The 133,770-nt window shown below is 61.1% G+C and overlaps 4 protein-coding genes across 6 annotated transcripts; all 4 read left to right on the top strand.

Moving 5' to 3' along the window:
• Window positions 1-12,278: 12,278 nt before the first annotated feature.
• Window positions 12,279-18,285, top strand: LOC140690647 (uncharacterized). Of its 2 annotated transcripts, XM_072952532.1 has the most exons (3): window positions 12,279-12,429; window positions 12,646-12,838; window positions 17,645-18,285. In XM_072952532.1, exons 2-3 carry the CDS (start codon window positions 12,769-12,771, stop codon window positions 18,283-18,285), a joined length of 711 nt encoding a protein of 236 aa, XP_072808633.1. In that variant the 5' UTR covers window positions 12,279-12,429; window positions 12,646-12,768. The 2 variants fall into 2 exon arrangements, with proteins under 2 accessions (XP_072808633.1, XP_072808634.1); XM_072952533.1 differs by lacking the exon at window positions 12,279-12,429 and having other exon boundaries at window positions 12,541-12,838.
• A 6,932-nt stretch (window positions 18,286-25,217) lies between these two features.
• On the top strand, window positions 25,218-57,351 carry LOC140690634 (uncharacterized). Its single transcript, XM_072952518.1, has 8 exons — window positions 25,218-25,441; window positions 32,746-32,872; window positions 40,927-41,053; window positions 43,370-43,562; window positions 48,684-48,810; window positions 51,664-51,790; window positions 55,798-56,744; window positions 56,961-57,351. The coding sequence occupies exons 6-8, from the start codon at window positions 51,721-51,723 to the stop codon at window positions 57,078-57,080; spliced, it is 1,137 nt and encodes a 378-aa protein (XP_072808619.1). The 5' UTR covers window positions 25,218-25,441; window positions 32,746-32,872; window positions 40,927-41,053; window positions 43,370-43,562; window positions 48,684-48,810; window positions 51,664-51,720; the 3' UTR covers window positions 57,081-57,351.
• A 7,286-nt stretch (window positions 57,352-64,637) lies between these two features.
• On the top strand, window positions 64,638-91,428 carry LOC140690635 (uncharacterized). Its single transcript, XM_072952520.1, has 5 exons — window positions 64,638-64,801; window positions 77,534-77,660; window positions 83,390-83,582; window positions 89,875-90,821; window positions 91,038-91,428. Exons 3-5 carry the CDS (start codon window positions 83,513-83,515, stop codon window positions 91,155-91,157), a joined length of 1,137 nt encoding a protein of 378 aa, XP_072808621.1. The 5' UTR covers window positions 64,638-64,801; window positions 77,534-77,660; window positions 83,390-83,512; the 3' UTR covers window positions 91,158-91,428.
• Window positions 91,038-106,228, top strand: LOC140690627 (uncharacterized). 2 transcript variants are annotated; one of them, XM_072952507.1, is made up of 5 exons: window positions 91,038-91,230; window positions 97,539-98,485; window positions 98,702-98,894; window positions 104,049-104,175; window positions 106,008-106,228. In XM_072952507.1, exons 1-3 carry the CDS (start codon window positions 91,161-91,163, stop codon window positions 98,819-98,821), a joined length of 1,137 nt encoding a protein of 378 aa, XP_072808608.1. In that variant the 5' UTR covers window positions 91,038-91,160; the 3' UTR covers window positions 98,822-98,894; window positions 104,049-104,175; window positions 106,008-106,228. The 2 variants fall into 2 exon arrangements, with proteins under 2 accessions (XP_072808608.1, XP_072808606.1); XM_072952505.1 differs by lacking the exons at window positions 104,049-104,175; window positions 106,008-106,228 and having other exon boundaries at window positions 97,539-99,097.
• Window positions 106,229-133,770: the final 27,542 nt, after the last annotated feature.

The raw sequence follows: 133,770 nt of genomic DNA, 5'->3' as shown, positions 1-133,770 counted from the left end.
ATAGGTCCTTGAGCTTCCGCGAGAAAAGTGGCTCTCAGTCCAGGTCAGCTGCGGGCGCCTCTGGGGTTGTCACACCTGAGGGGCCCTCTGTGGACGGGTCCTGTGTTCTTGGCACTGACGTGGATTTTCCTCCTCCTCTTCCCCAAGGGGCGGTAGAGGCTCGGGGGGCAGCTTCCAGCCGATCACGGCCATCCTGCTGCCCTCATGCACGCTGGCCCTGCACGCCCGGCAGCTGGACGTCAGGCTGCAGCTGGACTACGTCTCCGCCTCGCAGGTAAGAGGAGCCCCGCTGCTTCCCTGGGGGCCGGCAAGGGGGTCCCTCGGGAGGGGTTTCGGTTGGGGGCTCCTGGCTAGACGCCGCAGCCGTGTGAGTGGCACCGTTGGGGTGAAGGAGGCTGGTGCCAGGGACAGGGCAGGCCCAGGAGTGTGCAGGCCCAGGAGTGTGCATGCCCAGGAGTGTGCAGGCATAGGAGGGAGCAGGCCCAGTAGTGTGCAGGCCAAGTAGAGTGCAGGCCCTGAAGTTTGCAGGCCCAGCTGTGTGCAGACAGAGGAGTGTGCAGGCCAAGGAGGGTGCAGGCCCAGGGGTGTACAGGCCCAGGAGTGTGCAGGCCCAGGCGTGTGCAGACTCCGGAGTGTGCAGAGACAGGAGTGTTCAGGCCCAGAATTGTACAGGCCTAGGGCTGTGCAGGCCCAGCAGTGTTCAGGCCCAGGAGTGTGCAAAATCAGGAGTACACAGGCCCAGGTGTGTTCAGGCTCAAGATTGTGCATGTCCTGGAGTGTGCAGGCCCATGAGTGTGCAATCCAGGAGTGTGCAGGCCCAGTAGTGTGCAAGCCAGGGCCAGAGAAGGCCCATGCCAGGGAAGGCCCAGGAGTGTACAGATCCAGGATTGTGTAGGCCCAGGAGTGTGCATGCCCAGGAGTGTCCAGATGAGGGGTTTGAGACCGTGGTGGGATGTACTTCACGGGCATAAATAGCGTAAAAAGCATAAAACTACATGGTAGTGATGGTCGGACAGCATGGGAATGCACTTAATGTTCCTGAAATGCACAATTTAAAAGGGAAAAAAATCTGTATTTTATTAAAGGAAGTGGAAAATGGAAAAATACAGGATGCCATAAATGATGTAAAACAAATAAGCTAAACTAAAGAAAAACAAAACAAAAGCAAATTCAGGGGTAGGGAAGTCAACTTCGGGTAGGGGAGGGGATTTATGGTGGGATTTTGGAGAAGGTGTAGGAGGGTGCAGAGGGGGCAGAGCCCTAGGGGGTGATGATGCCTGAAATGGTTCTCCACTGCCCAGCGGCCCAGGTGCAGGTGCAGGAACTGCAGGCTTCTCAGGAGCAGCAAGATCAGCAGGAGCGGCAGGCTCTTCAGGAGTGGCAAGATCAGCAGGAGCGGCAGGCTCTTCAGGAGCGGCGGGCTCTTCAGGAATGGCAGGCTCTTCAGGAGCTGCAGGCTCTTCAGGAGCGGCTAGATGAGCAGGAATGGCAGGCTCTTCAGGAGCTGCAGGCTCTTCAGGAATGGCAGGCTCTTCAGGAGCTGCAGGCTCCTCAGGAGCGGCTAGATCAGCAGGAATGGCGGGCTCTTCAGGAGCAGCTAGATCAGCAGGAGCGTCAGGCTCTTCAGGATCGGTGGGCTCTTCAGGAGCGGCAGGCTCTTCAGGAGTGGCAAGATCAGCAGGAGCGGCAGGCTCTTCCGGAGCTGCAGGCTCTTCAGGAGCGGCTAGATCAGCAGGAACAGCAGGTTCTTCAGGAGTGGCTAGATCAGCAGGAATGGCGGGCTCTTCAGGAGCGGCTAGATCAGCAGGAACGGCAGGCGCTTCAGGAGCGGCGGGCTCTTCAGGAGTGGCGGGCTCTTCAGGAATGGCAGGCTCTTCAGGAGCTGCAGGCTCCTCAGGAGCGGCTAGATCAGCAGGAATGGCGGGCTCTTCAGGAGCAGCTAGATCAGCAGGAGCGTCAGGCTCTTCAGGATCGGTGGGCTCTTCAGGAGCGGCAGGCTCTTCAGGAGCCGTGGGCTCTTCAGGAGCGGCGGGCTCTTCAGGAGCGGCTAGATCAGGAGGAGAGGCAGGCTCTTCAGGAGCTGCAGGTTGTTCAAGAGCGGCAAGATCAGCAGGAGCGGCAGGCTCTTCAGGAGCGGCTAGATGAGCAGGAGCAGCAGGCTCTTCAGGAGCTGCAGGCAAGATCCTGGGGAGAGACCTGGGCGATGTCTGGGCAGGAGGCTGTGGTGGTGGGGAGCCCTTCATACCCAGACTCTTCCGGAGCCTGTGCTGGCCTTCCACAGTGTGGCACACCAGCCCCTCACTTGGGGAGCTGGCATGAGTGTCCTGGTTCCCCGGATCCTGCGGTGTCTGGCTCTGCAATGACAGTGACCGGCAGCCGGCCCGGCCCGCAGGTCTCAGAGCCCTGCCTGGCCAGGACCACTCCTGCTTCTGCCCCACTCGACCGTCTGCTGCCTGATCAGACTGGGACCTTGGTCATCTCAGTCACCCGGGAGGCAAGAGACACACCCTAGGGCATGGGCGCCACCTCGGGCAGCAGGGCCCTGCCCCGGTTCTCCACATCCCAGCCAGCCCGCTTGGACCCAGGTTGGTGACGTGATCGGCCCCCCAGGCCTCTGACCCTTCCTCAGCCTGCTCTTGCTTGAGGCAGGACCCCCCCAACATGACTGCCCCACCGCCACCAGTCAGGAAGGGGCTGTGGGGCCACCCGGGTGGGGTCTGAGTGGTGGCCCGGCCTGGGCGGGCCTGCCCTGGGCCTCCCTGTGTTACCTTTCGGTCCCTCTGGCCAAAAGGCCAGAGGCGCCTGGGGTGAGACCCGACCCACTGTCGGCACTGTTGGCAAAGGCCGTTGCTGCGGGCTTTCCGGGGGCCGCGACCTCGGGATCTTGGGATGCAACAAAACATGTCTGAGCTGAGCTGAGTTCACCAGCCAAGTCAGTTGAGAAGTGTCCTTCTCTACACAGCGGGTGCCTGGTGACCTGGGTCCCAAGTTCTGTTGGGCTCTGTTGCCAGGGAAGTGAGGTCACTTCCTGGGGTCCCCTTCCCCAAGCTTCCTCCTTACACAAAGCTCCCCAAGGGCCTTTTTGGGCTGTTGATGGCTCACTTCCCACCCCATGCCATGTCCACCCAGTGACACCAACTCGGCCCCTCCTATAGCCCTGGGGAGGCCTGGATGCAGCCAGGGTCACAGCTCTGATGACACAGCTGGCTTCAGACCCGGCTCCCCCGCCAGCAGTGCTGTCACCCTGGACAAGCCACCTGCTTCTCAGGGTCTCCCCAATCCCCCATCGGCGCAGTGGGGATCATCTGGACCCGGCTTCCTAGGAGAGCCATCATGTCTCTAGAACCACAAACACCTACTGCACCTGTCACCTCTGTGGGCTGGCATCACAGGGAGCTCATGCACAGACTCAGCAAAGGAAGGGCCCCACAGAGGGCTGGTGTGCAGGCCCAGGTGTGTGCAGGCACACGTAGGAGCAGGCCCAGTAGTGTGTAGGCCCAAGAGTGTGCAGGGGTAGGAGTGTGCAGACAGAGGAGTGCGCAGGACAAGGAGGGTGCAGGCCCAGGAGTGTGCAGGCTCTGGAGAGGACAATCCCTGGAACGTGCAGGCCCAGGACTGTGCAGACCAAGCAGTGTGCACCCCCAGGAGTGTGCAGGGCCAGGAGTGTGCAGGCACATGTGGGAGCAGCCCCAGTAGTGTGCAGACCCAGGAGTGTGCAGGCCGTGGAGTGTGCAGGCAAAGGAGGGTGCAGGCCCAGTCCAGGGCAGGTCCAGGAGTGTTCAGGCCCAGGAGTGTGCAGACACCGGAGTGTGCAGAGACAGGAGTGTGCAGGCCCAGGGCTGTGCAGACCCAGCAGTGTGCAGGCCCAGGAGTGTGCAGTCCCTGTACTGTGCAGAACCAGGGGACGTCAGGCCCCAGAGTGTGCAGGCCCAAGAAAGGGCAGGTCCAAGGGTGTTCAGGCGCAGGAATGGGGAGTCCCAGGACCGTGCCCACCAAGCAGAGGGCAGGCCCAGGCGTGTGCATGCCCAGGAGTGTGCAGGCACAGGAGGCAGCAGACCGAGGAGTGTGCAGACCCAGGTGTGTGCAGGCACAAGTGGGAGCAGTCCCAGTAGTGTGCAGGCCCAGAGTGTGCAGGTGCAGGATAGGGCCGGCCGAATTGGGGGCAGGCCCAGGAATTGGAAGGCGCAGGAGTGTGCAGGGCCAGAAGTGTGCTGTCCCAAGAGTGTGCAGTGCCAATAGTGTTCAGGCCCAGGAGTGTTCAGGACCAGGAGTTTGTAGGCCGAGGAGTATGTAGTCACAGGAGGGAGCAGGTACAGGAGTGTGGAAGCCCAGGAGTGTACAGGCCAATGTTCGTGCAGGCCCAGGTGTGCACAGGTCCAGGAGAGTGCATGCCCTGGTGTGTGCAGTCCCAGGAGTCTGCAGGCCCTGGGTTGTGCAGGCCCAGGAGTGTGTAGGTACAGGAGGGAGGAGGCCCAGGAGTTTGCAGGCAAGGAGTGTGTAAGGATAGATGCGTACAGGCCCTGGAGTGTGCAGGCCCTTGAGTGTGCACACGAGGGATTGTGCGAGCCCAGGAGAGGGCAGGCCCAGCAGTGTGCAGGCCCAGGAGTGTGCAGACACAGGAGGGATCAGTCACAGGAGTGTGCAGGTCCAGGAGTGTACAGGCCCAGGTGTGTTTAGGCCCAACATTGTGCAGGTCCAGGAGTGTGCAGGCCCAGGAGTGTGCAGACAGAGGAGTGTGCAGGCCAAGGAGGGTGCAGGCCCAGGCCAGGGAAGGCCCAGGAGTGTACAGGTCCAGGAGTGTGCAGGAGCAGGAGTGTGCAGACACTGGAGTGTGCAGAGACAGGAGTGTGCAGGCCCAGGAGTGTGCCGGCACAGGTGGGAACAGGGCTAGGAGTGTGCAGGCATAGATGGGAGCAGGCCCAGGAGTGTACAAGCCCAGGTTTATGCAGGTCCAAGTGTGCGCAGGTCCAGGAGTGTGAAGGCCCAGGTGTCTGCTGTCCCAGGAGTGTGCAGGTCCTGAAGTTTGCAGGCCCAGGAGTGTACAAGCCCAGGTTCATGCAGGCCCGAGTGTTCGCAGGTCCAGGAGTATGAAGGCCCAGGTGTCTGCTGTCCCAGGAGTGTGCAGGTCCTGAAGATTGCAGGCCCAGGAGTGTGCAGACAAAGGTGTGTGCAGGCCAAGGAGGGTGTAGGTCCTGGAGTGTACAGGCCCAGGAGTGTGCAGGCCAAGGCGTGTGCAGACTCCGCAGTGTGCAGAGACAGGATTGTGCAGGCCCAAGATTGTACAGGCCTTGGGCTGTGCAGCCCAGCAGTGTTCAGGCCCAGGAGTGTGCAAAATCAGGATTATACAGGCCCAGGTGTGTTCAGGCTAAACATTGTGCATGTCTTGGAGTGTGCAGGCCTATGAGTGTGCAATCCAGGTGTGTGCAGGCCCAACAGTGTGCAAGCCTAGGCCAGAGAAGGCCCATGCAGGGAAGGCCCAGGAGTGTACAGATCCAGGAGTGTGCAGGCCCAGGAGTGTGCATGCCCAGGAGTGTGCAGGCACAGGAGGGAGCAGGCCGAGGAGTGTGCAGTGCCAGGTGTGTGCAGGCACAAGTGGGAGCAGGCCCAGTAGTGTGAAGGCCCAAGAATGTGCAGGTCCTGGAGAGGGCCGGCCGAATAGGGGGCAGGCCCAGGAGAGGGAAGGCCCAGGAGTTTGCAGGCTCTGGAATGTGCACACGAGGATTTGTGCGGACCCAGGAGAGGGCAGGCCCAGGAGTGAGCAGACAGAGGAGTGTACAGGCCCAGGAGTGTGCAGGACCAGGAGTGTGCAGACACTGGAGTGTGCAGAGACAGGAGTGTGCAGTCCTAGGATTGTGACGGCACAGGAGGGACAGGCGAAGAAGTGTGTCGGCATAGGTGGGAGCAGGCCCAGTAGTGTGCAGGCACAGGTGGTAGTAGGCTAATGAGTGTGAAAGCCAAGGAGTGTGCAGACACCGGAGTGTGCAGAGACAGGGGAGTTCATATCCTGGAGTCTACAGGCCGAGGAGTGTGCAGGCCCAGGTGTGTGCAGGCACAAGTGGGAGCAGGCCCAGTAGTGTGAAGGCCCAAGGATGTACAGGTCCAGGAGAGGGCCGGCCGAATTTGGGGCAGGCCCAGGAGAGGGAAGTCCCAGGAGTGTGCAGGACCTGGAGTGTGCAGACACAGGAGGGATCAGTCACAGGTGTGTGCAGGTCCAGGGGTATACAGGCCCAGGTGTGTGCAGGCCCAACATTTTGTAGGTCCAGGAGAGGGCAGGCCCAGGAGTGTGCAGACAGTGGAGTGTGCAGGAAAAGGAATACGCAGGCCCAGGCCAGGGCAGGCCCAGGAGTGTACAGGCCCATGTGTGTGCAGGCCCTGGAGTTTGCAGGCCAAGGAGTGTGCAGGCCCAGGAGTGTGCAGACAGAGGAGTGCACAGGACAAGGAAGGTGCAGGCCAAGGAATGTGCAGACCCTGGAGAGGACAATCCCTGGAATGTGCAGGCCCAGGAGTGTGCAGACCAAGCAGTGTGCACCCCCAGGAGTGTGCAGGGCAAGGAGTGTGCAGGCCCAGGAGTGTGCAGGCACAAGTGGGAGCAGCCCCAGTAGTGTGCAGACCCAGGAGTGTGCAGGCCTTGGAGTGTGCAGGCCCAGGAGGGTGCAAGCCCAGTCCAGGGCAGGTCCAGGAGTGTACAGGCCCAGGAGTGTGCAGACACGGGAGTGTGCAGAGACAGGAGTGTGCGGCCCACGGCTGTGCATACCCAGCCGTGTGCAGGCCCAGGAGTGTTCAGTCCCTGTAGTGTCTGGAACCAGGGGACGTCAGGCCCCAGAGTGTGCAGGCCCAAGAAAGGGCAGGCCCAAGGGTGTTCAGGCGCAGGAATGGGGAGTCCCATGACCATACCCACCAAGCAGAGGGCAGGCCCAGGCGTGTACATGCCTAGGAGTGTGCCGGCACAGGAGGGAGTACGCTCAGGAGTGTGCAGGCCAAGGAGTGTGCAGACCGGAGTGTGCAGAGACAGGAGAGTGCAGGCCCAGTATTGTACAGGCCTAGGGCTGTGTATTTCAATCCGTGTGTAGCCCCAGGAGTGTGCCGGCACAGATGGGAACAAGCCTAGCTGTGCACAGGCATAAGTGGTAACAGGCCCAGGAGTGTACAAGCCCAGGTTCATGCAGGCCGAGGTGTGCGCAGGTCCAGGAGTGTGTAGGCCCAGGTGTGTGCTGTCCCAGGAGTGTGCGGGCCTAGGAGAACACAGGCTCTGGAGTGTGCAGGCCCAGGAGTGTGGAGGTCCATGAGAGGGCCGGGCGAATTGGAGGCAGGCCCAGGAGAGGGAAGGCCCATGAGTGTGCAGGCCCTGAGTGTGCACTCGAGGGATTGTGCGGGCCCAGGAGAGGGCAGGCCCTGGGTGGTGCAGGCCCAGGAGTGTGTAGGTACAGGAGGGAGGAGGCCCAGGAGTTTGCAGGCAAGGAGTGTGTAAGGATAGATGCGTACAGGCCCTGGAGTGTGCAGGTAAACTAGACATGGCTGATACATGGACAGTGAGTGCAAAGTTAGAAAGCCTCTGGGTTTTCCCTCTTTAGGGAGGGAGAGGGAGGCTCAGCATAGGTCCTTGAGCTTCCGCGAGAAAAGTGGCTCTCAGCCCAGGTCGGCTGCGGGCGCCTCTGGGGTTGTCACACCTGAGGGGCCCTCTGTGGACGGGTCCTGTGTTCTTGGCACTGACGTGGATTTTCCTCCTCCTCTTCCCCAAGGGGCGGTAGAGGCTCGGGGGGCAGCTTCCAGCCGATCACGGCCATCCTGCTGCCCTCATGCACGCTGGCCCTGCACGCCCGGCAGCTGGACGTCAGGCTGCAGCTGGACTACGTCTCCGCCTCGCAGGTAAGAGGAGCCCCGCTGCTTCCCTGGGGGCCGGCAAGGGGGTCCCTCGGGAGGGGTTTCGGTTGGGGGCTCCTGGCTAGACGCCGCAGCCGTGTGAGTGGCACCGTTGGGGTGAAGGAGGCTGGTGCCAGGGACAGGGCAGGCCCAGGAGTGTGCATGCCCAGGAGTGTGCAGGCATAGGAGGGAGCAGGCCCAGTAGTGTGCAGGCCAAGTAGAGTGCAGGCCCTGAAGTTTGCAGGCCCAGCTGTGTGCAGACAGAGGAGTGTGCAGGCCAAGGAGGGTGCAGGCCCAGGGGTGTACAGGCCCAGGAGTGTGCAGGCCCAGGCGTGTGCAGACTCCGGAGTGTGCAGAGACAGGAGTGTGCAGGCCCAGGATTGTACAGGCCTAGGGCTGTGCAGGCCCAGCAGTGTTCAGGCCCAGGAGTGTGCAAAATCAGGAGTATACAGGCCCAGGTGTGTTCAGGCTCAAGATTGTGCAAGTCCTGGAGTGTGCAGGCCCATGAGTGTGCAATCCAGGAGTGTGCGGGCCCAGTAGTGTGCAAGCCAGGACCAGAGAAGGCCCATTTCAGGGAAGGCCCAGGAGTGTACATATCCAGGGGTGTGCAGGACCAGGAGTGTGCAGACACTGGAGTGTGCAGAGACAGGAGTGTGCAGTCCCAGGATTGTGACGGCACAGGAGGGACAGGCGAAGAAGTGTGTCGGCATAGGTGGGAGCAGGCCCAGTAGTGTGCAGGCACAGGTGGTAGTAGGCTAATGAGTGTGAAAGCCAAGGAGTGTGCAGACACCGTAGTGTGCAGAGACAGGGGAGTGCATATCCTGGAGTCTACAGGCCGAGGAGTGTGCAGGCCCAGGTGTGTGCAGGCACAAGTGGGAGCAGGCCCAGTAGTGTGAAGGCCCAAGGATGTACAGGTCCAGGAGAGGGCCGGCCGAATTTGGGGCAGGCCCAGGAGAGGGAAGTCCCAGGAGTGTGCAGGACCTGGAGTGTGCAGACACAGGAGGGATCAGTCACAGGTGTGTGCAGGTCCAGGGGTATACAGGCCCAGGTGTGTGCAGGCCCAACATTTTGTAGGTCCAGGAGAGGGCAGGCCCAGGAGTGTGCAGACAGTGGAGTGTGCAGGAAAAGGAATACGCAGGCCCAGGCCAGGGCAGGCCCAGGAGTGTACAGGCCCATGTGTGTGCAGGCCCTGGAGTTTGCAGGCCAAGGAGTGTGCAGGCCCAGGAGTGTGCAGACAGAGGAGTGCACAGGACAAGGAAGGTGCAGGCCAAGGAATGTGCAGACCCTGGAGAGGACAATCCCTGGAATGTGCAGGCCCAGGAGTGTGCAGACCAAGCAGTGTGCACCCCCAGGAGTGTGCAGGGCAAGGAGTGTGCAGGCCCAGGAGTGTGCAGGCACAAGTGGGAGCAGCCCCAGTAGTGTGCAGACCCAGGAGTGTGCAGGCCTTGGAGTGTGCAGGCCCAGGAGGGTGCAAGCCCAGTCCAGGGCAGGTCCAGGAGTGTACAGGCCCAGGAGTGTGCAGACACGGGAGTGTGCAGAGACAGGAGTGTGCGGCCCACGGCTGTGCATACCCAGCCGTGTGCAGGCCCAGGAGTGTTCAGTCCCTGTAGTGTCTGGAACCAGGGGACGTCAGGCCCCAGAGTGTGCAGGCCCAAGAAAGGGCAGGCCCAAGGGTGTTCAGGCGCAGGAATGGGGAGTCCCATGACCATACCCACCAAGCAGAGGGCAGGCCCAGGCGTGTACATGCCTAGGAGTGTGCCGGCACAGGAGGGAGTACGCTCAGGAGTGTGCAGGCCAAGGAGTGTGCAGACCGGAGTGTGCAGAGACAGGAGAGTGCAGGCCCAGTATTGTACAGGCCTAGGGCTGTGTATTTCAATCCGTGTGTAGCCCCAGGAGTGTGCCGGCACAGATGGGAACAAGCCTAGCTGTGCACAGGCATAAGTGGTAACAGGCCCAGGAGTGTACAAGCCCAGGTTCATGCAGGCCGAGGTGTGCGCAGGTCCAGGAGTGTGTAGGCCCAGGTGTGTGCTGTCCCAGGAGTGTGCGGGCCTAGGAGAACACAGGCTCTGGAGTGTGCAGGCCCAGGAGTGTGGAGGTCCATGAGAGGGCCGGGCGAATTGGAGGCAGGCCCAGGAGAGGGAAGGCCCATGAGTGTGCAGGCCCTGAGTGTGCACTCGAGGGATTGTGCGGGCCCAGGAGAGGGCAGGCCCTGGGTGGTGCAGGCCCAGGAGTGTGTAGGTACAGGAGGGAGGAGGCCCAGGAGTTTGCAGGCAAGGAGTGTGTAAGGATAGATGCGTACAGGCCCTGGAGTGTGCAGGTAAACTAGACATGGCTGATACATGGACAGTGAGTGCAAAGTTAGAAAGCCTCTGGGTTTTCCCTCTTTAGGGAGGGAGAGGGAGGCTCAGCATAGGTCCTTGAGCTTCCGCGAGAAAAGTGGCTCTCAGCCCAGGTCGGCTGCGGGCGCCTCTGGGGTTGTCACACCTGAGGGGCCCTCTGTGGACGGGTCCTGTGTTCTTGGCACTGACGTGGATTTTCCTCCTCCTCTTCCCCAAGGGGCGGTAGAGGCTCCGGGGGCAGCTTCCAGCCGATCACGGCCATCCTGCTGCCCTCATGCACGCTGGCCCTGCACGCCCGGCAGCTGGACGTCAGGCTGCAGCTGGACTACGTCTCCGCCTCGCAGGTAAGAGGAGCCCCGCTGCTTCCCTGGGGGCCGGCAAGGGGGTCCCTCGGGAGGGGTTTCGGTTGGGGGCTCCTGGCTAGACGCCGCAGCCGTGTGAGTGGCACCGTTGGGGTGAAGGAGGCTGGTGCCAGGGACAGGGCAGGCCCAGGAGTGTGCAGGCCCAGGAGTGTGCAGGCATAGGAGGGAGCAGGCCCAGTAGTGTGCAGGCCAAGTAGAGTGCAGGCCCTGAAGTTTGCAGGCCCAGCTGTGTGCAGACAGAGGAGTGTGCAGGCCAAGGAGGGTGCAGGCCCAGGGGTGTACAGGCCCAGGAGTGTGCAGGCCCAGGCGTGTGCAGACTCCGGAGTGTGCAGAGACAGGAGTGTGCAGGCCCAGAATTGTACAGGCCTAGGGCTGTGCAGGCCCAGCAGTGTTCAGGCCCAGGAGTGTGCAAAATCAGGAGTACACAGGCCCAGGTGTGTTCAGGCTCAAGATTGTGCATGTCCTGGAGTGTGCAGGCCCATGAGTGTGCAATCCAGGAGTGTGCAGGCCCAGTAGTGTGCAAGCCAGGGCCAGAGAAGGCCCATGCCAGGGAAGGCCCAGGAGTGTACAGATCCAGGATTGTGTAGGCCCAGGAGTGTGCATGCCCAGGAGTGTCCAGATGAGGGGTTTGAGACCGTGGTGGGATGTACTTCACGGGCATAAATAGCGTAAAAAGCATAAAACTACATGGTAGTGATGGTCGGACAGCATGGGAATGCACTTAATGTTCCTGAAATGCACAATTTAAAAGGGAAAAAAATCTGTATTTTATTAAAGGAAGTGGAAAATGGAAAAATACAGGATGCCATAAATGATGTAAAACAAATAAGCTAAACTAAAGAAAAACAAAACAAAAGCAAATTCAGGGGTAGGGAAGTCAACTTCGGGTAGGGGAGGGGATTTATGGTGGGATTTTGGAGAAGGTGTAGGAGGGTGCAGAGGGGGCAGAGCCCTAGGGGGTGGTGATGCCTGAAATGGTTCTCCACTGCCCAGCGGCCCAGGTGCAGGTGCAGGAACTGCAGGCTTCTCAGGAGCAGCAAGATCAGCAGGAGCGGCAGGCTCTTCAGGAGTGGCAAGATCAGCAGGAGCGGCAGGCTCTTCAGGAGCGGCGGGCTCTTCAGGAATGGCAGGCTCTTCAGGAGCTGCAGGCTCTTCAGGAGCGGCTAGATGAGCAGGAATGGCAGGCTCTTCAGGAGCTGCAGGCTCTTCAGGAATGGCAGGCTCTTCAGGAGCTGCAGGCTCCTCAGGAGCGGCTAGATCAGCAGGAATGGCGGGCTCTTCAGGAGCAGCTAGATCAGCAGGAGCGTCAGGCTCTTCAGGATCGGTGGGCTCTTCAGGAGCGGCAGGCTCTTCAGGAGTGGCAAGATCAGCAGGAGCGGCAGGCTCTTCCGGAGCTGCAGGCTCTTCAGGAGCGGCTAGATCAGCAGGAACAGCAGGTTCTTCAGGAGTGGCTAGATCAGCAGGAATGGCGGGCTCTTCAGGAGCGGCTAGATCAGCAGGAACGGCAGGCGCTTCAGGAGCGGCGGGCTCTTCAGGAGTGGCGGGCTCTTCAGGAATGGCAGGCTCTTCAGGAGCTGCAGGCTCCTCAGGAGCGGCTAGATCAGCAGGAATGGCGGGCTCTTCAGGAGCAGCTAGATCAGCAGGAGCGTCAGGCTCTTCAGGATCGGTGGGCTCTTCAGGAGCGGCAGGCTCTTCAGGAGCCGTGGGCTCTTCAGGAGCGGCGGGCTCTTCAGGAGCGGCTAGATCAGGAGGAGAGGCAGGCTCTTCAGGAGCTGCAGGTTGTTCAAGAGCGGCAAGATCAGCAGGAGCGGCAGGCTCTTCAGGAGCGGCTAGATGAGCAGGAGCAGCAGGCTCTTCAGGAGCTGCAGGCAAGATCCTGGGGAGAGACCTGGGCGATGTCTGGGCAGGAGGCTGTGGTGGTGGGGAGCCCTTCATACCCAGACTCTTCCGGAGCCTGTGCTGGCCTTCCACAGTGTGGCACACCAGCCCCTCACTTGGGGAGCTGGCATGAGTGTCCTGGTTCCCCGGATCCTGCGGTGTCTGGCTCTGCAATGACAGTGACCGGCAGCCGGCCCGGCCCGCAGGTCTCAGAGCCCTGCCTGGCCAGGACCACTCCTGCTTCTGCCCCACTCGACCGTCTGCTGCCTGATCAGACTGGGACCTTGGTCATCTCAGTCACCCGGGAGGCAAGAGACACACCCTAGGGCATGGGCGCCACCTCGGGCAGCAGGGCCCTGCCCCGGTTCTCCACATCCCAGCCAGCCCGCTTGGACCCAGGTTGGTGACGTGATCGGCCCCCCAGGCCTCTGACCCTTCCTCAGCCTGCTCTTGCTTGAGGCAGGACCCCCCCAACATGACTGCCCCACCGCCACCAGTCAGGAAGGGGCTGTGGGGCCACCCGGGTGGGGTCTGAGTGGTGGCCCGGCCTGGGCGGGCCTGCCCTGGGCCTCCCTGTGTTACCTTTCGGTCCCTCTGGCCAAAAGGCCAGAGGCGCCTGGGGTGAGACCCGACCCACTGTCGGCACTGTTGGCAAAGGCCGTTGCTGCGGGCTTTCCGGGGGCCGCGACCTCGGGATCTTGGGATGCAACAAAACATGTCTGAGCTGAGCTGAGTTCACCAGCCAAGTAGGTTGAGAAGTGTCCTTCTCTACACAGCGGGTGCCTGGTGACCTGGGTCCCAAGTTCTGTTGGGCTCTGTTGCCAGGGAAGTGAGGTCACTTCCTGGGGTCCCCTTCCCCAAGCTTCCTCCTTACACAAAGCTCCCCAAGGGCCTTTTTGGGCTGTTGATGGCTCACTTCCCACCCCATGCCATGTCCACCCAGTGACACCAACTCGGCCCCTCCTATAGCCCTGGGGAGGCCTGGATGCAGCCAGGGTCACAGCTCTGATGACACAGCTGGCTTCAGACCCAGCTCCCCCGCCAGCAGTGCTGTCACCCTGGACAAGCCACCTGCTTCTCAGGGTCTCCCCAATCCCCCATCGGCGCAGTGGGGATCATCTGGACCCGGCTTCCTAGGAGAGCCATCATGTCTCTAGAACCACAAACACCTACTGCACCTGTCACCTCTGTGGGCTGGCATCACAGGGAGCTCATGCACAGACTCAGCAAAGGAAGGGCCCCACAGAGGGCTGGTGTGCAGGCCAAGGAGTGTGCAGGCCCAGGACTGTGCAGACGAGGCATTGTGTGGGCCCAGGAGAGGGCAGGCCTAGGAGTGTGCAGGGACAGAAGTGTGCAGGCCCAGGAGTGTGCAGGGCCAGTAGTGTTCAGGCCCCGGAGAGTGCAGGAAAGGTGAGGGCCATCACAGGAGAGGGCAGGGCCAAATGGGGCAGGCCAAGGAGTGTGCAGGACAAGGAGTTTGTAGGCCGAGGAGTATGCGGTCACAGGAGTGAGCAGGCCCAGGTGTGTGCAGTCCTTGGAGTGTGCAGGCCCAGGAGAGGGCATGCCCTGGAATGTGCAGGCCCAGGAGTGTGTAGGTACAGGAGGGAGCAGGCCCAGGAGTTTGCAGACGAAGGAGTGTGTAGGGACAGATGCGAGCAGGCCCTGGAGTGTGCAGCGCCAGGAGTGTGCTGGTCCATGAGAGGGTCGGCCGAAGTGGGGGCTGGCCCGGGATAGGGCATGGCCAGGGGTGTGTAGGTCAAGACTGTGCTTGCCCAGGATTATACAGTCCCAGGAGTGAGCATGTACAGGAGTGTGCAGGCCCAGGAGTGTAGAAGCCCAGGTTTGTGCAGGCCCAGGTGTGCGCAGGTCCAGGAGCATGCAGGCCCAGGTGTGTGCAGTCCCAGGAGAGTGCAGGCCCTGGAGAGGACAGGCCCTCGAATGTGCAGGCCCAGGAGTGTGCAGGCCAAGCAGTGAGCACCCCCAGGAGTGTGTAGGCCCAGGAGTGTACAGGCCCAGGAGTGTGCAGCCCCAGGCGTGTGCAGACTCCGGAGTGTGCAGACACAGGGGTGTGCAGGCCCAGGACTGTACAGGTTAGGGCTGTGCAGGCCTAGCAGTGTCCAGGCCCAGGAGTGTGCAAAATCAGGAGTATACAGGCCCAGGTGTGTTCAGGCTCAAGATTGTGCATGTCCTGGAGTGTGCAGGCCCATGAGTGTGCAATCCAGGAGTGTGCGGGCCCAGTAGTGTGCAAGCCAGGGCCAGAGAAGGCCCATACCAGGGAAGGCCCAGGAGTGTACATATCCAGGGGTGTGCAGGCCCATGAGTGTGCAGGCCCAGAGTGTGCACTCGAGGGATTGTGCGGGCCCAGGAGAGGGCAGGCCCAGCAGTGTGCAGGCCCAGGAGTGTGCAGACACAGGAGGGATCAGTCACAGGAGTGTGCAGATCCAGGAGTATACAGGCCCAGGTGTGTGCAGGCCCAACCTTGTGCAGGCCCAGGAATGTGCAGACAGAGGAGTGTGCAGGCCAAGGAGGGTGCAGGCCCAGGCCAGGGCAGGCCTAAGAGGGTACAGACCCTGGAGTGTGCAGGCCCAGGAGTATGCATGCCCAGGGCTGTGAGTCCCAGCAGTGTTCAGGCCCAGGAGTGTGCAGAATCAGGAGTATACAGGCCCAGGTGTGTTCAGGCTCAAGATTGTGCCTGTCCTGGAGTGTGCAGGCCCATGAGTGTGCAATCAAGGAGTGTGCGGGTCCAGTAGTGTGCAAGCCCAGGCCAGAGAAGGCCCATGCCAGGGAAGGCCCAGGAGTGTACAGATCCAGGATTGTGCTGGCCCAGGAGTGTGCATGCGCAGGACTGTGCACGCACAAGAGGGAGCAGGCCGAGGAGGGTGCAGTCCCAGGTGTGTGCAGGCACAAGTGGGAGCAGGCCCAGTAGTGTGAAGGCCCAAGAATGTGCAGGTCCTGGAGAGGGCCGGCCGAATAGGGGGCAGGCCCAGGAGAGGGAAGGCCCAGGAGTTTGCAGGCTCTGGAATGTGCACACGAGGATTTGTGCGGACCCAGGAGAGGGCAGGCCCAGGAGTGAGCAGACAGAGGAGTGTACAGGCCCAGGAGTGTGCCGGCACAGGTGGGAACAGGGCTAGGAGTGTGCAGGCATAGATGGGAGCAGGCCCAGGAGTGTACAAGCCCAGGTTTATGCAGGTCCAAGTGTGCGCAGGTCCAGGAGTATGAAGGCCCAGGTGTCTGCTGTCCCAGGAGTGTGCAGGTCCTGAAGTTTGCAGGCCCAGGAGTGTACAAGCCCAGGTTCACGCAGGCCCGAGTGTTCGCAGGTCCAGGAGTATGAAGGCCCAGGTGTCTGCTGTCCCAGGAGTGTGCAGGTCCTGAAGATTGCAGGCCCAGGAGTGTGCAGACAAAGGTGTGTGCAGGCCAAGGAGGGTGTAGGTCCTGGAGTGTACAGGCCCAGGAGTGTGCAGGCCAAGGTGTGTGCAGACTCCGCAGTGTGCAGAGACAGGATTGTGCAGGCCCAAGATTGTACAGGCCTTGGGCTGTGCAGCCCAGCAGTGTTCAGGCCCAGGAGTGTGCAAAATCAGGATTATACAGGCCCAGGTGTGTTCAGGCTAAACATTGTGCATGTCTTGGAGTGTGCAGGCCTATGAGTGTGCAATCCAGGTGTGTGCGGGCCCAACAGTGTGCAAGCCTAGGCCAGAGAAGGCCCATGCACGGAAGGCCCAGGAGTGTACAGATCCAGGAGTGTGCAGGCCCAGGAGTGTGCATGCCCAGGAGTGTGCAGGCACAGGAGGGAGCAGGCCGAGGAGTGTGCAGTGCCAGGTGTGTGCAGGCACAAGTGGGAGCAGGCCCAGTAGTGTGAAGGCCCAAGAATGTGCAGGTCCTGGAGAGGGCCGGCCGAATAGGGGGCAGGCCCAGGAGAGGGAAGGCCCAGGAGTTTGCAGGCTCTGGAATGTGCACACGAGGATTTGTGCGGACCCAGGAGAGGGCAGGCCCAGGAGTGAGCAGACAGAGGAGTGTACAGGCCCAGGAGTGTGCAGGACCAGGAGTGTGCAGACACTGGAGTGTGCAGAGACAGGAGTGTGCAGGCCCAGGAGTGTGCCGGCACAGGTGGGAACAGGGCTAGGAGTGTGCAGGCATAGATGGGAGCAGGCCCAGGAGTGTACAAGCCCAGGTTTATGCAGGTCCAAGTGTGCGCACGTCCAGGAGTATGAAGGCCCAGGTGTCTGCTGTCCCAGGAGTGTGCAGGTCCTGAAGTTTGCAGGCCCAGGAGTGTGCTGACACAGTAGGGATCAGTCACAGGAGTGTGCAGGTCCAGGAGTGTGCCGGCCCAGGTGTGTGCAGGCCCAACATTGTGCAGTCCCAGGAGTGTGCAGGCCCAGGTATGTGCAGGCCCAGGCCATGGCAGGCCCAGGAGGGTACAGACCCTGGAGTGTGCAGACCCAGGAGTATGCATGCCCAGGGCTGTGAGGCCCAGCATTTTTCAGGCCCTGGAGTGTACAGAATCAGGTGTATACAGGCCAAGGTGTGTTAATGCCCAAGATTGTGCAGGTCCTGTTGTGTGCAGACCCATGAGTGTGCAGTTCGAGCAGTGTGCAGGCCCAGTAGTGTTCAGGCCCAGGAGTGTGCAAAATCAGGAGTATACAGGTCCAGGTGTGTTCAGGCTCAAGATTGTGCATGTCCTGGAGTGTGCAGGCCCATGAGTGTGCAATCCAGGAGTGTGCAGGCCCAGTAGTGTGCAAGCCAGGGCCAGAGAAGGCCCATGCCAGGGAAGGCCCAGGAGTGTACAGATCCAGGAGTGTGCAGGCCCAGGAGTGTGCATGCCCAGGAGTGTCCAGAGGAGGGGTTTGAGGCCGTGGTGGGATGTACTTCACAGGCATAAATAGCGTAAAGAGCATAAAACTACATGATAGTGATGGTCGGACAGCATGGGAATGCACTTAATGTTCCTGAAATGCACAATTTAAAAGGGAAAAAAATCTGTATTTTATTAAAGGAGGTGGAAAATTGAAAAATATAGGATGCCATAAATGATGTAAAACAAATAACCTAAACTAAAGAAAAACAAAACAAAAGCAAATTCAGGGGTAGGGAAGTCAACTTCGGGTAGGGGAGGGGATTTATGGTGGGATTTTGGAGAAGGTGTAGGAGGGTGCAGAGGGGCACAGCCCTAGTGGGTGATGATGCCTAAAATGGTTCTCCACTGCCCAGCGGCCCAGGTGCAGGTGCAGGAACTGCAGGCTTCTCAGGAGCAGCAAGATCAGCAGGAGCAGCAGGCTCTTCAGGAGTGGCAAGATCAGCAGGAGCTGCAGGCTCTTCAGGAGTGGCAAGATCAGCAGGAGCTGCAGGCTCTTCAGGAGTGGCAAGATCAGCAGGAGCGGCAGGCTCTTCAGGAGCTGCAGGCTCTTCAGGATCGGCTAGATCAGCAGGAACGGCAGGTTCTTCAGGAGCGGCTAGATCAGCAGGAATGGCGGGCTCTTCAGGAGTGTCTAGATCAGCAGGAACGGCAGGCGCTTCAGGAGCGGCGGGCTCTTCAGGAATGGCAGGCTCTTCAGGAGCCGTGGGCTCTTCAGGAGCGGCTAGATCAGCAGGAGAGGCAGGCTCTTCAGGAGAGGCAGGCTCTTCAGGAGCGGCTAGATCAGCAGGAGCGGCAGGCTCTTCAGGAGCAGCGGGCTCTTCAGGAGCGGCTAGATCAGCAGGAACGGCGGGCTCTTCATATGCAGTTGGAGCAGCAGGATCTTCATGTTCAGCAGGAGCAGCTGGAGGGAGTTCGCGTTCTCCTGCTGGACCCTGGTGGTCCTGTTTTTGTTCTCTGGCGTCTTCCCCTGCCCCTGCCTGCTCTGGACCTGTAACTGTTGGACGTGGAGAGAGCTTTAAGTCTAGTGGTTGTGCTCAGGCACAACCTGGAAAAAGGTACCCACATGGCTCCCTTTCCACGTGCCTTTTCAAGGACAGAAATCTTCCCAGAGCTTTGCAGACAGCTCCCACCGAGCAAGTGCCCACAGGCACTTGTTCTGTGACTGAATTCTTCCAGACAGGTGGTCTGAGGCCCGTCTTTGTTCTGGTCCCAACAGCAGACTTTGGGAATGCCTCCCTGTGTGGCCCAGCCCTCCGCCCTCCCTCACCTACACACCCGCACCGGCCCTGCCCTTCTCACCTTTGGGCTGTGCTTCGGGGGGCTCCTGGCCCTCTACCTGAATCCCCGGGTGGTGGGCCCGGTGCTCCAGGTCAGAGCCGGGGGTGCTGAGCTGCCCCTCAGCCCTGGGCAAGATCCTGGGGAGAGACCTGGGCGACGTCTGGGCAGGAGGCCGTGGTGGTGGGGAGCCCTTCATACCCAGACTCTTCCGGAGCCTGTGCTGGCCTTCCACAGTGTGGCACACCAGCCCCTCACTTGGGGAGCTGGCATGAGTGTCCTGGTTCCCCGGATCCTGCGGTGTCTGGCTCTGCAATGACAGTGACCGGCAGCCGGCCCGGCCCGGAGGTCTCAGAGCCCTGCCTGGCCAGGACCACTCCTGCTTCTGCCCCACTCGACCGTCTGCTGCCTGATCAGACTGGGACCTTGGTCATCTCAGTCACCCGGGAGGCAAGAGACACACCCTAGGGCATGGGCGCCACCTCGGGCAGCAGGGCCCTGCCCCGGTTCTCCACATCCCAGCCAGCCCGCTTGGACCCAGGTTGGTGACGTGATCGGCCCCCCAGGCCTCTGACCCTTCCTCAGCCTGCTCTTGCTTGAGGCAGGACCCCCCCAACATGACTGCCCCACCGCCACCAGTCAGGAAGGGGCTGTGGGGCCACCCGGGTGGGGTCTGAGTGGTGGCCTGGCCTGGGCGGGCCTGCCCTGGGCCTCCCTGTGTTACCTTTCGGTCCCTCTGGCCAAAAGGCCAGAGGCGCCTGGGGTGAGACCCGACCCACTGTCGGCACTGTTGGCAAAGGCCGTTGCTGCGGGCTTTCCGGGGGCCGCGACCTCGGGATCTTGGGATGCAACAAAACATGTCTGAGCTGAGCTGAGTTCACCAGCCAAGTAGGTTGAGAAGTGTCCTTCTCTACACAGCGGGTGCCTGGTGACCTGGGTCCCAAGTTCTGTTGGGCTCTGTTGCCAGGGAAGTGAGGTCACTTCCTGGGGTCCCCTTCCCCAAGCTTCCTCCTTACACAAAGCTCCCCAAGGGCCTCTCTGGGCTGCTGATGGCTCACTTCCCACCCCATGCCATGTCCACCCAGTGACACCAACACGGCCCCTCCTATAGCCCTGGGGAGGCCTGGATGCAGCCAGGGTCACAGCTCTGATGACACAGCTGGCTTCAGACCCAGCTCCCCCGCCAGCAGTGCTGTCACCCTGGACAAGCCACCTGCTTCTCAGGGTCTCCCCAATCCCCCATCGGCGCAGTGGGGATCATTCTGGACCCGGCTTCCTAGGAAAGCCATCATGTCTCTAGAACCACAAACACCTACTGCACCTGTCACCTCTGCGGGCTGGCATCACAGGGAGCTCATGCACAGACTCAGCAAAGGAAGGGCCCCACAGAGGGCTGGTGTGCAGGCCAAGGAGTGTGCAGGCCCAGGACTGTGCAGATGAGGCATTGTGTGGGCCCAGGAGAGGGCAGGCCTAGGAGTGTGCAGGGACAGAAGTGTGCAGGCCCAGGAGTGTGCAGGGCCAGTAGTGTTCAGGCCCCGGAGAGTGCAGGAAAGGTGAGGGCCATCACAGGAGAGGGCAGGGCCAAATGGGGCAGGCCAAGGAGTGTGCAGGACAAGGAGTTTGTAGGCCGAGGAGTATGCGGTCACAGGAGTGAGCAGGCCCAGGTGTGTGCAGTCCTTGGAGTGTGCAGGCCCAGGAGAGGGCATGCCCTGGAATGTGCAGGCCCAGGAGTGTGTAGGTACAGGAGGGAGCAGGCCCAGGAGTTTGCAGACGAAGGAGTGTGTAGGGACAGATGCGAGCAGGCCCTGGAGTGTGCAGCGCCAGGAGTGTGCTGGTCCATGAGAGGGTCGGCCGAAGTGGGGGCTGGCCCGGGATAGGGCATGGCCAGGGGTGTGTAGGTCAAGACTGTGCTTGCCCAGGATTATACAGTCCCAGGAGTGAGCATGTACAGGAGTGTGCAGGCCCAGGAGTGTAGAAGCCCAGGTTTGTGCAGGCCCAGGTGTGCGCAGGTCCAGGAGCATGCAGGCCCAGGTGTGTGCAGTCCCAGGAGAGTGCAGGCCCTGGAGAGGACAGGCCCTCGAATGTGCAGGCCCAGGAGTGTGCAGGCCAAGCAGTGAGCACCCCCAGGAGTGTGTAGGCCCAGGAGTGTACAGGCCCAGGAGTGTGCAGCCCCAGGCGTGTGCAGACTCCGGAGTGTGCAGACACAGGGGTGTGCAGGCCCAGGACTGTACAGGTTAGGGCTGTGCAGGCCTAGCAGTGTCCAGGCCCAGGAGTGTGCAAAATCAGGAGTATACAGGCCCAGGTGTGTTCAGGCTCAAGATTGTGCATGTCCTGGAGTGTGCAGGCCCATGAGTGTGCAATCCAGGAGTGTGCGGGCCCAGTAGTGTGCAAGCCAGGGCCAGAGAAGGCCCATACCAGGGAAGGCCCAGGAGTGTACATATCCAGGGGTGTGCAGGCCCATGAGTGTGCAGGCCCAGAGTGTGCACTCGAGGGATTGTGCGGGCCCAGGAGAGGGCAGGCCCAGCAGTGTGCAGGCCCAGGAGTGTGCAGACACAGGAGGGATCAGTCACAGGAGTGTGCAGATCCAGGAGTATACAGGCCCAGGTGTGTGCAGGCCCAACCTTGTGCAGGCCCAGGAATGTGCAGACAGAGGAGTGTGCAGGCCAAGGAGGGTGCAGGCCCAGGCCAGGGCAGGCCTAAGAGGGTACAGACCCTGGAGTGTGCAGGCCCAGGAGTATGCATGCCCAGGGCTGTGAGTCCCAGCAGTGTTCAGGCCCAGGAGTGTGCAGAATCAGCAGTATACAGGCCCAGGTGTGTTCAGGCTCAAGATTGTGCCTGTCCTGGAGTGTGCAGGCCCATGAGTGTGCAATCAAGGAGTGTGCGGGTCCAGTAGTGTGCAAGCCCAGGCCAGAGAAGGCCCATGCCAGGGAAGGCCCAGGAGTGTACAGATCCAGGATTGTGCTGGCCCAGGAGTGTGCATGCGCAGGACTGTGCACGCACAAGAGGGAGCAGGCCGAGGAGGGTGCAGTCCCAGGTGTGTGCAGGCACAAGTGGGAGCAGGCCCAGTAGTGTGAAGGCCCAAGAATGTGCAGGTCCTGGAGAGGGCCGGCCGAATAGGGGGCAGGCCCAGGAGAGGGAAGGCCCAGGAGTTTGCAGGCTCTGGAATGTGCACACGAGGATTTGTGCGGACCCAGGAGAGGGCAGGCCCAGGAGTGAGCAGACAGAGGAGTGTACAGGCCCAGGAGTGTGCAGGACCAGGAGTGTGCAGACACTGGAGTGTGCAGAGACAGGAGTGTGCAGGCCCAGGAGTGTGCCGGCACAGGTGGGAACAGGGCTAGGAGTGTGCAGGCATAGATGGGAGCAGGCCCAGGAGTGTACAAGCCCAGGTTTATGCAGGTCCAAGTGTGCGCAGGTCCAGGAGTGTGAAGGCCCAGGTGTCTGCTGTCCCAGGAGTGTGCAGGTCCTGAAGTTTGCAGGCCCAGGAGTGTACAAGCCCAGGTTCACGCAGGCCCGAGTGTTCGCAGGTCCAGGAGTATGAAGGCCCAGGTGTCTGCTGTCCCAGGAGTGTGCAGGTCCTGAAGATTGCAGGCCCAGGAGTGTGCAGACAAAGGTGTGTGCAGGCCAAGGAGGGTGTAGGTCCTGGAGTGTACAGGCCCAGGAGTGTGCAGGCCAAGGCGTGTGCAGACTCCGCAGTGTGCAGAGACAGGATTGTGCAGGCCCAAGATTGTACAGGCCTTGGGCTGTGCAGCCCAGCAGTGTTCAGGCCCAGGAGTGTGCAAAATCAGGATTATACAGGCCCAGGTGTGTTCAGGCTAAACATTGTGCATGTCTTGGAGTGTGCAGGCCTATGAGTGTGCAATCCAGGTGTGTGCGGGCCCAACAGTGTGCAAGCCTAGGCCAGAGAAGGCCCATGCAGGGAAGGCCCAGGAGTGTACAGATCCAGGAGTGTGCAGGCCCAGGAGTGTGCATGCCCAGGAGTGTGCAGGCACAGGAGGGAGCAGGCCGAGGAGTGTGCAGTGCCAGGTGTGTGCAGGCACAAGTGGGAGCAGGCCCAGTAGTGTGAAGGCCCAAGAATGTGCAGGTCCTGGAGAGGGCCGGCCGAATAGGGGGCAGGCCCAGGAGAGGGAAGGCCCAGGAGTTTGCAGGCTCTGGAATGTGCACACGAGGATTTGTGCGGACCCAGGAGAGGGCAGGCCCAGGAGTGAGCAGACAGAGGAGTGTACAGGCCCAGGAGTGTGCAGGACCAGGAGTGTGCAGACACTGGAGTGTGCAGAGACAGGAGTGTGCAGGCCCAGGAGTGTGCCGGCACAGGTGGGAACAGGGCTAGGAGTGTGCAGGCATAGATGGGAGCAGGCCCAGGAGTGTACAAGCCCAGGTTTATGCAGGTCCAAGTGTGCGCACGTCCAGGAGTATGAAGGCCCAGGTGTCTGCTGTCCCAGGAGTGTGCAGGTCCTGAAGTTTGCAGGCCCAGGAGTGTGCTGACACAGTAGGGATCAGTCACAGGAGTGTGCAGGTCCAGGAGTGTGCCGGCCCAGGTGTGTGCAGGCCCAACATTGTGCAGTCCCAGGAGTGTGCAGGCCCAGGTATGTGCAGGCCCAGGCCATGGCAGGCCCAGGAGGGTACAGACCCTGGAGTGTGCAGACCCAGGAGTATGCATGCCCAGGGCTGTGAGGCCCAGCATTTTTCAGGCCCTGGAGTGTACAGAATCAGGTGTATACAGGCCAAGGTGTGTTAATGCCCAAGATTGTGCAGGTCCTGTTGTGTGCAGACCCATGAGTGTGCAGTTCGAGCAGTGTGCAGGCCCAGTAGTGTTCAGGCCCAGGAGTGTGCAAAATCAGGAGTATACAGGTCCAGGTGTGTTCAGGCTCAAGATTGTGCATGTCCTGGAGTGTGCAGGCCCATGAGTGTGCAATCCAGGAGTGTGCAGGCCCAGTAGTGTGCAAGCCAGGGCCAGAGAAGGCCCATGCCAGGGAAGGCCCAGGAGTGTACAGATCCAGGAGTGTGCAGGCCCAGGAGTGTGCATGCCCAGGAGTGTCCAGAGGAGGGGTTTGAGGCCGTGGTGGGATGTACTTCACAGGCATAAATAGCGTAAAGAGCATAAAACTACATGATAGTGATGGTCGGACAGCATGGGAATGCACTTAATGTTCCTGAAATGCACAATTTAAAAGGGAAAAAAATCTGTATTTTATTAAAGGAGGTGGAAAATTGAAAAATATAGGATGCCATAAATGATGTAAAACAAATAACCTAAACTAAAGAAAAACAAAACAAAAGCAAATTCAGGGGTAGGGAAGTCAACTTCGGGTAGGGGAGGGGATTTATGGTGGGATTTTGGAGAAGGTGTAGGAGGGTGCAGAGGGGCACAGCCCTAGTGGGTGATGATGCCTAAAATGGTTCTCCACTGCCCAGCGGCCCAGGTGCAGGTGCAGGAACTGCAGGCTTCTCAGGAGCAGCAAGATCAGCAGGAGCAGCAGGCTCTTCAGGAGTGGCAAGATCAGCAGGAGCTGCAGGCTCTTCAGGAGTGGCAAGATCAGCAGGAGCTGCAGGCTCTTCAGGAGTGGCAAGATCAGCAGGAGCGGCAGGCTCTTCAGGAGCTGCAGGCTCTTCAGGATCGGCTAGATCAGCAGGAACGGCAGGTTCTTCAGGAGCGGCTAGATCAGCAGGAATGGCGGGCTCTTCAGGAGTGTCTAGATCAGCAGGAACGGCAGGCGCTTCAGGAACGGCGGGCTCTTCAGGAATGGCAGGCTCTTCAGGAGCCGTGGGCTCTTCAGGAGCGGCTAGATCAGCAGGAGAGGCAGGCTCTTCAGGAGAGGCAGGCTCTTCAGGAGCGGCTAGATCAGCAGGAGCGGCAGGCTCTTCAGGAGCAGCGGGCTCTTCAGGAGCGGCTAGATCAGCAGGAACGGCGGGCTCTTCATATGCAGTTGGAGCAGCAGGATCTTCATGTTCAGCAGGAGCAGCTGGAGGGAGTTCGCGTTCTCCTGCTGGACCCTGGTGGTCCTGTTTTTGTTCTCTGGCGTCTTCCCCTGCCCCTGCCTGCTCTGGACCTGTAACTGTTGGACGTGGAGAGAGCTTTAAGTCTAGTGGTTGTGCTCAGGCACAACCTGGAAAAAGGTACCCACATGGCTCCCTTTCCACGTGCCTTTTCAAGGACAGAAATCTTCCCAGAGCTTTGCAGACAGCTCCCACCGAGCAAGTGCCCACAGGCACTTGTTCTGTGACTGAATTCTTCCAGACAGGTGGTCTGAGGCCCGTCTTTGTTCTGGTCCCAACAGCAGACTTTGGGAATGCCTCCCTGTGTGGCCCAGCCCTCCGCCCTCCCTCACCTACACACCCGCACCGGCCCTGCCCTTCTCACCTTTGGGCTGTGCTTCGGGGGGCTCCTGGCCCTCTACCTGAATCCCCGGGTGGTGGGCCCGGTGCTCCAGGTCAGAGCCGGGGGTGCTGAGCTGCCCCTCAGCCCTGGGCAAGATCCTGGGGAGAGACCTGGGCGACGTCTGGGCAGGAGGCCGTGGTGGTGGGGAGCCCTTCATACCCAGACTCTTCCGGAGCCTGTGCTGGCCTTCCACAGTGTGGCACACCAGCCCCTCACTTGGGGAGCTGGCATGAGTGTCCTGGTTCCCCGGATCCTGCGGTGTCTGGCTCTGCAATGACAGTGACCGGCAGCCGGCCCGGCCCGGAGGTCTCAGAGCCCTGCCTGGCCAGGACCACTCCTGCTTCTGCCCCACTCGACCGTCTGCTGCCTGATCAGACTGGGACCTTGGTCATCTCAGTCACCCGGGAGGCAAGAGACACACCCTAGGGCATGGGCGCCACCTCGGGCAGCAGGGCCCTGCCCCGGTTCTCCACATCCCAGCCAGCCCGCTTGGACCCAGGTTGGTGACGTGATCGGCCCCCCAGGCCTCTGACCCTTCCTCAGCCTGCTCTTGCTTGAGGCAGGACCCCCCCAACATGACTGCCCCACCGCCACCAGTCAGGAAGGGGCTGTGGGGCCACCCGGGTGGGGTCTGAGTGGTGGCCTGGCCTGGGCGGGCCTGCCCTGGGCCTCCCTGTGTTACCTTTCGGTCCCTCTGGCCAAAAGGCCAGAGGCGCCTGGGGTGAGACCCGACCCACTGTCGGCACTGTTGGCAAAGGCCGTTGCTGCGGGCTTTCCGGGGGCCGCGACCTCGGGATCTTGGGATGCAACAAAACATGTCTGAGCTGAGCTGAGTTCACCAGCCAAGTAGGTTGAGAAGTGTCCTTCTCTACACAGCGGGTGCCTGGTGACCTGGGTCCCAAGTTCTGTTGGGCTCTGTTGCCAGGGAAGTGAGGTCACTTCCTGGGGTCCCCTTCCCCAAGCTTCCTCCTTACACAAAGCTCCCCAAGGGCCTCTCTGGGCTGCTGATGGCTCACTTCCCACCCCATGCCATGTCCACCCAGTGACACCAACACGGCCCCTCCTATAGCCCTGGGGAGGCCTGGATGCAGCCAGGGTCACAGCTCTGATGACACAGCTGGCTTCAGACCCAGCTCCCCCGCCAGCAGTGCTGTCACCCTGGACAAGCCACCTGCTTCTCAGGGTCTCCCCAATCCCCCATCGGCGCAGTGGGGATCATTCTGGACCCGGCTTCCTAGGAAAGCCATCATGTCTCTAGAACCACAAACACCTACTGCACCTGTCACCTCTGCGGGCTGGCATCACAGGGAGCTCATGCACAGACTCAGCAAAGGAAGGGCCCCACAGAGGGCTGGTGTGCAGGCCAAGGAGTGTGCAGGCCCAGGACTGTGCAGATGAGGCATTGTGTGGGCCCAGGAGAGGGCAGGCCTAGGAGTGTGCAGGGACAGAAGTGTGCAGGCCCAGGAGTGTGCAGGGCCAGTAGTGTTCAGGCCCCGGAGAGTGCAGGAAAGGTGAGGGCCATCACAGGAGAGGGCAGGGCCAAATGGGGCAGGCCAAGGAGTGTGCAGGACAAGGAGTTTGTAGGCCGAGGAGTATGCGGTCACAGGAGTGAGCAGGCCCAGGTGTGTGCAGTCCTTGGAGTGTGCAGGCCCAGGAGAGGGCATGCCCTGGAATGTGCAGGCCCAGGAGTGTGTAGGTACAGGAGGGAGCAGGCCCAGGAGTTTGCAGACGAAGGAGTGTGTAGGGACAGATGCGAGCAGGCCCTGGAGTGTGCAGCGCCAGGAGTGTGCTGGTCCATGAGAGGGTCGGCCGAAGTGGGGGCTGGCCCGGGATAGGGCATGGCCAGGGGTGTGTAGGTCAAGACTGTGCTTGCCCAGGATTATACAGTCCCAGGAGTGAGCATGTACAGGAGTGTGCAGGCCCAGGAGTGTAGAAGCCCAGGTTTGTGCAGGCCCAGGTGTGCGCAGGTCCAGGAGCATGCAGGCCCAGGTGTGTGCAGTCCCAGGAGAGTGCAGGCCCTGGAGAGGACAGGCCCTCGAATGTGCAGGCCCAGGAGTGTGCAGGCCAAGCAGTGAGCACCCCCAGGAGTGTGTAGGCCCAGGAGTGTACAGGCCCAGGAGTGTGCAGCCCCAGGCGTGTGCAGACTCCGGAGTGTGCAGACACAGGGGTGTGCAGGCCCAGGACTGTACAGGTTAGGGCTGTGCAGGCCTAGCAGTGTCCAGGCCCAGGAGTGTGCAAAATCAGGAGTATACAGGCCCAGGTGTGTTCAGGCTCAAGATTGTGCATGTCCTGGAGTGTGCAGGCCCATGAGTGTGCAATCCAGGAGTGTGCGGGCCCAGTAGTGTGCAAGCCAGGGCCAGAGAAGGCCCATACCAGGGAAGGCCCAGGAGTGTACATATCCAGGGGTGTGCAGGCCCATGAGTGTGCAGGCCCAGAGTGTGCACTCGAGGGATTGTGCGGGCCCAGGAGAGGGCAGGCCCAGCAGTGTGCAGGCCCAGGAGTGTGCAGACACAGGAGGGATCAGTCACAGGAGTGTGCAGATCCAGGAGTATACAGGCCCAGGTGTGTGCAGGCCCAACCTTGTGCAGGCCCAGGAATGTGCAGACAGAGGAGTGTGCAGGCCAAGGAGGGTGCAGGCCCAGGCCAGGGCAGGCCTAAGAGGGTACAGACCCTGGAGTGTGGAGGCCCAGGAGTATGCATGCCCAGGGCTGTGAGTCCCAGCAGTGTTCAGGCCCAGGAGTGTGCAGAATCAGCAGTATACAGGCCCAGGTGTGTTCAGGCTCAAGATTGTGCCTGTCCTGGAGTGTGCAGGCCCATGAGTGTGCAATCAAGGAGTGTGCGGGTCCAGTAGTGTGCAAGCCCAGGCCAGAGAAGGCCCATGCCAGGGAAGGCCCAGGAGTGTACAGATCCAGGATTGTGCTGGCCCAGGAGTGTGCATGCGCAGGACTGTGCACGCACAAGAGGGAGCAGGCCGAGGAGGGTGCAGTCCCAGGTGTGTGCAGGCACAAGTGGGAGCAGGCCCAGTAGTGTGAAGGCCCAAGAATGTGCAGGTCCTGGAGAGGGCCGGCCGAATAGGGGGCAGGCCCAGGAGAGGGAAGGCCCAGGAGTTTGCAGGCTCTGGAATGTGCACACGAGGATTTGTGCGGACCCAGGAGAGGGCAGGCCCAGGAGTGAGCAGACAGAGGAGTGTACAGGCCCAGGAGTGTGCAGGACCAGGAGTGTGCAGACACTGGAGTGTGCAGAGACAGGAGTGTGCAGGCCCAGGAGTGTGCCGGCACAGGTGGGAACAGGGCTAGGAGTGTGCAGGCATAGATGGGAGCAGGCCCAGGAGTGTACAAGCCCAGGTTTATGCAGGTCCAAGTGTGCGCAGGTCCAGGAGTGTGAAGGCCCAGGTGTCTGCTGTCCCAGGAGTGTGCAGGTCCTGAAGTTTGCAGGCCCAGGAGTGTACAAGCCCAGGTTCACGCAGGCCCGAGTGTTCGCAGGTCCAGGAGTATGAAGGCCCAGGTGTCTGCTGTCCCAGGAGTGTGCAGGTCCTGAAGATTGCAGGCCCAGGAGTGTGCAGACAAAGGTGTGTGCAGGCCAAGGAGGGTGTAGGTCCTGGAGTGTACAGGCCCAGGAGTGTGCAGGCCAAGGCGTGTGCAGACTCCGCAGTGTGCAGAGACAGGATTGTGCAGGCCCAAGATTGTACAGGTCTTGGGCTGTGCAGCCCAGCAGTGTTCAGGCCCAGGAGTGTGCAAAATCAGGATTATACAGGCCCAGGTGTGTTCAGGCTAAACATTGTGCATGTCTTGGAGTGTGCAGGCCTATGAGTGTGCAATCCAGGTGTGTGCGGGCCCAACAGTGTGCAAGCCTAGGCCAGAGAAGGCCCATGCAGGGAAGGCCCAGGAGTGTACAGATCCAGGAGTGTGCAGGCCCAGGAGTGTGCATGCCCAGGAGTGTGCAGGCACAGGAGGGAGCAGGCCGAGGAGTGTGCAGTGCCAGGTGTGTGCAGGCACAAGTGGGAGCAGGCCCAGTAGTGTGAAGGCCCAAGAATGTGCAGGTCCTGGAGAGGGCCGGCCGAATAGGGGGCAGGCCCAGGAGAGGGAAGGCCCAGGAGTTTGCAGGCTCTGGAATGTGCACACGAGGATTTGTGCGGACCCAGGAGAGGGCAGGCCCAGGAGTGGGCAGACAGAGGAGTGTACAGGCCCAGGAGTGTTCAGGCACAGGAGTGTGCAGACACTGGAGTGTGCAGAGACAGGAGTGTGCAGGCCCAGGAGTGTGCCGGCACAGGTGGGAACAGGGCTAGGATTGTGCAGGCATAGATGGGAGCAGGCCCAGGAGTGTACAAGCCCAGGTTTATGCAGGACCAAGTGTGCGCAGGTCCAGGAGTGTGAAGGCCCAGGTGTCTGCTGTCCCAGGAGTGTGCAGGTCCTTAAGTTTGCAGGCCCAGGAGTGTACAAGCCCAGGTTTATGCAGGCCCGAGTGTTCGCAGGTCCAGGAGTATGAAGGCCCAGGTGTCTGCTGTCCCAGGAGTGTGCAGGTCCTGAAGATTGCAGGCCCAGGAGTGTGCAGACAAAGGTGTGTGCAGGCCAAGGAGGGTGTAGGTCCTGGAGTGTGCAGGCCAAGGCGTGTGCAGACTCCGCAGTGTGCAGAGACAGGATTGTGCAGGCCCAAGATTGTACAGGCCTTGGGCTGTGCAGCCCAGCAGTGTTCAGGCCCAGGAGTGTGCAAAATCAGGATTATACAGGCCCAGGTGTGTTCAGGCTAAACATTGTGCATGTCTTGGAGTGTGCAGGCCTATGAGTGTGCAATCCAGGTGTGTGCGGGCCCAACAGTGTGCAAGCCTAGGCCAGAGAAGGCCCATGCAGGGAAGGCCCAGGAGTGTACAGATCCAGGAGTGTGCAGGCCCAGGAGTGTGCATGCCCAGGAGTGTGCAGGCACAGGAGGGAGCAGGCCGAGGAGTGTGCAGTGCCAGGTGTGTGCAGGCACAAGTGGGAGCAGGCCCAGTAGTGTGAAGGCCCAAGAATGTGCAGGTCCTGGAGAGGGCCGGCCGAATAGGTGGCAGGCCCAGGAGAGGGAAGGCCCAGGAGTTTGCAGGCTCTGGAATGTGCACACGAGGATTTGTGCGGACCCAGGAGAGGGCAGGCCCAGGAGTGAGCAGACAGAGGAGTGTACAGGCCCAGGAGTGTGCAGACACTGGAGTGTGCAGAGACAGGAGTGTGCAGGCCCAGGAGTGTGCCGGCACAGGTGGGAACAGGGCTAGGAGTGTGCAGGCATAGATGGGAGCAGGCCCAGGAGTGTACAAGCCCAGGTTTATGCAGGTCCAAGTGTGCGCAGGTCCAGGAGTGTGAAGGCCCAGGTGTCTGCTGTCCCAGGAGTGTGCAGGTCCTGAAGTTTGCAGGCCCAGGAGTGTACAAGCCCAGGTTCATGCAGGCCCGAGTGTTCTCAGGTCCAGGAGTATGAAGGCCCAGGTGTCTGCTGTCCCAGGAGTGTGCAGGTCCTGAAGATTGCAGGCCCAGGAGTGTGCAGACAAAGGTGTGTGCAGGCCAAGGAGGGTGTAGGTCCTGGAGTGTACAGGCCCAGGAGTGTGCAGGCCAAGGCTTGTGCAGACTCCGCAGTGTGCAGAGACAGGATTGTGCAGGCCCAAGATTGTACAGGCCTTGGGCTGTGCAGCCCAGCAGTGTTCAGGCCCAGGAGTGTGCAAAATCAGGAGTACACAGGCCCAGGTGTGTTCAGGCTCAAGATTGTGCAAGTCCTGGAGTGTGCAGGCCCATGAGTGTGCAATCCAGGAGTGTGCGGACCCAGTAGTGTGCAAGCCAGGACCAGAGAAGGCCCATTTCAGGGAAGGCCCAGGAGTGTACATATCCAGGGGTGTGCAGGACCAGGAGTGTGCAGACACTGGAGTGTGCAGAGACAGGAGTGTGCAGTCCCAGGATTGTGACGGCACAGGAGGGACAGGCGAAGAAGTGTGTCGGCATAGGTGGGAGCAGGCCCAGTAGTGTGCAGGCACAGGTGGTAGTAGGCTAATGAGTGTGAAAGCCAAGGAGTGTGCAGACACCGTAGTGTGCAGAGACAGGGGAGTGCATATCCTGGAGTCTACAGGCCGAGGAGTGTGCAGGCCCAGGTGTGTGCAGGCACAAGTGGGAGCAGGCCCAGTAGTGTGAAGGCCCAAGGATGTACAGGTCCAGGAGAGGGCCGGCCGAATTTGGGGCAGGCCCAGGAGAGGGAAGTCCCAGGAGTGTGCAGGACCTGGAGTGTGCAGACACAGGAGGGATCAGTCACAGGTGTGTGCAGGTCCAGGGGTATATAGGCCCAGGTGTGTGCAGGCCCAACATTTTGTAGGTCCAGGAGAGGGCAGGCCCAGGAGTGTGCAGACAGTGGAGTGTGCAGGAAAAGGAATACGCAGGCCCAGGCCAGGGCAGGCCCAGGAGTGTACAGGCCCATGTGTGTGCAGGCCCTGGAGTTTGCAGGCCAAGGAGTGTGCAGGCCCAGGAGTGTGCAGACAGAGGAGTGCACAGGACAAGGAAGGTGCAGGCCAAGGAATGTGCAGACCCTGGAGAGGACAATCCCTGGAATGTGCAGGCCCAGGAGTGTGCAGACCAAGCAGTGTGCACCCCCAGGAGTGTGCAGGGCAAGGAGTGTGCAGGCCCAGGAGTGTGCAGGCACAAGTGGGAGCAGCCCCAGTAGTGTGCAGACCCAGGAGTGTGCAGGCCTTGGAGTGTGCAGGCCCAGGAGGGTGCAAGCCCAGTCCAGGGCAGGTCCAGGAGTGTACAGGCCCAGGAGTGTGCAGACACCGGAGTGTGCAGAGACAGGAGTGTGCGGCCCACGGCTGTGCATACCCAGCAGTGTGCAGGCCCAGGAGTGTTCAGTCCCTGTAGTGTCTGGAACCAGGGGACGTCAGGCCCCAGAGTGTGCAGGCCCAAGAAAGGGCAGGCCCAAGGGTGTTCAGGCGCAGGAATGGGGAGTCCCATGACCATACCCACCAAGCAGAGGGCAGGCCCAGGCGTGTACATGCCTAGGAGTGTGCCGGCACAGGAGGGAGTACGCTCAGGAGTGTGCAGGCCAAGGAGTGTGCAGACCGGAGTGTTCAGAGACAGGAGAGTGCAGGCCCAGTATTGTACAGGCCTAGGGCTGTGTATTTCAATCCGTGTGTAGCCCCAGGAGTGTGCCGGCACAGATGGGAACAAGCCTAGCTGTGCACAGGCATAAGTGGTAACAGGCCCAGGAGTGTACAAGCCCAGGTTCATGCAGGCCGAGGTGTGCGCAGGTCCAGGAGTGTGTAGGCCCAGGTGTGTGCTGTCCCAGGAGTGTGCGGGCCTAGGAGAACACAGGCTCTGGAGTGTGCAGGCCCAGGAGTGTGGAGGTCCATGAGAGGGCCGGGCGAATTGGAGGCAGGCCCAGGAGAGGGAAGGCCCATGAGTGTGCAGGCCCTGAGTGTGCACTCGAGGGATTGTGCGGGCCCAGGAGAGGGCAGGCCCTGGGTGGTGCAGGCCCAGGAGTGTGTAGGTACAGGAGGGAGGAGGCCCAGGAGTTTGCAGGCAAGGAGTGTGTAAGGATAGATGCGTACAGGCCCTGGAGTGTGCAGGTAAACTAGACATGGCTGATACATGGACAGTGAGTGCAAAGTTAGAAAGCCTCTGGGTTTTCCCTCTTTAGGGAGGGAGAGGGAGGCTCAGCATAGGTCCTTGAGCTTCCGCGAGAAAAGTGGCTCTCAGTCCAGGTCGGCTGCGGGCGCCTCTGGGGTTGTCACACCTGAGGGGCCCTCTGTGGACGGGTCCTGTGTTCTTGGCACTGACGTGGATTTTCCTCCTCCTCTTCCCCAAGGGGCGGTAGAGGCTCGGGGGGCAGCTTCCAGCCGATCACGGCCATCCTGCTGCCCTCATGCACGCTGGCCCTGCACGCCCGGCAGCTGGACGTCAGGCTGCAGCTGGACTACGTCTCCGCCTCGCAGGTAAGAGGAGCCCCGCTGCTTCCCTGGGGGCCGGCAAGGGGGTCCCTCGGGAGGGGTTTCGGTTGGGGGCTCCTGGCTAGACGCCGCAGCCGTGTGAGTGGCACCGTTGGGGTGAAGGAGGCTGGTGCCAGGGACAGGGCAGGCCCAGGAGTGTGCAGGCCCAGGAGTGTGCATGCCCAGGAGTGTGCAGGCATAGGAGGGAGCAGGCCCAGTAGTGTGCAGGCCAAGTAGAGTGCAGGCCCTGAAGTTTGCAGGCCCAGCTGTGTGCAGACAGAGGAGTGTGCAGGCCAAGGAGGGTGCAGGCCCAGGGGTGTACAGGCCCAGGAGTGTGCAGGCCCAGGCGTGTGCAGACTCCGGAGTGTGCAGAGACAGGAGTGTTCAGGCCCAGAATTGTACAGGCCTAGGGCTGTGCAGGCCCAGCAGTGTTCAGGCCCAGGAGTGTGCAAAATCAGGAGTACACAGGCCCAGGTGTGTTCAGGCTCAAGATTGTGCATGTCCTGGAGTGTGCAGGCCCATGAGTGTGCAATCCAGGAGTGTGCAGGCCCAGTAGTGTGCAAGCCAGGGCCAGAGAAGGCCCATGCCAGGGAAGGCCCAGGAGTGTACAGATCCAGGATTGTGTAGGCCAAGGAGTGTGCATGCCCAGGAGTGCCCAGATGAGGGGTTTGAGGCCGTGGTGGGATGTACTTCACGGGCATAAATAGCATAAAGAGCATAAAACTACATGGTAGTGATGGTCGGACAGCATGGGAATGCACTTAATGTTCCTGAAATGCACAATTTAAAAGGGAAAAAAATCTGTATTTTATTAAAGGAAGTGGAAAATGGAAAAATACAGGATGCCATAAATGATGTAAAACAAATTAACTAAACTAAAGAAAAACAAAACAAAAGCAAATTCAGGGGTAGGGAAGTCAACTTCGGGTAGGGGAGGGGATTTATGGTGGGATTTTGGAGAAGGTGTAGGAGGGTGCAGAGGGGGCAGAGCCCTAGGGGGTGATGATGCCTGAAATGGTTCTCCACTGCCCAGCGGCCCAGGTGCAGGTGCAGGAACTGCAGGCTTCTCAGGAGCAGCAAGATCAGCAGGAGCGGCAGGCTCTTCAGGAGTGGCAAGATCAGCAGGAGCGGCAGGCTCTTCAGGAGCGGCGGGCTCTTCAGGAATGGCAGGCTCTTCAGGAGCTGCAGGCTCTTCAGGAGCGGCTAGATGAGCAGGAATGGCAGGCTCTTCAGGAGCTGCAGGCTCTTCAGGAATGGCAGGCTCTTCAGGAGCTGCAGGCTCCTCAGGAGCGGCTAGATCAGCAGGAATGGCGGGCTCTTCAGGAGCGGCTAGATCAGCAGGAATGGCGGGCTCTTCAGGAGCAGCTAGATCAGCAGGAATGGCGGGCTCTTCAGGAGCAGCTAGATCAGCAGGAGCGTCAGGCTCTTCAGGAGCTGCAGGCTCTTCAGGAGCGGCTAGATCAGCAGGAACAGCAGGTTCTTCAGGAGTGGCTAGATCAGCAGGAATGGCGGGCTCTTCAGGAGTGGCTAGATCAGCAGGAACGGCAGGCGTTTCAGGAGCGGCGGGCTCTTCAGGAGCGGCGGGCTCTTCAGGAATGGCAGGCTCTTCAGGAGCTGCAGGCTCCTCAGGAGCGGCTAGATCAGCAGGAATGGCGGGCTCTTCAGGAGCAGCTAGATCAGCAGGAGCGTCAGGCTCTTCAGGATCGGTGGGCTCTTCAGGAGCGGCAGGCTCTTAAGGAGCCGTGGGCTCTTCAGGAGCGGCGGGCTCTTCAGGAGCGGCTAGATCAGGAGGAGAGGCAGGCTCTTCAGGAGCTGCAGGTTGTTCAAGAGCGGCAAGATCAGCAGGAGCGGCAGGCTCTTCAGGAGCGGCTAGATGAGCAGGAGCAGCAGGCTCTTCAGGAGCTGCAGGCAAGATCCTGGGGAGAGACCTGGGCGATGTCTGGGCAGGAGGCTGTGGTGGTGGGGAGCCCTTCATACCCAGACTCTTCCGGAGCCTGTGCTGGCCTTCCACAGTGTGGCACACCAGCCCCTCACTTGGGGAGCTGGCATGAGTGTCCTGGTTCCCCGGATCCTGCGGTGTCTGGCTCTGCAATGACAGTGACCGGCAGCCGGCCCGGCCCGCAGGTCTCAGAGCCCTGCCTGGCCAGGACCACTCCTGCTTCTGCCCCACTCGACCGTCTGCTGCCTGATCAGACTGGGACCTTGGTCATCTCAGTCACCCGGGAGGCAAGAGACACACCCTAGGGCATGGGCGCCACCTCGGGCAGCAGGGCCCTGCCCCGGTTCTCCACATCCCAGCCAGCCCGCTTGGACCCAGGTTGGTGACGTGATCGGCCCCCCAGGCCTCTGACCCTTCCTCAGCCTGCTCTTGCTTGAGGCAGGACCCCCCCAACATGACTGCCCCACCGCCACCAGTCAGGAAGGGGCTGTGGGGCCACCCGGGTGGGGTCTGAGTGGTGGCCCGGCCTGGGCGGGCCTGCCCTGGGCCTCCCTGTGTTACCTTTCGGTCCCTCTGGCCAAAAGGCCAGAGGCGCCTGGGGTGAGACCCGACCCACTGTCGGCACTGTTGGCAAAGGCCGTTGCTGCGGGCTTTCCGCGGGCCGCGACCTCGGGATCTTGGGATGCAACAAAACATGTCTGAGCTGAGCTGAGTTCACCAGCCAAGTCAGTTGAGAAGTGTCCTTCTCTACACAGCGGGTGCCTGGTGACCTGGGTCCCAAGTTCTGTTGGGCTCTGTTGCCAGGGAAGTGAGGTCACTTCCTGGGGTCCCCTTCCCCAAGCTTCCTCCTTACACAAAGCTCCCCAAGGGCCTTTTTGGGCTGTTGATGGCTCACTTCCCACCCCATGCCATGTCCACCCAGTGACACCAACTCGGCCCCTCCTATAGCCCTGGGGAGGCCTGGATGCAGCCAGGGTCACAGCTCTGATGACACAGCTGGCTTCAGACCCGGCTCCCCCGCCAGCAGTGCTGTCACCCTGGACAAGCCACCTGCTTCTCAGGGTCTCCCCAATCCCCCATCGGCGCAGTGGGGATCATCTGGACCCGGCTTCCTAGGAGAGCCATCATGTCTCTAGAACCACAAACACCTACTGCACCTGTCACCTCTGTGGGCTGGCATCACAGGGAGCTCATGCACAGACTCAGCAAAGGAAGGGCCCCACAGAGGGCTGGTGTGCAGGCCCAGGTGTGTGCAGGCACACGTAGGAGCAGGCCCAGTAGTGTGCAGGCCCAAGAGTGTGCAGGGGTAGGAGTGTGCAGACAGAGGAGTGCGCAGGACAAGGAGGGTGCAGGCCCAGGAGTGTGCAGGCCCTGGAGAGGACAATCCCTGGAACGTGCAGGCCCAGGACTGTGCAGACCAAGCAGTGTGCACCCCCAGGAGTGTGCAGGGCCAGGAGTGTGCAGGCACATGTGGGAGCAGCCCCAGTAGTGTGCAGACCCAGGAGTGTGCAGGCCGTGGAGTGTGCAGGCAAAGGAGGGTGCAGGCCCAGTCCAGGGCAGGTCCAGGAGTGTTCAGGCCCAGGAGTGTGCAGACACCGGAGTGTGCAGAGACAGGAGTGTGCAGGCCCAGGGCTGTGCAGACCCAGCAGTGTGCAGGCCCAGGAGTGTGCAGCCCCTGTACTGTGCAGAACCAGGGGACGTCAGGCCCCAGAGTGTGCAGGCCCAAGAAAGGGCAGGTCCAAGGGTGTTCAGGCGCAGGAATGGGGAGTCCCAGGACCGTGCCCACCAAGCAGAGGGCAGGCCCAGGCGTGTGCATGCCCAGGAGTGTGCAGGCACAGGAGGCAGCAGACCGAGGAGTGTGCAGACCCAGGTGTGTGCAGGCACAAGTGGGAGCAGTCCCAGTAGTGTGCAGGCCCAGAGTGTGCAGGTGCAGGATAGGGCCGGCCGAATTGGGGGCAGGCCCAGGAATTGGAAGGCGCAGGAGTGTGCAGGGCCAGAAGTGTGCTGTCCCAAGAGTGTGCAGTGCCAATAGTGTTCAGGCCCAGGAGTGTTCAGGACCAGGAGTTTGTAGGCCGAGGAGTATGTAGTCACAGGAGGGAGCAGGTACAGGAGTGTGGAAGCCCAGGAGTGTACAGGCCAATGTTCGTGCAGGCCCAGGTGTGCACAGGTCCAGGAGAGTGCATGCCCTGGTGTGTGCAGTCCCAGGAGTCTGCAGGCCCTGGGTTGTGCAGGCCCAGGAGTGTGTAGGTACAGGAGGGAGGAGGCCCAGGAGTTTGCAGGCAAGGAGTGTGTAAGGATAGATGCGTACAGGCCCTGGAGTGTGCAGGCCCTTGAGTGTGCACACGAGGGATTGTGCGAGCCCAGGAGAGGGCAGGCCCAGCAGTGTGCAGGCCCAGGAGTGTGCAGACACAGGAGGGATCAGTCACAGGAGTGTGCAGGTCCAGGAGTGTACAGGCCCAGGTGTGTTTAGGCCCAACATTGTGCAGGTCCAGGAGTGTGCAGGCCCAGGAGTGTGCAGACAGAGGAGTGTGCAGGCCAAGGAGGGTGCAGGCCCAGGCCAGGGAAGGCCCAGGAGTGTACAGGTCCAGGAGTGTGCAGGAGCAGGAGTGTGCAGACACTGGAGTGTGCAGAGACAGGAGTGTGCAGGCCCAGGAGTGTGCCGGCACAGGTGGGAACAGGGCTAGGAGTGTGCAGGCATAGATGGGAGCAGGCCCAGGAGTGTACAAGCCCAGGTTTATGCAGGTCCAAGTGTGCGCAGGTCCAGGAGTGTGAAGGCCCAGGTGTCTGCTGTCCCAGGAGTGTGCAGGTCCTGAAGTTTGCAGGCCCAGGAGTGTACAAGCCCAGGTTCATGCAGGCCCGAGTGTTCGCAGGTCCAGGAGTATGAAGGCCCAGGTGTCTGCTGTCCCAGGAGTGTGCAGGTCCTGAAGATTGCAGGTCCAGGAGTGTACAGACAAAGGTGTGTACAGGCCAAGGAGGGTGTAGGTCCTGCATTGTGCAGGCCAAGGCGTGTGCAGACTCCGCAGTGTGCAGAGACAGGATTGTGCAGGCCCAAGATTGTACAGGCCTTGGGCTGTGCAGCCCAGCAGTGTTCAGGCCCAGGAGTGTGCAAAATCAGGATTATACAGGCCCAGGTGTGTTCAGGCTAAACATTGTGCATGTCTTGGAGTGTGCAGGCCTATGAGTGTGCAATCCAGGTGTGTGCGGGCCCAACAGTGTGCAAGCCTAGGCCAGAGAAGGCCCATGCAGGGAAGGCCCAGGAGTGTACAGATCCAGGAGTGTGCAGGCCCAGGAGTGTGCATGCCCAGGAGTGTGCAGGCACAGGAGGGAGCAGGCCGAGGAGTGTGCAGTGCCAGGTGTGTGCAGGCACAAGTGGGAGCAGGCCTAGTAGTGTGAAGGCCCAAGAATGTGCAGGTCCTGGAGAGGGCCGGCCGAATAGGTGGCAGGCCCAGGAGAGGGAAGGCCCAGGAGTTTGCAGGCTCTGGAATGTGCACACGAGGATTTGTGCGGACCCAGGAGAGGGCAGGCCCAGGAGTGAGCAGACAGAGGAGTGTACAGGCCCAGGAGTGTGCAGACACTGGAGTGTGCAGAGACAGGAGTGTGCAGGCCCAGGAGTGTGCCGGCCCAGGTGGGAACAGGGCTAGGAGTGTGCAGGCATAGATGGGAGCAGGCCCAGGAGTGTACAAGCCCAGGTTTAGGCAGGTCCAAGTGTGCGCAGGTCCAGGAGTGTGAAGGCCCAGGTGTCTGCTGTCCCAGGAGTGTGCAGGTCCTGAAGATTGCAGGCCCAGGAGTGTGCAGACAAAGGTGTGTGCAGGCCGAGGAGGGTGTAGGTCCTGGAGTGTACAGGCCCAGGAGTGTGCAGGCCAAGGCGTGTGCAGACTCCGTAGTGTGCAGAGACAGGATTGTGCAGGCCCAAGATTGTACAGGCCTTGGGCTGTGCAGCCCAGCAGTGTTAAGGCCCAGGAGTGTGCAAAATCAGGATTATACAGGCCCAGGTGTGTTCAGGCTAAACATTGTGCATGTCTTGGAGTGTGCAGGCCTATGAGTGTGCAATCCAGGTGTGTGCGGGCCCAACAGTGTGCAAGCCTAGGCCAGAGAAGGCCCATGCAGGGAAGGCCCAGGAGTGTACAGATCCAGGAGTGTGCAGGCCCAGGAGTGTGCAGGACCAGGAGTGTGCAGGACCAGGAGTGTGCAGACACTGGAGTGTGCAGAGACAGGAGTGTGCAGTCCCAGGATTGTGACGGCACAGGAGGGACAGGCGAAGAAGTGTGTCGGCATAGGTTGGGGCAGGCCCAGTAGTGTGCAGGCACAGGTGGTAGTAGGCTAATGAGTGTGAAAGCCAAGGAGTGTGCAGACACCGGAGTGTGCAGAGACAGGGGAGTTCATATCCTGGAGTCTACAGGCCGAGGAGTGTGCAGGCCCAGGTGTGTGCATGCACAAGTGGGAGCAGGCCCAGTAGTGTGAAGGCCCAAGGATGTACAGGTCCAGGAGAGGGCCGGCCGAATTTGGGGCAGGCCCAGGAGAGGGAAGTCCCAGGAGTGTGCAGGACCTGGAGTGTGCAGACACATGAGGGATCAGTCACAGTTGTGTGCAGGTCCAGGGGTATACAGGCCCAGGTGTGTGCAGGCCCAACATTTTGTAGGTCCAGGAGAGGGCAGGCCCAGGAGTGTGCAGACAGTGGAGTGTGCAGGAAAAGGAATACGCAGGCCCAGGCCAGGGCAGGCCCAGGAGTGTACAGGCCCATGTGTGTGCAGGCCCTGGAGTTTGCAGGCCAAGGAGTGTGCAGGCCCAGGAGTGTGCAGACAGAGGAGTGCACAGGACAAGGAAGGTGCAGGCCAAGGAATGTGCAGACCCTGGAGAGGACAATCCCTGGAATGTGCAGGCCCAGGAGTGTGCAGACCAAGCAGTGTGCACCCCCAGGAGTGTGCAGGGCAAGGAGTGTGCAGGCCCAGGAGTGTGCAGGCACAAGTGGGAGCAGCCCCAGTAGTGTGCAGACCCAGGAGTGTGCAGGCCTTGGAGTGTGCAGGCCCAGGAGGGTGCAAGCCCAGTCCAGGGCAGGTCCAGGAGTGTACAGGCCCAGGAGTGTGCAGACACCGGAGTGTGCAGAGACAGGAGTGTGCGGCCCACGGCTGTGCATACCCAGCAGTGTGCAGGCCCAGGAGTGTTCAGTCCCTGTAGTGTCTGGAACCAGGGGACGTCAGGCCCCAGAGTGTGCAGGCCCAAGAAAGGGCAGGCCCAAGGGTGTTCAGGCGCAGGAATGGGGAGTCCCATGACCATACCCACCAAGCAGAGGGCAGGCCCAGGCGTGTACATGCCTAGGAGTGTGCCGGCACAGGAGGGAGTACGCTCAGGAGTGTGCAGGCCAAGGAGTGTGCAGACCGGAGTGTGCAGAGACAGGAGAGTGCAGGCCCAGTATTGTACAGGCCTAGGGCTGTGTATTTCAATCCGTGTGTAGCCCCAGGAGTGTGCCGGCACAGATGGGAACAAGCCTAGCTGTGCACAGGCATAAGTGGTAACAGGCCCAGGAGTGTACAAGCCCAGGTTCATGCAGGCCGAGGTGTGCGCAGGTCCAGGAGTGTGTAGGCCCAGGTGTGTGCTGTCCCAGGAGTGTGCGGGCCTAGGAGAACACAGGCTCTGGAGTGTGCAGGCCCAGGAGTGTGGAGGTCCATGAGAGGGCCGGGCGAATTGGAGGCAGGCCCAGGAGAGGGAAGGCCCATGAGTGTGCAGGCCCTGAGTGTGCACTCGAGGGATTGTGCGGGCCCAGGAGAGGGCAGGCCCTGGGTGGTGCAGGCCCAGGAGTGTGTAGGTACAGGAGGGAGGAGGCCCAGGAGTTTGCAGGCAAGGAGTGTGTAAGGATAGATGCGTACAGGCCCTGGAGTGTGCAGGTAAACTAGACATGGCTGATACATGGACAGTGAGTGCAAAGTTAGAAAGCCTCTGGGTTTTCCCTCTTTAGGGAGGGAGAGGGAGGCTCAGCATAGGTCCTTGAGCTTCCGCGAGAAAAGTGGCTCTCAGCCCAGGTCGGCTGCGGGCGCCTCTGGGGTTGTCACACCTGAGGGGCCCTCTGTGGACGGGTCCTGTGTTCTTGGCACTGACGTGGATTTTCCTCCTCCTCTTCCCCAAGGGGCGGTAGAGGCTCGGGGGGCAGCTTCCAGCCGATCACGGCCATCCTGCTGCCCTCATGCACGCTGGCCCTGCACGCCCGGCAGCTGGACGTCAGGCTGCAGCTGGACTACGTCTCCGCCTCGCAGGTAAGAGGAGCCCCGCTGCTTCCCTGGGGGCCGGCAAGGGGGTCCCTCGGGAGGGGTTTCGGTTGGGGGCTCCTGGCTAGACGCCGCAGCCGTGTGAGTGGCACCGTTGGGGTGAAGGAGGCTGGTGCCAGGGACAGGGCAGGCCCAGGAGTGTGCAGGCCCAGGAGTGTGCATGCCCAGGAGTGTGCAGGCATAGGAGGGAGCAGGCCCAGTAGTGTGCAGGCCAAGTAGAGTGCAGGCCCTGAAGTTTGCAGGCCCAGCTGTGTGCAGACAGAGGAGTGTGCAGGCCAAGGAGGGTGCAGGCCCAGGGGTGTACAGGCCCAGGAGTGTGCAGGCCCAGGCGTGTGCAGACTCCGGAGTGTGCAGAGACAGGAGTGTGCAGGCCCAGAATTGTACAGGCCTAGGGCTGTGCAGGCCCAGCAGTGTTCAGGCCCAGGAGTGTGCAAAATCAGGAGTACACAGGCCCAGGTGTGTTCAGGCTCAAGATTGTGCATGTCCTGGAGTGTGCAGGCCCATGAGTGTGCAATCCAGGAGTGTGCAGGCCCAGTAGTGTGCAAGCCAGGGCCAGAGAAGGCCCATGCCAGGGAAGGCCCAGGAGTGTACAGATCCAGGATTGTGTAGGCCCAGGAGTGTGCATGCCCAGGAGTGTCCAGATGAGGGGTTTGAGGCCGTGGTGGGATGTACTTCACGGGCATAAATAGCGTAAAGAGCATAAAACTACATGGTAGTGATGGTCGGACAGCATGGGAATGCACTTAATGTTCCTGAAATGCACAATTTAAAAGGGAAAAAAATCTGTATTTTATTAAAGGAAGTGGAAAATGGAAAAATACAGGATGCCATAAATGATGTAAAACAAATAAACTAAACTAAAGAAAAACAAAACAAAAGCAAATTCAGGGGTAGGGAAGTCAACTTCGGGTAGGGGAGGGGATTTATGGTGGGATTTTGGAGAAGGTGTAGGAGGGTGCAGAGGGGGCAGAGCCCTAGGGGGTGATGATGCCTGAAATGGTTCTCCACTGCCCAGCGGCCCAGGTGCAGGTGCAGGAACTGCAGGCTTCTCAGGAGCAGCAAGATCAGCAGGAGCGGCAGGCTCTTCAGGAGTGGCAAGATCAGCAGGAGCGGCAGGCTCTTCAGGAGCGGCGGGCTCTTCAGGAATGGCAGGCTCTTCAGGAGCTACAGGCTCTTCAGGAGCGGCTAGATGAGCAGGAATGGCAGGCTCTTCAGGAGCTGCAGGCTCTTCAGGAATGGCAGGCTCTTCAGGAGCTGCAGGCTCCTCAGGAGCGGCTAGATCAGCAGGAATGGCGGGCTCTTCAGGAGCGGCTAGATCAGCAGGAATGGCGGGCTCTTCAGGAGCAGCTAGATCAGCAGGAATGGCGGGCTCTTCAGGAGCAGCTAGATCAGCAGGAGCGTCAGGCTCTTCAGGATCGGTGGGCTCTTCAGGAGCGGCAGGCTCTTCAGGAGTGGCAAGATCAGCAGGAGCGGCAGGCTCTTCAGGAGCGGCTAGATTAGCAGGAACAGCAGGTTCTTCAGGAGTGGCTAGATCAGCAGGAATGGCGGGCTCTTCAGGAGCGGCTAGATCAGCAGGAACGGCAGGCGTTTCAGGAGCGGCGGGCTCTTCAGGAGCGGCGGGCTCTTCAGGAATGGCAGGCTCTTCAGGAGCTGCAGGCTCCTCAGGAGCGGCTAGATCAGCAGGAATGGCGGGCTCTTCAGGAGCGGCTAGATCAGCAGGAACGGCAGGCGCTTCAGGAGCGGCGGGCTCTTCAGGAGCGGCGGGCTCTTCAGGAATGGCAGGCTCTTCAGGAGCTGCAGGCTCCTCAGGAGCGGCTAGATCAGCAGGAATGGCGGGCTCTTCAGGAGCAGCTAGATCAGCAGGAGCGTCAGGCTCTTCAGGATCGGTGGGCTCTTCAGGAGCGGCAGGCTCTTCAGGAGCCGTGGGCTCTTCAGGAGCGGCGGGCTCTTCAGGAGCGGCTAGATCAGGAGGAGAGGCAGGCTCTTCAGGAGCTGCAGGTTGTTCAAGAGCGGCAAGATCAGCAGGAGCGGCAGGCTCTTCAGGAGCGGCTAGATGAGCAGGAGCAGCAGGCTCTTCAGGAGCTGCAGGCAAGATCCTGGGGAGAGACCTGGGCGATGTCTGGGCAGGAGGCTGTGGTGGTGGGGAGCCCTTCATACCCAGACTCTTCCGGAGCCTGTGCTGGCCTTCCACAGTGTGGCACACCAGCCCCTCACTTGGGGAGCTGGCATGAGTGTGCTGGTTCCCCGGATCCTGCGGTGTCTGGCTCTGCAATGACAGTGACCGGCAGCCGGCCCGGCCCGCAGGTCTCAGAGCCCTGCCTGGCCAGGACCACTCCTGCTTCTGCCCCACTCGACCGTCTGCTGCCTGATCAGACTGGGACCTTGGTCATCTCAGTCACCCGGGAGGCAAGAGACACACCCTAGGGCATGGGCGCCACCTCGGGCAGCAGGGCCCTGCCCCGGTTCTCCACATCCCAGCCAGCCCGCTTGGACCCAGGTTGGTGACGTGATCGGCCCCCCAGGCCTCTGACCCTTCCTCAGCCTGCTCTTGCTTGAGGCAGGACCCCCCCAATATGACTGCCTCACCGCCACCAGTCAGGAAGGGGCTGTGGGGCCACCCGGGTGGGGTCTGAGTGGTGGCCCGGCCTGGGCGGGCCTGCCCTGGGCCTCCCTGTGTTACCTTTCGGTCCCTCTGGCCAAAGGCCAGAGGCGCCTGGGGTGAGACCCGACCCACTGTCGGCACTGTTGGCAAAGGCCGTTGCTGCGGGCTTTCCGCGGGCCGCGACCTCGGGATCTTGGGATGCAACAAAACATGTCTGAGCTGAGCTGAGTTCACCAGCCAAGTCAGTTGAGAAGTGTCCTTCTCTACACAGCGGGTACCTGGTGACCTGGGTCCCAAGTTCTGTTGGGCTCTGTTGCCAGGGAAGTGAGGTCACTTCCTGGGGTCCCCTTCCCCAAGCTTCCTCCTTACACAAAGCTCCCCAAGGGCCTTTTTGGGCTGTTGATGGCTCACTTCCCACCCCATGCCATGTCCACCCAGTGACACCAACTCGGCCCCTCCTATAGCCCTGGGGAGGCCTGGATGCAGCCAGGGTCACAGCTCTGATGACACAGCTGGCTTCAGACCCGGCTCCCCCGCCAGCAGTGCTGTCACCCTGGACAAGCCACCTGCTTCTCAGGGTCTCCCCAATCCCCCATCGGCGCAGTGGGGATCATCTGGACCCGGCTTCCTAGGAGAGCCATCATGTCTCTAGAACCACAAACACCTACTGCACCTGTCACCTCTGTGGGCTGGCATCACAGGGAGCTCATGCACAGACTCAGCAAAGGAAGGGCCCCACAGAGGGCTGGTGTGCAGGCCCAGGTGTGTGCAGGCACACGTAGGAGCAGGCCCAGTAGTGTGCAGGCCCAAGAGTGTGCAGGGGTAGGAGTGTGCAGACAGAGGAGTGCGCAGGACAAGGAGGGTGCAGGCCCAGGAGTGTGCAGGCCCTGGAGAGGACAATCCCTGGAACGTGCAGGCCCAGGACTGTGCAGACCAAGCAGTGTGCACCCCCAGGAATGTGCAGGGCCAGGAGTGTGCAGGCACATGTGGGAGCATCCGCAGGAGTGTGCAGGCCGTGGAGTGTGCAGGCAAAGGAGGGTGCAGGCCCAGTCCAGGGCAGGTCCAGGAGTGTTCAGGCCCAGGAGTGTGCAGACACCGGAGTGTGCAGAGACAGGAGTGTGCAGGCCCAGGGCTGTGCAGACCCAGCAGTGTGCAGGCCCAGGAGTGTGCAGTCCCTGTACTGTGCAGAACCAGGGGACGTCAGGCCCCAGAGTGTGCAGGCCCAAGAAAGGGCAGGTCCAAGGGTGTTCAGGCGCAGGAATGGGGAGTCCCAGGACCGTGCCCACCAAGCAGAGGGCAGGCCCAGGCGTGTGCATGCCCAGGAGTGTGCAGGCACAGGAGGCAGCAGACCGAGGAGTGTGCAGACCCAGGTGTGTGCAGGCACAAGTGGGAGCAGTCCCAGTAGTGTGCAGGCCCAGAGTGTGCAGGTGCAGGATAGGGCCGGCCGAATTGGGGGCAGGCCCAGGAATTGGAAGGCGCAGGAGTGTGCAGGGCCAGAAGTGTGCTGTCCCAAGAGTGTGCAGTGCCAATAGTGTTCAGGCCCAGGAGTGTTCAGGACCAGGAGTTTGTAGGCCGAGGAGTATGTAGTCACAGGAGGGAGCAGGTACAGGAGTGTGGAAGCCCAGGAGTGTACAGGCCAATGTTCGTGCAGGCCCAGGTGTGCACAGGTCCAGGAGAGTGCATGCCCTGGTGTGTGCAGTCCCAGGAGTCTGCAGGCCCTGGGTTGTGCAGGCCCAGGAGTGTGTAGGTACAGGAGGGAGGAGGCCCAGGAGTTTGCAGGCAAGGAGTGTGTAAGGATAGATGCGTACAGGCCCTGGAGTGTGCAGGCCCTTGAGTGTGCACACGAGGGATTGTGCGAGCCCAGGAGAGGGCAGGCCCAGCAGTGTGCAGGCCCAGGAGTGTGCAGACACAGGAGGGATCAGTCACAGGAGTGTGCAGGTCCAGGAGTGTACAGGCCCAGGTGTGTTTAGGCCCAACATTGTGCAGGTCCAGGAGTGTGCAGGCCCAGGAGTGTGCAGACAGAGGAGTGTGCAGGCCAAGGAGGGTGCAGGCCCAGGCCAGGGAAGGCCCAGGAGTGTGCAGGAGCAGGAGTGTGCAGACACTGGAGTGTGCAGAGACAGGAGTGTGCAGGCCCAGGAGTGTGCCGGCACAGGTGGGAACAGGGCTAGGAGTGTGCAGGCATAGATGGGAGCAGGCCCAGGAGTGTACAAGCCCAGGTTTATGCAGGTCCAAGTGTGCGCAGGTCCAGGAGTGTGAAGGCCCAGGTGTCTGCTGTCCCAGGAGTGTGCAGGTCCTGAAGTTTGCAGGCCCAGGAGTGTACAAGCCCAGGTTCATGCAGGCCCGAGTGTTCGCAAGTCCAGGAGTATGAAGGCCCAGGTGTCTGCTGTCCCAGGAGTGTGCAGGTCCTGAAGATTGCAGGCCCAGGAGTGTGCAGACAAAGGTGTGTGCAGGCCAAGGAGGGTGTAGGTCCTGGAGTGTACAGGCCCAGGAGTGTGCAGGCCAAGGCGTGTGCAGACTCCGCAGTGTGCAGAGACAGGATTGTGCAGGCCCAAGATTGTACAGGCCTTGGGCTGTGCAGCCCAGCAGTGTTCAGGCCCAGGAGTGTGCAAAATCAGGATTATACAGGCCCAGGTGTGTTCAGGCTAAACATTGTGCATGTCTTGGAGTGTGCAGGCCTATGAGTGTGCAATCCAGGTGTGTGCGGGCCCAACAGTGTGCAAGCCTAGGCCAGAGAAGGCCCATGCAGGGAAGGCCCAGGAGTGTACAGATCCAGGAGTGTGCAGGCCCAGGAGTGTGCATGCCCAGGAGTGTGCAGGCACAGGAGGGAGCAGGCCGAGGAGTGTGCAGTGCCAGGTGTGTGCAGGCACAAGTGGGAGCAGGCCCAGTAGTGTGAAGGCCCAAGAATGTGCAGGTCCTGGAGAGGGCCGGCCGAATAGGGGGCAGGCCCAGGAGAGGGAAGGCCCAGGAGTTTGCAGGCTCTGGAATGTGCACACGAGGATTTGTGCGGACCCAGGAGAGGGCAGGCCCAGGAGTGAGCAGACAGAGGAGTGTACAGGCCCAGGAGTGTGCAGGACCAGGAGTGTGCAGACACTGGAGTGTGCAGAGACAGGAGTGTGCAGTCCTAGGATTGTGACGGCACAGGAGGGACAGGCGAAGAAGTGTGTCGGCATAGGTGGGAGCAGGCCCAGTAGTGTGCAGGCACAGGTGGTAGTAGGCTAATGAGTGTGAAAGCCAAGGAGTGTGCAGACACCGGAGTGTGCAGAGACAGGGGAGTTCATATCCTGGAGTCTACAGGCCGAGGAGTGTGCAGGCCCAGGTGTGTGCAGGCACAAGTGGGAGCAGGCCCAGTAGTGTGAAGGCCCAAGGATGTACAGGTCCAGAAGAGGGCCGGCCGAATTTGGGGCAGGCCCAGGAGAGGGAAGTCCCAGGAGTGTGCAGGACCTGGAGTGTGCAGACACAGGAGGGATCAGTCACAGGTGTGTGCAGGTCCAGGGGTATACAGGCCCAGGTGTGTGCAGGCCCAACATTTTGTAGGTCCAGGAGAGGGCAGGCCCAGGAGTGTGCAGACAGTGGAGTGTGCAGGAAAAGGAATACGCAGGCCCAGGCCAGGGCAGGCCCAGGAGTGTACAGGCCCATGTGTGTGCAGGCCCTGGAGTTTGCAGGCCAAGGAGTGTGCAGGCCCAGGAGTGTGCAGACAGAGGAGTGCACAGGACAAGGAAGGTGCAGGCCAAGGAATGTGCAGACCCTGGAGAGGACAATCCCTGGAATGTGCAGGCCCAGGAGTGTGCAGACCAAGCAGTGTGCACCCCCAGGAGTGTGCAGGGCAAGGAGTGTGCAGGCCCAGGAGTGTGCAGGCACAAGTGGGAGCAGCCCCAGTAGTGTGCAGACCCAGGAGTGTGCAGGCCTTGGAGTGTGCAGGCCCAGGAGGGTGCAAGCCCAGTCCAGGGCAGGTCCAGGAGTGTACAGGCCCAGGAGTGTGCAGACACCGGAGTGTGCAGAGACAGGAGTGTGCGGCCCACGGCTGTGCATACCCAGCAGTGTGCAGGCCCAGGAGTGTTCAGTCCCTGTAGTGTCTGGAACCAGGGGACGTCAGGCCCCAGAGTGTGCAGGCCCAAGAAAGGGCAGGCCCAAGGGTGTTCAGGCGCAGGAATGGGGAGTCCCATGACCATACCCACCAAGCAGAGGGCAGGCCCAGGCGTGTACATGCCTAGGAGTGTGCCGGCACAGGAGGGAGTACGCTCAGGAGTGTGCAGGCCAAGGAGTGTGCAGACCGGAGTGTGCAGAGACAGGAGAGTGCAGGCCCAGTATTGTACAGGCCTAGGGCTGTGTATTTCAATCCGTGTGTAGCCCCAGGAGTGTGCCGGCACAGATGGGAACAAGCCTAGCTGTGCACAGGCATAAGTGGTAACAGGCCCAGGAGTGTACAAGCCCAGGTTCATGCAGGCCGAGGTGTGCGCAGGTCCAGGAGTGTGTAGGCCCAGGTGTGTGCTGTCCCAGGAGTGTGCGGGCCTAGGAGAACACAGGCTCTGGAGTGTGCAGGCCCAGGAGTGTGGAGGTCCATGAGAGGGCCGGGCGAATTGGAGGCAGGCCCAGGAGAGGGAAGGCCCATGAGTGTGCAGGCCCTGAGTGTGCACTCGAGGGATTGTGCGGGCCCAGGAGAGGGCAGGCCCTGGGTGGTGCAGGCCCAGGAGTGTGTAGGTACAGGAGGGAGGAGGCCCAGGAGTTTGCAGGCAAGGAGTGTGTAAGGATAGATGCGTACAGGCCCTGGAGTGTGCAGGTAAACTAGACATGGCTGATACATGGACAGTGAGTGCAAAGTTAGAAAGCCTCTGGGTTTTCCCTCTTTAGGGAGGGAGAGGGAGGCTCAGCATAGGTCCTTGAGCTTCCGCGAGAAAAGTGGCTCTCAGCCCAGGTCGGCTGCGGGCGCCTCTGGGGTTGTCACACCTGAGGGGCCCTCTGTGGACGGGTCCTGTGTTCTTGGCACTGACGTGGATTTTCCTCCTCCTCTTCCCCAAGGGGCGGTAGAGGCTCCGGGGGCAGCTTCCAGCCGATCACGGCCATCCTGCTGCCCTCATGCACGCTGGCCCTGCACGCCCGGCAGCTGGACGTCAGGCTGCAGCTGGACTACGTCTCCGCCTCGCAGGTAAGAGGAGCCCCGCTGCTTCCCTGGGGGCCGGCAAGGGGGTCCCTCGGGAGGGGTTTCGGTTGGGGGCTCCTGGCTAGACGCCGCAGCCGTGTGAGTGGCACCGTTGGGGTGAAGGAGGCTGGTGCCAGGGACAGGGCAGGCCCAGGAGTGTGCAGGCCCAGGAGTGTGCATGCCCAGGAGTGTGCAGGCATAGGAGGGAGCAGGCCCAGTAGTGTGCAGGCCAAGTAGAGTGCAGGCCCTGAAGTTTGCAGGCCCAGCTGTGTGCAGACAGAGGAGTGTGCAGGCCAAGGAGGGTGCAGGCCCAGGGGTGTACAGGCCCAGGAGTGTGCAGGCCCAGGCGTGTGCAGACTCCGGAGTGTGCAGAGACAGGAGTGTGCAGGCCCAGGATTGTACAGGCCTAGGGCTGTGCAGGCCCAGCAGTGTTCAGGCCCAGGAGTGTGCAAAATCAGGAGTATACAGGCCCAGGTGTGTTCAGGCTCAAGATTGTGCAAGTCCTGGAGTGTGCAGGCCCATGAGTGTGCAATCCAGGTGTGTGCGGGCCCAACAGTGTGCAAGCCTAGGCCAGAGAAGGCCCATGCAGGGAAGGCCCAGGAGTGTACAGATCCAGGAGTGTGCAGGCCCAGGAGTGTGCATGCCCAGGAGTGTGCAGGCACAGGAGGGAGCAGGCCGAGGAGTGTGCAGTGCCAGGTGTGTGCAGGCACAAGTGGGAGCAGGCCCAGTAGTGTGAAGGCCCAAGAATGTGCAGGTCCTGGAGAGGGCCGGCCGAATAGGGGGCAGGCCCAGGAGAGGGAAGGCCCAGGAGTTTGCAGGCTCTGGAATGTGCACACGAGGATTTGTGCGGACCCAGGAGAGGGCAGGCCCAGGAGTGAGCAGACAGAGGAGTGTACAGGCCCAGGAGTGTGCAGGACCAGGAGTGTGCAGACACTGGAGTGTGCAGAGACAGGAGTGTGCAGTCCTAGGATTGTGACGGCACAGGAGGGACAGGCGAAGAAGTGTGTCGGCATAGGTGGGAGCAGGCCCAGTAGTGTGCAGGCACAGGTGGTAGTAGGCTAATGAGTGTGAAAGCCAAGGAGTGTGCAGACACCGTAGTGTGCAGAGACAGGGGAGTGCATATCCTGGAGTCTACAGGCCGAGGAGTGTGCAGGCCCAGGTGTGTGCAGGCACAAGTGGGAGCAGGCCCAGTAGTGTGAAGGCCCAAGGATGTACAGGTCCAGGAGAGGGCCGGCCGAATTTGGGGCAGGCCCAGGAGAGGAAAGTCCCAGGAGTGTGCAGGACCTGGAGTGTGCAGACACAGGAGGGATCAGTCACAGGTGTGTGCAGGTCCAGGGGTATACAGGCCCAGGTGTGTGCAGGCCCAACATTTTGTAGGTCCAGGAGAGGGCAGGCCCAGGAGTGTGCAGACAGTGGAGTGTGCAGGAAAAGGAATACGCAGGCCCAGGCCAGGGCAGGCCCAGGAGTGTACAGGCCCATGTGTGTGCAGGCCCTGGAGTTTGCAGGCCAAGGAGTGTGCAGGCCCAGGAGTGTGCAGACAGAGGAGTGCACAGGACAAGGAAGGTGCAGGCCAAGGAATGTGCAGACCCTGGAGAGGACAATCCCTGGAATGTGCAGGCCCAGGAGTGTGCAGACCAAGCAGTGTGCACCCCCAGGAGTGTGCAGGGCAAGGAGTGTGCAGGCCCAGGAGTGTGCAGGCACAAGTGGGAGCAGCCCCAGTAGTGTGCAGACCCAGGAGTGTGCAGGCCTTGGAGTGTGCAGGCCCAGGAGGGTGCAAGCCCAGTCCAGGGCAGGTCCAGGAGTGTACAGGCCCAGGAGTGTGCAGACACCGGAGTGTGCAGAGACAGGAGTGTGCGGCCCACGGCTGTGCATACCCAGCAGTGTGCAGGCCCAGGAGTGTTCAGTCCCTGTAGTGTCTGGAACCAGGGGACGTCAGGCCCCAGAGTGTGCAGGCCCAAGAAAGGGCAGGCCCAAGGGTGTTCAGGCGCAGGAATGGGGAGTCCCATGACCATACCCACCAAGCAGAGGGCAGGCCCAGGCGTGTACATGCCTAGGAGTGTGCCGGCACAGGAGGGAGTACGCTCAGGAGTGTGCAGGCCAAGGAGTGTGCAGACCGGAGTGTGCAGAGACAGGAGAGTGCAGGCCCAGTATTGTACAGGCCTAGGGCTGTGTATTTCAATCCGTGTGTAGCCCCAGGAGTGTGCCGGCACAGATGGGAACAAGCCTAGCTGTGCACAGGCATAAGTGGTAACAGGCCCAGGAGTGTACAAGCCCAGGTTCATGCAGGCCGAGGTGTGCGCAGGTCCAGGAGTGTGTAGGCCCAGGTGTGTGCTGTCCCAGGAGTGTGCGGGCCTAGGAGAACACAGGCTCTGGAGTGTGCAGGCCCAGGAGTGTGGAGGTCCATGAGAGGGCCGGGCGAATTGGAGGCAGGCCCAGGAGAGGGAAGGCCCATGAGTGTGCAGGCCCTGAGTGTGCACTCGAGGGATTGTGCGGGCCCAGGAGAGGGCAGGCCCTGGGTGGTGCAGGCCCAGGAGTGTGTAGGTACAGGAGGGAGGAGGCCCAGGAGTTTGCAGGCAAGGAGTGTGTAAGGATAGATGCGTACAGGCCCTGGAGTGTGCAGGTAAACTAGACATGGCTGATACATGGACAGTGAGTGCAAAGTTAGAAAGCCTCTGGGTTTTCCCTCTTTAGGGAGGGAGAGGGAGGCTCAGCATAGGTCCTTGAGCTTCCGCGAGAAAAGTGGCTCTCAGCCCAGGTCGGCTGCGGGCGCCTCTGGGGTTGTCACACCTGAGGGGCCCTCTGTGGACGGGTCCTGTGTTCTTGGCACTGACGTGGATTTTCCTCCTCCTCTTCCCCAAGGGGCGGTAGAGGCTCCGGGGGCAGCTTCCAGCCGATCACGGCCATCCTGCTGCCCTCATGCACGCTGGCCCTGCACGCCCGGCAGCTGGACGTCAGGCTGCAGCTGGACTACGTCTCCGCCTCGCAGGTAAGAGGAGCCCCGCTGCTTCCCTGGGGGCCGGCAAGGGGGTCCCTCGGGAGGGGTTTCGGTTGGGGGCTCCTGGCTAGACGCCGCAGCCGTGTGAGTGGCACCGTTGGGGTGAAGGAGGCTGGTGCCAGGGACAGGGCAGGCCCAGGAGTGTGCAGGCCCAGGAGTGTGCATGCCCAGGAGTGTGCAGGCATAGGAGGGAGCAGGCCCAGTAGTGTGCAGGCCAAGTAGAGTGCAGGCCCTGAAGTTTGCAGGCCCAGCTGTGTGCAGACAGAGGAGTGTGCAGGCCAAGGAGGGTGCAGGCCCAGGGGTGTACAGGCCCAGGAGTGTGCAGGCCCAGGCGTGTGCAGACTCCGGAGTGTGCAGAGACAGGAGTGTGCAGGCCCAGGATTGTACAGGCCTAGGGCTGTGCAGGCCCAGCAGTGTTCAGGCCCAGGAGTGTGCAAAATCAGGAGTATACAGGCCCAGGTGTGTTCAGGCTCAAGATTGTGCAAGTCCTGGAGTGTGCAGGCCCATGAGTGTGCAATCCAGGTGTGTGCGGGCCCAACAGTGTGCAAGCCTAGGCCAGAGAAGGCCCATGCAGGGAAGGCCCAGGAGTGTACAGATCCAGGAGTGTGCAGGCCCAGGAGTGTGCATGCCCAGGAGTGTGCAGGCACAGGAGGGAGCAGGCCGAGGAGTGTGCAGTGCCAGGTGTGTGCAGGCACAAGTGGGAGCAGGCCCAGTAGTGTGAAGGCCCAAGAATGTGCAGGTCCTGGAGAGGGCCGGCCGAATAGGGGGCAGGCCCAGGAGAGGGAAGGCCCAGGAGTTTGCAGGCTCTGGAATGTGCACACGAGGATTTGTGCGGACCCAGGAGAGGGCAGGCCCAGGAGTGAGCAGACAGAGGAGTGTACAGGCCCAGGAGTGTGCAGGACCAGGAGTGTGCAGACACTGGAGTGTGCAGAGACAGGAGTGTGCAGTCCTAGGATTGTGACGGCACAGGAGGGACAGGCGAAGAAGTGTGTCGGCATAGGTGGGAGCAGGCCCAGTAGTGTGCAGGCACAGGTGGTAGTAGGCTAATGAGTGTGAAAGCCAAGGAGTGTGCAGACACCGTAGTGTGCAGAGACAGGGGAGTGCATATCCTGGAGTCTACAGGCCGAGGAGTGTGCAGGCCCAGGTGTGTGCAGGCACAAGTGGGAGCAGGCCCAGTAGTGTGAAGGCCCAAGGATGTACAGGTCCAGGAGAGGGCCGGCCGAATTTGGGGCAGGCCCAGGAGAGGAAAGTCCCAGGAGTGTGCAGGACCTGGAGTGTGCAGACACAGGAGGGATCAGTCACAGGTGTGTGCAGGTCCAGGGGTATACAGGCCCAGGTGTGTGCAGGCCCAACATTTTGTAGGTCCAGGAGAGGGCAGGCCCAGGAGTGTGCAGACAGTGGAGTGTGCAGGAAAAGGAATACGCAGGCCCAGGCCAGGGCAGGCCCAGGAGTGTACAGGCCCATGTGTGTGCAGGCCCTGGAGTTTGCAGGCCAAGGAGTGTGCAGGCCCAGGAGTGTGCAGACAGAGGAGTGCACAGGACAAGGAAGGTGCAGGCCAAGGAATGTGCAGACCCTGGAGAGGACAATCCCTGGAATGTGCAGGCCCAGGAGTGTGCAGACCAAGCAGTGTGCACCCCCAGGAGTGTGCAGGGCAAGGAGTGTGCAGGCCCAGGAGTGTGCAGGCACAAGTGGGAGCAGCCCCAGTAGTGTGCAGACCCAGGAGTGTGCAGGCCTTGGAGTGTGCAGGCCCAGGAGGGTGCAAGCCCAGTCCAGGGCAGGTCCAGGAGTGTACAGGCCCAGGAGTGTGCAGACACCGGAGTGTGCAGAGACAGGAGTGTGCGGCCCACGGCTGTGCATACCCAGCAGTGTGCAGGCCCAGGAGTGTTCAGTCCCTGTAGTGTCTGGAACCAGGGGACGTCAGGCCCCAGAGTGTGCAGGCCCAAGAAAGGGCAGGCCCAAGGGTGTTCAGGCGCAGGAATGGGGAGTCCCATGACCATACCCACCAAGCAGAGGGCAGGCCCAGGCGTGTACATGCCTAGGAGTGTGCCGGCACAGGAGGGAGTACGCTCAGGAGTGTGCAGGCCAAGGAGTGTGCAGACCGGAGTGTGCAGAGACAGGAGAGTGCAGGCCCAGTATTGTACAGGCCTAGGGCTGTGTATTTCAATCCGTGTGTAGCCCCAGGAGTGTGCCGGCACAGATGGGAACAAGCCTAGCTGTGCACAGGCATAAGTGGTAACAGGCCCAGGAGTGTACAAGCCCAGGTTCATGCAGGCCGAGGTGTGCGCAGGTCCAGGAGTGTGTAGGCCCAGGTGTGTGCTGTCCCAGGAGTGTGCGGGCCTAGGAGAACACAGGCTCTGGAGTGTGCAGGCCCAGGAGTGTGGAGGTCCATGAGAGGGCCGGGCGAATTGGAGGCAGGCCCAGGAGAGGGAAGGCCCATGAGTGTGCAGGCCCTGAGTGTGCACTCGAGGGATTGTGCGGGCCCAGGAGAGGGCAGGCCCTGGGTGGTGCAGGCCCAGGAGTGTGTAGGTACAGGAGGGAGGAGGCCCAGGAGTTTGCAGGCAAGGAGTGTGTAAGGATAGATGCGTACAGGCCCTGGAGTGTGCAGGTAAACTAGACATGGCTGATACATGGACAGTGAGTGCAAAGTTAGAAAGCCTCTGGGTTTTCCCTCTTTAGGGAGGGAGAGGGAGGCTCAGCATAGGTCCTTGAGCTTCCGCGAGAAAAGTGGCTCTCAGCCCAGGTCGGCTGCGGGCGCCTCTGGGGTTGTCACACCTGAGGGGCCCTCTGTGGACGGGTCCTGTGTTCTTGGCACTGACGTGGATTTTCCTCCTCCTCTTCCCCAAGGGGCGGTAGAGGCTCGGGGGGCAGCTTCCAGCCGATCACGGCCATCCTGCTGCCCTCATGCACGCTGGCCCTGCACGCCCGGCAGCTGGACGTCAGGCTGCAGCTGGACTACGTCTCCGCCTCGCAGGTAAGAGGAGCCCCGCTGCTTCCCTGGGGGCCGGCAAGGGGGTCCCTCGGGAGGGGTTTCGGTTGGGGGCTCCTGGCTAGACGCCGCAGCCGTGTGAGTGGCACCGTTGGGGTGAAGGAGGCTGGTGCCAGGGACAGGGCAGGCCCAGGAGTGTGCAGGCCCAGGAGTGTGCATGCCCAGGAGTGTGCAGGCATAGGAGGGAGCAGGCCCAGTAGTGTGCAGGCCAAGTAGAGTGCAGGCCCTGAAGTTTGCAGGCCCAGCTGTGTGCAGACAGAGGAGTGTGCAGGCCAAGGAGGGTGCAGGCCCAGGGGTGTACAGGCCCAGGAGTGTGCAGGCCCAGGCGTGTGCAGACTCCGGAGTGTGCAGAGACAGGAGTGTTCAGGCCCAGAATTGTACAGGCCTAGGGCTGTGCAGGCCCAGCAGTGTTCAGGCCCAGGAGTGTGCAAAATCAGGAGTACACAGGCCCAGGTGTGTTCAGGCTCAAGATTGTGCATGTCCTGGAGTGTGCAGGCCCATGAGTGTGCAATCCAGGAGTGTGCAGGCCCAGTAGTGTGCAAGCCAGGGCCAGAGAAGGCCCATGCCAGGGAAGGCCCAGGAGTGTACAGATCCAGGATTGTGTAGGCCCAGGAGTGTGCATGCCCAGGAGTGTCCAGATGAGGGGTTTGAGACCGTGGTGGGATGTACTTCACGGGCATAAATAGCGTAAAGAGCATAAAACTACATGGTAGTGATGGTCGGACAGCATGGGAATGCACTTAATGTTCCTGAAATGCACAATTTAAAAGGGAAAAAAATCTGTATTTTATTAAAGGAAGTGGAAAATGGAAAAATACAGGATGCCATAAATGATGTAAAACAAATAAACTAAACTAAAGAAAAACAAAACAAAAGCAAATTCAGGGGTAGGGAAGTCAACTTCGGGTAGGGGAGGGGATTTATGGTGGGATTTTGGAGAAGGTGTAGGAGGGTGCAGAGGGGGCAGAGCCCTAGGGGGTGATGATGCCTGAAATGGTTCTCCACTGCCCAGCGGCCCAGGTGCAGGTGCAGGAACTGCAGGCTTCTCAGGAGCAGCAAGATCAGCAGGAGCGGCAGGCTCTTCAGGAGTGGCAAGATCAGCAGGAGCGGCAGGCTCTTCAGGAGCGGCGGGCTCTTCAGGAATGGCAGGCTCTTCAGGAGCTGCAGGCTCTTCAGGAGCGGCTAGATGAGCAGGAATGGCAGGCTCTTCAGGAGCTGCAGGCTCTTCAGGAATGGCAGGCTCTTCAGGAGCTGCAGGCTCCTCAGGAGCGGCTAGATCAGCAGGAATGGCGGGCTCTTCAGGAGCGGCTAGATCAGCAGGAATGGCGGGCTCTTCAGGAGCAGCTAGATCAGCAGGAATGGCGGGCTCTTCAGGAGCAGCTAGATCAGCAGGAGCGTCAGGCTCTTCAGGATCGGTGGGCTCTTCAGGAGCGGCAGGCTCTTCAGGAGTGGCAAGATCAGCAGGAGCGGCAGGCTCTTCAGGAGCTGCAGGCTCTTCAGGAGCGGCTAGATCAGCAGGAACAGCAGGTTCTTCAGGAGTGGCTAGATCAGCAGGAATGGCGGGCTCTTCAGGAGCGGCTAGATCAGCAGGAACGGCAGGCGCTTCAGGAGCGGCGGGCTCTTCAGGAGCGGCGGGCTCTTCAGGAATGGCAGGCTCTTCAGGAGCTGCAGGCTCCTCAGGAGCGGCTAGATCAGCAGGAATGGCGGGCTCTTCAGGAGCAGCTAGATCAGCAGGAGCGTCAGGCTCTTCAGGATCGGTGGGCTCTTCAGGAGCGGCAGGCTCTTCAGGAGCCGTGGGCTCTTCAGGAGCGGCGGGCTCTTCAGGAGCGGCTAGATCAGGAGGAGAGGCAGGCTCTTCAGGAGCTGCAGGTTGTTCAAGAGCGGCAAGATCAGCAGGAGCGGCAGGCTCTTCAGGAGCGGCTAGATGAGCAGGAGCAGCAGGCTCTTCAGGAGCTGCAGGCAAGATCCTGGGGAGAGACCTGGGCGATGTCTGGGCAGGAGGCTGTGGTGGTGGGGAGCCTTTCATACCCAGACTCTTCCGGAGCCTGTGCTGGCCTTCCACAGTGTGGCACACCAGCCCCTCACTTGGGGAGCTGGCATGAGTGTCCTGGTTCCCTGGATCCTGCGGTGTCTGGCTCTGCAATGACAGTGACCGGCAGCCGGCCCGGCCCGCAGGTCTCAGAGCCCTGCCTGGCCAGGACCACTCCTGCTTCTGCCCCACTCGACCGTCTGCTGCCTGATCAGACTGGGACCTTGGTCATCTCAGTCACCCGGGAGGCAAGAGACACACCCTAGGGCATGGGCGCCACCTCGGGCAGCAGGGCCCTGCCCCGGTTCTCCACATCCCAGCCAGCCCGCTTGGACCCAGGTTGGTGACGTGATCGGCCCCCCAGGCCTCTGACCCTTCCTCAGCCTGCTCTTGCTTGAGGCAGGACCCCCCCAACATGACTGCCCCACCGCCACCAGTCAGGAAGGGGCTGTGGGGCCACCCGGGTGGGGTCTGAGTGGTGGCCCGGCCTGGGCGGGCCTGCCCTGGGCCTCCCTGTGTTACCTTTCGGTCCCTCTGGCCAAAAGGCCAGAGGCGCCTGGGGTGAGACCCGACCCACTGTCGGCACTGTTGGCAAAGGCCGTTGCTGCGGGCTTTCCGCGGGCCGCGACCTCGGGATCTTGGGATGCAACAAAACATGTCTGAGCTGAGCTGAGTTCACCAGCCAAGTCAATTGAGAAGTGTCCTTCTCTACACAGCGGGTGCCTGGTGACCTGGGTCCCAAGTTGTGTTGGGCTCTGTTGCCAGGGAAGTGAGGTCACTTCCTGGGGTCCCCTTCCCCAAGCTTCCTCCTTACACAAAGCTCCCCAAGGGCCTTTTTGGGCTGTTGATGGCTCACTTCCCACCCCATGCCATGTCCACCCAGTGACACCAACTCGGCCCCTCCTATAGCCCTGGGGAGGCCTGGATGCAGCCAGGGTCACAGCTCTGATGACACAGCTGGCTTCAGACCCGGCTCCCCCGCCAGCAGTGCTGTCACCCTGGACAAGCCACCTGCTTCTCAGGGTCTCCCCAATCCCCCATCGGCGCAGTGGGGATCATCTGGACCCGGCTTCCTAGGAGAGCCATCATGTCTCTAGAACCACAAACACCTACTGCACCTGTCACCTCTGTGGGCTGGCATCACAGGGAGCTCATGCACAGACTCAGCAAAGGAAGGGCCCCACAGAGGGCTGGTGTGCAGGCCCAGGTGTGTGCAGGCACACGTAGGAGCAGGCCCAGTAGTGTGCAGGCCCAAGAGTGTGCAGGGGTAGGAGTGTGCAGACAGAGGAGTGCGCAGGACAAGGAGGGTGCAGGCCCAGGAGTGTGCAGGCCCTGGAGAGGACAATCCCTGGAACGTGCAGGCCCAGGACTGTGCAGACCAAGCAGTGTGCACCCCCAGGAGTGTGCAGGGCCAGGAGTGTGCAGGCACATGTGGGAGCAGCCCCAGTAGTGTGCAGACCCAGGAGTGTGCAGGCCGTGGAGTGTGCAGGCAAAGGAGGGTGCAGGCCCAGTCCAGGGCAGGTCCAGGAGTGTTCAGGCCCAGGAGTGTGCAGACACCGGAGTGTGCAGAGACAGGAGTGTGCAGGCCCAGGGCTGTGCAGACCCAGCAGTGTGCAGGCCCAGGAGTGTGCAGTCCCTGTACTGTGCAGAACCAGGGGACGTCAGGCCCCAGAGTGTGCCGGCCCAAGAAAGGGCAGGTCCAAGGGTGTTCAGGCGCAGGAATGGGGAGTCCCAGGACCGTGCCCACCAAGCAGAGGGCAGGCCCAGGCGTGTGCATGCCCAGGAGTGTGCAGGCACAGGAGGCAGCAGACCGAGGAGTGTGCAGACCCAGGTGTGTGCAGGCACAAGTGGGAGCAGTGCCAGTAGTGTGCAGGCCCAGAGTGTGCAGGTGCAGGATAGGGCCGGCCGAATTGGGGGCAGGCCCAGGAATTGGAAGGCGCAGGAGTGTGCAGGGCCAGAAGTGTGCTGTCCCAAGAGTGTGCAGTGCCAATAGTGTTCAGGCCCAGGAGTGTTCAGGACCAGGAGTTTGTAGGCCGAGGAGTATGTAGTCACAGGAGGGAGCAGGTACAGGAGTGTGGAAGCCCAGGAGTGTACAGGCCAATGTTCGTGCAGGCCCAGGTGTGCACAGGTCCAGGAGAGTGCATGCCCTGGTGTGTGCAGTCCCAGGAGTCTGCAGGCCCTGGGTTGTGCAGGCCCAGGAGTGTGTAGGTACAGGAGGGAGGAGGCCCAGGAGTTTGCAGGCAAGGAGTGTGTAAGGATAGATGCGTACAGGCCCTGGAGTGTGCAGGCCCTTGAGTGTGCACACGAGGGATTGTGCGAGCCCAGGAGAGGGCAGGCCCAGCAGTGTGCAGGCCCAGGAGTGTGCAGACACAGGAGGGATCAGTCACAGGAGTGTGCAGGTCCAGGAGTGTACAGGCCCAGGTGTGTTTAGGCCCAACATTGTGCAGGTCCAGGAGTGTGCAGGCCCAGGAGTGTGCAGACAGAGGAGTGTGCAGGCCAAGGAGGGTGCAGGCCCAGGCCAGGGAAGGCCCAGGAGTGTGCAGGAGCAGGAGTGTGCAGACACTGGAGTGTGCAGAGACAGGAGTGTGCAGGCCCAGGAGTGTGCCGGCACAGGTGGGAACAGGGCTAGGAGTGTGCAGGCATAGATGGGAGCAGGCCCAGGAGTGTACAAGCCCAGGTTTATGCAGGTCCAAGTGTGCGCAGGTCCAGGAGTGTGAAGGCCCAGGTGTCTGCTGTCCCAGGAGTGTGCAGGTCCTGAAGTTTGCAGGCCCAGGAGTGTACAAGCCCAGGTTCATGCAGGCCCGAGTGTTCGCAGGTCCAGGAGTATGAAGGCCCAGGTGTCTGCTGTCCCAGGAGTGTGCAGGTCCTGAAGATTGCAGGCCCAGGAGTGTGCAGACAAAGGTGTGTGCAGGCCAAGGAGGGTGTAGGTCCTGGAGTGTACAGGCCCAGGAGTGTGCAGGCCAAGGCGTGTGCAGACTCCGCAGTGTGCAGAGACAGGATTGTGCAGGCCCAAGATTGTACAGGCCTTGGGCTGTGCAGCCCAGCAGTGTTCAGGCCCAGGAGTGTGCAAAATCAGGATTATACAGGCCCAGGTGTGTTCAGGCTAAACATTGTGCATGTCTTGGAGTGTGCAGGCCTATGAGTGTGCAATCCAGGTGTGTGCGGGCCCAACAGTGTGCAAGCCTAGGCCAGAGAAGGCCCATGCAGGGAAGGCCCAGGAGTGTACAGATCCAGGAGTGTGCAGGCCCAGGAGTGTGCATGCCCAGGAGTGTGCAGGCACAGGAGGGAGCAGGCCGAGGAGTGTGCAGTGCCAGGTGTGTGCAGGCACAAGTGGGAGCAGGCCCAGTAGTGTGAAGGCCCAAGAATGTGCAGGTCCTGGAGAGGGCCGGCCGAATAGGGGGCAGGCCCAGGAGAGGGAAGGCCCAGGAGTTTGCAGGCTCTGGAATGTGCACACGAGGATTTGTGCGGACCCAGGAGAGGGCAGGCCCAGGAGTGAGCAGACAGAGGAGTGTACAGGCCCAGGAGTGTGCAGGACCAGGAGTGTGCAGACACTGGAGTGTGCAGAGACAGGAGTGTGCAGTCCTAGGATTGTGACGGCACAGGAGGGACAGGCGAAGAAGTGTGTCGGCATAGGTGGGAGCAGGCCCAGTAGTGTGCAGGCACAGGTGGTAGTAGGCTAATGAGTGTGAAAGCCAAGGAGTGTGCAGACACCGGAGTGTGCAGAGACAGGGGAGTTCATATCCTGGAGTCTACAGGCCGAGGAGTGTGCAGGCCCAGGTGTGTGCAGGCACAAGTGGGAGCAGGCCCAGTAGTGTGAAGGCCCAAGGATGTACAGGTCCAGAAGAGGGCCGGCCGAATTTGGGGCAGGCCCAGGAGAGGGAAGTCCCAGGAGTGTGCAGGACCTGGAGTGTGCAGACACAGGAGGGATCAGTCACAGGTGTGTGCAGGTCCAGGGGTATACAGGCCCAGGTGTGTGCAGGCCCAACATTTTGTAGGTCCAGGAGAGGGCAGGCCCAGGAGTGTGCAGACAGTGGAGTGTGCAGGAAAAGGAATACGCAGGCCCAGGCCAGGGCAGGCCCAGGAGTGTACAGGCCCATGTGTGTGCAGGCCCTGGAGTTTGCAGGCCAAGGAGTGTGCAGGCCCAGGAGTGTGCAGACAGAGGAGTGCACAGGACAAGGAAGGTGCAGGCCAAGGAATGTGCAGACCCTGGAGAGGACAATCCCTGGAATGTGCAGGCCCAGGAGTGTGCAGACCAAGCAGTGTGCACCCCCAGGAGTGTGCAGGGCAAGGAGTGTGCAGGCCCAGGAGTGTGCAGGCACAAGTGGGAGCAGCCCCAGTAGTGTGCAGACCCAGGAGTGTGCAGGCCTTGGAGTGTGCAGGCCCAGGAGGGTGCAAGCCCAGTCCAGGGCAGGTCCAGGAGTGTACAGGCCCAGGAGTGTGCAGACACCGGAGTGTGCAGAGACAGGAGTGTGCGGCCCACGGCTGTGCATACCCAGCAGTGTGCAGGCCCAGGAGTGTTCAGTCCCTGTAGTGTCTGGAACCAGGGGACGTCAGGCCCCAGAGTGTGCAGGCCCAAGAAAGGGCAGGCCCAAGGGTGTTCAGGCGCAGGAATGGGGAGTCCCATGACCATACCCACCAAGCAGAGGGCAGGCCCAGGCGTGTACATGCCTAGGAGTGTGCCGGCACAGGAGGGAGTACGCTCAGGAGTGTGCAGGCCAAGGAGTGTGCAGACCGGAGTGTGCAGAGACAGGAGAGTGCAGGCCCAGTATTGTACAGGCCTAGGGCTGTGTATTTCAATCCGTGTGTAGCCCCAGGAGTGTGCCGGCACAGATGGGAACAAGCCTAGCTGTGCACAGGCATAAGTGGTAACAGGCCCAGGAGTGTACAAGCCCAGGTTCATGCAGGCCGAGGTGTGCGCAGGTCCAGGAGTGTGTAGGCCCAGGTGTGTGCTGTCCCAGGAGTGTGCGGGCCTAGGAGAACACAGGCTCTGGAGTGTGCAGGCCCAGGAGTGTGGAGGTCCATGAGAGGGCCGGGCGAATTGGAGGCAGGCCCAGGAGAGGGAAGGCCCATGAGTGTGCAGGCCCTGAGTGTGCACTCGAGGGATTGTGCGGGCCCAGGAGAGGGCAGGCCCTGGGTGGTGCAGGCCCAGGAGTGTGTAGGTACAGGAGGGAGGAGGCCCAGGAGTTTGCAGGCAAGGAGTGTGTAAGGATAGATGCGTACAGGCCCTGGAGTGTGCAGGTAAACTAGACATGGCTGATACATGGACAGTGAGTGCAAAGTTAGAAAGCCTCTGGGTTTTCCCTCTTTAGGGAGGGAGAGGGAGGCTCAGCATAGGTCCTTGAGCTTCCGCGAGAAAAGTGGCTCTCAGTCCAGGTCGGCTGCGGGCGCCTCTGGGGTTGTCACACCTGAGGGGCCCTCTGTGGACGGGTCCTGTGTTCTTGGCACTGACGTGGATTTTCCTCCTCCTCTTCCCCAAGGGGCGGTAGAGGCTCGGGGGGCAGCTTCCAGCCGATCACGGCCATCCTGCTGCCCTCATGCACGCTGGCCCTGCACGCCCGGCAGCTGGACGTCAGGCTGCAGCTGGACTACGTCTCCGCCTCGCAGGTAAGAGGAGCCCCGCTGCTTCCCTGGGGGCCGGCAAGGGGGTCCCTCGGGAGGGGTTTCGGTTGGGGGCTCCTGGCTAGACGCCGCAGCCGTGTGAGTGGCACCGTTGGGGTGAAGGAGGCTGGTGCCAGGGACAGGGCAGGCCCAGGAGTGTGCAGGCCCAGGAGTGTGCATGCCCAGGAGTGTGCAGGCATAGGAGGGAGCAGGCCCAGGAGTGTGCAGGCCAAGTAGAGTGCAGGCCCTGAAGTTTGCAGGCCCAGCTGTGTGCAGACAGAGGAGTGTGCAGGCCAAGGAGGGTGCAGGCCCAGGGGTGTACAGGCCCAGGAGTGTGCAGGCCCAGGCGTGTGCAGACTCCGGAGTGTGCAGAGACAGGAGTGTTCAGGCCCAGAATTGTACAGGCCTAGGGCTGTGCAGGCCCAGCAGTGTTCAGGCCCAGGAGTGTGCAAAATCAGGAGTACACAGGCCCAGGTGTGTTCAGGCTCAAGATTGTGCATGTCCTGGAGTGTGCAGGCCCATGAGTGTGCAATCCAGGAGTGTGCAGGCCCAGTAGTGTGCAAGCCAGGGCCAGAGAAGGCCCATGCCAGGGAAGGCCCAGGAGTGTACAGATCCAGGATTGTGTAGGCCCAGGAGTGTGCATGCCCAGGAGTGCCCAGATGAGGGGTTTGAGGCCGTGGTGGGATGTACTTCACGGGCATAAATAGCGTAAAGAGCATAAAACTACATGGTAGTGATGGTCGGACAGCATGGGAATGCACTTAATGTTCCTGAAATGCACAATTTAAAAGGGAAAAAAATCTGTATTTTATTAAAGGAAGTGGAAAATGGAAAAATACAGGATGCCATAAATGATGTAAAACAAATAAACTAAACTAAAGAAAAACAAAACAAAAGCAAATTCAGGGGTAGGGAAGTCAACTTCGGGTAGGGGAGGGGATTTATGGTGGGATTTTGGAGAAGGTGTAGGAGGGTGCAGAGGGGGCAGAGCCCTAGGGGGTGATGATGCCTGAAATGGTTCTCCACTGCCCAGCGGCCCAGGTGCAGGTGCAGGAACTGCAGGCTTCTCAGGAGCAGCAAGATCAGCAGGAGCGGCAGGCTCTTCAGGAGTGGCAAGATCAGCAGGAGCGGCAGGCTCTTCAGGAGCGGCGGGCTCTTCAGGAATGGCAGGCTCTTCAGGAGCTGCAGGCTCTTCAGGAGCGGCTAGATGAGCAAGAATGGCAGGCTCTTCAGGAGCTGCAGGCTCTTCAGGAATGGCAGGCTCTTCAGGAGCTGCAGGCTCCTCAGGAGCGGCTAGATCAGCAGGAATGGCGGGCTCTTCAGGAGCGGCTAGATCAGCAGGAATGGCGGGCTCTTCAGGAGCAGCTAGATCAGCAGGAATGGCGGGCTCTTCAGGAGCAGCTAGATCAGCAGGAGCGTCAGGCTCTTCAGGATCGGTGGGCTCTTCAGGAGCGGCAGGCTCTTCAGGAGTGGCAAGATCAGCAGGAGCGGCAGGCTCTTCAGGAGCTGCAGGCTCTTCAGGAGCGGCTAGATCAGCAGGAACAGCAGGTTCTTCAGGAGTGGCTAGATCAGCAGGAATGGCGGGCTCTTCAGGAGCGGCTAGATCAGCAGGAACGGCAGGCGCTTCAGGAGCGGCGGGCTCTTCAGGAGCGGCGGGCTCTTCAGGAATGGCAGGCTCTTCAGGAGCTGCAGGCTCCTCAGGAGCGGCTAGATCAGCAGGAATGGCGGGCTCTTCAGGAGCAGCTAGATCAGCAGGAGCGTCAGGCTCTTCAGGATCGGTGGGCTCTTCAGGAGCGGCAGGCTCTTCAGGAGCCGTGGGCTCTTCAGGAGCGGCGGGCTCTTCAGGAGCGGCTAGATCAGGAGGAGAGGCAGGCTCTTCAGGAGCTGCAGGTTGTTCAAGAGCGGCAAGATCAGCAGGAGCGGCAGGCTCTTCAGGAGCGGCTAGATGAGCAGGAGCAGCAGGCTCTTCAGGAGCTGCAGGCAAGATCCTGGGGAGAGACCTGGGCGATGTCTGGGCAGGAGGCTGTGGTGGTGGGGAGCCCTTCATACCCAGACTCTTCCGGAGCCTGTGCTGGCCTTCCACAGTGTGGCACACCAGCCCCTCACTTGGGGAGCTGGCATGAGTGTCCTGGTTCCCCGGATCCTGCGGTGTCTGGCTCTGCAATGACAGTGACCGGCAGCCGGCCCGGCCCGCAGGTCTCAGAGCCCTGCCTGGCCAGGACCACTCCTGCTTCTGCCCCACTCGACCGTCTGCTGCCTGATCAGACTGGGACCTTGGTCATCTCAGTCACCCAGGAGGCAAGAGACACACCCTAGGGCATGGGCGCCACCTCGGGCAGCAGGGCCCTGCCCCGGTTCTCCACATCCCAGCCAGCCCGCTTGGACCCAGGTTGGTGACGTGATCGGCCCCCCAGGCCTCTGACCCTTCCTCAGCCTGCTCTTGCTTGAGGCAGGACCCCCCCAACATGACTGCCCCACCGCCACCAGTCAGGAAGGGGCTGTGGGGCCACCCTGGTGGGGTCTGAGTGGTGGCCCGGCCTGGGCGGGCCTGCCCTGGGCCTCCCTGTGTTACCTTTCGGTCCCTCTGGCCAAAAGGCCAGAGGCGCCTGGGGTGAGACCCGACCCACTGTCGGCACTGTTGGCAAAGGCCGTTGCTGCGGGCTTTCCGCGGGCCGCGACCTCGGGATCTTGGGATGCAACAAAACATGTCTGAGCTGAGCTGAGTTCACCAGCCAAGTCAGTTGAGAAGTGTCCTTCTCTACACAGCGGGTGCCTGGTGACCTGGGTCCCAAGTTGTGTTGGGCTCTGTTGCCAGGGAAGTGAGGTCACTTCCTGGGGTCCCCTTCCCCAAGCTTCCTCCTTACACAAAGCTCCCCAAGGGCCTTTTTGGGCTGTTGATGGCTCACTTCCCACCCCATGCCATGTCCACCCAGTGACACCAACTCGGCCCCTCCTATAGCCCTGGGGAGGCCTGGATGCAGCCAGGGTCACAGCTCTGATGACACAGCTGGCTTCAGACCCGGCTCCCCCGCCAGCAGTGCTGTCACCCTGGACAAGCCACCTGCTTCTCAGGGTCTCCCCAATCCCCCATCGGCGCAGTGGGGATCATCTGGACCCGGCTTCCTAGGAGAGCCATCATGTCTCTAGAACCACAAACACCTACTGCACCTGTCACCTCTGTGGGCTGGCATCACAGGGAGCTCATGCACAGACTCAGCAAAGGAAGGGCCCCACAGAGGGCTGGTGTGCAGGCCCAGGTGTGTGCAGGCACACGTAGGAGCAGGCCCAGTAGTGTGCAGGCCCAAGAGTGTGCAGGGGTAGGAGTGTGCAGACAGAGGAGTGCGCAGGACAAGGAGGGTGCAGGCCCAGGAGTGTGCAGGCCCTGGAGAGGACAATCCCTGGAACGTGCAGGCCCAGGACTGTGCAGACCAAGCAGTGTGCACCCCCAGGAGTGTGCAGGGCCAGGAGTGTGCAGGCACATGTGGGAGCAGCCCCAGTAGTGTGCAGACCCAGGAGTGTGCAGGCCGTGGAGTGTGCAGGCAAAGGAGGGTGCAGGCCCAGTCCAGGGCAGGTCCAGGAGTGTTCAGGCCCAGGAGTGTGCAGACACCGGAGTGTGCAGAGACAGGAGTGTGCAGGCCCAGGGCTGTGCAGACCCAGCAGTGTGCAGGCCCAGGAGTGTGCAGCCCCTGTACTGTGCAGTACCAGGGGACGTCAGGCCCCAGAGTGTGCAGGCCCAAGAAAGGGCAGGTCCAAGGGTGTTCAGGCGCAGGAATGGGGAGTCCCAGGACCGTGCCCACCAAGCAGAGGGCAGGCCCAGGCGTGTGCATGCCCAGGAGTGTGCAGGCACAGGAGGCAGCAGACCGAGGAGTGTGCAGACCCAGGTGTGTGCAGGCACAAGTGGGAGCAGTCCCAGTAGTGTGCAGGCCCAGAGTGTGCAGGTGCCGGATAGGGCCGGCCGAATTGGGGGCAGGCCCAGGAATTGGAAGGCGCAGGAGTGTGCAGGGCCAGAAGTGTGCTGTCCCAAGAGTGTGCAGTGCCAATAGTGTTCAGGCCCAGGAGTGTTCAGGACCAGGAGTTTGTAGGCCGAGGAGTATGTAGTCACAGGAGGGAGCAGGTACAGGAGTGTGGAAGCCCAGGAGTGTACAGGCCAATGTTCGTGCAGGCCCAGGTGTGCACAGGTCCAGGAGAGTGCATGCCCTGGTGTGTGCAGTCCCAGGAGTCTGCAGGCCCTGGGTTGTGCAGGCCCAGGAGTGTGTAGGTACAGGAGGGAGGAGGCCCAGGAGTTTGCAGGCAAGGAGTGTGTAAGGATAGATGCGTACAGGCCCTGGAGTGTGCAGGCCCTTGAGTGTGCACACGAGGGATTGTGCGAGCCCAGGAGAGGGCAGGCCCAGCAGTGTGCAGGCCCAGGAGTGTGCAGACACAGGAGGGATCAGTCACAGGAGTGTGCAGGTCCAGGAGTGTACAGGCCCAGGTGTGTTTAGGCCCAACATTGTGCAGGTCCAGGAGTGTGCAGGCCCAGGAGTGTGCAGACAGAGGAGTGTGCAGGCCAAGGAGGGTGCAGGCCCAGGCCAGGGAAGGCCCAGGAGTGTGCAGGAGCAGGAGTGTGCAGACACTGGAGTGTGCAGAGACAGGAGTGTGCAGGCCCAGGAGTGTGCCGGCACAGGTGGGAACAGGGCTAGGAGTGTGCAGGCATAGATGGGAGCAGGCCCAGGAGTGTACAAGCCCAGGTTTATGCAGGTCCAAGTGTGCGCAGGTCCAGGAGTGTGAAGGCCCAGGTGTCTGCTGTCCCAGGAGTGTGCAGGTCCTGAAGTTTGCAGGCCCAGGAGTGTACAAGCCCAGGTTCATGCAGGCCCGAGTGTTCGCAGGTCCAGGAGTATGAAGGCCCAGGTGTCTGCTGTCCCAGGAGTGTGCAGGTCCTGAAGATTGCAGGCCCAGGAGTGTGCAGACAAAGGTGTGTGCAGGCCAAGGAGGGTGTAGGTCCTGGAGTGTACAGGCCCAGGAGTGTGCAGGCCAAGGCGTGTGCAGACTCCGCAGTGTGCAGAGACAGGATTGTGCAGGCCCAAGATTGTACAGGCCTTGGGCTGTGCAGCCCAGCAGTGTTCAGGCCCAGGAGTGTGCAAAATCAGGATTATACAGGCCCAGGTGTGTTCAGGCTAAACATTGTGCATGTCTTGGAGTGTGCAGGCCTATGAGTGTGCAATCCAGGTGTGTGCGGGCCCAACAGTGTGCAAGCCTAGGCCAGAGAAGGCCCATGCAGGGAAGGCCCAGGAGTGTACAGATCCAGGAGTGTGCAGGCCCAGGAGTGTGCATGCCCAGGAGTGTGCAGGCACAGGAGGGAGCAGGCCGAGGAGTGTGCAGTGCCAGGTGTGTGCAGGCACAAGTGGGAGCAGGCCCAGTAGTGTGAAGGCCCAAGAATGTGCAGGTCCTGGAGAGGGCCGGCCGAATAGGGGGCAGGCCCAGGAGAGGGAAGGCCCAGGAGTTTGCAGGCTCTGGAATGTGCACACGAGGATTTGTGCGGACCCAGGAGAGGGCAGGCCCAGGAGTGAGCAGACAGAGGAGTGTACAGGCCCAGGAGTGTGCAGGACCAGGAGTGTGCAGACACTGGAGTGTGCAGAGACAGGAGTGTGCAGTCCTAGGATTGTGACGGCACAGGAGGGACAGGCGAAGAAGTGTGTCGGCATAGGTGGGAGCAGGCCCAGTAGTGTGCAGGCACAGGTGGTAGTAGGCTAATGAGTGTGAAAGCCAAGGAGTGTGCAGACACCGGAGTGTGCAGAGACAGGGGAGTTCATATCCTGGAGTCTACAGGCCGAGGAGTGTGCAGGCCCAGGTGTGTGCAGGCACAAGTGGGAGCAGGCCCAGTAGTGTGAAGGCCCAAGGATGTACAGGTCCAGAAGAGGGCCGGCCGAATTTGGGGCAGGCCCAGGAGAGGGAAGTCCCAGGAGTGTGCAGGACCTGGAGTGTGCAGACACAGGAGGGATCAGTCACAGGTGTGTGCAGGTCCAGGGGTATACAGGCCCAGGTGTGTGCAGGCCCAACATTTTGTAGGTCCAGGAGAGGGCAGGCCCAGGAGTGTGCAGACAGTGGAGTGTGCAGGAAAAGGAATACGCAGGCCCAGGCCAGGGCAGGCCCAGGAGTGTACAGGCCCATGTGTGTGCAGGCCCTGGAGTTTGCAGGCCAAGGAGTGTGCAGGCCCAGGAGTGTGCAGACAGAGGAGTGCACAGGACAAGGAAGGTGCAGGCCAAGGAATGTGCAGACCCTGGAGAGGACAATCCCTGGAATGTGCAGGCCCAGGAGTGTGCAGACCAAGCAGTGTGCACCCCCAGGAGTGTGCAGGGCAAGGAGTGTGCAGGCCCAGGAGTGTGCAGGCACAAGTGGGAGCAGCCCCAGTAGTGTGCAGACCCAGGAGTGTGCAGGCCTTGGAGTGTGCAGGCCCAGGAGGGTGCAAGCCCAGTCCAGGGCAGGTCCAGGAGTGTACAGGCCCAGGAGTGTGCAGACACCGGAGTGTGCAGAGACAGGAGTGTGCGGCCCACGGCTGTGCATACCCAGCAGTGTGCAGGCCCAGGAGTGTTCAGTCCCTGTAGTGTCTGGAACCAGGGGACGTCAGGCCCCAGAGTGTGCAGGCCCAAGAAAGGGCAGGCCCAAGGGTGTTCAGGCGCAGGAATGGGGAGTCCCATGACCATACCCACCAAGCAGAGGGCAGGCCCAGGCGTGTACATGCCTAGGAGTGTGCCGGCACAGGAGGGAGTACGCTCAGGAGTGTGCAGGCCAAGGAGTGTGCAGACCGGAGTGTGCAGAGACAGGAGAGTGCAGGCCCAGTATTGTACAGGCCTAGGGCTGTGTATTTCAATCCGTGTGTAGCCCCAGGAGTGTGCCGGCACAGATGGGAACAAGCCTAGCTGTGCACAGGCATAAGTGGTAACAGGCCCAGGAGTGTACAAGCCCAGGTTCATGCAGGCCGAGGTGTGCGCAGGTCCAGGAGTGTGTAGGCCCAGGTGTGTGCTGTCCCAGGAGTGTGCGGGCCTAGGAGAACACAGGCTCTGGAGTGTGCAGGCCCAGGAGTGTGGAGGTCCATGAGAGGGCCGGGCGAATTGGAGGCAGGCCCAGGAGAGGGAAGGCCCATGAGTGTGCAGGCCCTGAGTGTGCACTCGAGGGATTGTGCGGGCCCAGGAGAGGGCAGGCCCTGGGTGGTGCAGGCCCAGGAGTGTGTAGGTACAGGAGGGAGGAGGCCCAGGAGTTTGCAGGCAAGGAGTGTGTAAGGATAGATGCGTACAGGCCCTGGAGTGTGCAGGTAAACTAGACATGGCTGATACATGGACAGTGAGTGCAAAGTTAGAAAGCCTCTGGGTTTTCCCTCTTTAGGGAGGGAGAGGGAGGCTCAGCATAGGTCCTTGAGCTTCCGCGAGAAAAGTGGCTCTCAGTCCAGGTCGGCTGCGGGCGCCTCTGGGGTTGTCACACCTGAGGGGCCCTCTGTGGACGGGTCCTGTGTTCTTGGCACTGACGTGGATTTTCCTCCTCCTCTTCCCCAAGGGGCGGTAGAGGCTCGGGGGGCAGCTTCCAGCCGATCACGGCCATCCTGCTGCCCTCATGCACGCTGGCCCTGCACGCCCGGCAGCTGGACGTCAGGCTGCAGCTGGACTACGTCTCCGCCTCGCAGGTAAGAGGAGCCCCGCTGCTTCCCTGGGGGCCGGCAAGGGGGTCCCTCGGGAGGGGTTTCGGTTGGGGGCTCCTGGCTAGACGCCGCAGCCGTGTGAGTGGCACCGTTGGGGTGAAGGAGGCTGGTGCCAGGGACAGGGCAGGCCCAGGAGTGTGCAGGCCCAGGAGTGTGCATGCCCAGGAGTGTGCAGGCATAGGAGGGAGCAGGCCCAGTAGTGTGCAGGCCAAGTAGAGTGCAGGCCCTGAAGTTTGCAGGCCCAGCTGTGTGCAGACAGAGGAGTGTGCAGGCCAAGGAGGGTGCAGGCCCAGGGGTGTACAGGCCCAGGAGTGTGCAGGCCCAGGCGTGTGCAGACTCCGGAGTGTGCAGAGACAGGAGTGTTCAGGCCCAGAATTGTACAGGCCTAGGGCTGTGCAGGCCCAGCAGTGTTCAGACCCAGGAGTGTGCAAAATCAGGAGTACACAGGCCCAGGTGTGTTCAGGCTCAAGATTGTGCATGTCCTGGAGTGTGCAGGCCCATGAGTGTGCAATCCAGGAGTGTGCAGGCCCAGTAGTGTGCAAGCCAGGGCCAGAGAAGGCCCATGCCAGGGAAGGCCCAGGAGTGTACAGATCCAGGATTGTGTAGGCCCAGGAGTGTGCATGCCCAGGAGTGCCCAGATGAGGGGTTTGAGGCCGTGGTGGGATGTACTTCACGGGCATAAATAGCGTAAAGAGCATAAAACTACATGGTAGTGATGGTCGGACAGCATGGGAATGCACTTAATGTTCCTGAAATGCACAATTTAAAAGGGAAAAAAATCTGTATTTTATTAAAGGAAGTGGAAAATGGAAAAATACAGGATGCCATAAATGATGTAAAACAAATAAACTAAACTAAAGAAAAACAAAACAAAAGCAAATTCAGGGGTAGGGAAGTCAACTTCGGGTAGGGGAGGGGATTTATGGTGGGATTTTGGAGAAGGTGTAGGAGGGTGCAGAGGGGGCAGAGCCCTAGGGGGTGATGATGCCTGAAATGGTTCTCCACTGCCCAGCGGCCCAGGTGCAGGTGCAGGAACTGCAGGCTTCTCAGGAGCAGCAAGATCAGCAGGAGCGGCAGGCTCTTCAGGAGTGGCAAGATCAGCAGGAGCGGCAGGCTCTTCAGGAGCGGCGGGCTCTTCAGGAATGGCAGGCTCTTCAGGAGCTGCAGGCTCTTCAGGAGCGGCTAGATGAGCAGGAATGGCAGGCTCTTCAGGAGCTGCAGGCTCTTCAGGAATGGCAGGCTCTTCAGGAGCTGCAGGCTCCTCAGGAGCGGCTAGATCAGCAGGAATGGCGGGCTCTTCAGGAGCGGCTAGATCAGCAGGAATGGCGGGCTCTTCAGGAGCAGCTAGATCAGCAGGAATGGCGGGCTCTTCAGGAGCAGCTAGATCAGCAGGAGCGTCAGGCTCATCAGGATCGGTGGGCTCTTCAGGAGCGGCAGGCTCTTCAGGAGTGGCAAGATCAGCAGGAACAGCAGGTTCTTCAGGAGTGGCTAGATCAGCAGGAATGGCGGGCTCTTCAGGAGCGGCTAGATCAGCAGGAACGGCAGGCGCTTCAGGAGCGGCGGGCTCTTCAGGAGCGGCGGGCTCTTCAGGAATGGCAGGCTCTTCAGGAGCTGCAGGCTCCTCAGGAGCGGCTAGATCAGCAGGAATGGCGGGCTCTTCAGGAGCAGCTAGATCAGCAGGAGCGTCAGGCTCTTCAGGATCGGTGGGCTCTTCAGGAGCGGCAGGCTCTTCAGGAGCCGTGGGCTCTTCAGGAGCGGCGGGCTCTTCAGGAGCGGCTAGATCAGGAGGAGAGGCAGGCTCTTCAGGAGCTGCAGGTTGTTCAAGAGCGGCAAGATCAGCAGGAGCGGCAGGCTCTTCAGGAGCGGCTAGATGAGCAGGAGCAGCAGGCTCTTCAGGAGCTGCAGGCAAGATCCTGGGGAGAGACCTGGGCGATGTCTGGGCAGGAGGCTGTGGTGGTGGGGAGCCCTTCATACCCAGACTCTTCCGGAGCCTGTGCTGGCCTTCCACAGTGTGGCACACCAGCCCCTCACTTGGGGAGCTGGCATGAGTGTCCTGGTTCCCCGGATCCTGCGGTGTCTGGCTCTGCAATGACAGTGACCGGCAGCCGGCCCGGCCCGCAGGTCTCAGAGCCCTGCCTGGCCAGGACCACTCCTGCTTCTGCCCCACTCGACCGTCTGCTGCCTGATCAGACTGGGACCTTGGTCATCTCAGTCACCCGGGAGGCAAGAGACACACCCTAGGGCATGGGCGCCACCTCGGGCAGCAGGGCCCTGCCCCAGTTCTCCACATCCCAGCCAGCCCGCTTGGACCCAGGTTGGTGACGTGATCGGCCCCCCAGGCCTCTGACCCTTCCTCAGCCTGCTCTTGCTTGAGGCAGGACCCCCCCAACATGACTGCCCCACCGCCACCAGTCAGGAAGGGGCTGTGGGGCCACCCTGGTGGGGTCTGAGTGGTGGCCCGGCCTGGGCGGGCCTGCCCTGGGCCTCCCTGTGTTACCTTTCGGTCCCTCTGGCCAAAAGGCCAGAGGCGCCTGGGGTGAGACCCGACCCACTGTCGGCACTGTTGGCAAAGGCCGTTGCTGCGGGCTTTCCGCGGGCCGCGACCTCGGGATCTTGGGATGCAACAAAACATGTCTGAGCTGAGCTGAGTTCACCAGCCAAATCAGTTGAGAAGTGTCCTTCTCTACACAGCGGGTGCCTGGTGACCTGGGTCCCAAGTTCTGTTGGGCTCTGTTGCCAGGGAAGTGAGGTCACTTCCTGGGGTCCCCTTCCCCAAGCTTCCTCCTTACACAAAGCTCCCCAAGGGCCTTTTTGGGCTGTTGATGGCTCACTTCCCACCCCATGCCATGTCCACCCAGTGACACCAACTCGGCCCCTCCTATAGCCCTGGGGAGGCCTGGATGCAGCCAGGGTCACAGCTCTGATGACACAGCTGGCTTCAGACCCGGCTCCCCCGCCAGCAGTGCTGTCACCCTGGACAAGCCACCTGCTTCTCAGGGTCTCCCCAATCCCCCATCGGCGCAGTGGGGATCATCTGGACCCGGCTTCCTAGGAGAGCCATCATGTCTCTAGAACCACAAACACCTACTGCACCTGTCACCTCTGTGGGCTGGCATCACAGGGAGCTCATGCACAGACTCAGCAAAGGAAGGGCCCCACAGAGGGCTGGTGTGCAGGCCCAGGTGTGTGCAGGCACACGTAGGAGCAGGCCCAGTAGTGTGCAGGCCCAAGAGTGTGCAGGGGTAGGAGTGTGCAGACAGAGGAGTGCGCAGGACAAGGAGGGTGCAGGCCCAGGAGTGTGCAGGCCCTGGAGAGGACAATCCCTGGAACGTGCAGGCCCAGGACTGTGCAGACCAAGCAGTGTGCACCCCCAGGAGTGTGCAGGGCCAGGAGTGTGCAGGCACATGTGGGAGCAGCCCCAGTAGTGTGCAGACCCAGGAGTGTGCAGGCCGTGGAGTGTGCAGGCAAAGGAGGGTGCAGGCCCAGTCCAGGGCAGGTCCAGGAGTGTTCAGGCCCAGGAGTGTGCAGACACCGGAGTGTGCAGAGACAGGAGTGTGCAGGCCCAGGGCTGTGCAGACCCAGCAGTGTGCAGGCCCAGGAGTGTGCAGTCCCTGTACTGTGCAGAACCAGGGGACGTCAGGCCCCAGAGTGTGCAGGCCCAAGAAAGGGCAGGTCCAAGGGTGTTCAGGCGCAGGAATGGGGAGTCCCAGGACCGTGCCCACCAAGCAGAGGGCAGGCCCAGGCGTGTGCATGCCCAGGAGTGTGCAGGCACAGGAGGCAGCAGACCGAGGAGTGTGCAGACCCAGGTGTGTGCAGGCACAAGTGGGAGCAGTCCCAGTAGTGTGCAGGCCCAGAGTGTGCAGGTGCAGGATAGGGCCGGCCGAATTGGGGGCAGGCCCAGGAATTGGAAGGCGCAGGAGTGTGCAGGGCCAGAAGTGTGCTGTCCCAAGAGTGTGCAGTGCCAATAGTGTTCAGGCCCAGGAGTGTTCAGGACCAGGAGTTTGTAGGCCGAGGAGTATGTAGTCACAGGAGGGAGCAGGTACAGGAGTGTGGAAGCCCAGGAGTGTACAGGCCAATGTTCGTGCAGGCCCAGGTGTGCACAGGTCCAGGAGAGTGCATGCCCTGGTGTGTGCAGTCCCAGGAGTCTGCAGGCCCTGGGTTGTGCAGGCCCAGGAGTGTGTAGGTACAGGAGGGAGGAGGCCCAGGAGTTTGCAGGCAAGGAGTGTGTAAGGATAGATGCGTACAGGCCCTGGAGTGTGCAGGCCCTTGAGTGTGCACACGAGGGATTGTGCGAGCCCAGGAGAGGGCAGGCCCAGCAGTGTGCAGGCCCAGGAGTGTGCAGACACAGGAGGGATCAGTCACAGGAGTGTGCAGGTCCAGGAGTGTACAGGCCCAGGTGTGTTTAGGCCCAACATTGTGCAGGTCCAGGAGTGTGCAGGCCCAGGAGTGTGCAGACAGAGGAGTGTGCAGGCCAAGGAGGGTGCAGGCCCAGGCCAGGGAAGGCCCAGGAGTGTACAGGTCCAGGAGTGTGCAGGAGCAGGAGTGTGCAGACACTGGAGTGTGCAGAGACAGGAGTGTGCAGGCCCAGGAGTGTGCCGGCACAGGTGGGAACAGGGCTAGGAGTGTGCAGGCATAGATGGGAGCAGGCCCAGGAGTGTACAAGCCCAGGTTTATGCAGGTCCAAGTGTGCGCAGGTCCAGGAGTGTGAAGGCCCAGGTGTCTGCTGTTCCAGGAGTGTGCAGGTCCTGAAGTTTGCAGGCCCAGGAGTGTACAAGCCCAGGTTCATGCAGGCCCGAGTGTTCGCAGGTCCAGGAGTATGAAGGCCCAGGTGTCTGCTGTCCCAGGAGTGTGCAGGTCCTGAAGATTGCAGGCCCAGGAGTGTGCAGACAAAGGTGTGTGCAGGCCAAGGAGGGTGTAGGTCCTGGAGTGTACAGGCCCAGGAGTGTGCAGGCCAAGGCGTGTGCAGACTCCGCAGTGTGCAGAGACAGGATTGTGCAGGCCCAAGATTGTACAGGCCTTGGGCTGTGCAGCCCAGCAGTGTTCAGGCCCAGGAGTGTGCAAAATCAGGATTATACAGGCCCAGGTGTGTTCAGGCTAAACATTGTGCATGTCTTGGAGTGTGCAGGCCTATGAGTGTGCAATCCAGGTGTGTGCGGGCCCAACAGTGTGCAAGCCTAGGCCAGAGAAGGCCCATGCAGGGAAGGCCCAGGAGTGTACAGATCCAGGAGTGTGCATGCCCAGGAGTGTGCAGGCACAGGAGGGAGCAGGCCGAGGAGTGTGCAGTGCCAGGTGTGTGCAGGCACAAGTGGGAGCAGGCCCAGTAGTGTGAAGGCCCAAGAATGTGCAGGTCCTGGAGAGGGCCGGCCGAATAGGGGGCAGGCCCAGGAGAGGGAAGGCCCAGGAGTTTGCAGGCTCTGGAATGTGCACACGAGGATTTGTGCGGACCCAGGAGAGGGCAGGCCCAGGAGTGAGCAGACAGAGGAGTGTACAGGCCCAGGAGTGTGCAGGACCAGGAGTGTGCAGACACTGGAGTGTGCAGAGACAGGAGTGTGCAGTCCTAGGATTGTGACGGCACAGGAGGGACAGGCGAAGAAGTGTGTCGGCATAGGTGGGAGCAGGCCCAGTAGTGTGCAGGCACAGGTGGTAGTAGGCTAATGAGTGTGAAAGCCAAGGAGTGTGCAGACACCGGAGTGTGCAGAGACAGGGGAGTTCATATCCTGGAGTCTACAGGCCGAGGAGTGTGCAGGCCCAGGTGTGTGCAGGCACAAGTGGGAGCAGGCCCAGTAGTGTGAAGGCCCAAGGATGTACAGGTCCAGAAGAGGGCCGGCCGAATTTGGGGCAGGCCCAGGAGAGGGAAGTCCCAGGAGTGTGCAGGACCTGGAGTGTGCAGACACAGGAGGGATCAGTCACAGGTGTGTGCAGGTCCAGGGGTATACAGGCCCAGGTGTGTGCAGGCCCAACATTTTGTAGGTCCAGGAGAGGGCAGGCCCAGGAGTGTGCAGACAGTGGAGTGTGCAGGAAAAGGAATACGCAGGCCCAGGCCAGGGCAGGCCCAGGAGTGTACAGGCCCATGTGTGTGCAGGCCCTGGAGTTTGCAGGCCAAGGAGTGTGCAGGCCCAGGAGTGTGCAGACAGAGGAGTGCACAGGACAAGGAAGGTGCAGGCCAAGGAATGTGCAGACCCTGGAGAGGACAATCCCTGGAATGTGCAGGCCCAGGAGTGTGCAGACCAAGCAGTGTGCACCCCCAGGAGTGTGCAGGGCAAGGAGTGTGCAGGCCCAGGAGTGTGCAGGCACAAGTGGGAGCAGCCCCAGTAGTGTGCAGACCCAGGAGTGTGCAGGCCTTGGAGTGTGCAGGCCCAGGAGGGTGCAAGCCCAGTCCAGGGCAGGTCCAGGAGTGTACAGGCCCAGGAGTGTGCAGACACCGGAGTGTGCAGAGACAGGAGTGTGCGGCCCACGGCTGTGCATACCCAGCAGTGTGCAGGCCCAGGAGTGTTCAGTCCCTGTAGTGTCTGGAACCAGGGGACGTCAGGCCCCAGAGTGTGCAGGCCCAAGAAAGGGCAGGCCCAAGGGTGTTCAGGCGCAGGAATGGGGAGTCCCATGACCATACCCACCAAGCAGAGGGCAGGCCCAGGCGTGTACATGCCTAGGAGTGTGCCGGCACAGGAGGGAGTACGCTCAGGAGTGTGCAGGCCAAGGAGTGTGCAGACCGGAGTGTGCAGAGACAGGAGAGTGCAGGCCCAGTATTGTACAGGCCTAGGGCTGTGTATTTCAATCCGTGTGTAGCCCCAGGAGTGTGCCGGCACAGATGGGAACAAGCCTAGCTGTGCACAGGCATAAGTGGTAACAGGCCCAGGAGTGTACAAGCCCAGGTTCATGCAGGCCGAGGTGTGCGCAGGTCCAGGAGTGTGTAGGCCCAGGTGTGTGCTGTCCCAGGAGTGTGCGGGCCTAGGAGAACACAGGCTCTGGAGTGTGCAGGCCCAGGAGTGTGGAGGTCCATGAGAGGGCCGGGCGAATTGGAGGCAGGCCCAGGAGAGGGAAGGCCCATGAGTGTGCAGGCCCTGAGTGTGCACTCGAGGGATTGTGCGGGCCCAGGAGAGGGCAGGCCCTGGGTGGTGCAGGCCCAGGAGTGTGTAGGTACAGGAGGGAGGAGGCCCAGGAGTTTGCAGGCAAGGAGTGTGTAAGGATAGATGCGTACAGGCCCTGGAGTGTGCAGGTAAACTAGACATGGCTGATACATGGACAGTGAGTGCAAAGTTAGAAAGCCTCTGGGTTTTCCCTCTTTAGGGAGGGAGAGGGAGGCTCAGCATAGGTCCTTGAGCTTCCGCGAGAAAAGTGGCTCTCAGCCCAGGTCGGCTGCGGGCGCCTCTGGGGTTGTCACACCTGAGGGGCCCTCTGTGGACGGGTCCTGTGTTCTTGGCACTGACGTGGATTTTCCTCCTCCTCTTCCCCAAGGGGCGGTAGAGGCTCCGGGGGCAGCTTCCAGCCGATCACGGCCATCCTGCTGCCCTCATGCACGCTGGCCCTGCACGCCCGGCAGCTGGACGTCAGGCTGCAGCTGGACTACGTCTCCGCCTCGCAGGTAAGAGGAGCCCCGCTGCTTCCCTGGGGGCCGGCAAGGGAGTCCCTCGGGAGGGGTTTCGGTTGGGGGCTCCTGGCTAGATGCCGCAGCCGTGTGAGTGGCACCGTTGGGGTGAAGGAGGCTGGTGCCAGGGACAGGTCAGGCCCAGGAGTGTGCAGGCCCAGGAGTGTGCATGCCCAGGAGTGTGCAGGCATAGGAGGGAGCAGGCCCAGTAGTGTGCAGGCCAAGTAGAGTGCAGGCCCTGAAGTTTGCAGGCCCAGCTGTGTGCAGACAGAGGAGTGTGCAGGCCAAGGAGGGTGCAGGCCCAGGGGTGTACAGGCCCAGGAGTGTGCAGGCCCAGGCGTGTGCAGACTCCGGAGTGTGCAGAGACAGGAGTGTGCAGGCCCAGGATTGTACAGGCCTAGGGCTGTGCAGGCCCAGCAGTGTTCAGGCCCAGGAGTGTGCAAAATCAGGAGTATACAGGCCCAGGTGTGTTCAGGCTCAAGATTGTGCAAGTCCTGGAGTGTGCAGGCCCATGAGTGTGCAATCCAGGAGTGTGCGGGCCCAGTAGTGTGCAAGCCAGGACCAGAGAAGGCCCATTTCAGGGAAGGCCCAGGAGTGTACATATCCAGGGGTGTGCAGGACCAGGAGTGTGCAGACACTGGAGTGTGCAGAGACAGGAGTGTGCAGTCCCAGGATTGTGACGGCACAGGAGGGACAGGCGAAGAAGTGTGTCGGCATAGGTGGGAGCAGGCCCAGTAGTGTGCAGGCACAGGTGGTAGTAGGCTAATGAGTGTGAAAGCCAAGGAGTGTGCAGACACCGGAGTGTGCAGAGACAGGGGAGTTCATATCCTGGAGTCTACAGGCCGAGGAGTGTGCAGGCCCAGGTGTGTGCAGGCACAAGTGGGAGCAGGCCCAGTAGTGTGAAGGCCCAAGGATGTACAGGTCCAGGAGAGGGCCGGCCGAATTTGGGGCAGGCCCAGGAGAGGGAAGTCCCAGGAGTGTGCAGGACCTGGAGTGTGCAGACACAGGAGGGATCAGTCACAGGTGTGTGCAGGTCCAGGGGTATACAGGCCCAGGTGTGTGCAGGCCCAACATTTTGTAGGTCCAGGAGAGGGCAGGCCCAGGAGTGTGCAGACAGTGGAGTGTGCAGGAAAAGGAATACGCAGGCCCAGGCCAGGGCAGGCCCAGGAGTGTACAGGCCCATGTGTGTGCAGGCCCTGGAGTTTGCAGGCCAAGGAGTGTGCAGGCCCAGGAGTGTGCAGACAGAGGAGTGCACAGGACAAGGAAGGTGCAGGCCAAGGAATGTGCAGACCCTGGAGAGGACAATCCCTGGAATGTGCAGGCCCAGGAGTGTGCAGACCAAGCAGTGTGCACCCCCAGGAGTGTGCAGGGCAAGGAGTGTGCAGGCCCAGGAGTGTGCAGGCACAAGTGGGAGCAGCCCCAGTAGTGTGCAGACCCAGGAGTGTGCAGGCCTTGGAGTGTGCAGGCCCAGGAGGGTGCAAGCCCAGTCCAGGGCAGGTCCAGGAGTGTACAGGCCCAGGAGTGTGCAGACACCGGAGTGTGCAGAGACAGGAGTGTGCGGCCCACGGCTGTGCATACCCAGCAGTGTGCAGGCCCAGGAGTGTTCAGTCCCTGTAGTGTCTGGAACCAGGGGACGTCAGGCCCCAGAGTGTGCAGGCCCAAGAAAGGGCAGGCCCAAGGGTGTTCAGGCGCAGGAATGGGGAGTCCCATGACCATACCCACCAAGCAGAGGGCAGGCCCAGGCGTGTACATGCCTAGGAGTGTGCCGGCACAGGAGGGAGTACGCTCAGGAGTGTGCAGGCCAAGGAGTGTGCAGACCGGAGTGTGCAGAGACAGGAGAGTGCAGGCCCAGTATTGTACAGGCCTAGGGCTGTGTATTTCAATCCGTGTGTAGCCCCAGGAGTGTGCCGGCACAGATGGGAACAAGCCTAGCTGTGCACAGGCATAAGTGGTAACAGGCCCAGGAGTGTACAAGCCCAGGTTCATGCAGGCCGAGGTGTGCGCAGGTCCAGGAGTGTGTAGGCCCAGGTGTGTGCTGTCCCAGGAGTGTGCGGGCCTAGGAGAACACAGGCTCTGGAGTGTGCAGGCCCAGGAGTGTGGAGGTCCATGAGAGGGCCGGGCGAATTGGAGGCAGGCCCAGGAGAGGGAAGGCCCATGAGTGTGCAGGCCCTGAGTGTGCACTCGAGGGATTGTGCGGGCCCAGGAGAGGGCAGGCCCTGGGTGGTGCAGGCCCAGGAGTGTGTAGGTACAGGAGGGAGGAGGCCCAGGAGTTTGCAGGCAAGGAGTGTGTAAGGATAGATGCGTACAGGCCCTGGAGTGTGCAGGTAAACTAGACATGGCTGATACATGGACAGTGAGTGCAAAGTTAGAAAGCCTCTGGGTTTTCCCTCTTTAGGGAGGGAGAGGGAGGCTCAGCATAGGTCCTTGAGCTTCCGCGAGAAAAGTGGCTCTCAGCCCAGGTCGGCTGCGGGCGCCTCTGGGGTTGTCACACCTGAGGGGCCCTCTGTGGACGGGTCCTGTGTTCTTGGCACTGACGTGGATTTTCCTCCTCCTCTTCCCCAAGGGGCGGTAGAGGCTCGGGGGGCAGCTTCCAGCCGATCACGGCCATCCTGCTGCCCTCATGCACGCTGGCCCTGCACGCCCGGCAGCTGGACGTCAGGCTGCAGCTGGACTACGTCTCCGCCTCGCAGGTAAGAGGAGCCCCGCTGCTTCCCTGGGGGCCGGCAAGGGGGTCCCTCGGGAGGGGTTTCGGTTGGGGGCTCCTGGCTAGACGCCGCAGCCTTGTGAGTGGCACCGTTGGGGTGAAGGAGGCTGGTGCCAGGGACAGGGCAGGCCCAGGAGTGTGCAGGCCCAGGAGTGTGCATGCCCAGGAGTGTGCAGGCATAGGAGGGAGCAGGCCCAGTAGTGTGCAGGCCAAGTAGAGTGCAGGCCCTGAAGTTTGCAGGCCCAGCTGTGTGCAGACAGAGGAGTGTGCAGGCCAAGGAGGGTGCAGGCCCAGGGGTGTACAGGCCCAGGAGTGTGCAGGCCCAGGCGTGTGCAGACTCCGGAGTGTGCAGAGACAGGAGTGTGCAGGCCCAGAATTGTACAGGCCTAGGGCTGTGCAGGCCCAGCAGTGTTCAGGCCCAGGAGTGTGCAAAATCAGGAGTACACAGGCCCAGGTGTGTTCAGGCTCAAGATTGTGCATGTCCTGGAGTGTGCAGGCCCATGAGTGTGCAATCCAGGAGTGTGCAGGCCCAGTAGTGTGCAAGCCAGGGCCAGAGAAGGCCCATGCCAGGGAAGGCCCAGGAGTGTACAGATCCAGGATTGTGTAGGCCCAGGAGTGTGCATGCCCAGGAGTGTCCAGATGAGGGGTTTGAGACCGTGGTGGGATGTACTTCACGGGCATAAATAGCGTAAAAAGCATAAAACTACATGGTAGTGATGGTCGGACAGCATGGGAATGCACTTAATGTTCCTGAAATGCACAATTTAAAAGGGAAAAAAATCTGTATTTTATTAAAGGAAGTGGAAAATGGAAAAATACAGGATGCCATAAATGATGTAAAACAAATAAGCTAAACTAAAGAAAAACAAAACAAAAGCAAATTCAGGGGTAGGGAAGTCAACTTCGGGTAGGGGAGGGGATTTATGGTGGGATTTTGGAGAAGGTGTAGGAGGGTGCAGAGGGGGCAGAGCCCTAGGGGGTGATGATGCCTGAAATGGTTCTCCACTGCCCAGCGGCCCAGGTGCAGGTGCAGGAACTGCAGGCTTCTCAGGAGCAGCAAGATCAGCAGGAGCGGCAGGCTCTTCAGGAGTGGCAAGATCAGCAGGAGCGGCAGGCTCTTCAGGAGCGGCGGGCTCTTCAGGAATGGCAGGCTCTTCAGGAGCTGCAGGCTCTTCAGGAGCGGCTAGATGAGCAGGAATGGCAGGCTCTTCAGGAGCTGCAGGCTCTTCAGGAATGGCAGGCTCTTCAGGAGCTGCAGGCTCCTCAGGAGCGGCTAGATCAGCAGGAATGGCGGGCTCTTCAGGAGCAGCTAGATCAGCAGGAGCGTCAGGCTCTTCAGGATCGGTGGGCTCTTCAGGAGCGGCAGGCTCTTCAGGAGTGGCAAGATCAGCAGGAGCGGCAGGCTCTTCCGGAGCTGCAGGCTCTTCAGGAGCGGCTAGATCAGCAGGAACAGCAGGTTCTTCAGGAGTGGCTAGATCAGCAGGAATGGCGGGCTCTTCAGGAGCGGCTAGATCAGCAGGAACGGCAGGCGCTTCAGGAGCGGCGGGCTCTTCAGGAGTGGCGGGCTCTTCAGGAATGGCAGGCTCTTCAGGAGCTGCAGGCTCTTCAGGAGCGGCTAGATGAGCAGGAATGGCAGGCTCTTCAGGAGCTGCAGGCTCTTCAGGAATGGCAGGCTCTTCAGGAGCTGCAGGCTCCTCAGGAGCGGCTAGATCAGCAGGAATGGCGGGCTCTTCAGGAGCGGCTAGATCAGCAGGAATGGCGGGCTCTTCAGGAGCAGCTAGATCAGCAGGAATGGCGGGCTCTTCAGGAGCAGCTAGATCAGCAGGAGCGTCAGGCTCTTCAGGATCGGTGGGCTCTTCAGGAGCGGCAGGCTCTTCAGGAGTGGCAAGATCAGCAGGAGCGGCAGGCTCTTCAGGAGCTGCAGGCTCTTCAGGAGCGGCTAGATCAGCAGGAACAGCAGGTTCTTCAGGAGTGGATAGATCAGCAGGAATGGCGGGCTCTTCAGGAGCGGCTAGATCAGCAGGAACGGCAGGCGCTTCAGGAGCGGCGGGCTCTTCAGGAGCGGCGGGCTCTTCAGGAGCGGCGGGCTCTTCAGGAATGGCAGGCTCTTCAGGAGCTGCAGGCTCCTTAGGAGCGGCTAGATCAGCAGGAATGGCGGGCTCTTCAGGAGCAGCTAGATCAGCAGGAATGGCGGGCTCTTCAGGAGCAGCTAGATCAGCAGGAGCGTCAGGCTCTTCAGGATCGGTGGGCTCTTCAGGAGCGGCAGGCTCTTCAGGAGTGGCAAGATCAGCAGGAGCGGCAGGCTCTTCAGGAGCTGCAGGCTCTTCAGGAGCGGCTAGATCAGCAGGAACAGCAGGTTCTTCAGGAGTGGCTAGATCAGCAGGAATGGCGGGCTCTTCAGGAGCGGCTAGATCAGCAGGAACGGCAGGCGCTTCAGGAGCGGCGGGCTCTTCAGGAGCGGCGGGCTCTTCAGGAGCGGCGGGCTCTTCAGGAATGGCAGGCTCTTCAGGAGCTGCAGGCTCCTTAGGAGCGGCTAGATCAGCAGGAATGGCGGGCTCTTCAGGAGCAGCTAGATCAGCAGGAGCGTCAGGCTCTTCAGGATCGGTGGGCTCTTCAGGAGCGGCAGGCTCTTCAGGAGCCGTGGGCTCTTCAGGAGCGGCGGGCTCTTCAGGAGCGGCTAGATCAGGAGGAGAGGCAGGCTCTTCAGGAGCTGCAGGTTGTTCAAGAGCGGCAAGATCAGCAGGAGCGGCAGGCTCTTCAGGAGCGGCTAGATGAGCAGGAGCAGCAGGCTCTTCAGGAGCTGCAGGCAAGATCCTGGGGAGAGACCTGGGCGATGTCTGGGCAGGAGGCTGTGGTGGTGGGGAGCCCTTCATACCCAGACTCTTCCGGAGCCTGTGCTGGCCTTCCACAGTGTGGCACACCAGCCCCTCACTTGGGGAGCTGGCATGAGTGTGCTGGTTCCCCGGATCCTGCGGTGTCTGGCTCTGCAATGACAGTGACCGGCAGCCGGCCCGGCCCGCAGGTCTCAGAGCCCTGCCTGGCCAGGACCACTCCTGCTTCTGCCCCACTCGACCGTCTGCTGCCTGATCAGACTGGGACCTTGGTCATCTCAGTCACCCGGGAGGCAAGAGACACACCCTAGGGCATGGGCGCCACCTCGGGCAGCAGGGCCCTGCCCCGGTTCTCCACATCCCAGCCAGCCCGCTTGGACCCAGGTTGGTGACGTGATCGGCCCCCCAGGCCTCTGACCCTTCCTCAGCCTGCTCTTGCTTGAGGCAGGACCCCCCCAACATGACTGCCCCACCGCCACCAGTCAGGAAGGGGCTGTGGGGCCACCCGGGTGGGGTCTGAGTGGTGGCCCGGCCTGGGCGGGCCTGCCCTGGGCCTCCCTGTGTTACCTTTCGGTCCCTCTGGCCAAAAGGCCAGAGGCGCCTGGGGTGAGACCCGACCCACTGTCGGCACTGTTGGCAAAGGCCGTTGCTGCGGGCTTTCCGCGGGCCGCGACCTCGGGATCTTGGGATGCAACAAAACATATCTGAGCTGAGCTGAGTTCACCAGCCAAGTCAGTTGAGAAGTGTCCTTCTCTACACAGCGGGTGCCTGGTGACCTGGGTCCCAAGTTCTGTTGGGCTCTGTTGCCAGGGAAGTGAGGTCACTTCCTGGGGTCCCCTTCCCCAAGCTTCCTCCTTACACAAAGCTCCCCAAGGGCCTTTTTGGGCTGTTGATGGCTCACTTCCCACCCCATGCCATGTCCACCCAGTGACACCAACTCGGCCCCTCCTATAGCCCTGGGGAGGCCTGGATGCAGCCAGGGTCACAGCTCTGATGACACAGCTGGCTTCAGACCCGGCTCCCCCGCCAGCAGTGCTGTCACCCTGGACAAGCCACCTGCTTCTCAGGGTCTCCCCAATCCCCCATCGGCGCAGTGGGGATCATCTGGACCCGGCTTCCTAGGAGAGCCATCATGTCTCTAGAACCACAAACACCTACTGCACCTGTCACCTCTGTGGGCTGGCATCACAGGGAGCTCATGCACAGACTCAGCAAAGGAAGGGCCCCACAGAGGGCTGGTGTGCAGGCCCAGGTGTGTGCAGGCACACGTAGGAGCAGGCCCAGTAGTGTGCAGGCCCAAGAGTGTGCAGGGGTAGGAGTGTGCAGACAGAGGAGTGCGCAGGACAAGGAGGGTGCAGGCCCAGGAGTGTGCAGGCCCTGGAGAGGACAATCCCTGGAACGTGCAGGCCCAGGACTGTGCAGACCAAGCAGTGTGCACCCCCAGGAGTGTGCAGGGCCAGGAGTGTGCAGGCACATGTGGGAGCAGCCCCAGTAGTGTGCAGACCCAGGAGTGTGCAGGCCGTGGAGTGTGCAGGCAAAGGAGGGTGCAGGCCCAGTCCAGGGCAGGTCCAGGAGTGTTCAGGCCCAGGAGTGTGCAGACACCGGAGTGTGCAGAGACAGGAGTGTGCAGGCCCAGGGCTGTGCAGACCCAGCAGTGTGCAGGCCCAGGAGTGTGCAGTCCCTGTACTGTGCAGAACCAGGGGACGTCAGGCCCCAGAGTGTGCAGGCCCAAGAAAGGGCAGGTCCAAGGGTGTTCAGGCGCAGGAATGGGGAGTCCCAGGACCGTGCCCACCAAGCAGAGGGCAGGCCCAGGTGTGTGCATGCCCAGGAGTGTGCAGGCACAGGAGGCAGCAGACCGAGGAGTGTGCAGACCCAGGTGTGTGCAGGCACAAGTGGGAGCAGTCCCAGTAGTGTGCAGGCCCAGAGTGTGCAGGTGCAGGATAGGGCCGGCCGAATTGGGGGCAGGCCCAGGAATTGGAAGGCGCAGGAGTGTGCAGGGCCAGAAGTGTGCTGTCCCAAGAGTGTGCAGTGCCAATAGTGTTCAGGCCCAGGAGTGTTCAGGACCAGGAGTTTGTAGGCCGAGGAGTATGTAGTCACAGGAGGGAGCAGGTACAGGAGTGTGGAAGCCCAGGAGTGTACAGGCCAATGTTCGTGCAGGCCCAGGTGTGCACAGGTCCAGGAGAGTGCATGCCCTGGTGTGTGCAGTCCCAGGAGTCTGCAGGCCCTGGGTTGTGCAGGCCCAGGAGTGTGTAGGTACAGGAGGGAGGAGGCCCAGGAGTTTGCAGGCAAGGAGTGTGTAAGGATAGATGCGTACAGGCCCTGGAGTGTGCAGGCCCTTGAGTGTGCACACGAGGGATTGTGCGAGCCCAGGAGAGGGCAGGCCCAGCAGTGTGCAGGCCCAGGAGTGTGCAGACACAGGAGGGATCAGTCACAGGAGTGTGCAGGTCCAGGAGTGTACAGGCCCAGGTGTGTTTAGGCCCAACATTGTGCAGGTCCAGGAGTGTGCAGGCCCAGGAGTGTGCAGACAGAGGAGTGTGCAGGCCAAGGAGGGTGCAGGCCCAGGCCAGGGAAGGCCCAGGAGTGTGCAGGAGCAGGAGTGTGCAGACACTGGAGTGTGCAGAGACAGGAGTGTGCAGGCCCAGGAGTGTGCCGGCACAGGTGGGAACAGGGCTAGGAGTGTGCAGGCATAGATGGGAGCAGGCCCAGGAGTGTACAAGCCCAGGTTTATGCAGGTCCAAGTGTGCGCAGGTCCAGGAGTGTGAAGGCCCAGGTGTCTGCTGTCCCAGGAGTGTGCAGGTCCTGAAGTTTGCAGGCCCAGGAGTGTACAAGCCCAGGTTCATGCAGGCCCGAGTGTTCGCAGGTCCAGGAGTATGAAGGCCCAGGTGTCTGCTGTCCCAGGAGTGTGCAGGTCCTGAAGATTGCAGGCCCAGGAGTGTGCAGACAAAGGTGTGTGCAGGCCAAGGAGGGTGTAGGTCCTGGAGTGTACAGGCCCAGGAGTGTGCAGGCCAAGGCGTGTGCAGACTCCGCAGTGTGCAGAGACAGGATTGTGCAGGCCCAAGATTGTACAGGCCTTGGGCTGTGCAGCCCAGCAGTGTTCAGGCCCAGGAGTGTGCAAAATCAGGATTATACAGGCCCAGGTGTGTTCAGGCTAAACATTGTGCATGTCTTGGAGTGTGCAGGCCTATGAGTGTGCAATCCAGGTGTGTGCGGGCCCAACAGTGTGCAAGCCTAGGCCAGAGAAGGCCCATGCAGGGAAGGCCCAGGAGTGTACAGATCCAGGAGTGTGCAGGCCCAGGAGTGTGCATGCCCAGGAGTGTGCAGGCACAGGAGGGAGCAGGCCGAGGAGTGTGCAGTGCCAGGTGTGTGCAGGCACAAGTGGGAGCAGGCCCAGTAGTGTGAAGGCCCAAGAATGTGCAGGTCCTGGAGAGGGCCGGCCGAATAGGGGGCAGGCCCAGGAGAGGGAAGGCCCAGGAGTTTGCAGGCTCTGGAATGTGCACACGAGGATTTGTGCGGACCCAGGAGAGGGCAGGCCCAGGAGTGAGCAGACAGAGGAGTGTACAGGCCCAGGAGTGTGCAGGACCAGGAGTGTGCAGACACTGGAGTGTGCAGAGACAGGAGTGTGCAGTCCTAGGATTGTGACGGCACAGGAGGGACAGGCGAAGAAGTGTGTCGGCATAGGTGGGAGCAGGCCCAGTAGTGTGCAGGCACAGGTGGTAGTAGGCTAATGAGTGTGAAAGCCAAGGAGTGTGCAGACACCGGAGTGTGCAGAGACAGGGGAGTTCATATCCTGGAGTCTACAGGCCGAGGAGTGTGCAGGCCCAGGTGTGTGCAGGCACAAGTGGGAGCAGGCCCAGTAGTGTGAAGGCCCAAGGATGTACAGGTCCAGAAGAGGGCCGGCCGAATTTGGGGCAGGCCCAGGAGAGGGAAGTCCCAGGAGTGTGCAGGACCTGGAGTGTGCAGACACAGGAGGGATCAGTCACAGGTGTGTGCAGGTCCAGGGGTATACAGGCCCAGGTGTGTGCAGGCCCAACATTTTGTAGGTCCAGGAGAGGGCAGGCCCAGGAGTGTGCAGACAGTGGAGTGTGCAGGAAAAGGAATACGCAGGCCCAGGCCAGGGCAGGCCCAGGAGTGTACAGGCCCATGTGTGTGCAGGCCCTGGAGTTTGCAGGCCAAGGAGTGTGCAGGCCCAGGAGTGTGCAGACAGAGGAGTGCACAGGACAAGGAAGGTGCAGGCCAAGGAATGTGCAGACCCTGGAGAGGACAATCCCTGGAATGTGCAGGCCCAGGAGTGTGCAGACCAAGCAGTGTGCACCCCCAGGAGTGTGCAGGGCAAGGAGTGTGCAGGCCCAGGAGTGTGCAGGCACAAGTGGGAGCAGCCCCAGTAGTGTGCAGACCCAGGAGTGTGCAGGCCTTGGAGTGTGCAGGCCCAGGAGGGTGCAAGCCCAGTCCAGGGCAGGTCCAGGAGTGTACAGGCCCAGGAGTGTGCAGACACCGGAGTGTGCAGAGACAGGAGTGTGCGGCCCACGGCTGTGCATACCCAGCAGTGTGCAGGCCCAGGAGTGTTCAGTCCCTGTAGTGTCTGGAACCAGGGGACGTCAGGCCCCAGAGTGTGCAGGCCCAAGAAAGGGCAGGCCCAAGGGTGTTCAGGCGCAGGAATGGGGAGTCCCATGACCATACCCACCAAGCAGAGGGCAGGCCCAGGCGTGTACATGCCTAGGAGTGTGCCGGCACAGGAGGGAGTACGCTCAGGAGTGTGCAGGCCAAGGAGTGTGCAGACCGGAGTGTGCAGAGACAGGAGAGTGCAGGCCCAGTATTGTACAGGCCTAGGGCTGTGTATTTCAATCCGTGTGTAGCCCCAGGAGTGTGCCGGCACAGATGGGAACAAGCCTAGCTGTGCACAGGCATAAGTGGTAACAGGCCCAGGAGTGTACAAGCCCAGGTTCATGCAGGCCGAGGTGTGCGCAGGTCCAGGAGTGTGTAGGCCCAGGTGTGTGCTGTCCCAGGAGTGTGCGGGCCTAGGAGAACACAGGCTCTGGAGTGTGCAGGCCCAGGAGTGTGGAGGTCCATGAGAGGGCCGGGCGAATTGGAGGCAGGCCCAGGAGAGGGAAGGCCCATGAGTGTGCAGGCCCTGAGTGTGCACTCGAGGGATTGTGCGGGCCCAGGAGAGGGCAGGCCCTGGGTGGTGCAGGCCCAGGAGTGTGTAGGTACAGGAGGGAGGAGGCCCAGGAGTTTGCAGGCAAGGAGTGTGTAAGGATAGATGCGTACAGGCCCTGGAGTGTGCAGGTAAACTAGACATGGCTGATACATGGACAGTGAGTGCAAAGTTAGAAAGCCTCTGGGTTTTCCCTCTTTAGGGAGGGAGAGGGAGGCTCAGCATAGGTCCTTGAGCTTCCGCGAGAAAAGTGGCTCTCAGTCCAGGTCGGCTGCGGGCGCCTCTGGGGTTGTCACACCTGAGGGGCCCTCTGTGGACGGGTCCTGTGTTCTTGGCACTGACGTGGATTTTCCTCCTCCTCTTCCCCAAGGGGCGGTAGAGGCTCGGGGGGCAGCTTCCAGCCGATCACGGCCATCCTGCTGCCCTCATGCACGCTGGCCCTGCACGCCCGGCAGCTGGACGTCAGGCTGCAGCTGGACTACGTCTCCGCCTCGCAGGTAAGAGGAGCCCCGCTGCTTCCCTGGGGGCCGGCAAGGGTGTCCCTCGGGAGGGGTTTCGGTTGGGGGCTCCTGGCTAGACGCCGCAGCCGTGTGAGTGGCACCGTTGGGGTGAAGGAGGCTGGTGCCAGGGACAGGGCAGGCCCAGGAGTGTGCAGGCCCAGGAGTGTGCATGCCCAGGAGTGTGCAGGCATAGGAGGGAGCAGGCCCAGTAGTGTGCAGGCCAAGTAGAGTGCAGGCCCTGAAGTTTGCAGGCCCAGCTGTGTGCAGACAGAGGAGTGTGCAGGCCAAGGAGGGTGCAGGCCCAGGGGTGTACAGGCCCAGGAGTGTGCAGGCCCAGGCGTGTGCAGACTCCGGAGTGTGCAGAGACAGGAGTGTGCAGGCCCAGAATTGTACAGGCCTAGGGCTGTGCAGGCCCAGCAGTGTTCAGGCCCAGGAGTGTGCAAAATCAGGAGTACACAGGCCCAGGTGTGTTCAGGCTCAAGATTGTGCATGTCCTGGAGTGTGCAGGCCCATGAGTGTGCAATCCAGGAGTGTGCAGGCCCAGTAGTGTGCAAGCCAGGGCCAGAGAAGGCCCATGCCAGGGAAGGCCCAGGAGTGTACAGATCCAGGATTGTGTAGGCCCAGGAGTGTGCATGCCCAGGAGTGCCCAGATGAGGGGTTTGAGGCCGTGGTGGGATGTACTTCACGGGCATAAATAGCGTAAAGAGCATAAAACTACATGGTAGTGATGGTCGGACAGCATGGGAATGCACTTAATGTTCCTGAAATGCACAATTTAAAAGGGAAAAAAATCTGTATTTTATTAAAGGAAGTGGAAAATGGAAAAATACAGGATGCCATAAATGATGTAAAACAAATAAACTAAACTAAAGAAAAACAAAACAAAAGCAAATTCAGGGGTAGGGAAGTCAACTTCGGGTAGGGGAGGGGATTTATGGTGGGATTTTGGAGAAGGTGTAGGAGGGTGCAGAGGGGGCAGAGCCCTAGGGGGTGATGATGCCTGAAATGGTTCTCCACTGCCCAGCGGCCCAGGTGCAGGTGCAGGAACTGCAGGCTTCTCAGGAGCAGCAAGATCAGCAGGAGCGGCAGGCTCTTCAGGAGTGGCAAGATCAGCAGGAGCGGCAGGCTCTTCAGGAGCGGCGGGCTCTTCAGGAATGGCAGGCTCTTCAGGAGCTGCAGGCTCTTCAGGAGCGGCTAGATGAGCAGGAATGGCAGGCTCTTCAGGAGCTGCAGGCTCTTCAGGAATGGCAGGCTCTTCAGGAGCTGCAGGCTCCTCAGGAGCGGCTAGATCAGCAGGAATGGCGGGCTCTTCAGGAGCGGCTAGATCAGCAGGAATGGCGGGCTCTTCAGGAGCAGCTAGATCAGCAGGAATGGCGGGCTCTTCAGGAGCAGCTAGATCAGCAGGAGCGTCAGGCTCTTCAGGATCGGTGGGCTCTTCAGGAGCGGCAGGCTCTTCAGGAGTGGCAAGATCAGCAGGAGCGGCAGGCTCTTCAGGAGCTGCAGGCTCTTCAGGAGCGGCTAGATCAGCAGGAACAGCAGGTTCTTCAGGAGTGGCTAGATCAGCAGGAATGGCGGGCTCTTCAGGAGCGGCTAGATCAGCAGGAACGGCAGGCGCTTCAGGAGCGGCGGGCTCTTCAGGAGCGGCGGGCTCTTCAGGAATGGCAGGCTCTTCAGGAGCTGCAGGCTCCTCAGGAGCGGCTAGATCAGCAGGAATGGCGGGCTCTTCAGGAGCAGCTAGATCAGCAGGAGCGTCAGGCTCTTCAGGATCGGTGGGCTCTTCAGGAGCGGCAGGCTCTTCAGGAGCCGTGGGCTCTTCAGGAGCGGCGGGCTCTTCAGGAGCGGCTAGATCAGGAGGAGAGGCAGGCTCTTCAGGAGCTGCAGGTTGTTCAAGAGCGGCAAGATCAGCAGGAGCGGCAGGCTCTTCAGGAGCGGCTAGATGAGCAGGAGCAGCAGGCTCTTCAGGAGCTGCAGGCAAGATCCTGGGGAGAGACCTGGGCGATGTCTGGGCAGGAGGCTGTGGTGGTGGGGAGCCCTTCATACCCAGACTCTTCCGGAGCCTGTGCTGGCCTTCCACAGTGTGGCACACCAGCCCCTCACTTGGGGAGCTGGCATGAGTGTCCTGGTTCCCTGGATCCTGCGGTGTCTGGCTCTGCAATGACAGTGACCGGCAGCCGGCCCGGCCCGCAGGTCTCAGAGCCCTGCCTGGCCAGGACCACTCCTGCTTCTGCCCCACTCGACCGTCTGCTGCCTGATCAGACTGGGACCTTGGTCATCTCAGTCACCCGGGAGGCAAGAGACACACCCTAGGGCATGGGCGCCACCTCGGGCAGCAGGGCCCTGCCCCGGTTCTCCACATCCCAGCCAGCCCGCTTGGACCCAGGTTGGTGACGTGATCGGCCCCCCAGGCCTCTGACCCTTCCTCAGCCTGCTCTTGCTTGAGGCAGGACCCCCCCAACATGACTGCCCCACCGCCACCAGTCAGGAAGGGGCTGTGGGGCCACCCGGGTGGGGTCTGAGTGGTGGCCCGGCCTGGGCGGGCCTGCCCTGGGCCTCCCTGTGTTACCTTTCGGTCCCTCTGGCCAAAAGGCCAGAGGCGCCTGGGGTGAGACCCGACCCACTGTCGGCACTGTTGGCAAAGGCCGTTGCTGCGGGCTTTCCGCGGGCCGCGACCTCGGGATCTTGGGATGCAACAAAACATGTCTGAGCTGAGCTGAGTTCACCAGCCAAGTCAGTTGAGAAGTGTCCTTCTCTACACAGCGGGTGCCTGGTGACCTGGGTCCCAAGTTGTGTTGGGCTCTGTTGCCAGGGAAGTGAGGTCACTTCCTGGGGTCCCCTTCCCCAAGCTTCCTCCTTACACAAAGCTCCCCAAGGGCCTTTTTGGGCTGTTGATGGCTCACTTCCCACCCCATGCCATGTCCACCCAGTGACACCAACTCGGCCCCTCCTATAGCCCTGGGGAGGCCTGGATGCAGCCAGGGTCACAGCTCTGATGACACAGCTGGCTTCAGACCCGGCTCCCCCGCCAGCAGTGCTGTCACCCTGGACAAGCCACCTGCTTCTCAGGGTCTCCCCAATCCCCCATCGGCGCAGTGGGGATCATCTGGACCCGGCTTCCTAGGAGAGCCATCATGTCTCTAGAACCACAAACACCTACTGCACCTGTCACCTCTGTGGGCTGGCATCACAGGGAGCTCATGCACAGACTCAGCAAAGGAAGGGCCCCACAGAGGGCTGGTGTGCAGGCCCAGGTGTGTGCAGGCACACGTAGGAGCAGGCCCAGTAGTGTGCAGGCCCAAGAGTGTGCAGGGGTAGGAGTGTGCAGACAGAGGAGTGCGCAGGACAAGGAGGGTGCAGGCCCAGGAGTGTGCAGGCCCTGGAGAGGACAATCCCTGGAACGTGCAGGCCCAGGACTGTGCAGACCAAGCAGTGTGCACCCCCAGGAGTGTGCAGGGCCAGGAGTGTGCAGGCACATGTGGGAGCAGCCCCAGTAGTGTGCAGACCCAGGAGTGTGCAGGCCGTGGAGTGTGCAGGCAAAGGAGGGTGCAGGCCCAGTCCAGGGCAGGTCCAGGAGTGTTCAGGCCCAGGAGTGTGCAGACACCGGAGTGTGCAGAGACAGGAGTGTGCAGGCCCAGGGCTGTGCAGACCCAGCAGTGTGCAGGCCCAGGAGTGTGCAGCCCCTGTACTGTGCAGAACCAGGGGACGTCAGGCCCCAGAGTGTGCAGGCCCAAGAAAGGGCAGGTCCAAGGGTGTTCAGGCGCAGGAATGGGGAGTCCCAGGACCGTGCCCACCAAGCAGAGGGCAGGCCCAGGCGTGTGCATGCCCAGGAGTGTGCAGGCACAGGAGGCAGCAGACCGAGGAGTGTGCAGACCCAGGTGTGTGCAGGCACAAGTGGGAGCAGTCCCAGTAGTGTGCAGGCCCAGAGTGTGCAGGTGCAGGATAGGGCCGGCCGAATTGGGGGCAGGCCCAGGAATTGGAAGGCGCAGGAGTGTGCAGGGCCAGAAGTGTGCTGTCCCAAGAGTGTGCAGTGCCAATAGTGTTCAGGCCCAGGAGTGTTCAGGACCAGGAGTTTGTAGGCCGAGGAGTATGTAGTCACAGGAGGGAGCAGGTACAGGAGTGTGGAAGCCCAGGAGTGTACAGGCCAATGTTCGTGCAGGCCCAGGTGTGCACAGGTCCAGGAGAGTGCATGCCCTGGTGTGTGCAGTCCCAGGAGTCTGCAGGCCCTGGGTTGTGCAGGCCCAGGAGTGTGTAGGTACAGGAGGGAGGAGGCCCAGGAGTTTGCAGGCAAGGAGTGTGTAAGGATAGATGCGTACAGGCCCTGGAGTGTGCAGGCCCTTGAGTGTGCACACGAGGGATTGTGCGAGCCCAGGAGAGGGCAGGCCCAGCAGTGTGCAGGCCCAGGAGTGTGCAGACACAGGAGGGATCAGTCACAGGAGTGTGCAGGTCCAGGAGTGTACAGGCCCAGGTGTGTTTAGGCCCAACATTGTGCAGGTCCAGGAGTGTGCAGGCCCAGGAGTGTGCAGACAGAGGAGTGTGCAGGCCAAGGAGGGTGCAGGCCCAGGCCAGGGAAGGCCCAGGAGTGTACAGGTCCAGGAGTGTGCAGGAGCAGGAGTGTGCAGACACTGGAGTGTGCAGAGACAGGAGTGTGCAGGCCCAGGAGTGTGCCGGCACAGGTGGGAACAGGGCTAGGAGTGTGCAGGCATAGATGGGAGCAGGCCCAGGAGTGTACAAGCCCAGGTTTATGCAGGTCCAAGTGTGCGCAGGTCCAGGAGTGTGAAGGCCCAGGTGTCTGCTGTTCCAGGAGTGTGCAGGTCCTGAAGTTTGCAGGCCCAGGAGTGTACAAGCCCAGGTTCACGCAGGCCCGAGTGTTCGCAGGTCCAGGAGTATGAAGGCCCAGGTGTCTGCTGTCCCAGGAGTGTGCAGGTCCTGAAGATTGCAGGCCCAGGAGTGTGCAGACAAAGGTGTGTGCAGGCCAAGGAGGGTGTAGGTCCTGGAGTGTACAGGCCCAGGAGTGTGCAGGCCAAGGCGTGTGCAGACTCCGCAGTGTGCAGAGACAGGATTGTGCAGGCCCAAGATTGTACAGGCCTTGGGCTGTGCAGCCCAGCAGTGTTCAGGCCCAGGAGTGTGCAAAATCAGGATTATACAGGCCCAGGTGTGTTCAGGCTAAACATTGTGCATGTCTTGGAGTGTGCAGGCCTATGAGTGTGCAATCCAGGTGTGTGCGGGCCCAACAGTGTGCAAGCCTAGGCCAGAGAAGGCCCATGCAGGGAAGGCCCAGGAGTGTACAGATCCAGGAGTGTGCAGGCCCAGGAGTGTGCATGCCCAGGAGTGTGCAGGCACAGGAGGGAGCAGGCCGAGGAGTGTGCAGTGCCAGGTGTGTGCAGGCACAAGTGGGAGCAGGCCCAGTAGTGTGAAGGCCCAAGAATGTGCAGGTCCTGGAGAGGGCCGGCCGAATAGGGGGCAGGCCCAGGAGAGGGAAGGCCCAGGAGTTTGCAGGCTCTGGAATGTGCACACGAGGATTTGTGCGGACCCAGGAGAGGGCAGGCCCAGGAGTGAGCAGACAGAGGAGTGTACAGGCCCAGGAGTGTGCAGGACCAGGAGTGTGCAGACACTGGAGTGTGCAGAGACAGGAGTGTGCAGTCCTAGGATTGTGACGGCACAGGAGGGACAGGCGAAGAAGTGTGTCGGCATAGGTGGGAGCAGGCCCAGTAGTGTGCAGGCACAGGTGGTAGTAGGCTAATGAGTGTGAAAGCCAAGGAGTGTGCAGACACCGGAGTGTGCAGAGACAGGGGAGTTCATATCCTGGAGTCTACAGGCCGAGGAGTGTGCAGGCCCAGGTGTGTGCAGGCACAAGTGGGAGCAGGCCCAGTAGTGTGAAGGCCCAAGGATGTACAGGTCCAGAAGAGGGCCGGCCGAATTTGGGGCAGGCCCAGGAGAGGGAAGTCCCAGGAGTGTGCAGGACCTGGAGTGTGCAGACACAGGAGGGATCAGTCACAGGTGTGTGCAGGTCCAGGGGTATACAGGCCCAGGTGTGTGCAGGCCCAACATTTTGTAGGTCCAGGAGAGGGCAGGCCCAGGAGTGTGCAGACAGCGGAGTGTGCAGGAAAAGGAATACGCAGGCCCAGGCCAGGGCAGGCCCAGGAGTGTACAGGCCCATGTGTGTGCAGGCCCTGGAGTTTGCAGGCCAAGGAGTGTGCAGGCCCAGGAGTGTGCAGACAGAGGAGTGCACAGGACAAGGAAGGTGCAGGCCAAGGAATGTGCAGACCCTGGAGAGGACAATCCCTGGAATGTGCAGGCCCAGGAGTGTGCAGACCAAGCAGTGTGCACCCCCAGGAGTGTGCAGGGCAAGGAGTGTGCAGGCCCAGGAGTGTGCAGGCACAAGTGGGAGCAGCCCCAGTAGTGTGCAGACCCAGGAGTGTGCAGGCCTTGGAGTGTGCAGGCCCAGGAGGGTGCAAGCCCAGTCCAGGGCAGGTCCAGGAGTGTACAGGCCCAGGAGTGTGCAGACACCGGAGTGTGCAGAGACAGGAGTGTGCGGCCCACGGCTGTGCATACCCAGCAGTGTGCAGGCCCAGGAGTGTTCAGTCCCTGTAGTGTCTGGAACCAGGGGACGTCAGGCCCCAGAGTGTGCAGGCCCAAGAAAGGGCAGGCCCAAGGGTGTTCAGGCGCAGGAATGGGGAGTCCCATGACCATACCCACCAAGCAGAGGGCAGGCCCAGGCGTGTACATGCCTAGGAGTGTGCCGGCACAGGAGGGAGTACGCTCAGGAGTGTGCAGGCCAAGGAGTGTGCAGACCGGAGTGTGCAGAGACAGGAGAGTGCAGGCCCAGTATTGTACAGGCCTAGGGCTGTGTATTTCAATCCGTGTGTAGCCCCAGGAGTGTGCCGGCACAGATGGGAACAAGCCTAGCTGTGCACAGGCATAAGTGGTAACAGGCCCAGGAGTGTACAAGCCCAGGTTCATGCAGGCCGAGGTGTGCGCAGGTCCAGGAGTGTGTAGGCCCAGGTGTGTGCTGTCCCAGGAGTGTGCGGGCCTAGGAGAACACAGGCTCTGGAGTGTGCAGGCCCAGGAGTGTGGAGGTCCATGAGAGGGCCGGGCGAATTGGAGGCAGGCCCAGGAGAGGGAAGGCCCATGAGTGTGCAGGCCCTGAGTGTGCACTCGAGGGATTGTGCGGGCCCAGGAGAGGGCAGGCCCTGGGTGGTGCAGGCCCAGGAGTGTGTAGGTACAGGAGGGAGGAGGCCCAGGAGTTTGCAGGCAAGGAGTGTGTAAGGATAGATGCGTACAGGCCCTGGAGTGTGCAGGTAAACTAGACATGGCTGATACATGGACAGTGAGTGCAAAGTTAGAAAGCCTCTGGGTTTTCCCTCTTTAGGGAGGGAGAGGGAGGCTCAGCATAGGTCCTTGAGCTTCCGCGAGAAAAGTGGCTCTCAGTCCAGGTCGGCTGCGGGCGCCTCTGGGGTTGTCACACCTGAGGGGCCCTCTGTGGACGGGTCCTGTGTTCTTGGCACTGACGTGGATTTTCCTCCTCCTCTTCCCCAAGGGGCGGTAGAGGCTCGGGGGGCAGCTTCCAGCCGATCACGGCCATCCTGCTGCCCTCATGCACGCTGGCCCTGCACGCCCGGCAGCTGGACGTCAGGCTGCAGCTGGACTACGTCTCCGCCTCGCAGGTAAGAGGAGCCCCGCTGCTTCCCTGGGGGCCGGCAAGGGTGTCCCTCGGGAGGGGTTTCGGTTGGGGGCTCCTGGCTAGACGCCGCAGCCGTGTGAGTGGCACCGTTGGGGTGAAGGAGGCTGGTGCCAGGGACAGGGCAGGCCCAGGAGTGTGCAGGCCCAGGAGTGTGCATGCCCAGGAGTGTGCAGGCATAGGAGGGAGCAGGCCCAGTAGTGTGCAGGCCAAGTAGAGTGCAGGCCCTGAAGTTTGCAGGCCCAGCTGTGTGCAGACAGAGGAGTGTGCAGGCCAAGGAGGGTGCAGGCCCAGGGGTGTACAGGCCCAGGAGTGTGCAGGCCCAGGCGTGTGCAGACTCCGGAGTGTGCAGAGACAGGAGTGTGCAGGCCCAGAATTGTACAGGCCTAGGGCTGTGCAGGCCCAGCAGTGTTCAGGCCCAGGAGTGTGCAAAATCAGGAGTACACAGGCCCAGGTGTGTTCAGGCTCAAGATTGTGCATGTCCTGGAGTGTGCAGGCCCATGAGTGTGCAATCCAGGAGTGTGCAGGCCCAGTAGTGTGCAAGCCAGGGCCAGAGAAGGCCCATGCCAGGGAAGGCCCAGGAGTGTACAGATCCAGGATTGTGTAGGCCCAGGAGTGTGCATGCCCAGGAGTGCCCAGATGAGGGGTTTGAGGCCGTGGTGGGATGTACTTCACGGGCATAAATAGCGTAAAGAGCATAAAACTACATGGTAGTGATGGTCGGACAGCATGGGAATGCACTTAATGTTCCTGAAATGCACAATTTAAAAGGGAAAAAAATCTGTATTTTATTAAAGGAAGTGGAAAATGGAAAAATACAGGATGCCATAAATGATGTAAAACAAATAAACTAAACTAAAGAAAAACAAAACAAAAGCAAATTCAGGGGTAGGGAAGTCAACTTCGGGTAGGGGAGGGGATTTATGGTGGGATTTTGGAGAAGGTGTAGGAGGGTGCAGAGGGGGCAGAGCCCTAGGGGGTGATGATGCCTGAAATGGTTCTCCACTGCCCAGCGGCCCAGGTGCAGGTGCAGGAACTGCAGGCTTCTCAGGAGCAGCAAGATCAGCAGGAGCGGCAGGCTCTTCAGGAGTGGCAAGATCAGCAGGAGCGGCAGGCTCTTCAGGAGCGGCGGGCTCTTCAGGAATGGCAGGCTCTTCAGGAGCTGCAGGCTCTTCAGGAGCGGCTAGATGAGCAGGAATGGCAGGCTCTTCAGGAGCTGCAGGCTCTTCAGGAATGGCAGGCTCTTCAGGAGCTGCAGGCTCCTCAGGAGCGGCTAGATCAGCAGGAATGGCGGGCTCTTCAGGAGCGGCTAGATCAGCAGGAATGGCGGGCTCTTCAGGAGCAGCTAGATCAGCAGGAATGGCGGGCTCTTCAGGAGCAGCTAGATCAGCAGGAGCGTCAGGCTCTTCAGGATCGGTGGGCTCTTCAGGAGCGGCAGGCTCTTCAGGAGTGGCAAGATCAGCAGGAGCGGCAGGCTCTTCAGGAGCTGCAGGCTCTTCAGGAGCGGCTAGATCAGCAGGAACAGCAGGTTCTTCAGGAGTGGCTAGATCAGCAGGAATGGCGGGCTCTTCAGGAGCGGCTAGATCAGCAGGAACGGCAGGCGCTTCAGGAGCGGCGGGCTCTTCAGGAGCGGCGGGCTCTTCAGGAATGGCAGGCTCTTCAGGAGCTGCAGGCTCCTCAGGAGCGGCTAGATCAGCAGGAATGGCGGGCTCTTCAGGAGCAGCTAGATCAGCAGGAGCGTCAGGCTCTTCAGGATCGGTGGGCTCTTCAGGAGCGGCAGGCTCTTCAGGAGCCGTGGGCTCTTCAGGAGCGGCGGGCTCTTCAGGAGCGGCTAGATCAGGAGGAGAGGCAGGCTCTTCAGGAGCTGCAGGTTGTTCAAGAGCGGCAAGATCAGCAGGAGCGGCAGGCTCTTCAGGAGCGGCTAGATGAGCAGGAGCAGCAGGCTCTTCAGGAGCTGCAGGCAAGATCCTGGGGAGAGACCTGGGCGATGTCTGGGCAGGAGGCTGTGGTGGTGGGGAGCCCTTCATACCCAGACTCTTCCGGAGCCTGTGCTGGCCTTCCACAGTGTGGCACACCAGCCCCTCACTTGGGGAGCTGGCATGAGTGTCCTGGTTCCCCGGATCCTGCGGTGTCTGGCTCTGCAATGACAGTGACCGGCAGCCGGCCCGGCCCGCAGGTCTCAGAGCCCTGCCTGGCCAGGACCACTCCTGCTTCTGCCCCACTCGACCGTCTGCTGCCTGATCAGACTGGGACCTTGGTCATCTCAGTCACCCGGGAGGCAAGAGACACACCCTAGGGCATGGGCGCCACCTCGGGCAGCAGGGCCCTGCCCCGGTTCTCCACATCCCAGCCAGCCCGCTTGGACCCAGGTTGGTGACGTGATCGGCCCCCCAGGCCTCTGACCCTTCCTCAGCCTGCTCTTGCTTGAGGCAGGACCCCCCCAACATGACTGCCCCACCGCCACCAGTCAGGAAGGGGCTGTGGGGCCACCCGGGTGGGGTCTGAGTGGTGGCCCGGCCTGGGCGGGCCTGCCCTGGGCCTCCCTGTGTTACCTTTCGGTCCCTCTGGCCAAAAGGCCAGAGGCGCCTGGGGTGAGACCCGACCCACTGTCGGCACTGTTGGCAAAGGCCGTTGCTGCGGGCTTTCCGCGGGCCGCGACCTCGGGATCTTGGGATGCAACAAAACATGTCTGAGCTGAGCTGAGTTCACCAGCCAAGTCAGTTGAGAAGTGTCCTTCTCTACACAGCGGGTGCCTGGTGACCTGGGTCCCAAGTTGTGTTGGGCTCTGTTGCCAGGGAAGTGAGGTCACTTCCTGGGGTCCCCTTCCCCAAGCTTCCTCCTTACACAAAGCTCCCCAAGGGCCTTTTTGGGCTGTTGATGGCTCACTTCCCACCCCATGCCATGTCCACCCAGTGACACCAACTCGGCCCCTCCTATAGCCCTGGGGAGGCCTGGATGCAGCCAGGGTCACAGCTCTGATGACACAGCTGGCTTCAGACCCGGCTCCCCCGCCAGCAGTGCTGTCACCCTGGACAAGCCACCTGCTTCTCAGGGTCTCCCCAATCCCCCATCGGCGCAGTGGGGATCATCTGGACCCGGCTTCCTAGGAGAGCCATCATGTCTCTAGAACCACAAACACCTACTGCACCTGTCACCTCTGTGGGCTGGCATCACAGGGAGCTCATGCACAGACTCAGCAAAGGAAGGGCCCCACAGAGGGCTGGTGTGCAGGCCCAGGTGTGTGCAGGCACACGTAGGAGCAGGCCCAGTAGTGTGCAGGCCCAAGAGTGTGCAGGGGTAGGAGTGTGCAGACAGAGGAGTGCGCAGGACAAGGAGGGTGCAGGCCCAGGAGTGTGCAGGCCCTGGAGAGGACAATCCCTGGAACGTGCAGGCCCAGGACTGTGCAGACCAAGCAGTGTGCACCCCCAGGAGTGTGCAGGGCCAGGAGTGTGCAGGCACATGTGGGAGCAGCCCCAGTAGTGTGCAGACCCAGGAGTGTGCAGGCCGTGGAGTGTGCAGGCAAAGGAGGGTGCAGGCCCAGTCCAGGGCAGGTCCAGGAGTGTTCAGGCCCAGGAGTGTGCAGACACCGGAGTGTGCAGAGACAGGAGTGTGCAGGCCCAGGGCTGTGCAGACCCAGCAGTGTGCAGGCCCAGGAGTGTGCAGCCCCTGTACTGTGCAGAACCAGGGGACGTCAGGCCCCAGAGTGTGCAGGCCCAAGAAAGGGCAGGTCCAAGGGTGTTCAGGCGCAGGAATGGGGAGTCCCAGGACCGTGCCCACCAAGCAGAGGGCAGGCCCAGGCGTGTGCATGCCCAGGAGTGTGCAGGCACAGGAGGCAGCAGACCGAGGAGTGTGCAGACCCAGGTGTGTGCAGGCACAAGTGGGAGCAGTCCCAGTAGTGTGCAGGCCCAGAGTGTGCAGGTGCAGGATAGGGCCGGCCGAATTGGGGGCAGGCCCAGGAATTGGAAGGCGCAGGAGTGTGCAGGGCCAGAAGTGTGCTGTCCCAAGAGTGTGCAGTGCCAATAGTGTTCAGGCCCAGGAGTGTTCAGGACCAGGAGTTTGTAGGCCGAGGAGTATGTAGTCACAGGAGGGAGCAGGTACAGGAGTGTGGAAGCCCAGGAGTGTACAGGCCAATGTTCGTGCAGGCCCAGGTGTGCACAGGTCCAGGAGAGTGCATGCCCTGGTGTGTGCAGTCCCAGGAGTCTGCAGGCCCTGGGTTGTGCAGGCCCAGGAGTGTGTAGGTACAGGAGGGAGGAGGCCCAGGAGTTTGCAGGCAAGGAGTGTGTAAGGATAGATGCGTACAGGCCCTGGAGTGTGCAGGCCCTTGAGTGTGCACACGAGGGATTGTGCGAGCCCAGGAGAGGGCAGGCCCAGCAGTGTGCAGGCCCAGGAGTGTGCAGACACAGGAGGGATCAGTCACAGGAGTGTGCAGGTCCAGGAGTGTACAGGCCCAGGTGTGTTTAGGCCCAACATTGTGCAGGTCCAGGAGTGTGCAGGCCCAGGAGTGTGCAGACAGAGGAGTGTGCAGGCCAAGGAGGGTGCAGGCCCAGGCCAGGGAAGGCCCAGGAGTGTACAGGTCCAGGAGTGTGCAGGAGCAGGAGTGTGCAGACACTGGAGTGTGCAGAGACAGGAGTGTGCAGGCCCAGGAGTGTGCCGGCACAGGTGGGAACAGGGCTAGGAGTGTGCAGGCATAGATGGGAGCAGGCCCAGGAGTGTACAAGCCCAGGTTTATGCAGGTCCAAGTGTGCGCAGGTCCAGGAGTGTGAAGGCCCAGGTGTCTGCTGTTCCAGGAGTGTGCAGGTCCTGAAGTTTGCAGGCCCAGGAGTGTACAAGCCCAGGTTCACGCAGGCCCGAGTGTTCGCAGGTCCAGGAGTATGAAGGCCCAGGTGTCTGCTGTCCCAGGAGTGTGCAGGTCCTGAAGATTGCAGGCCCAGGAGTGTGCAGACAAAGGTGTGTGCAGGCCAAGGAGGGTGTAGGTCCTGGAGTGTACAGGCCCAGGAGTGTGCAGGCCAAGGCGTGTGCAGACTCCGCAGTGTGCAGAGACAGGATTGTGCAGGCCCAAGATTGTACAGGCCTTGGGCTGTGCAGCCCAGCAGTGTTCAGGCCCAGGAGTGTGCAAAATCAGGATTATACAGGCCCAGGTGTGTTCAGGCTAAACATTGTGCATGTCTTGGAGTGTGCAGGCCTATGAGTGTGCAATCCAGGTGTGTGCGGGCCCAACAGTGTGCAAGCCTAGGCCAGAGAAGGCCCATGCAGGGAAGGCCCAGGAGTGTACAGATCCAGGAGTGTGCAGGCCCAGGAGTGTGCATGCCCAGGAGTGTGCAGGCACAGGAGGGAGCAGGCCGAGGAGTGTGCAGTGCCAGGTGTGTGCAGGCACAAGTGGGAGCAGGCCCAGTAGTGTGAAGGCCCAAGAATGTGCAGGTCCTGGAGAGGGCCGGCCGAATAGGGGGCAGGCCCAGGAGAGGGAAGGCCCAGGAGTTTGCAGGCTCTGGAATGTGCACACGAGGATTTGTGCGGACCCAGGAGAGGGCAGGCCCAGGAGTGAGCAGACAGAGGAGTGTACAGGCCCAGGAGTGTGCAGGACCAGGAGTGTGCAGACACTGGAGTGTGCAGAGACAGGAGTGTGCAGTCCTAGGATTGTGACGGCACAGGAGGGACAGGCGAAGAAGTGTGTCGGCATAGGTGGGAGCAGGCCCAGTAGTGTGCAGGCACAGGTGGTAGTAGGCTAATGAGTGTGAAAGCCAAGGAGTGTGCAGACACCGGAGTGTGCAGAGACAGGGGAGTTCATATCCTGGAGTCTACAGGCCGAGGAGTGTGCAGGCCCAGGTGTGTGCAGGCACAAGTGGGAGCAGGCCCAGTAGTGTGAAGGCCCAAGGATGTACAGGTCCAGAAGAGGGCCGGCCGAATTTGGGGCAGGCCCAGGAGAGGGAAGTCCCAGGAGTGTGCAGGACCTGGAGTGTGCAGACACAGGAGGGATCAGTCACAGGTGTGTGCAGGTCCAGGGGTATACAGGCCCAGGTGTGTGCAGGCCCAACATTTTGTAGGTCCAGGAGAGGGCAGGCCCAGGAGTGTGCAGACAGCGGAGTGTGCAGGAAAAGGAATACGCAGGCCCAGGCCAGGGCAGGCCCAGGAGTGTACAGGCCCATGTGTGTGCAGGCCCTGGAGTTTGCAGGCCAAGGAGTGTGCAGGCCCAGGAGTGTGCAGACAGAGGAGTGCACAGGACAAGGAAGGTGCAGGCCAAGGAATGTGCAGACCCTGGAGAGGACAATCCCTGGAATGTGCAGGCCCAGGAGTGTGCAGACCAAGCAGTGTGCACCCCCAGGAGTGTGCAGGGCAAGGAGTGTGCAGGCCCAGGAGTGTGCAGGCACAAGTGGGAGCAGCCCCAGTAGTGTGCAGACCCAGGAGTGTGCAGGCCTTGGAGTGTGCAGGCCCAGGAGGGTGCAAGCCCAGTCCAGGGCAGGTCCAGGAGTGTACAGGCCCAGGAGTGTGCAGACACCGGAGTGTGCAGAGACAGGAGTGTGCGGCCCACGGCTGTGCATACCCAGCAGTGTGCAGGCCCAGGAGTGTTCAGTCCCTGTAGTGTCTGGAACCAGGGGACGTCAGGCCCCAGAGTGTGCAGGCCCAAGAAAGGGCAGGCCCAAGGGTGTTCAGGCGCAGGAATGGGGAGTCCCATGACCATACCCACCAAGCAGAGGGCAGGCCCAGGCGTGTACATGCCTAGGAGTGTGCCGGCACAGGAGGGAGTACGCTCAGGAGTGTGCAGGCCAAGGAGTGTGCAGACCGGAGTGTGCAGAGACAGGAGAGTGCAGGCCCAGTATTGTACAGGCCTAGGGCTGTGTATTTCAATCCGTGTGTAGCCCCAGGAGTGTGCCGGCACAGATGGGAACAAGCCTAGCTGTGCACAGGCATAAGTGGTAACAGGCCCAGGAGTGTACAAGCCCAGGTTCATGCAGGCCGAGGTGTGCGCAGGTCCAGGAGTGTGTAGGCCCAGGTGTGTGCTGTCCCAGGAGTGTGCGGGCCTAGGAGAACACAGGCTCTGGAGTGTGCAGGCCCAGGAGTGTGGAGGTCCATGAGAGGGCCGGGCGAATTGGAGGCAGGCCCAGGAGAGGGAAGGCCCATGAGTGTGCAGGCCCTGAGTGTGCACTCGAGGGATTGTGCGGGCCCAGGAGAGGGCAGGCCCTGGGTGGTGCAGGCCCAGGAGTGTGTAGGTACAGGAGGGAGGAGGCCCAGGAGTTTGCAGGCAAGGAGTGTGTAAGGATAGATGCGTACAGGCCCTGGAGTGTGCAGGTAAACTAGACATGGCTGATACATGGACAGTGAGTGCAAAGTTAGAAAGCCTCTGGGTTTTCCCTCTTTAGGGAGGGAGAGGGAGGCTCAGCATAGGTCCTTGAGCTTCCGCGAGAAAAGTGGCTCTCAGTCCAGGTCGGCTGCGGGCGCCTCTGGGGTTGTCACACCTGAGGGGCCCTCTGTGGACGGGTCCTGTGTTCTTGGCACTGACGTGGATTTTCCTCCTCCTCTTCCCCAAGGGGCGGTAGAGGCTCGGGGGGCAGCTTCCAGCCGATCACGGCCATCCTGCTGCCCTCATGCACGCTGGCCCTGCACGCCCGGCAGCTGGACGTCAGGCTGCAGCTGGACTACGTCTCCGCCTCGCAGGTAAGAGGAGCCCCGCTGCTTCCCTGGGGGCCGGCAAGGGTGTCCCTCGGGAGGGGTTTCGGTTGGGGGCTCCTGGCTAGACGCCGCAGCCGTGTGAGTGGCACCGTTGGGGTGAAGGAGGCTGGTGCCAGGGACAGGGCAGGCCCAGGAGTGTGCATGCCCAGGAGTGTGCAGGCATAGGAGGGAGCAGGCCCAGTAGTGTGCAGGCCAAGTAGAGTGCAGGCCCTGAAGTTTGCAGGCCCAGCTGTGTGCAGACAGAGGAGTGTGCAGGCCAAGGAGGGTGCAGGCCCAGGGGTGTACAGGCCCAGGAGTGTGCAGGCCCAGGCGTGTGCAGACTCCGGAGTGTGCAGAGACAGGAGTGTGCAGGCCCAGAATTGTACAGGCCTAGGGCTGTGCAGGCCCAGCAGTGTTCAGGCCCAGGAGTGTGCAAAATCAGGAGTACACAGGCCCAGGTGTGTTCAGGCTCAAGATTGTGCATGTCCTGGAGTGTGCAGGCCCATGAGTGTGCAATCCAGGAGTGTGCAGGCCCAGTAGTGTGCAAGCCAGGGCCAGAGAAGGCCCATGCCAGGGAAGGCCCAGGAGTGTACAGATCCAGGATTGTGTAGGCCCAGGAGTGTGCATGCCCAGGAGTGTCCAGATGAGGGGTTTGAGGCCGTGGTGGGATGTACTTCACGGGCATAAATAGCGTAAAGAGCATAAAACTACATGGTAGTGATGGTCGGACAGCATGGGAATGCACTTAATGTTCCTGAAATGCACAATTTAAAAGGGAAAAAAATCTGTATTTTATTAAAGGAAGTGGAAAATGGAAAAATACAGGATGCCATAAATGATGTAAAACAAATAAACTAAACTAAAGAAAAACAAAACAAAAGCAAATTCAGGGGTAGGGAAGTCAACTTCGGGTAGGGGAGGGGATTTATGGTGGGATTTTGGAGAAGGTGTAGGAGGGTGCAGAGGGGGCAGAGCCCTAGGGGGTGATGATGCCTGAAATGGTTCTCCACTGCCCAGTGGCCCAGGTGCAGGTGCAGGAACTGCAGGCTTCTCAGGAGCAGCAAGATCAGCAGGAGCGGCAGGCTCTTCAGGAGTGGCAAGATCAGCAGGAGCGGCAGGCTCTTCAGGAGCGGCGGGCTCTTCAGGAATGGCAGGCTCTTCAGGAGCTGCAGGCTCTTCAGGAGCGGCTAGATGAGCAGGAATGGCAGGCTCTTCAGGAGCTGCAGGCTCTTCAGGAATGGCAGGCTCTTCAGGAGCTGCAGGCTCTTCAGGAGCGGCTAGATCAGCAGGAACAGCAGGTTGTTCAGGAGTGGCTAGATCAGCAGGAATGGCGGGCTCTTCAGAAGCGGCTAGATCAGCAGGAATGGCGGGCTCTTCAGGAGCAGCTAGATCAGCAGGAGCGTCAGGCTCTTCAGGATCGGTGGGCTCTTCAGGAGCGGCAGGCTCTTCAGGAGCCGTGGACTCTTCAGGAGCGGCGGGCTCTTCAGGAGCGGCTAGATCAGGAGGAGAGGCAGGCTCTTCAGGAGCTGCAGGTTGTTCAAGAGCGGCAAGATCAGCAGGAGCGGCAGGCTCTTCAGGAGCGGCTAGATGAGCAGGAGCAGCAGGCTCTTCAGGAGCTGCAGGCAAGATCCTGGGGAGAGACCTGGGCGATGTCTGGGCAGGAGGCTGTGGTGGTGGGGAGCCCTTCATACCCAGACTCTTCCGGAGCCTGTGCTGGCCTTCCGCAGTGTGGCACACCAGCCCCTCACTTGGGGAGCTGGCATGAGTGTCCTGGTTCCCCGGATCCTGCGGTGTCTGGCTCTGCAATGACAGTGACCGGCAGCCGGCCCGGCCCGCAGGTCTCAGAGCCCTGCCTGGCCAGGACCACTCCTGCTTCTGCCCCACTCGACCGTCTGCTGCCTGATCAGACTGGGACCTTGGTCATCTCAGTCACCCGGGAGGCAAGAGACACACCCTAGGGCATGGGCGCCACCTCGGGCAGCAGGGCCCTGCCCCGGTTCTCCACATCCCAGCCAGCCCGCTTGGACCCAGGTTGGTGACGTGATCGGCCCCCCAGGCCTCTGACCCTTCCTCAGCCTGCTCTTGCTTGAGGCAGGACCCCCCCAACATGACTGCCCCACCGCCACCAGTCAGGAAGGGGCTGTGGGGCCACCCGGGTGGGGTCTGAGTGGTGGCCCGGCCTGGGCGGGCCTGCCCTGGGCCTCCCTGTGTTACCTTTCGGTCCCTCTGGCCAAAAGGCCAGAGGCGCCTGGGGTGAGACCCGACCCACTGTCGGCACTGTTGGCAAAGGCCGTTGCTGCGGGCTTTCCGGGGGCCGCGACCTCGGGATCTTGGGATGCAACAAAACATGTCTGAGCTGAGCTGAGTTCACCAGCCAAGTAGGTTGAGAAGTGTCCTTCTCTACACAGCGGGTGCCTGGTGACCTGGGTCCCAAGTTCTGTTGGGCTCTGTTGCCAGGGAAGTGAGGTCACTTCCTGGGGTCCCCTTCCCCAAGCTTCCTCCTTACACAAAGCTCCCCAAGGGCCTTTTTGGGCTGTTGATGGCTCACTTCCCACCCCATGCCATGTCCACCCAGTGACACCAACTCGGCCCCTCCTATAGCCCTGGGGAGGCCTGGATGCAGCCAGGGTCACAGCTCTGATGACACAGCTGGCTTCAGACCCGGCTCCCCCGCCAGCAGTGCTGTCACCCTGGACAAGCCACCTGCTTCTCAGGGTCTCCCCAATCCCCCATCGGCGCAGTGGGGATCATCTGGACCCGGCTTCCTAGGAGAGCCATCATGTCTCTAGAACCACAAACACCTACTGCACCTGTCACCTCTGTGGGCTGGCATCACAGGGAGCTCATGCACAGACTCAGCAAAGGAAGGGCCCCACAGAGGGCTGGTGTGCAGGCCAAGGAGTGTGCAGGCCCAGGACTGTGCAGACGAGGCATTGTGTGGGCCCAGGAGAGGGCAGGCCTAGGAGTGTGCAGGGACAGAAGTGTGCAGGCCCAGGAGTGTGCAGGGCCAGTAGTGTTCAGGCCCCGGAGAGTGCAGGAAAGGTGAGGGCCATCACAGGAGAGGGCAGGGCCAAATGGGGCAGGCCAAGGAGTGTGCAGGACAAGGAGTTTGTAGGCCGAGGAGTATGCGGTCACAGGAGTGAGCAGGCCCAGGTGTGTGCAGTCCTTGGAGTGTGCAGGCCCAGGAGAGGGCATGCCCTGGAATGTGCAGGCCCAGGAGTGTGTAGGTACAGGAGGGAGCAGGCCCAGGAGTTTGCAGACGAAGGAGTGTGTAGGGACAGAAGCGAGCAGGCCCTGGAGTGTGCAGCGCCAGGAGTGTGCTGGTCCATGAGAGGGTCGGCCGAAGTGGGGGCTGGCCCGGGATAGGTCATGGCCAGGGGTGTGTAGGTCAAGACTGTGCTTGCCCAGGATTATACAGTCCCAGGAGTGAGCATGTACAGGAGTGTGCAGGCCCAGGAGTGTAGAAGCCCAGGTTTGTGCAGGCCCAGGTGTGCGCAGGTCCAGGAGCATGCAGGCCCAGGTGTGTGCAGTCCCAGGAGAGTGCAGGCCCTGGAGAGGACAGGCCCTCGAATGTGCAGGCCCAGGAGTGTGCAGGCCAAGCAGTGAGCACCCCCAGGAGTGTGTAGGCCCAGGAGTGTACAGGCCCAGGAGTGTGCAGCCCCAGGCGTGTGCAGACTCCGGAGTGTGCAGACACAGGGGTGTGCAGGCCCAGGACTGTACAGGTTAGGGCTGTGCAGGCCTAGCAGTGTCCAGGCCCAGGAGTGTGCAAAATCAGGAGTATACAGGCCCAGGTGTGTTCAGGCTCAAGATTGTGCATGTCCTGGAGTGTGCAGGCCCATGAGTGTGCAATCCAGGAGTGTGCGGGCCCAGTAGTGTGCAAGCCAGGGCCAGAGAAGGCCCATACCAGGGAAGGCCCAGGAGTGTACATATCCAGGGGTGTGCAGGCCCATGAGTGTGCAGGCCCAGAGTGTGCACTCGAGGGATTGTGCGGGCCCAGGAGAGGGCAGGCCCAGCAGTGTGCAGGCCCAGGAGTGTGCAGACACAGGAGGGATCAGTCACAGGAGTGTGCAGATCCAGGAGTATACAGGCCCAGGTGTGTGCAGGCCCAACCTTGTGCAGGCCCAGGAATGTGCAGACAGAGGAGTGTGCAGGCCAAGGAGGGTGCAGGCCCAGGCCAGGGCAGGCCTAAGAGGGTACAGACCCTGGAGTGTGCAGGCCCAGGAGTATGCATGCCCAGGGCTGTGAGTCCCAGCAGTGTTCAGGCCCAGGAGTGTGCAGAATCAGGAGTATACAGGCCCAGGTGTGTTCAGGCTCAAGATTGTGCCTGTCCTGGAGTGTGCAGGCCCATGAGTGTGCAATCAAGGAGTGTGCGGGTCCAGTAGTGTGCAAGCCCAGGCCAGAGAAGGCCCATGCCAGGGAAGGCCCAGGAGTGTACAGATCCAGGATTGTGCTGGCCCAGGAGTGTGCATGCGCAGGACTGTGCACGCACAAGAGGGAGCAGGCCGAGGAGGGTGCAGTCCCAGGTGTGTGCAGGCACAAGTGGGAGCAGGCCCAGTAGTGTGAAGGCCCAAGAATGTGCAGGTCCTGGAGAGGGCCGGCCGAATAGGGGGCAGGCCCAGGAGAGGGAAGGCCCAGGAGTTTGCAGGCTCTGGAATGTGCACACGAGGATTTGTGCGGACCCAGGAGAGGGCAGGCCCAGGAGTGAGCAGACAGAGGAGTGTACAGGCCCAGGAGTGTGCAGGACCAGGAGTGTGCAGACACTGGAGTGTGCAGAGACAGGAGTGTGCAGGCCCAGGAGTGTGCCGGCACAGGTGGGAACAGGGCTAGGAGTGTGCAGGCATAGATGGGAGCAGGCCCAGGAGTGTACAAGCCCAGGTTTATGCAGGTCCAAGTGTGCGCAGGTCCAGGAGTATGAAGGCCCAGGTGTCTGCTGTCCCAGGAGTGTGCAGGTCCTGAAGTTTGCAGGCCCAGGAGTGTACAAGCCCAGGTTCACGCAGGCCCGAGTGTTCGCAGGTCCAGGAGTATGAAGGCCCAGGTGTCTGCTGTCCCAGGAGTGTGCAGGTCCTGAAGATTGCAGGCCCAGGAGTGTGCAGACAAAGGTGTGTGCAGGCCAAGGAGGGTGTAGGTCCTGGAGTGTACAGGCCCAGGAGTGTGCAGGCCAAGGTGTGTGCAGACTCCGCAGTGTGCAGAGACAGGATTGTGCAGGCCCAAGATTGTACAGGCCTTGGGCTGTGCAGCCCAGCAGTGTTCAGGCCCAGGAGTGTGCAAAATCAGGATTATACAGGCCCAGGTGTGTTCAGGCTAAACATTGTGCATGTCTTGGAGTGTGCAGGCCTATGAGTGTGCAATCCAGGTGTGTGCGGGCCCAACAGTGTGCAAGCCTAGGCCAGAGAAGGCCCATGCAGGGAAGGCCCAGGAGTGTACAGATCCAGGAGTGTGCAGGCCCAGGAGTGTGCATGCCCAGGAGTGTGCAGGCACAGGAGGGAGCAGGCCGAGGAGTGTGCAGTGCCAGGTGTGTGCAGGCACAAGTGGGAGCAGGCCCAGTAGTGTGAAGGCCCAAGAATGTGCAGGTCCTGGAGAGGGCCGGCCGAATAGGGGGCAGGCCCAGGAGAGGGAAGGCCCAGGAGTTTGCAGGCTCTGGAATGTGCACACGAGGATTTGTGCGGACCCAGGAGAGGGCAGGCCCAGGAGTGAGCAGACAGAGGAGTGTACAGGCCCAGGAGTGTGCAGGACCAGGAGTGTGCAGACACTGGAGTGTGCAGAGACAGGAGTGTGCAGGCCCAGGAGTGTGCCGGCACAGGTGGGAACAGGGCTAGGAGTGTGCAGGCATAGATGGGAGCAGGCCCAGGAGTGTACAAGCCCAGGTTTATGCAGGTCCAAGTGTGCGCACGTCCAGGAGTATGAAGGCCCAGGTGTCTGCTGTCCCAGGAGTGTGCAGGTCCTGAAGTTTGCAGGCCCAGGAGTGTGCTGACACAGTAGGGATCAGTCACAGGAGTGTGCAGGTCCAGGAGTGTGCCGGCCCAGGTGTGTGCAGGCCCAACATTGTGCAGTCCCAGGAGTGTGCAGGCCCAGGTATGTGCAGGCCCAGGCCATGGCAGGCCCAGGAGGGTACAGACCCTGGAGTGTGCAGACCCAGGAGTATGCATGCCCAGGGCTGTGAGGCCCAGCATTTTTCAGGCCCTGGAGTGTACAGAATCAGGTGTATACAGGCCAAGGTGTGTTAATGCCCAAGATTGTGCAGGTCCTGTTGTGTGCAGACCCATGAGTGTGCAGTTCGAGCAGTGTGCAGGCCCAGTAGTGTTCAGGCCCAGGAGTGTGCAAAATCAGGAGTATACAGGTCCAGGTGTGTTCAGGCTCAAGATTGTGCATGTCCTGGAGTGTGCAGGCCCATGAGTGTGCAATCCAGGAGTGTGCAGGCCCAGTAGTGTGCAAGCCAGGGCCAGAGAAGGCCCATGCCAGGGAAGGCCCAGGAGTGTACAGATCCAGGAGTGTGCAGGCCCAGGAGTGTGCATGCCCAGGAGTGTCCAGAGGAGGGGTTTGAGGCCGTGGTGGGATGTACTTCACAGGCATAAATAGCGTAAAGAGCATAAAACTACATGATAGTGATGGTCGGACAGCATGGGAATGCACTTAATGTTCCTGAAATGCACAATTTAAAAGGGAAAAAAATCTGTATTTTATTAAAGGAGGTGGAAAATTGAAAAATATAGGATGCCATAAATGATGTAAAACAAATAACCTAAACTAAAGAAAAACAAAACAAAAGCAAATTCAGGGGTAGGGAAGTCAACTTCGGGTAGGGGAGGGGATTTATGGTGGGATTTTGGAGAAGGTGTAGGAGGGTGCAGAGGGGCACAGCCCTAGTGGGTGATGATGCCTAAAATGGTTCTCCACTGCCCAGCGGCCCAGGTGCAGGTGCAGGAACTGCAGGCTTCTCAGGAGCAGCAAGATCAGCAGGAGCAGCAGGCTCTTCAGGAGTGGCAAGATCAGCAGGAGCTGCAGGCTCTTCAGGAGTGGCAAGATCAGCAGGAGCTGCAGGCTCTTCAGGAGTGGCAAGATCAGCAGGAGCGGCAGGCTCTTCAGGAGCTGCAGGCTCTTCAGGATCGGCTAGATCAGCAGGAACGGCAGGTTCTTCAGGAGCGGCTAGATCAGCAGGAATGGCGGGCTCTTCAGGAGTGTCTAGATCAGCAGGAACGGCAGGCGCTTCAGGAGCGGCGGGCTCTTCAGGAATGGCAGGCTCTTCAGGAGCCGTGGGCTCTTCAGGAGCGGCTAGATCAGCAGGAGAGGCAGGCTCTTCAGGAGAGGCAGGCTCTTCAGGAGCGGCTAGATCAGCAGGAGCGGCAGGCTCTTCAGGAGCAGCGGGCTCTTCAGGAGCGGCTAGATCAGCAGGAACGGCGGGCTCTTCATATGCAGTTGGAGCAGCAGGATCTTCATGTTCAGCAGGAGCAGCTGGAGGGAGTTCGCGTTCTCCTGCTGGACCCTGGTGGTCCTGTTTTTGTTCTCTGGCGTCTTCCCCTGCCCCTGCCTGCTCTGGACCTGTAACTGTTGGACGTGGAGAGAGCTTTAAGTCTAGTGGTTGTGCTCAGGCACAACCTGGAAAAAGGTACCCACATGGCTCCCTTTCCACGTGCCTTTTCAAGGACAGAAATCTTCCCAGAGCTTTGCAGACAGCTCCCACCGAGCAAGTGCCCACAGGCACTTGTTCTGTGACTGAATTCTTCCAGACAGGTGGTCTGAGGCCCGTCTTTGTTCTGGTCCCAACAGCAGACTTTGGGAATGCCTCCCTGTGTGGCCCAGCCCTCCGCCCTCCCTCACCTACACACCCGCACCGGCCCTGCCCTTCTCACCTTTGGGCTGTGCTTCGGGGGGCTCCTGGCCCTCTACCTGAATCCCCGGGTGGTGGGCCCGGTGCTCCAGGTCAGAGCCGGGGGTGCTGAGCTGCCCCTCAGCCCTGGGCAAGATCCTGGGGAGAGACCTGGGCGACGTCTGGGCAGGAGGCCGTGGTGGTGGGGAGCCCTTCATACCCAGACTCTTCCGGAGCCTGTGCTGGCCTTCCACAGTGTGGCACACCAGCCCCTCACTTGGGGAGCTGGCATGAGTGTCCTGGTTCCCCGGATCCTGCGGTGTCTGGCTCTGCAATGACAGTGACCGGCAGCCGGCCCGGCCCGCAGGTCTCAGAGCCCTGCCTGGCCAGGACCACTCCTGCTTCTGCCCCACTCGACCGTCTGCTGCCTGATCAGACTGGGACCTTGGTCATCTCAGTCACCCGGGAGGCAAGAGACACACCCTAGGGCATGGGCGCCACCTCGGGCAGCAGGGCCCTGCCCCGGTTCTCCACATCCCAGCCAGCCCGCTTGGACCCAGGTTGGTGACGTGATCGGCCCCCCAGGCCTCTGACCCTTCCTCAGCCTGCTCTTGCTTGAGGCAGGACCCCCCCAACATGACTGCCCCACCGCCACCAGTCAGGAAGGGGCTGTGGGGCCACCCTGGTGGGGTCTGAGTGGTGGCCCGGCCTGGGCGGGCCTGCCCTGGGCCTCCCTGTGTTACCTTTCGGTCCCTCTGGCCAAAAGGCCAGAGGCGCCTGGGGTGAGACCCGACCCACTGTCGGCACTGTTGGCAAAGGCCGTTGCTGCGGGCTTTCCGCGGGCCGCGACCTCGGGATCTTGGGATGCAACAAAACATGTCTGAGCTGAGCTGAGTTCACCAGCCAAGTCAGTTGAGAAGTGTCCTTCTCTACACAGCGGGTGCCTGGTGACCTGGGTCCCAAGTTGTGTTGGGCTCTGTTGCCAGGGAAGTGAGGTCACTTCCTGGGGTCCCCTTCCCCAAGCTTCCTCCTTACACAAAGCTCCCCAAGGGCCTTTTTGGGCTGTTGATGGCTCACTTCCCACCCCATGCCATGTCCACCCAGTGACACCAACTCGGCCCCTCCTATAGCCCTGGGGAGGCCTGGATGCAGCCAGGGTCACAGCTCTGATGACACAGCTGGCTTCAGACCCGGCTCCCCCGCCAGCAGTGCTGTCACCCTGGACAAGCCACCTGCTTCTCAGGGTCTCCCCAATCCCCCATCGGCGCAGTGGGGATCATCTGGACCCGGCTTCCTAGGAGAGCCATCATGTCTCTAGAACCACAAACACCTACTGCACCTGTCACCTCTGTGGGCTGGCATCACAGGGAGCTCATGCACAGACTCAGCAAAGGAAGGGCCCCACAGAGGGCTGGTGTGCAGGCCCAGGTGTGTGCAGGCACACGTAGGAGCAGGCCCAGTAGTGTGCAGGCCCAAGAGTGTGCAGGGGTAGGAGTGTGCAGACAGAGGAGTGCGCAGGACAAGGAGGGTGCAGGCCCAGGAGTGTGCAGGCCCTGGAGAGGACAATCCCTGGAACGTGCAGGCCCAGGACTGTGCAGACCAAGCAGTGTGCACCCCCAGGCGTGTGCAGACTCCGGAGTGTGCAGACACAGGGGTGTGCAGGCCCAGGACTGTACAGGTTAGGGCTGTGCAGGCCTAGCAGTGTCCAGGCCCAGGAGTGTGCAAAATCAGGAGTATACAGGCCCAGGTGTGTTCAGGCTCAAGATTGTGCATGTCCTGGAGTGTGCAGGCCCATGAGTGTGCAATCCAGGAGTGTGCGGGCCCAGTAGTGTGCAAGCCAGGGCCAGAGAAGGCCCATACCAGGGAAGGCCCAGGAGTGTACATATCCAGGGGTGTGCAGGCCCATGAGTGTGCAGGCCCAGAGTGTGCACTCGAGGGATTGTGCGGGCCCAGGAGAGGGCAGGCCCAGCAGTGTGCAGGCCCAGGAGTGTGCAGACACAGGAGGGATCAGTCACAGGAGTGTGCAGATCCAGGAGTATACAGGCCCAGGTGTGTGCAGGCCCAACCTTGTGCAGGCCCAGGAATGTGCAGACAGAGGAGTGTGCAGGCCAAGGAGGGTGCAGGCCCAGGCCAGGGCAGGCCTAAGAGGGTACAGACCCTGGAGTGTGCAGGCCCAGGAGTATGCATGCCCAGGGCTGTGAGTCCCAGCAGTGTTCAGGCCCAGGAGTGTGCAGAATCAGCAGTATACAGGCCCAGGTGTGTTCAGGCTCAAGATTGTGCCTGTCCTGGAGTGTGCAGGCCCATGAGTGTGCAATCAAGGAGTGTGCGGGTCCAGTAGTGTGCAAGCCCAGGCCAGAGAAGGCCCATGCCAGGGAAGGCCCAGGAGTGTACAGATCCAGGATTGTGCTGGCCCAGGAGTGTGCATGCGCAGGACTGTGCACGCACAAGAGGGAGCAGGCCGAGGAGGGTGCAGTCCCAGGTGTGTGCAGGCACAAGTGGGAGCAGGCCCAGTAGTGTGAAGGCCCAAGAATGTGCAGGTCCTGGAGAGGGCCGGCCGAATAGGGGGCAGGCCCAGGAGAGGGAAGGCCCAGGAGTTTGCAGGCTCTGGAATGTGCACACGAGGATTTGTGCGGACCCAGGAGAGGGCAGGCCCAGGAGTGAGCAGACAGAGGAGTGTACAGGCCCAGGAGTGTGCAGGACCAGGAGTGTGCAGACACTGGAGTGTGCAGAGACAGGAGTGTGCAGGCCCAGGAGTGTGCCGGCACAGGTGGGAACAGGGCTAGGAGTGTGCAGGCATAGATGGGAGCAGGCCCAGGAGTGTACAAGCCCAGGTTTATGCAGGTCCAAGTGTGCGCAGGTCCAGGAGTGTGAAGGCCCAGGTGTCTGCTGTCCCAGGAGTGTGCAGGTCCTGAAGTTTGCAGGCCCAGGAGTGTACAAGCCCAGGTTCACGCAGGCCCGAGTGTTCGCAGGTCCAGGAGTATGAAGGCCCAGGTGTCTGCTGTCCCAGGAGTGTGCAGGTCCTGAAGATTGCAGGCCCAGGAGTGTGCAGACAAAGGTGTGTGCAGGCCAAGGAGGGTGTAGGTCCTGGAGTGTACAGGCCCAGGAGTGTGCAGGCCAAGGCGTGTGCAGACTCCGCAGTGTGCAGAGACAGGATTGTGCAGGCCCAAGATTGTACAGGCCTTGGGCTGTGCAGCCCAGCAGTGTTCAGGCCCAGGAGTGTGCAAAATCAGGATTATACAGGCCCAGGTGTGTTCAGGCTAAACATTGTGCATGTCTTGGAGTGTGCAGGCCTATGAGTGTGCAATCCAGGTGTGTGCGGGCCCAACAGTGTGCAAGCCTAGGCCAGAGAAGGCCCATGCAGGGAAGGCCCAGGAGTGTACAGATCCAGGAGTGTGCAGGCCCAGGAGTGTGCATGCCCAGGAGTGTGCAGGCACAGGAGGGAGCAGGCCGAGGAGTGTGCAGTGCCAGGTGTGTGCAGGCACAAGTGGGAGCAGGCCCAGTAGTGTGAAGGCCCAAGAATGTGCAGGTCCTGGAGAGGGCCGGCCGAATAGGGGGCAGGCCCAGGAGAGGGAAGGCCCAGGAGTTTGCAGGCTCTGGAATGTGCACACGAGGATTTGTGCGGACCCAGGAGAGGGCAGGCCCAGGAGTGAGCAGACAGAGGAGTGTACAGGCCCAGGAGTGTGCAGGACCAGGAGTGTGCAGACACTGGAGTGTGCAGAGACAGGAGTGTGCAGGCCCAGGAGTGTGCCGGCACAGGTGGGAACAGGGCTAGGAGTGTGCAGGCATAGATGGGAGCAGGCCCAGGAGTGTACAAGCCCAGGTTTATGCAGGTCCAAGTGTGCGCACGTCCAGGAGTATGAAGGCCCAGGTGTCTGCTGTCCCAGGAGTGTGCAGGTCCTGAAGTTTGCAGGCCCAGGAGTGTGCTGACACAGTAGGGATCAGTCACAGGAGTGTGCAGGTCCAGGAGTGTGCCGGCCCAGGTGTGTGCAGGCCCAACATTGTGCAGTCCCAGGAGTGTGCAGGCCCAGGTATGTGCAGGCCCAGGCCATGGCAGGCCCAGGAGGGTACAGACCCTGGAGTGTGCAGACCCAGGAGTATGCATGCCCAGGGCTGTGAGGCCCAGCATTTTTCAGGCCCTGGAGTGTACAGAATCAGGTGTATACAGGCCAAGGTGTGTTAATGCCCAAGATTGTGCAGGTCCTGTTGTGTGCAGACCCATGAGTGTGCAGTTCGAGCAGTGTGCAGGCCCAGTAGTGTTCAGGCCCAGGAGTGTGCAAAATCAGGAGTATACAGGTCCAGGTGTGTTCAGGCTCAAGATTGTGCATGTCCTGGAGTGTGCAGGCCCATGAGTGTGCAATCCAGGAGTGTGCAGGCCCAGTAGTGTGCAAGCCAGGGCCAGAGAAGGCCCATGCCAGGGAAGGCCCAGGAGTGTACAGATCCAGGAGTGTGCAGGCCCAGGAGTGTGCATGCCCAGGAGTGTCCAGAGGAGGGGTTTGAGGCCGTGGTGGGATGTACTTCACAGGCATAAATAGCGTAAAGAGCATAAAACTACATGATAGTGATGGTCGGACAGCATGGGAATGCACTTAATGTTCCTGAAATGCACAATTTAAAAGGGAAAAAAATCTGTATTTTATTAAAGGAGGTGGAAAATTGAAAAATATAGGATGCCATAAATGATGTAAAACAAATAACCTAAACTAAAGAAAAACAAAACAAAAGCAAATTCAGGGGTAGGGAAGTCAACTTCGGGTAGGGGAGGGGATTTATGGTGGGATTTTGGAGAAGGTGTAGGAGGGTGCAGAGGGGCACAGCCCTAGTGGGTGATGATGCCTAAAATGGTTCTCCACTGCCCAGCGGCCCAGGTGCAGGTGCAGGAACTGCAGGCTTCTCAGGAGCAGCAAGATCAGCAGGAGCAGCAGGCTCTTCAGGAGTGGCAAGATCAGCAGGAGCTGCAGGCTCTTCAGGAGTGGCAAGATCAGCAGGAGCTGCAGGCTCTTCAGGAGTGGCAAGATCAGCAGGAGCGGCAGGCTCTTCAGGAGCTGCAGGCTCTTCAGGATCGGCTAGATCAGCAGGAACGGCAGGTTCTTCAGGAGCGGCTAGATCAGCAGGAATGGCGGGCTCTTCAGGAGTGTCTAGATCAGCAGGAACGGCAGGCGCTTCAGGAACGGCGGGCTCTTCAGGAATGGCAGGCTCTTCAGGAGCCGTGGGCTCTTCAGGAGCGGCTAGATCAGCAGGAGAGGCAGGCTCTTCAGGAGAGGCAGGCTCTTCAGGAGCGGCTAGATCAGCAGGAGCGGCAGGCTCTTCAGGAGCAGCGGGCTCTTCAGGAGCGGCTAGATCAGCAGGAACGGCGGGCTCTTCATATGCAGTTGGAGCAGCAGGATCTTCATGTTCAGCAGGAGCAGCTGGAGGGAGTTCGCGTTCTCCTGCTGGACCCTGGTGGTCCTGTTTTTGTTCTCTGGCGTCTTCCCCTGCCCCTGCCTGCTCTGGACCTGTAACTGTTGGACGTGGAGAGAGCTTTAAGTCTAGTGGTTGTGCTCAGGCACAACCTGGAAAAAGGTACCCACATGGCTCCCTTTCCACGTGCCTTTTCAAGGACAGAAATCTTCCCAGAGCTTTGCAGACAGCTCCCACCGAGCAAGTGCCCACAGGCACTTGTTCTGTGACTGAATTCTTCCAGACAGGTGGTCTGAGGCCCGTCTTTGTTCTGGTCCCAACAGCAGACTTTGGGAATGCCTCCCTGTGTGGCCCAGCCCTCCGCCCTCCCTCACCTACACACCCGCACCGGCCCTGCCCTTCTCACCTTTGGGCTGTGCTTCGGGGGGCTCCTGGCCCTCTACCTGAATCCCCGGGTGGTGGGCCCGGTGCTCCAGGTCAGAGCCGGGGGTGCTGAGCTGCCCCTCAGCCCTGGGCAAGATCCTGGGGAGAGACCTGGGCGACGTCTGGGCAGGAGGCCGTGGTGGTGGGGAGCCCTTCATACCCAGACTCTTCCGGAGCCTGTGCTGGCCTTCCACAGTGTGGCACACCAGCCCCTCACTTGGGGAGCTGGCATGAGTGTCCTGGTTCCCCGGATCCTGCGGTGTCTGGCTCTGCAATGACAGTGACCGGCAGCCGGCCCGGCCCGGAGGTCTCAGAGCCCTGCCTGGCCAGGACCACTCCTGCTTCTGCCCCACTCGACCGTCTGCTGCCTGATCAGACTGGGACCTTGGTCATCTCAGTCACCCGGGAGGCAAGAGACACACCCTAGGGCATGGGCGCCACCTCGGGCAGCAGGGCCCTGCCCCGGTTCTCCACATCCCAGCCAGCCCGCTTGGACCCAGGTTGGTGACGTGATCGGCCCCCCAGGCCTCTGACCCTTCCTCAGCCTGCTCTTGCTTGAGGCAGGACCCCCCCAACATGACTGCCCCACCGCCACCAGTCAGGAAGGGGCTGTGGGGCCACCCGGGTGGGGTCTGAGTGGTGGCCTGGCCTGGGCGGGCCTGCCCTGGGCCTCCCTGTGTTACCTTTCGGTCCCTCTGGCCAAAAGGCCAGAGGCGCCTGGGGTGAGACCCGACCCACTGTCGGCACTGTTGGCAAAGGCCGTTGCTGCGGGCTTTCCGGGGGCCGCGACCTCGGGATCTTGGGATGCAACAAAACATGTCTGAGCTGAGCTGAGTTCACCAGCCAAGTAGGTTGAGAAGTGTCCTTCTCTACACAGCGGGTGCCTGGTGACCTGGGTCCCAAGTTCTGTTGGGCTCTGTTGCCAGGGAAGTGAGGTCACTTCCTGGGGTCCCCTTCCCCAAGCTTCCTCCTTACACAAAGCTCCCCAAGGGCCTCTCTGGGCTGCTGATGGCTCACTTCCCACCCCATGCCATGTCCACCCAGTGACACCAACACGGCCCCTCCTATAGCCCTGGGGAGGCCTGGATGCAGCCAGGGTCACAGCTCTGATGACACAGCTGGCTTCAGACCCAGCTCCCCCGCCAGCAGTGCTGTCACCCTGGACAAGCCACCTGCTTCTCAGGGTCTCCCCAATCCCCCATCGGCGCAGTGGGGATCATTCTGGACCCGGCTTCCTAGGAAAGCCATCATGTCTCTAGAACCACAAACACCTACTGCACCTGTCACCTCTGCGGGCTGGCATCACAGGGAGCTCATGCACAGACTCAGCAAAGGAAGGGCCCCACAGAGGGCTGGTGTGCAGGCCAAGGAGTGTGCAGGCCCAGGACTGTGCAGACGAGGCATTGTGTGGGCCCAGGAGAGGGCAGGCCTAGGAGTGTGCAGGGACAGAAGTGTGCAGGCCCAGGAGTGTGCAGGGCCAGTAGTGTTCAGGCCCCGGAGAGTGCAGGAAAGGTGAGGGCCATCACAGGAGAGGGCAGGGCCAAATGGGGCAGGCCAAGGAGTGTGCAGGACAAGGAGTTTGTAGGCCGAGGAGTATGCGGTCACAGGAGTGAGCAGGCCCAGGTGTGTGCAGTCCTTGGAGTGTGCAGGCCCAGGAGAGGGCATGCCCTGGAATGTGCAGGCCCAGGAGTGTGTAGGTACAGGAGGGAGCAGGCCCAGGAGTTTGCAGACGAAGGAGTGTGTAGGGACAGATGCGAGCAGGCCCTGGAGTGTGCAGCGCCAGGAGTGTGCTGGTCCATGAGAGGGTCGGCCGAAGTGGGGGCTGGCCCGGGATAGGGCATGGCCAGGGGTGTGTAGGTCAAGACTGTGCTTGCCCAGGATTATACAGTCCCAGGAGTGAGCATGTACAGGAGTGTGCAGGCCCAGGAGTGTAGAAGCCCAGGTTTGTGCAGGCCCAGGTGTGCGCAGGTCCAGGAGCATGCAGGCCCAGGTGTGTGCAGTCCCAGGAGAGTGCAGGCCCTGGAGAGGACAGGCCCTCGAATGTGCAGGCCCAGGAGTGTGCAGGCCAAGCAGTGAGCACCCCCAGGAGTGTGTAGGCCCAGGAGTGTACAGGCCCAGGAGTGTGCAGCCCCAGGCGTGTGCAGACTCCGGAGTGTGCAGACACAGGGGTGTGCAGGCCCAGGACTGTACAGGTTAGGGCTGTGCAGGCCTAGCAGTGTCCAGGCCCAGGAGTGTGCAAAATCAGGAGTATACAGGCCCAGGTGTGTTCAGGCTCAAGATTGTGCATGTCCTGGAGTGTGCAGGCCCATGAGTGTGCAATCCAGGAGTGTGCGGGCCCAGTAGTGTGCAAGCCAGGGCCAGAGAAGGCCCATACCAGGGAAGGCCCAGGAGTGTACATATCCAGGGGTGTGCAGGCCCATGAGTGTGCAGGCCCAGAGTGTGCACTCGAGGGATTGTGCGGGCCCAGGAGAGGGCAGGCCCAGCAGTGTGCAGGCCCAGGAGTGTGCAGACACAGGAGGGATCAGTCACAGGAGTGTGCAGATCCAGGAGTATACAGGCCCAGGTGTGTGCAGGCCCAACCTTGTGCAGGCCCAGGAATGTGCAGACAGAGGAGTGTGCAGGCCAAGGAGGGTGCAGGCCCAGGCCAGGGCAGGCCTAAGAGGGTACAGACCCTGGAGTGTGGAGGCCCAGGAGTATGCATGCCCAGGGCTGTGAGTCCCAGCAGTGTTCAGGCCCAGGAGTGTGCAGAATCAGCAGTATACAGGCCCAGGTGTGTTCAGGCTCAAGATTGTGCCTGTCCTGGAGTGTGCAGGCCCATGAGTGTGCAATCAAGGAGTGTGCGGGTCCAGTAGTGTGCAAGCCCAGGCCAGAGAAGGCCCATGCCAGGGAAGGCCCAGGAGTGTACAGATCCAGGATTGTGCTGGCCCAGGAGTGTGCATGCGCAGGACTGTGCACGCACAAGAGGGAGCAGGCCGAGGAGGGTGCAGTCCCAGGTGTGTGCAGGCACAAGTGGGAGCAGGCCCAGTAGTGTGAAGGCCCAAGAATGTGCAGGTCCTGGAGAGGGCCGGCCGAATAGGGGGCAGGCCCAGGAGAGGGAAGGCCCAGGAGTTTGCAGGCTCTGGAATGTGCACACGAGGATTTGTGCGGACCCAGGAGAGGGCAGGCCCAGGAGTGAGCAGACAGAGGAGTGTACAGGCCCAGGAGTGTGCAGGACCAGGAGTGTGCAGACACTGGAGTGTGCAGAGACAGGAGTGTGCAGGCCCAGGAGTGTGCCGGCACAGGTGGGAACAGGGCTAGGAGTGTGCAGGCATAGATGGGAGCAGGCCCAGGAGTGTACAAGCCCAGGTTTATGCAGGTCCAAGTGTGCGCAGGTCCAGGAGTGTGAAGGCCCAGGTGTCTGCTGTCCCAGGAGTGTGCAGGTCCTGAAGTTTGCAGGCCCAGGAGTGTACAAGCCCAGGTTCACGCAGGCCCGAGTGTTCGCAGGTCCAGGAGTATGAAGGCCCAGGTGTCTGCTGTCCCAGGAGTGTGCAGGTCCTGAAGATTGCAGGCCCAGGAGTGTGCAGACAAAGGTGTGTGCAGGCCAAGGAGGGTGTAGGTCCTGGAGTGTACAGGCCCAGGAGTGTGCAGGCCAAGGCGTGTGCAGACTCCGCAGTGTGCAGAGACAGGATTGTGCAGGCCCAAGATTGTACAGGTCTTGGGCTGTGCAGCCCAGCAGTGTTCAGGCCCAGGAGTGTGCAAAATCAGGATTATACAGGCCCAGGTGTGTTCAGGCTAAACATTGTGCATGTCTTGGAGTGTGCAGGCCTATGAGTGTGCAATCCAGGTGTGTGCGGGCCCAACAGTGTGCAAGCCTAGGCCAGAGAAGGCCCATGCAGGGAAGGCCCAGGAGTGTACAGATCCAGGAGTGTGCAGGCCCAGGAGTGTGCATGCCCAGGAGTGTGCAGGCACAGGAGGGAGCAGGCCGAGGAGTGTGCAGTGCCAGGTGTGTGCAGGCACAAGTGGGAGCAGGCCCAGTAGTGTGAAGGCCCAAGAATGTGCAGGTCCTGGAGAGGGCCGGCCGAATAGGGGGCAGGCCCAGGAGAGGGAAGGCCCAGGAGTTTGCAGGCTCTGGAATGTGCACACGAGGATTTGTGCGGACCCAGGAGAGGGCAGGCCCAGGAGTGGGCAGACAGAGGAGTGTACAGGCCCAGGAGTGTTCAGGCACAGGAGTGTGCAGACACTGGAGTGTGCAGAGACAGGAGTGTGCAGGCCCAGGAGTGTGCCGGCACAGGTGGGAACAGGGCTAGGATTGTGCAGGCATAGATGGGAGCAGGCCCAGGAGTGTACAAGCCCAGGTTTATGCAGGACCAAGTGTGCGCAGGTCCAGGAGTGTGAAGGCCCAGGTGTCTGCTGTCCCAGGAGTGTGCAGGTCCTTAAGTTTGCAGGCCCAGGAGTGTACAAGCCCAGGTTTATGCAGGCCCGAGTGTTCGCAGGTCCAGGAGTATGAAGGCCCAGGTGTCTGCTGTCCCAGGAGTGTGCAGGTCCTGAAGATTGCAGGCCCAGGAGTGTGCAGACAAAGGTGTGTGCAGGCCAAGGAGGGTGTAGGTCCTGGAGTGTGCAGGCCAAGGCGTGTGCAGACTCCGCAGTGTGCAGAGACAGGATTGTGCAGGCCCAAGATTGTACAGGCCTTGGGCTGTGCAGCCCAGCAGTGTTCAGGCCCAGGAGTGTGCAAAATCAGGATTATACAGGCCCAGGTGTGTTCAGGCTAAACATTGTGCATGTCTTGGAGTGTGCAGGCCTATGAGTGTGCAATCCAGGTGTGTGCGGGCCCAACAGTGTGCAAGCCTAGGCCAGAGAAGGCCCATGCAGGGAAGGCCCAGGAGTGTACAGATCCAGGAGTGTGCAGGCCCAGGAGTGTGCATGCCCAGGAGTGTGCAGGCACAGGAGGGAGCAGGCCGAGGAGTGTGCAGTGCCAGGTGTGTGCAGGCACAAGTGGGAGCAGGCCCAGTAGTGTGAAGGCCCAAGAATGTGCAGGTCCTGGAGAGGGCCGGCCGAATAGGTGGCAGGCCCAGGAGAGGGAAGGCCCAGGAGTTTGCAGGCTCTGGAATGTGCACACGAGGATTTGTGCGGACCCAGGAGAGGGCAGGCCCAGGAGTGAGCAGACAGAGGAGTGTACAGGCCCAGGAGTGTGCAGACACTGGAGTGTGCAGAGACAGGAGTGTGCAGGCCCAGGAGTGTGCCGGCACAGGTGGGAACAGGGCTAGGAGTGTGCAGGCATAGATGGGAGCAGGCCCAGGAGTGTACAAGCCCAGGTTTATGCAGGTCCAAGTGTGCGCAGGTCCAGGAGTGTGAAGGCCCAGGTGTCTGCTGTCCCAGGAGTGTGCAGGTCCTGAAGTTTGCAGGCCCAGGAGTGTACAAGCCCAGGTTCATGCAGGCCCGAGTGTTCTCAGGTCCAGGAGTATGAAGGCCCAGGTGTCTGCTGTCCCAGGAGTGTGCAGGTCCTGAAGATTGCAGGCCCAGGAGTGTGCAGACAAAGGTGTGTGCAGGCCAAGGAGGGTGTAGGTCCTGGAGTGTACAGGCCCAGGAGTGTGCAGGCCAAGGCTTGTGCAGACTCCGCAGTGTGCAGAGACAGGATTGTGCAGGCCCAAGATTGTACAGGCCTTGGGCTGTGCAGCCCAGCAGTGTTCAGGCCCAGGAGTGTGCAAAATCAGGAGTACACAGGCCCAGGTGTGTTCAGGCTCAAGATTGTGCAAGTCCTGGAGTGTGCAGGCCCATGAGTGTGCAATCCAGGAGTGTGCGGACCCAGTAGTGTGCAAGCCAGGACCAGAGAAGGCCCATTTCAGGGAAGGCCCAGGAGTGTACATATCCAGGGGTGTGCAGGACCAGGAGTGTGCAGACACTGGAGTGTGCAGAGACAGGAGTGTGCAGTCCCAGGATTGTGACGGCACAGGAGGGACAGGCGAAGAAGTGTGTCGGCATAGGTGGGAGCAGGCCCAGTAGTGTGCAGGCACAGGTGGTAGTAGGCTAATGAGTGTGAAAGCCAAGGAGTGTGCAGACACCGTAGTGTGCAGAGACAGGGGAGTGCATATCCTGGAGTCTACAGGCCGAGGAGTGTGCAGGCCCAGGTGTGTGCAGGCACAAGTGGGAGCAGGCCCAGTAGTGTGAAGGCCCAAGGATGTACAGGTCCAGGAGAGGGCCGGCCGAATTTGGGGCAGGCCCAGGAGAGGGAAGTCCCAGGAGTGTGCAGGACCTGGAGTGTGCAGACACAGGAGGGATCAGTCACAGGTGTGTGCAGGTCCAGGGGTATATAGGCCCAGGTGTGTGCAGGCCCAACATTTTGTAGGTCCAGGAGAGGGCAGGCCCAGGAGTGTGCAGACAGTGGAGTGTGCAGGAAAAGGAATACGCAGGCCCAGGCCAGGGCAGGCCCAGGAGTGTACAGGCCCATGTGTGTGCAGGCCCTGGAGTTTGCAGGCCAAGGAGTGTGCAGGCCCAGGAGTGTGCAGACAGAGGAGTGCACAGGACAAGGAAGGTGCAGGCCAAGGAATGTGCAGACCCTGGAGAGGACAATCCCTGGAATGTGCAGGCCCAGGAGTGTGCAGACCAAGCAGTGTGCACCCCCAGGAGTGTGCAGGGCAAGGAGTGTGCAGGCCCAGGAGTGTGCAGGCACAAGTGGGAGCAGCCCCAGTAGTGTGCAGACCCAGGAGTGTGCAGGCCTTGGAGTGTGCAGGCCCAGGAGGGTGCAAGCCCAGTCCAGGGCAGGTCCAGGAGTGTACAGGCCCAGGAGTGTGCAGACACCGGAGTGTGCAGAGACAGGAGTGTGCGGCCCACGGCTGTGCATACCCAGCAGTGTGCAGGCCCAGGAGTGTTCAGTCCCTGTAGTGTCTGGAACCAGGGGACGTCAGGCCCCAGAGTGTGCAGGCCCAAGAAAGGGCAGGCCCAAGGGTGTTCAGGCGCAGGAATGGGGAGTCCCATGACCATACCCACCAAGCAGAGGGCAGGCCCAGGCGTGTACATGCCTAGGAGTGTGCCGGCACAGGAGGGAGTACGCTCAGGAGTGTGCAGGCCAAGGAGTGTGCAGACCGGAGTGTTCAGAGACAGGAGAGTGCAGGCCCAGTATTGTACAGGCCTAGGGCTGTGTATTTCAATCCGTGTGTAGCCCCAGGAGTGTGCCGGCACAGATGGGAACAAGCCTAGCTGTGCACAGGCATAAGTGGTAACAGGCCCAGGAGTGTACAAGCCCAGGTTCATGCAGGCCGAGGTGTGCGCAGGTCCAGGAGTGTGTAGGCCCAGGTGTGTGCTGTCCCAGGAGTGTGCGGGCCTAGGAGAACACAGGCTCTGGAGTGTGCAGGCCCAGGAGTGTGGAGGTCCATGAGAGGGCCGGGCGAATTGGAGGCAGGCCCAGGAGAGGGAAGGCCCATGAGTGTGCAGGCCCTGAGTGTGCACTCGAGGGATTGTGCGGGCCCAGGAGAGGGCAGGCCCTGGGTGGTGCAGGCCCAGGAGTGTGTAGGTACAGGAGGGAGGAGGCCCAGGAGTTTGCAGGCAAGGAGTGTGTAAGGATAGATGCGTACAGGCCCTGGAGTGTGCAGGTAAACTAGACATGGCTGATACATGGACAGTGAGTGCAAAGTTAGAAAGCCTCTGGGTTTTCCCTCTTTAGGGAGGGAGAGGGAGGCTCAGCATAGGTCCTTGAGCTTCCGCGAGAAAAGTGGCTCTCAGTCCAGGTCGGCTGCGGGCGCCTCTGGGGTTGTCACACCTGAGGGGCCCTCTGTGGACGGGTCCTGTGTTCTTGGCACTGACGTGGATTTTCCTCCTCCTCTTCCCCAAGGGGCGGTAGAGGCTCGGGGGGCAGCTTCCAGCCGATCACGGCCATCCTGCTGCCCTCATGCACGCTGGCCCTGCACGCCCGGCAGCTGGACGTCAGGCTGCAGCTGGACTACGTCTCCGCCTCGCAGGTAAGAGGAGCCCCGCTGCTTCCCTGGGGGCCGGCAAGGGGGTCCCTCGGGAGGGGTTTCGGTTGGGGGCTCCTGGCTAGACGCCGCAGCCGTGTGAGTGGCACCGTTGGGGTGAAGGAGGCTGGTGCCAGGGACAGGGCAGGCCCAGGAGTGTGCAGGCCCAGGAGTGTGCATGCCCAGGAGTGTGCAGGCATAGGAGGGAGCAGGCCCAGTAGTGTGCAGGCCAAGTAGAGTGCAGGCCCTGAAGTTTGCAGGCCCAGCTGTGTGCAGACAGAGGAGTGTGCAGGCCAAGGAGGGTGCAGGCCCAGGGGTGTACAGGCCCAGGAGTGTGCAGGCCCAGGCGTGTGCAGACTCCGGAGTGTGCAGAGACAGGAGTGTTCAGGCCCAGAATTGTACAGGCCTAGGGCTGTGCAGGCCCAGCAGTGTTCAGGCCCAGGAGTGTGCAAAATCAGGAGTACACAGGCCCAGGTGTGTTCAGGCTCAAGATTGTGCATGTCCTGGAGTGTGCAGGCCCATGAGTGTGCAATCCAGGAGTGTGCAGGCCCAGTAGTGTGCAAGCCAGGGCCAGAGAAGGCCCATGCCAGGGAAGGCCCAGGAGTGTACAGATCCAGGATTGTGTAGGCCAAGGAGTGTGCATGCCCAGGAGTGCCCAGATGAGGGGTTTGAGGCCGTGGTGGGATGTACTTCACGGGCATAAATAGCATAAAGAGCATAAAACTACATGGTAGTGATGGTCGGACAGCATGGGAATGCACTTAATGTTCCTGAAATGCACAATTTAAAAGGGAAAAAAATCTGTATTTTATTAAAGGAAGTGGAAAATGGAAAAATACAGGATGCCATAAATGATGTAAAACAAATAAACTAAACTAAAGAAAAACAAAACAAAAGCAAATTCAGGGGTAGGGAAGTCAACTTCGGGTAGGGGAGGGGATTTATGGTGGGATTTTGGAGAAGGTGTAGGAGGGTGCAGAGGGGGCAGAGCCCTAGGGGGTGATGATGCCTGAAATGGTTCTCCACTGCCCAGCGGCCCAGGTGCAGGTGCAGGAACTGCAGGCTTCTCAGGAGCAGCAAGATCAGCAGGAGCGGCAGGCTCTTCAGGAGTGGCAAGATCAGCAGGAGCGGCAGGCTCTTCAGGAGCGGCGGGCTCTTCAGGAATGGCAGGCTCTTCAGGAGCTGCAGGCTCTTCAGGAGCGGCTAGATGAGCAGGAATGGCAGGCTCTTCAGGAGCTGCAGGCTCTTCAGGAATGGCAGGCTCTTCAGGAGCTGCAGGCTCCTCAGGAGCGGCTAGATCAGCAGGAATGGCGGGCTCTTCAGGAGCGGCTAGATCAGCAGGAATGGCGGGCTCTTCAGGAGCAGCTAGATCAGCAGGAATGGCGGGCTCTTCAGGAGCAGCTAGATCAGCAGGAGCGTCAGGCTCTTCAGGAGCTGCAGGCTCTTCAGGAGCGGCTAGATCAGCAGGAACAGCAGGTTCTTCAGGAGTGGCTAGATCAGCAGGAATGGCGGGCTCTTCAGGAGTGGCTAGATCAGCAGGAACGGCAGGCGTTTCAGGAGCGGCGGGCTCTTCAGGAGCGGCGGGCTCTTCAGGAATGGCAGGCTCTTCAGGAGCTGCAGGCTCCTCAGGAGCGGCTAGATCAGCAGGAATGGCGGGCTCTTCAGGAGCAGCTAGATCAGCAGGAGCGTCAGGCTCTTCAGGATCGGTGGGCTCTTCAGGAGCGGCAGGCTCTTAAGGAGCCGTGGGCTCTTCAGGAGCGGCGGGCTCTTCAGGAGCGGCTAGATCAGGAGGAGAGGCAGGCTCTTCAGGAGCTGCAGGTTGTTCAAGAGCGGCAAGATCAGCAGGAGCGGCAGGCTCTTCAGGAGCGGCTAGATGAGCAGGAGCAGCAGGCTCTTCAGGAGCTGCAGGCAAGATCCTGGGGAGAGACCTGGGCGATGTCTGGGCAGGAGGCTGTGGTGGTGGGGAGCCCTTCATACCCAGACTCTTCCGGAGCCTGTGCTGGCCTTCCACAGTGTGGCACACCAGCCCCTCACTTGGGGAGCTGGCATGAGTGTCCTGGTTCCCCGGATCCTGCGGTGTCTGGCTCTGCAATGACAGTGACCGGCAGCCGGCCCGGCCCGCAGGTCTCAGAGCCCTGCCTGGCCAGGACCACTCCTGCTTCTGCCCCACTCGACCGTCTGCTGCCTGATCAGACTGGGACCTTGGTCATCTCAGTCACCCGGGAGGCAAGAGACACACCCTAGGGCATGGGCGCCACCTCGGGCAGCAGGGCCCTGCCCCGGTTCTCCACATCCCAGCCAGCCCGCTTGGACCCAGGTTGGTGACGTGATCGGCCCCCCAGGCCTCTGACCCTTCCTCAGCCTGCTCTTGCTTGAGGCAGGACCCCCCCAACATGACTGCCCCACCGCCACCAGTCAGGAAGGGGCTGTGGGGCCACCCGGGTGGGGTCTGAGTGGTGGCCCGGCCTGGGCGGGCCTGCCCTGGGCCTCCCTGTGTTACCTTTCGGTCCCTCTGGCCAAAAGGCCAGAGGCGCCTGGGGTGAGACCCGACCCACTGTCGGCACTGTTGGCAAAGGCCGTTGCTGCGGGCTTTCCGCGGGCCGCGACCTCGGGATCTTGGGATGCAACAAAACATGTCTGAGCTGAGCTGAGTTCACCAGCCAAGTCAGTTGAGAAGTGTCCTTCTCTACACAGCGGGTGCCTGGTGACCTGGGTCCCAAGTTCTGTTGGGCTCTGTTGCCAGGGAAGTGAGGTCACTTCCTGGGGTCCCCTTCCCCAAGCTTCCTCCTTACACAAAGCTCCCCAAGGGCCTTTTTGGGCTGTTGATGGCTCACTTCCCACCCCATGCCATGTCCACCCAGTGACACCAACTCGGCCCCTCCTATAGCCCTGGGGAGGCCTGGATGCAGCCAGGGTCACAGCTCTGATGACACAGCTGGCTTCAGACCCGGCTCCCCCGCCAGCAGTGCTGTCACCCTGGACAAGCCACCTGCTTCTCAGGGTCTCCCCAATCCCCCATCGGCGCAGTGGGGATCATCTGGACCCGGCTTCCTAGGAGAGCCATCATGTCTCTAGAACCACAAACACCTACTGCACCTGTCACCTCTGTGGGCTGGCATCACAGGGAGCTCATGCACAGACTCAGCAAAGGAAGGGCCCCACAGAGGGCTGGTGTGCAGGCCCAGGTGTGTGCAGGCACACGTAGGAGCAGGCCCAGTAGTGTGCAGGCCCAAGAGTGTGCAGGGGTAGGAGTGTGCAGACAGAGGAGTGCGCAGGACAAGGAGGGTGCAGGCCCAGGAGTGTGCAGGCCCTGGAGAGGACAATCCCTGGAACGTGCAGGCCCAGGACAGTGCAGACCAAGCAGTGTGCACCCCCAGGAGTGTGCAGGGCCAGGAGTGTGCAGGCACATGTGGGAGCAGCCCCAGTAGTGTGCAGACCCAGGAGTGTGCAGGCCGTGGAGTGTGCAGGCAAAGGAGGGTGCAGGCCCAGTCCAGGGCAGGTCCAGGAGTGTTCAGGCCCAGGAGTGTGCAGACACCGGAGTGTGCAGAGACAGGAGTGTGCAGGCCCAGGGCTGTGCAGACCCAGCAGTGTGCAGGCCCAGGAGTGTGCAGCCCCTGTACTGTGCAGAACCAGGGGACGTCAGGCCCCAGAGTGTGCAGGCCCAAGAAAGGGCAGGTCCAAGGGTGTTCAGGCGCAGGAATGGGGAGTCCCAGGACCGTGCCCACCAAGCAGAGGGCAGGCCCAGGCGTGTGCATGCCCAGGAGTGTGCAGGCACAGGAGGCAGCAGACCGAGGAGTGTGCAGACCCAGGTGTGTGCAGGCACAAGTGGGAGCAGTCCCAGTAGTGTGCAGGCCCAGAGTGTGCAGGTGCAGGATAGGGCCGGCCGAATTGGGGGCAGGCCCAGGAATTGGAAGGCGCAGGAGTGTGCAGGGCCAGAAGTGTGCTGTCCCAAGAGTGTGCAGTGCCAATAGTGTTCAGGCCCAGGAGTGTTCAGGACCAGGAGTTTGTAGGCCGAGGAGTATGTAGTCACAGGAGGGAGCAGGTACAGGAGTGTGGAAGCCCAGGAGTGTACAGGCCAATGTTCGTGCAGGCCCAGGTGTGCACAGGTCCAGGAGAGTGCATGCCCTGGTGTGTGCAGTCCCAGGAGTCTGCAGGCCCTGGGTTGTGCAGGCCCAGGAGTGTGTAGGTACAGGAGGGAGGAGGCCCAGGAGTTTGCAGGCAAGGAGTGTGTAAGGATAGATGCGTACAGGCCCTGGAGTGTGCAGGCCCTTGAGTGTGCACACGAGGGATTGTGCGAGCCCAGGAGAGGGCAGGCCCAGCAGTGTGCAGGCCCAGGAGTGTGCAGACACAGGAGGGATCAGTCACAGGAGTGTGCAGGTCCAGGAGTGTACAGGCCCAGGTGTGTTTAGGCCCAACATTGTGCAGGTCCAGGAGTGTGCAGGCCCAGGAGTGTGCAGACAGAGGAGTGTGCAGGCCAAGGAGGGTGCAGGCCCAGGCCAGGGAAGGCCCAGGAGTGTACAGGTCCAGGAGTGTGCAGGAGCAGGAGTGTGCAGACACTGGAGTGTGCAGAGACAGGAGTGTGCAGGCCCAGGAGTGTGCCGGCACAGGTGGGAACAGGGCTAGGAGTGTGCAGGCATAGATGGGAGCAGGCCCAGGAGTGTACAAGCCCAGGTTTATGCAGGTCCAAGTGTGCGCAGGTCCAGGAGTGTGAAGGCCCAGGTGTCTGCTGTCCCAGGAGTGTGCAGGTCCTGAAGTTTGCAGGCCCAGGAGTGTACAAGCCCAGGTTCATGCAGGCCCGAGTGTTCGCAGGTCCAGGAGTATGAAGGCCCAGGTGTCTGCTGTCCCAGGAGTGTGCAGGTCCTGAAGATTGCAGGTCCAGGAGTGTACAGACAAAGGTGTGTACAGGCCAAGGAGGGTGTAGGTCCTGCATTGTGCAGGCCAAGGCGTGTGCAGACTCCGCAGTGTGCAGAGACAGGATTGTGCAGGCCCAAGATTGTACAGGCCTTGGGCTGTGCAGCCCAGCAGTGTTCAGGCCCAGGAGTGTGCAAAATCAGGATTATACAGGCCCAGGTGTGTTCAGGCTAAACATTGTGCATGTCTTGGAGTGTGCAGGCCTATGAGTGTGCAATCCAGGTGTGTGCGGGCCCAACAGTGTGCAAGCCTAGGCCAGAGAAGGCCCATGCAGGGAAGGCCCAGGAGTGTACAGATCCAGGAGTGTGCAGGCCCAGGAGTGTGCATGCCCAGGAGTGTGCAGGCACAGGAGGGAGCAGGCCGAGGAGTGTGCAGTGCCAGGTGTGTGCAGGCACAAGTGGGAGCAGGCCTAGTAGTGTGAAGGCCCAAGAATGTGCAGGTCCTGGAGAGGGCCGGCCGAATAGGTGGCAGGCCCAGGAGAGGGAAGGCCCAGGAGTTTGCAGGCTCTGGAATGTGCACACGAGGATTTGTGCGGACCCAGGAGAGGGCAGGCCCAGGAGTGAGCAGACAGAGGAGTGTACAGGCCCAGGAGTGTGCAGACACTGGAGTGTGCAGAGACAGGAGTGTGCAGGCCCAGGAGTGTGCCGGCCCAGGTGGGAACAGGGCTAGGAGTGTGCAGGCATAGATGGGAGCAGGCCCAGGAGTGTACAAGCCCAGGTTTAGGCAGGTCCAAGTGTGCGCAGGTCCAGGAGTGTGAAGGCCCAGGTGTCTGCTGTCCCAGGAGTGTGCAGGTCCTGAAGATTGCAGGCCCAGGAGTGTGCAGACAAAGGTGTGTGCAGGCCGAGGAGGGTGTAGGTCCTGGAGTGTACAGGCCCAGGAGTGTGCAGGCCAAGGCGTGTGCAGACTCCGTAGTGTGCAGAGACAGGATTGTGCAGGCCCAAGATTGTACAGGCCTTGGGCTGTGCAGCCCAGCAGTGTTAAGGCCCAGGAGTGTGCAAAATCAGGATTATACAGGCCCAGGTGTGTTCAGGCTAAACATTGTGCATGTCTTGGAGTGTGCAGGCCTATGAGTGTGCAATCCAGGTGTGTGCGGGCCCAACAGTGTGCAAGCCTAGGCCAGAGAAGGCCCATGCAGGGAAGGCCCAGGAGTGTACAGATCCAGGAGTGTGCAGGCCCAGGAGTGTGCAGGACCAGGAGTGTGCAGGACCAGGAGTGTGCAGACACTGGAGTGTGCAGAGACAGGAGTGTGCAGTCCCAGGATTGTGACGGCACAGGAGGGACAGGCGAAGAAGTGTGTCGGCATAGGTTGGGGCAGGCCCAGTAGTGTGCAGGCACAGGTGGTAGTAGGCTAATGAGTGTGAAAGCCAAGGAGTGTGCAGACACCGGAGTGTGCAGAGACAGGGGAGTTCATATCCTGGAGTCTACAGGCCGAGGAGTGTGCAGGCCCAGGTGTGTGCATGCACAAGTGGGAGCAGGCCCAGTAGTGTGAAGGCCCAAGGATGTACAGGTCCAGGAGAGGGCCGGCCGAATTTGGGGCAGGCCCAGGAGAGGGAAGTCCCAGGAGTGTGCAGGACCTGGAGTGTGCAGACACATGAGGGATCAGTCACAGTTGTGTGCAGGTCCAGGGGTATACAGGCCCAGGTGTGTGCAGGCCCAACATTTTGTAGGTCCAGGAGAGGGCAGGCCCAGGAGTGTGCAGACAGTGGAGTGTGCAGGAAAAGGAATACGCAGGCCCAGGCCAGGGCAGGCCCAGGAGTGTACAGGCCCATGTGTGTGCAGGCCCTGGAGTTTGCAGGCCAAGGAGTGTGCAGGCCCAGGAGTGTGCAGACAGAGGAGTGCACAGGACAAGGAAGGTGCAGGCCAAGGAATGTGCAGACCCTGGAGAGGACAATCCCTGGAATGTGCAGGCCCAGGAGTGTGCAGACCAAGCAGTGTGCACCCCCAGGAGTGTGCAGGGCAAGGAGTGTGCAGGCCCAGGAGTGTGCAGGCACAAGTGGGAGCAGCCCCAGTAGTGTGCAGACCCAGGAGTGTGCAGGCCTTGGAGTGTGCAGGCCCAGGAGGGTGCAAGCCCAGTCCAGGGCAGGTCCAGGAGTGTACAGGCCCAGGAGTGTGCAGACACCGGAGTGTGCAGAGACAGGAGTGTGCGGCCCACGGCTGTGCATACCCAGCAGTGTGCAGGCCCAGGAGTGTTCAGTCCCTGTAGTGTCTGGAACCAGGGGACGTCAGGCCCCAGAGTGTGCAGGCCCAAGAAAGGGCAGGCCCAAGGGTGTTCAGGCGCAGGAATGGGGAGTCCCATGACCATACCCACCAAGCAGAGGGCAGGCCCAGGCGTGTACATGCCTAGGAGTGTGCCGGCACAGGAGGGAGTACGCTCAGGAGTGTGCAGGCCAAGGAGTGTGCAGACCGGAGTGTGCAGAGACAGGAGAGTGCAGGCCCAGTATTGTACAGGCCTAGGGCTGTGTATTTCAATCCGTGTGTAGCCCCAGGAGTGTGCCGGCACAGATGGGAACAAGCCTAGCTGTGCACAGGCATAAGTGGTAACAGGCCCAGGAGTGTACAAGCCCAGGTTCATGCAGGCCGAGGTGTGCGCAGGTCCAGGAGTGTGTAGGCCCAGGTGTGTGCTGTCCCAGGAGTGTGCGGGCCTAGGAGAACACAGGCTCTGGAGTGTGCAGGCCCAGGAGTGTGGAGGTCCATGAGAGGGCCGGGCGAATTGGAGGCAGGCCCAGGAGAGGGAAGGCCCATGAGTGTGCAGGCCCTGAGTGTGCACTCGAGGGATTGTGCGGGCCCAGGAGAGGGCAGGCCCTGGGTGGTGCAGGCCCAGGAGTGTGTAGGTACAGGAGGGAGGAGGCCCAGGAGTTTGCAGGCAAGGAGTGTGTAAGGATAGATGCGTACAGGCCCTGGAGTGTGCAGGTAAACTAGACATGGCTGATACATGGACAGTGAGTGCAAAGTTAGAAAGCCTCTGGGTTTTCCCTCTTTAGGGAGGGAGAGGGAGGCTCAGCATAGGTCCTTGAGCTTCCGCGAGAAAAGTGGCTCTCAGCCCAGGTCGGCTGCGGGCGCCTCTGGGGTTGTCACACCTGAGGGGCCCTCTGTGGACGGGTCCTGTGTTCTTGGCACTGACGTGGATTTTCCTCCTCCTCT

Source organism: Vicugna pacos, chromosome 31, assembly GCF_048564905.1.
Source record: "Vicugna pacos chromosome 31, VicPac4, whole genome shotgun sequence".
NCBI lineage: Eukaryota > Metazoa > Chordata > Mammalia > Artiodactyla > Camelidae > Vicugna > Vicugna pacos.
This window is presented reverse-complemented; position numbering and strand designations above follow the sequence as displayed.

Bases quoted from the DNA above. Each gene is read 5' to 3' on its own strand.
- LOC140690647 (XM_072952532.1), top strand. From the start codon at position 12,769: ATGGGCGCCACCTCGGGCAGCAGGGCCCTGCCCCGGTTCTCCACATCC. The intron at 12,839-17,644 runs GTTGGTGACGTG...TCCACTGCCCAG, and splicing joins GCCAGCCCGCTTGGACCCAG to CGGCCCAGGTGCAGGTGCAG.
- LOC140690634 (XM_072952518.1), top strand. From the start codon at position 51,721: ATGCACGCTGGCCCTGCACGCCCGGCAGCTGGACGTCAGGCTGCAGCT. The intron at 51,791-55,797 runs GTAAGAGGAGCC...TCCACTGCCCAG, and splicing joins ACTACGTCTCCGCCTCGCAG to CGGCCCAGGTGCAGGTGCAG. The intron at 56,745-56,960 runs GCAAGATCCTGG...CCCGGCCCGCAG, and splicing joins AGGCTCTTCAGGAGCTGCAG to GTCTCAGAGCCCTGCCTGGC.
- LOC140690635 (XM_072952520.1), top strand. From the start codon at position 83,513: ATGGGCGCCACCTCGGGCAGCAGGGCCCTGCCCCGGTTCTCCACATCC. The intron at 83,583-89,874 runs GTTGGTGACGTG...TCCACTGCCCAG, and splicing joins GCCAGCCCGCTTGGACCCAG to CGGCCCAGGTGCAGGTGCAG. The intron at 90,822-91,037 runs GCAAGATCCTGG...CCCGGCCCGCAG, and splicing joins AGGCTCTTCAGGAGCTGCAG to GTCTCAGAGCCCTGCCTGGC.
- LOC140690627 (XM_072952505.1), top strand. From the start codon at position 91,161: ATGGGCGCCACCTCGGGCAGCAGGGCCCTGCCCCGGTTCTCCACATCC. The intron at 91,231-97,538 runs GTTGGTGACGTG...TCCACTGCCCAG, and splicing joins GCCAGCCCGCTTGGACCCAG to CGGCCCAGGTGCAGGTGCAG.